Source organism: Hyperolius riggenbachi, chromosome 5 (genome assembly GCF_040937935.1).
Source record: "Hyperolius riggenbachi isolate aHypRig1 chromosome 5, aHypRig1.pri, whole genome shotgun sequence".
NCBI classification, from domain to species: domain Eukaryota; kingdom Metazoa; phylum Chordata; class Amphibia; order Anura; family Hyperoliidae; genus Hyperolius; species Hyperolius riggenbachi.
The window spans coordinates 27,095,650-27,239,828 of record NC_090650.1 but is presented as its reverse complement, the minus strand read 5'-3'; the positions used below and the strand labels follow the sequence as shown (position 1 = coordinate 27,239,828).

Genomic DNA, 144,179 nt, shown 5'->3' with positions numbered 1-144,179 from the left:
GAAAAAGGACATTTTCATTAAAAAATAACAATAATATTAACTAAAAAAAAAAAAATAAACCCTGGGGGAGCGATCAGACCCCACCAACAGAAAACTCTGTTGGTGGGGAGAAAAAGGGAGGTGGAATCACTTGTGTGCTGAGTTGTGCGGCCCTGCAGTGAGGCCTCTAAAGCTGCAGTGGCCCAATTTGTGAAAAATGGCCTGGTCTTTAGGAGGGTTCAAGCCCGTGGTCCTCGAGAGGTTAAAGAGAACCCGAGGCGGGGTTCTTCTATCGCAATCCATATACAGAGGCTGGGTCTGTCTATAGAGCCCAGCCTCTGCTGATAGTTCGTTTCCTTCAAAGCCCCCCCCCCCCCCCCGCGCGCTGTCAGACCCCATAAAACACAGCCGCACCGGCGACACACAGCGTGTCGCAGCCAGCTGTGTTTATCTCACTGTCAGTCTTGCTGCTCCCCCGCCTCCTGAATCGCTCCAGTCCCCGCCCACGTCCCTTCCCTCGCCGCTGATTGGAGGGAAGGGACGCAGGCGGGGACCGGAGCGATTTAGCAGGCGGGGGAGCAGCCGAGACTGACAGTAGTGAGGTAAACATAGTCGCATAGCGCGGCTGTGTTTTATGGGGTCTGACAGCGCGCAGGGGGGGCTTTGGAGGGAACTAACTAGCAACAGAGGCTGGGCTCTATAGACAGACCCAGCCTCTGTATGGGGATTGCGATGGTGGTCGTGCTTTTATTACCTTGTTCAGGCACTCCAACTATGGCCTCTATTCACTAAGCAGTTTAGACTAGTCTACTGATGGTTTAGTGTAATATTTTAGACCTGGTCTAAAACATTCAATAATTAGGTCGGTAAAGCAGGAGAAATTATCAAAATATGCAATTCACAAAGGCAAACGAGTAACCACTTTTTCTGACAGAGATTAGACCAGCTGATTTCTGTCGGTAAAGTAATTCTGTGACGTATTTTAGACATGAGGATGGAATCTTTTGTATTATATATGCAGGAGTTTAATTGTATGCAGAGGAGAGCTCATCAAAGGAGAATGATGTCCGTCATAGCTACTCGTTTGTTAATTGCATCTTTTGATCATTTACCCTGCTTTACCCACCTAATTACCAAATGTTTTAGACCAGATCTAAAAAAAGGTCTAAAACTTTCGGTAATTAATCTTGATGCAATTGATTTACACCATACCATCAGTAGACTAAAAACCATCAGTAGACTAGTCTAAACTGCTTAGTGAATTGAGGCCAATTGTGTACATGCTCTCTACACTCCTCTCGCTCTAGTGACGGTTTCTCATCCTGCATCGTTTGATTATACACGCCGTGAGGAGATCAAGGTGCCAGGCACTAGAGGTGTGCTGTGAGAGGAAGGAGGCACATTGTTGGGGCACCTGGAGTAGGCAAGAGAGGCATGGCTATCACTGTGCATCCACTGCATAGACTGAGCTGAGAGACTACAGGGCGGGGCCATTAAACACTACCACAATAGCTATATTGGGGAAGGGGGAAACACTAGGCATCAGCGATGCTATATTGGAGTTTGTGTGGGAGGGGGGAAGGCATCGGGGAAGCTAGAGAGGGACACTGTATGGGGGGGTGGGAGGGGAAGAAAAAAAAAAACACCAGGGAAGTTATATTGAGGAGAGGGGGAAATCATTGGGCACTAGGGAAGCTATATGCAGAAGGGAGGGGAAGCACTAGACACCAGGGAAGCCATGTTTGGCTCGAAAACTCACATACAAAATTGGGGCGTGGTGTGGCAGGGGTGGGTCTTAGTGTCTCTATTTCCTATCTCCAAAACTTGGGAGGTATGCAATTTTTTTTTTACTTTCTGTCTTGGGCTGCAGATTTTGCCTGAGCATACTCATCAGCATGCTAAGGCCAGTAAGGCCTTGTTTACATTATGAATTGCAAGCGATGATCGGTTTTTGCACAATTTTTTTAAGCGATTCCAGACGTCAGTCGGGAAGTGAACTCTTTGACCCGCAAAAGAATAAATACAATGTATGTATTCTTAAAAGCGCTCGGGAAATTGCTATACAAAGTGCTTTTTCAAGCACTTAACGATTTTCCTATACCTTTCATTATAGCCGAAACGCTCAGAAAATGGTACAGGCAGCACTCTGGTCAGCGGAAAGCATTCGAAACGCGCTGATGTGAACTCTATAACAGGTAATCATTGCATAAGCGCTTTTAGGGTAATTTTCAAAATCGTCTGCGCTTAAAAAAAAAACAAAAAAAAAACGCTCTAGGTGTGGACAAGGCCTAATTGATAGTAGAGAAACATAGGGCAACAACTTCATATCTTTTACTTTATTGGATTTTCTCAAACGTTTTTCCCGTAACAGCTCACAAGTTAAAGTGAACCTCCAGACTAAAAATCTACTCAGCAGCACTGAAAAGGCTTGGTGTTTCTTTAACAGTTTCACAGCATCAGAACTTTGTTTTTCTTACATAAGCCTTATTTTTAGCTGCACAAAAGCTTAAGCTCCGCCCCATCAAAGAAAACTGCCCGGGCTTTTTTTTTTCCCTGATGCTGTGCAAAGCATGATGGGATTTCCTATGCTGTTATTCATGTTGCCTAGCGACTGGGAGGGGTGATCAGCACACGGGACAGTTGGAACTGTGTCTCATGCTCCCTGACACCTCCTTTCAACCAAAAAGATGGCTGCCCTCATGAAATCCAACATTTGCCTATTCTTTTAAAACAAGGTGGGTAAGAGATTATATTACCTATCTATTTTAATTAACATAACTAATGTAACTTAATGACAGTATGTTTGTTTAGGCTGAAGTTCCTCTTTAATCACGGCCATCACATTTTGAGAGGTTTGGGAATGGTACATTGTAGGACGCTGTGCCCTACAGGCTCCAACCATCAGGGCTGGATTTGTACTTTTTACCACCCAAGGCCCACTCACCAGCAGCCCCTGGACCAACATCATCCTAGACTACCCCCCCTTCCCCATGGCAGAGATTAGATTGTAGGCTCCTCTGAGGACAGTTAGTGATAGGGCAGGGATTCGATTGTAAGCTCCTTGGCGAGCGACACATCCGGTGAGTGGCGGCAGCTCAGAGATCACTGCAAGTGCTCGTTTGCTGCCCCTTCATCCTCCGAGTGCCAGATCCGGTGGTTTGTAGCTGCCCACTGCTATGTGCGAACTCTGTGCAGCAGGATGAATATTCGGCAGGCTAACTGCTACTGCTGTGCCCACAGCCCGACCCATGCTTTCCTGGTGCTCTTGGCCAGTGTCGGACTGGGAGGTGGAAAAACTAAGGAAATCCACCTGCTGGCCAAGCAGCAGTAACCCTGTGTTATCACTCCCAATAGAAGCCTGCAGTAAATCTTCACTGTGAGCAGCAACACCTGATTACTGCTGTTTGGCTAGCAAGTTGATTTCTTCAGCTTTTCCAGCTCCCAGTCCGACACTGCCCTTGGCCATGGCCTTCGTGTCCTTGCCTGAAATCTGGCCATGCCAACCACCAGCAAACAATTACCAAGCTTCAGTTCTGTGTGTCACCATTGGCCTGGCTTGGTCCTTCCTCTCATTCGCCCTGAAATGACCATCAATAAATATCATTAGCTGTGTGGAAGGACTAGCCGGCTCGTCACGCTGACTCTGCAAATGAAAAAAAAAGGTCGCTGAGTGTCCTAATCTCTTAATGTGATAATGAATTCATAAAAACATTACACTTCAAACATTTCATCCCCTTGTGTCATCTTGACGGTCACACCTTAAACAGGCGCGGCTGTTATTATCAGATCACAAGGAAAGCTCCAAGGACCCGGAGAGTGGATGCTATCCAGGTAATCTCAGTTTAGTCAACCATGCCACTTCCCCTGATGCATCCTTGTGTGTTGTGTTCTGGCTCGTTTATTGTACAGCAGTATTAAGTTGGGGGGGGGAAGAGAGGAAAAAAGTCCATCCTTATTGCGCAATGTGTGGATGCGCAATTTTGTCAGCTAGTAAAGACGTATATGACTAGTGAAGAAAGTGTAAAAAAAGCGTAGATAAACTAATGTGTTCACTCGTATCACTGTTTTACAATTCCTTGTGGTGGTTTTATCGCTCTTGTGACAGCTATACAAATATTGGTTGGAAAATGAATTAAAACCGAAAGTGACCGCCCAAGAGAAAATGTTTTTTTTAATTAACAATAATTATACAATGCTGATGTTGGGTTCATTGCCTGCCTCACGCATCCGCTCAGAAGCTGGTGGTGCATCCAGCTGTACAGTTTAAGGAAACCTGAGGTGGGAGTGATATGGAGGCTGCCATATTGATTTCCTTTTAAACAAACTTTAAACTGGGAGGACTTAGCCCAGTGCGGTGGCACAAATAAAGCACTGGGAGGACTGAGCCCAGTGCGGTGGCATAAATGAACCACTGGGAGGACTGAGATTAGTGCGGCATGAATGAACCAGAACCACTGGAAGGACCGAGACCAGTGTGACACGAATGAACCACTGGCAAAAGGGAGTCACAGATGACTGGTGTGGTACAAGAGAGCTGCAGGGAGAACTGAGGCTTAGGGACAATTTTAGGCAGAGGCATTTCACGCCATTGCCTGAAGTGCCATTGGTCCTTGGGGCAGCCATGCCTCTGGATTAAACCCCACCCCCTGAAAAGCAGCAGCTGTTGCTATGGAGGGGGGAGTTGGGTGTACAGTTTAGTGGGAGGGGTGTGTAGGAGAACAATGACCTTAGCCTTTGCTCAGCTAAGATGAACCACCAGTTGGCTCTCTCGCCAATGCATTGAGGAGGAATGTGGGCTGCTTGTACACATGGCTTAGCAGATAACCATTTAGCAGGCGCCATAGTGCCCGGTTCTTCCTCTAAACTCTCCGAGACAACTCTGTTTGCACAAAGGGGAGGGGTATCTGCTCTACTTCTCAGCAAATCACATACAGGAAGTGAGGGTATCTCCAGGATAATCAATCAAAGAGACAAAGCAAACATTCTAATCGAACTAGATTTATTTCAATGCTTACTTTAAAAGGTACCTGAACTGGGACCTGGAATCCTATACAATAATCTCCTTGTGTTGCTGCGTCCTCCTCCTGCTGTCCCTGTGTCCGTGCTTTTGCATACCGCGCATGCACGGCACGCAGGCGAACTTTAGAGCAGGAGGAGGACAGGGCCAGGGGGCGGACGTGGGCGCGCATGCTCAGCGGCAGGCGGCGGTGACGAAGGGGGTTTGTGAAGGTGGCCTAGAGCCGGTATACAGATCCCTTACTACCTGGGATGATATGTTCTGGGGGTTTCGCGTTCCCCCTGCACAGCTGGGCTGAGCTACAAATAGCCAATCAGATTTCACCCATTCATGTCCATGGAACAAATGGAAAAGGCTGCCATTCTCACAGTAATCAAGCCAGAGTCCCCACACATGGCACATTTGGTCACTTGGTGACTGAGGTTACAAATCCAGGAAAAGTGGGCGAGCATAAACCAACCAATCAAATTTCAGCCATTCATTTTAAATGGAAAAATGTAAACTGCAGCCATTCTTAGACTGTTAATCGCAGGGTTCTCAAACTTGGCACACTTGGTCACCGGGTAAATGAAGTTAAGATTCAAGACAGTGCGTGGAGCCTACAACAGCCAATCAAAATTAATCTAATGATTTTCAAGGGGAATATTTAAACTGCTGCTATTCTTACACTGGTAATGGCAGAGGCTTCAAACTTCCTACAGTGAGTCATTTACTGGGGTCCAAATTCACTAAAGGGGCGGGGCAACAAACAGCCAATCAGATTGCCTTGGTGGATAAACGGCTTCCATTCACACATTTTTGATGCCAGGAACCTGAAAGCTCACAAACATGGTCATTGAGTGACTGTTTGTTCAGTTTACAAAAAGTGGGCGGAGCCAAAAGCAAATTTTACTGGGAAAATATAAACTGCAGTCATTCTTACACCGTTAATGGCAGGGTTCTCAAACTTTGCACAGTTGGTCACTGGGTGAATGAGATTAAGATTTTGGAAGGTGGGTGGAGCCTACAACAGCCAATAAAAATGCACCTTTTGATTTTCAAAGGGAATATTTAAGCTGCTACCATTCTTATACTGTTAACAGCAGATGCCTCAAACCTGGTACAGTTGGTCACTGGGTGATTAGGGTCCACATTCAGAAAGGGAGCGAAGCCACAAACAGCCAATCAGATGTGTTTATTTTTCAATGGCAATATACAAAGTATTGATACCAAGGACCCCAAAGCTGATAAACTTGATAATTGAGTGACTGTATGTCAAGGTTAGAAAAAGTGGGCGGTGCCAACTTAATTTTTTGCATGGCAGGGTTTTCAAACTTGACACAATTGGTCACTGGGTGACTGGGATTAATATTCAGAAATGTGGGTGGAACCTACAACAGCCAATCAAAATTCACCTATTGATTTTCAAGGGGAATATTTACATTTCTACCATTCTTACACTGTTAATGGCAGAGGCCTCAAACCTGATACAGTCAGTTATTGGGTGACTGGGGTCCAAATTCAGTAAAGGGGGTGGAGCCACAAACAGCCAATCAGATTTGCTAGGTTGATTTCAGCCATTCTGTCATTGGCAGGGTTCTCAAACTTGAAACAGTTGGCCACTGGGTGACTGGGACTAATATTCAGGAAAGTGGGTGGAGCCTTCAGCAGCCAATCAAAATTCACCTTTTGATTTTCAAGGGGAATATTTACATTGCTGCCATTCATACGCTCCTAATGGCAGAGGCCTCAAATCTGGTACAGCCAGTCACTGGGAGACGGGTTTAAATTCTGAAGGGAGCGGGCCAAAAACAGCCAATCAGATTTGTTTAATTTCAGTGGTAAAATGCAACTTATTTATGCCAAAGACCCCAAAGCTCATAAACTTGGTCATTGAGTGACTGTATGTTAAGGTTAGAAATAGTGGGCGGAGCCAAAAACAACTAACTTTTTACATTGGAATATATAAACTGCAGCTTTTCTTACACTGCTAATGGCAGGATTCTAAAACTTGACACAGTTGGTCACTGGGTGACTGGGATTAATATTCGGAAAAGTAGGTGGAGCCTACAAGAGCCAATCAAAATTCACCATTCTGTGTCTCCTGGGGTGCTGTTCTGGCTGCTTCTGTGTCTCCTGGGGTGCTGCTCCCGCTGCTTCTGTGTCTCCTGGGGTGCAGCTCTTGCTGCTTCTGTGTCTCCTGGGGTGCTGCTCTGGCTGCTCCTGGGGTGCTGCTCTGGCTGCTTCTGTGTCTCCTGGGGTGCTGCTCTGGCTGCTTCTGTGTCTCCTAGAGTGCTGCTACCGCTGCTTCTGTGTCTCCTGGGGTGCTGCTCTGGCTGCTCCTGTGTCTCCTGGGGTGCTGCTCTGGCTGCTTCTGTGTCTCCTGGGGTGCTGCTCTGGCTGCGCCTGTGTTTCCTGGGGTGCTGCTCTCGCTGCTTCTGTGTCTCCTGGGGTGCTGCACCTGCTGCTTCCGTGTCTCCTGGGGTGCTGCTCTGGATGCTTCTGTGTCTCCTGGGGTGCTGCTCTCGCTGCTCCTGTGTCTCCTGGGGTGCTGCTCCGGCTGCTTCTGTGTCTCCTGGGGTGCTGCTCCTGCTGCTTCTGTGTCTCCTGGGTTGCTGCTCTTGCTGCTTCAGTGTCTCCTGGGGTGCTGCTCTTGTTGCTTCTTTGTCTCCTGGGGTGCTGCTCTGGCTGCTCAAATACATTTGATCAGTGTATATATCTAGAGTGACCAGACGCCCCGGATTACCCGGGACAGGTCCCGGATTCAGGGTCCCCTGTCCCAGGCTGCATGAGGTCCCGGTAAATGTCCCGCTTTTAGCTGCAGGACGTCCCGGCCTCGGGACTCTGGCCACTGTATCTGCATGAACTGGCAGCGGTGTCTATAGAGACTGTGCCAGTTCATTGCCCGCAGCCCCGCTCCAGCCTGCATAGTCTTCCGGTGTTCCGACACCGAGAGGCGAGCAGGGCTACGGGAAGATGGCTGCATATTTGTGTCTCCAGTACAGGGCTTCGGGCGCCATCTTGCCGTAGCCCTGCTCTGCCTGTCAGCGCAGGAGACTGCAGGAGGAGCAAGACGGTCCCAGGAGGCCGGCCAGGAGCGAGAGGAGAATTCTGCCAGGTAAGAAAATGTTTTTTTTCAGGTGTTATGTTGCCCAAATTGTGTTTATTTTGTACTGACATGTTGCTCACATTGCGTTTATTTTGTACTGACATGTTGCCCGCAGTGCGTTTATTTTGTATTGACCTATTGCCCACAATGCGTTTATTTTGTACTGACATGTTGCCCACAATGCGTTAATTTTGTACTGACATGTTGCCCGCAGTGCGTTTATTTTGTACTGACATATTGCCCACAATGCGTTTATTTTGTGCTGACATGTTGCCCACAATGCGTTAATTTTGTACTGACATGTTGCTCACATTGCGTTTATTTTGTACTGACATGTTGCCCGCAGTGCGTTTATTTTGTACTGACATATTGCCTGCAATGCGTTTATTTTGTGCTGACATGTTGCCCACAATGCGTTAATTTTGTACTGAAATGTTGCTCACATTGCGTTTATTTTGTACTGACATGTTGCCCGCAGTGCGTTTATTTTGTACTGACATATTGCCTGCAATGCGTTTATTTTGTGCTGTCATGTTGCCCCCATTGCGTTTATTTTCTGGTGTCTGGGGTAACTGTTGCTGCATTTATTATTTAATGGTCATAGTTGGCTATGTTTGCTGCTTTGGGGTTACGGTATATTACTATTAAATAGCATCACACAGTTCCTGCACACCCATGATGCAAAACCTCATTTGACCACATCATGGCGTAAACACTGCTTTCTTATGTCTCACTGTTACATCATTATGTTAGCTCCGCCCATATAATGTCATGGCCACGCCTATCTTTCAGCGCGCCCCAGTGGTTCGGCGCGGAGCGCTGTGCGTGCCGCATCCCCCCATCCTGTCCCAGGTTGAACCAACAAAAATCTGGTCATGGATGTGCTGGTTTGTGGAACCCTTTTAAGAATGTTTTTCTTGCCAATTTAGGCTTCCATTCCTGTACTGGTCTTCTCGGGTAACTCAGGACATCAGATCTCCCTCAGTCAGCTTGTCTGGAGATAATTCTTCGGCATGTTAATTGTGTTAATTCAGCTTCATAAAAGTAACAGCCATGCTTATGTTGTGATTCAGCCTTATTTATGAAGTGTGAAAACTCGCACAGTATGTGGCGTCAGCAGTTGACAGAGTGATTACCTCATTTGGAGGTATTGTATGCATAATAACCCAGGTTTTGGGATAGTCTGATGAAATGTGGTCTGATGAAGTGTCAAATAAAAATCCTGCTAGAAGATTTCTGTACTGTATTAGCCAGGGGTAGCTCACAGAAGACATTTAACCACTTAAAGGGAAGGTTCAAGCAAAATAAAAAAATGAGTTTCACTTACCGGGGGCTTCTACCAGCCCTATGCAGCCATCCTGTGCCCTCGTAGTCACTCACTGCTGCTCCAGTCCCCCGCTGGCAGCTTCCTGACCTCGGAGGTCGGCGGGACGCATTGCGTACATTTTTACGCATTCCCGATAGTGAAGGAACATTAACGCATACATTTTTACGCGTTACTGGTTCAATGAGTAAATTTTTACGCATTGAACCAGTAATGCGTAAAAATTGATGTGATAATGTTCCTGCACTAGCGGGAATGCGTAAAAATGTACGCAATGCGTCCCGCCGACCTCCGAGGTCGGCAAGGTGCCAGCGGGGGACTGGAGCAGCAGTGAGTGACTACGAGGGCACAGGATGGCTGCATGGGGCTGGCAGAAGCCCCCGGTAAGTGAAACTCATTTTTTAATTTTGCTTGGACATTCCCTTTAAGGACCAGGGGATTTTGCTATGATCTGTGCTGCGTCGGCTCTCCAGCCCACAGCACAGGTCAGGAATCAGCCAGGGCGATCAGATTTCCCCCCTTTTTTCCCCACTAGGGGGATGTCCGGCTGGGGGGGGGGGGGTCTGATCGCCGCCGGCTATTTTCGCCTTGCGGGGGGGGGGGGGCTCCTCAAAGCCCCCCTCCGCAGAGATTTCCAGCCTCCAGGTGCTTCTCTCCCTCCCCTCCTTCGCGGCGCAGGACGGAGATTCATCCTGCACCGCCTCTAATAGGCTTTAGCCTATCAGACTGCGGCAATCCTCGGCCAATCAGAGGCCGGGGATCACCGATCTCCTTTACGGCGCTGCTGCGCAGCAGCGCCGTATGATGTAAACAGCGGGGATTTATTTCCCGCGTGTTTACATTTAGCCTGCGAGCCGCGGCCGTTTCCATGGGAAACCACTAACGACCTGCCCGACGCCTAACAGCGTTAGGCGGTCGTTAAGTGGTTAAGCCATGCACAGATACGTGCTCAGTTTCTGTCACCCGTAACAATTGTTGGTGAATGATAGTTTTGAGTGACAGTTTCGTAATGACTTTTCTATGAAATATGCAATGTAACAAACACCCACCAATCTCATCAGTGGCATAGCAAGACATTATGTGGCCCCATAGCAAAACTTTCATGGGGCCATAAAATGTAGGCTTTCTTGAGAAATGCCACCTACCTCTACCCTATGGATATGAGTTAACTGGGAGATTTGCATCCTCATGTGATCTGCACTGTATAATAGTCCGCGGGCACGTAGATAAAATCATAGGGTGCGGGAACACAAGTAAGTAGTGAATACATCAAGTACCACCTGGGCCTCTTCTCCAGGGCCCCATAGCAGCTGCTATGGCTGCTACAGCTATTGCAGTTGCCATACAGGTCTCATCCCCTAGAGACTTCTAGAGGCGATCCACTGTGAGCACAGTAAAAGTTTGATTGGTTGGTGTGTCCATACATGATACAATCTTGTTTTTATCTACAATCATTAAAATAAAGTTATTGATTTTGCACTGCATACTGAGCGATTTGGACTAGCTATTCCTAAAAGGATGAAACGGTTATTTGCAACCTAGCTATTAAATCAACAGTTTATAAAAATAAGACAATGCGGTAGTGTGTCTCAGTGTGTGAGGACCAGGGGTGCTCGGATACCCCTTTTCAAAATCCAAATTGATCCGGATCCGGATACCCAGATATCCGGATTGGATATTCGAATCCGAACTTTCAGATATCCGCGTTCATGCGGATATCCGAACGCATTATCCGGGCTATCCGGGTGGATTCGGATATCCGGATAGAAAAACCGGAAGTGCCCTTTAAATTGCTTTAGAAACGTTTTTTAGGGTAAATGAGGCATGTAGCATCATTATTTTTTAAAGGGGAACACTAATTGATGATGTGGGGACTTAAAATCCTCCCCCCCCCCAAAAAAAAAAAAAAAAATTATGGCTGTCAACATTAGGCCTAGGTTCCATACAGCGGTCGTGTGGCCCACATTGTGTCCAAAGTCCAACTGCACAACTGGGACATGACAGTTTTCAGCCAAGACACTTCCAAAAAATTACACAGCAATTGTGTTTTGGGTTAAATATAGGTGGAATCAGTGGCCTGTGGCACCCTGGCCTGGCGGTGGGAGCTGCACAGGGAGCAGGGCAATGCAGCAGCAGCAGGTATAATGTGTACCAGAAGCATGCCGGACGTGTCACGTGGCACTTACCAAGTGCCAAGTGCCACTGAGCCAGCCTATCACAGAGAGGTACACTACTTCTACCTGTGCTACTGATCCAGCCTATCAGAGAGGTACTCTGCTTCTACCTGTGTCACTGAGCCAGCCTATCACAGAGAGGTACATTGCTTCTACTTGTGCCACTGAGCCAGCCTATTACAGAGAGGTGCTCTGCTTCTACCTGTGCAACTGAGCCAGCCTATCACAGAGAGATACACTGCTTCTACTTGTGCCACTGAGCTAGCCTATCACAGAGAGGTACTCTGCTTCTACCTGTGCCACTGAGCCAGCCTATCACAGAGAGGTACTCTGCTTCTACCTGTGCAACTGAGCCAGCCTATCACAGAGAGGTACACTACTTCTACCTGTGCTACTGATCCAGCCTATCAGAGAGGTACTCTGCTTCTACCTGTGCCACTGAGCCAGTCTATCACAGAGAGGTACACTGCTTCTACTTGTGCCACTGAGCCAGCCTATTACAGAGAGGTACTCTGCTTCTACCTGTGTCACTGAGCCAGCCTATCATAGAGAGGTACACTGCTTCTACTTGTGCCACTGAGCCAGCCTATCACAGAGAGGTACATTGCTTCTACCTGTGCCACTGAGCCAGCCTATCACAGAGAGGTACTCAGCTTCTACCTGTGCCACTGAGCCAGACTATCACAGAGGGGTACTCTGCTTCTACCTGTGCCACTGAGCCAGCCTATCACAGAGAGGTACTCTGCTTCTACTACCTGTGTCACTGAGCCAGCCTATCACAGAGAGGTACACTGCTTCTACCTGTGCCACTGAGCCAGCCTATCCCAGAGGGGTACTCTGATTCTACCTGTGCCACTGAGCGAGCCTATTACAGAGGGGTACTCTGCTTCTACCTGTGCCACTGAGCCAGCCTATTACAGAGGGGTACTCTGATTCTACCTGTGCCACTGAGCCAGCCTATCGCAGAGAGCTACTCTGCTTCTACCTGTGCCACTAAGCCAGCCTATTACAGAGGGGTACTCTGCTTCTACTTGTGCCACTGAGCTAGCCTATTACAGAGGGGTACTCTGCATCTACCTGTGCCACTGAGCCAGCCTATTACAGAGGGGTACTCTGCTTCTACCTGTGCCACTGAGCCAGCCTATTACAGAGAGGTACTCTGCTTTTACCTGTGCCACTGAGCCAGCCTATTACAGAGGGGTACTCTGATTCTACCTGTGCCACTGAGCCAGCCTATTACAGAGAGGTACTCTGCTTCTACCTGTGCCACTGAGCCAGCCTATTACAGAGGGGTACTCTGCTTCTACCTATGCCACTGAGCCAGCCTATCACAGAGAGGTACTCTGCTTCTTCCTGTGCCACTGAGCCAGCCAGTTTACCAGGAAGCAGCGTGTGTATAAGCGTCTATGCAGAGGAGGTGAAAGGTGGCAAGTAAGTGGTGATTGACTATTTACAGGGCTTCCCTGCGCTAACTCTGCAGTCATAGGGGGAGCACGGAGGGCGGCCCGGGGAGAGGAAGGGAGGGAGAGGTCGGTTGCCCTCCCCGCGGCTGTTTCCCCCCTCCATTATGGGGGGGCACCTACCTATACTGGGGGGCAGCTACCTATCTAACCTATACTGGGGGGCAGCTACCTAATCTAACCTATACTGGGGGCGCCTGCCTAATCGAACCTATACTGGGGGGGGGGGGGAGCTACCTATTCTAACCTATACTGGGGGACAGCTAACAATCTAACCTATACTGGAGGGCAGCTACCTATCTAACCTATACTGGGGGGCACCTACCTAATCTAACCTATACTGGGGGGTAGCTACCTATCTAGACAAGACAAATATCATTTATATCACGCTTTTCTCCTGGCGGACTCAAAGCGCCAGAGCTGCAGCCACAAATAACAAAGCGCCAGAGCTGCAGCCACTAGGACGCGCTCTATAGGCAGTAGCAGTGTTAGGAAGACTTGCCTACGGTCTCCTGCTGAATAGGTGCTGGCTGACTGAACAGGCAGAGCTGAGATTCGAACCCTTAACCATTACACCATCCAGCCACCACTATCTAACCTATACTGGGGGGAAGCTACCAATCTAACCTATACTGGGGGGCAGCTACCTATCTAACCTATACTAGGGGGCAGCTACCAATCTAACCTATACTGGGGGGCAGCTACCAATCTAACCTATACTGGGGGGCAGCTACCAATCTAACCTATACTGGGGGCAGCTACCTATCTAACCTGTACTGGGGGGCAGCTACCAATCTAACCTATACTGGGGGCAGCTACCTATCTAACCTGTACTGGAGGCACCTATTTATCTGACCTGTATTGGGGCACCTACCTACCTAGCTAGCCTATACTGGTGGCAACTATACTGGCTACCTATATTGGAGGCTCCTACCTAACTAACCTATACTGGGAGCACCTACCTATCTAACCTATGCTGGAGGCAACTATTCTGGCTATCCGCAGGGTGCGGATGGGCTCACCCAGCGGTGGCAGCGTCTGGGGTGCCTATCTGCGCCCTGCCCCCCCCCCCCCCTTCACCCCACTGTCGGTATGTTTGCTCCCAGGACATGCAATCTGCACCACAGGTAAGTAAATTCGCAAGGTAGGGAATCTATCCTTTGGGGGGTCCCCCCCGGACACAGGCCATGTCTGGGGGGTGAACCAGCCATGTGCTCTCGCTCCCCCCTCCCAGGGGGCAGTTGCGGCGCTCCCGGGCAGTGGATGCCTTGTGGGGGTGTCTGCGCTGCCCTTCATTTCTTGAGGGTACAAGGAGGCCTTCACGCGGCGCCCCTGTTGAGATGCAATGTATATTGTGTGGGCCAACTCCAGCAGGAAGAGCAGGTTGATAGTTTAGATCCTGCAAATTCTGGTAGGCGAATGCAATATGCAAACGCTTTGCCATTTTAATTAGTCAGCAGACTTGAGGCAGCCAGTATTTAAAGAGGAACTACAGTGAAAATAGTGTCATAAAAAAAGTGCTTCATTTTTACAATAATTATGTATAAATGATTTAGTCAGTGTTTGCTCATTGTAAAATCTTTCCTCTCCCCGATTTACATTCTGACATTATCACATGGTGACATTGTTACTGTGGGCAGGTTATGTAGCTGCTCCTAGCTGTTTTGGCTGTTAGAGACAGCTGTAAACCGCCATTTCCTGTCTGTGAACCTTGTTACATTGTGGCAAACTGTCAAAAGTTCCACGGTCCTCAGAGCTTCTTGTGGGAGGGGTTTCACCACAATATCAGTCATACAGCGCCCCCTGATGGTCTGTTTGTGAAAAACAATAGATTTCTCATGTAAAAGGGGGTATCAGCTACTGATTGGGATAAAGTTAAATTCTTGGTTGGAGTTTCTCTTTAAGTCAGGAGTTGACTGGTCTGAGCACACATCTCTTTTCTTGTGTGCAGCATATTCTGGCTACCTATATTAGTCCACTGCTTTACTGTTACACAGTTACATTACAGTTAGCTCAGCCCATGATGTCATGGCCACACCCATTTTTTGCTGCGGCGCATTACGCTTTTTTTTAAGGGGAGGGTTGTCGGTAAACCATCCACACCGGGTGTCAAATACCCTACCTACGCCACTGGTATCAGAGATTTCAGCTGTCTGTTTCCACAGTTAGAAACATATTGAGGAAATGGAATACCACGGGCTCAGTTCAAGTTAAGGCTCGAATAGACAGAAGCGGCGAATGGTGAGAACAGTCAGAGTCAACCCACAGACCAGCACCAAAGACCTACAACATCATCTTGCTGCAGATGGAGTCACTGTGCATCATTCAACCATTCGGCATACTTTACACAAGGAGATGCTGCATGTGAGAGTGATGCAGAGGAAGCCTTTTCTCCACCCACAGCACAAACAGAGCCGCTTGAGGTATGCTAAAGCACATTGGGACAAGCCAGCTTAATTTTAGAATAAGGTGCTGTGGACTGATAAAGCTAAAATTGAGTTATTTGGGTATAACAAGGGGTGCTATGCATGGAGTAAAAAGAACACAGCATTCCAAGAAAAACACCTGCTACCTACAGTAAAATGTGGTGGTGGTTCCATCATGCTGTGGGGCTGTGTGGCCATTGCAGGGACTGGGAATCTTGTCAAAGTTGAGGGACGCATGGATTCCACTCAGTATCAGCAGATTCTAAAGACCAATGTCCAGGAATCAGTGACAAAGCTGAAGCTGCGCCGGGGCTGGATCTTTCAACAAGACAACGACCCTAAACACTGCTCAAAATCCACTAAGGCATTCATGCAGAGGAACAAGGACAACATTCTGGAATGGCCATCTCAGTCCCTAGACCTGATATTATTGAAAATCTGTGGTGTGAGTTAAAGAGAGCTGTCCATGCTCGGAAGCCATCAAACCTGAATGAACTAGAGATGTTTTGTAAAGAGGAATGGTCCAAAATACCTTCCACCAGAACCCAGACTCTCATTGGAACCTACAGGAAGCGTTTATAGGCTGTAATTTCTGCAAAAGGAGGATCTACTAAATATTGATTTCATTTCTTTTTTGTGGTGCCCAAATTTATGCACCTGCCTAATTTTGTTTAAACAATTATTGTGCACTTTCTGTAAATCCAATAAACTTCATTTCACTTCTCAAATATCACTGTGTGTGTCTCCTATATGACATATTTAACTGACATTTTTTATTGTAACAACCAACGTTGTATATAGGAAAATCATGAGGATTACAAGGTTGCCCAAACTTTTGCATCCCACAGTAGTACAGTGCCAGCAACAAGGCTAATCAGAGCTGCCACAGGGCTTCTATGCTCAGTCAGCATTGTCTACATTGGGTAAAAAAGAAAAAGGGGGGGGGGGCAGTCATAGTAAGTGTCACTCAGGCTCTTTTTCACTGAAATTTACAGCGGAGGTCTTCTTTATAGCAACGAACACACAAAGCCAGCGCAGGTCTATAGTAATACAGCTTTCATCATTTTTTGGTATACAGGATCTTCGAACAAAAGGGTAAAGAGGCAAGGCTTACCAGATTCCAACAACCCACATTATAAGGTTGTAAACGAGTTTGATAGATGGTCCGCAGAACTTTCAAATGGTGTCGTTTCACCAGCGATGTTGCACACCACAGATTCCTCCGGAATATAGTAGATATCCTGAGGTCGCAGAGACTCACCAAAGGGGAGTCCAGTAGGACAGTGACATGAAAGAGATGTACGGCACATCTAAGTGTAAACCGTCTTTATTACATAACAAGTAAAACAATTAAAAACAAGGATAAAGGAAAACTCACATACGGGGCCCGTGCACTGGGAACCCCGAAAAAGTAGCGCGCATAAAATGGTCAATAGAAGACCTCAAATAAAATGGTGCCGCCTGTCGCCTTCCCGACCGGTTTCGCAATCTTGCGTCATCAGGGGAGAAAGGCGACCAGAAACCTAAACCTAAATTATGATATAATGAATTGTATGTGTAGCACGGATAACGAATAGAAAATTAGTAGCAAAGAAGAGAGTCTCATATATATATATATATATATATATATATATATATATATATATATATATATATATATATATATATATATTTATAACATTGCATCATACTGTCATATTTGCAGTTTAGAAACCACGCTCTGTCTTTTAACCACTTTACCCCTGCGCGTACGTATTTCTCCGCCCCTTTTTCCATCCTTTAAAAACCAGGGACGGAGAAACACGTACTTTCCGCGTTCCCGACGCTGTCCGCGCTCCCGCTCGTAAACACGCCGCCCGCCGCTAGTAAAACCGCCGCCGCCCGCTCGCCCGGAGATCAATGAACGGGAAAATCCATTCCCGTTCGTTGATCTAAGCCCCACAATGACCCGCTGCTCTCCTATGGGCAGCGCGATCATTGTGAGAAGAAACTCACGTGTCCAGCCTCCTTATTCTTCCTCCAAGCTTCCGGAAGGAGGCTTGGAGGTCGCAATAAAGCAAAAAGTTACTGTGGCCATCTTGTGGCCAAATAGTAAACTACACCCTACACATTTTTCACATACAAATAAATGACTTTTACACACAAAATTAACTCATTACCTCCCACACTCCCCATTTTTTTTTTTTTTGTAATTAAAAAAAAATTCAAAAATTTACAATTAAAAAAAATACATAATTAGTTACCTTAGGGACTGAACTTTTTAAATATTTAAGTCAAGAGGGTATAACACTGTTACTTTATAAACTATGGGCTTGTAATTAGGGATGGACGCAAAACTGAAAAAAATGCACCTTTATTTCCAAATGAAATATTGGCGCCAAACATTGTGATAGGGACATAATTTAAACTGTTTTATAACCGGGACAAAAGGGCACATAAATTTCATGGGTTTTAATTACAGTAGCATGCATTATTTAAAAACTATAATGGCCGAAAACTGAAAAATAATTTTTTTTTCCCCACATTTTTCCTATTTTCCCATTAAAACACATTTAGAAAAAAATAATTCTTGGCATAATGTCCCACCTAAAGAAAGCCTAATTGGTGGCGGAAAAAACAAGATATAGTTCATTTCATTGCGATAAGTAATGATAAAGTTATAGACGAATGAATGGAAGGAGCGCTGAAAGGTGAAAATTGCTCTGGTGGTCAGGGGGTAAAACCCCTCAGTGGTGAAGTGGTTAAGCTATAAAACAAAGCAGAAATAATGACCCTTTGAATTTTCCTGCAGTAAAACCTTATCTCAAGCTGTCTCTCGCTGTTTCTTAGCTGTTTAAGGGCCAGTGCATACCAAAAACTTCTAGCAGATCCGCAAGACACTAGAGGTTTTTGAAGCAGATTTTCAGAGCGATTCTAGGCATGTTTAGAGAGGTTTTCTACACATGCCTGGCTGTTACTGAACAGCTTCTGTAACAATAACGCCTGGAAAACCGCTCTGATCTAGCATTTTTCAGAGCTGTTTTCCACTTTCCTATACTTAAACAATTAGGCAAAAACACCTCAGAAATCTAAAAAATGCTGCAGCCCCTGAGTTTGCGTTTGTGGAAAAAACGAACCGCTCGTGTGCACCAGCCCATTGAAATACATTACCCAAGTGGTTTTCTAATAGCTAGCTTTTTTAAAAAGGCTCCAGAACCGCTCTGGTGTGCACCAGCCCTAAGTGCTTCAGAAAACAGGTCAGTATTTGACCCAGTGGGTTGAATATTGCAGAGAAGCTCTTTTGCATAGATAACAACTGAAGTTTTTTTAAAACTCTACTGGAGCTGGAAAATAACATTTGACTTTTTTCTTTGCTACTAATGCTCTATTTCTTAGCTATACTAAACATACAATTCATTATCTCATAAGTTTATTTTCACTTCAGGTTTGCTTTGAAGCAGCAGGGTCAGCCATACTATGCCAGAAAATAACACACATATATAAGTAGATAACTACTTGTTCTATTTACATAACACATGTATTGTACTGTCCACGTTTTGATTTCAGTGAATTTTATATAGTAAATAAAGAGAATTCGGTTCCTTACATTTGCCATTTTGGTTCCCTTTGACTGAAGCCAATCCTGATGTAATTTCCTCCCTTACTTTTCTTCTCCTAGGATCTTCATTGTCATAGCTAGCTTGCTTTGTAAACATGTGAGCCCAGCAAGATCAGGTTTCAGCAGCTTTACACTGAAATGCCCTCAGCCAATCAGTGAGGAGCAGGAATGTGGGAGAGGAGATAACAAGCTTCCCTCTCCCTGGCAATGTACCAAATAGAGCCAGGCTGACAGATGAGATTTATTGCAGCAAAAACATTTCTGAATAGATTGGAGTGCTTGCAATACAGGGTAAGGCTGCGTAATAAACGCAGAGCAGGGGGGTAAATGGAATTTGATTTTGTTGCTGACAATCCATCTTTAAAGGGGAACTTCAGCCTAAACAAACATACTGTCATTAAGTTACGTTACATACATTAAAATAGATAGGTAATATCATCTCTTACCCACCCTGTTTTAAAAGAACAGGTAAATATTTGTGATTTCATGGAGGCAGCCATCATTTTGGTTGAAAGGAGGAGACAGGGAGGAGTTCCAACTGTCCTGTGTCCTGATCACCCCTCCCAGTTGCGCACACTAGGCTTCAAATCTCAAATTCAAAATAAAATAAAGAAAATTGCACCACAACAGCAGAACGAGTACAACAACATCAGAAATCCCATCATGCTTTGCACAGCATCAGGGGAAAATGCCCGGGCAGTTTTCTTTTCTGCAGCTAAAAAATGAGGCTTAGGTAAGAATAACAAAGTTCTGATGCTGTGAAATTGTTAAAGAAACACCAAGCCTTTTCAGTGCTGCTGAGTAGATTTTTAGTCTGGAGGTTCACTTTAAGTCACATGCTAATACTGTATTGGCTTCCCTGCACACCCGGATATTGTAGTCGGAATCAGGGGACCAGAGACTTGGTGATTTTCTGGTGGGCCTCTTGGACGACAGATTCACAACCTTGTCCATATCTGTTGGATTCAGCCACAAGTTTCAGGAATAAGCTGATAACGGACTCAACCATTCTAGATGTCACTCTAGGAGCCTCTCATTCGTCTTTGCAGGAAGGGGGGGGGGGGGGGGGGGTGGCTGTACAGAAGTGTGTTTTATTTTGTCTAGTTCTGAGCAGTGATTGCAAACATCTCACAGACCTCAGTGGCGGCGCTACACTGGGGCTTGCCGGGGCTGAAGCCCCAGCTGAGAAACTGTAAGCCCCTCAGAAAGCCCCCCCTGAATCAAAGGCCGGTGTTCCAACACCAGCTCTAGCGTGGGGCGAGAGACTTATCATTCCCTCACCTCAGGGAATGATAAAAAAAGAGGGGTCCTTTTATGCGCGGCGCCGAGCGGGAGATACAGCTAGCTATAGTCTCCGGGAGTCCGGGCTGCAGCAGACACTAGAGCTTCAGCCGCCTGGTCCACTCCTGTCTCCTTCTCAGCAATACCGCTCGCACTACTTCCTGATTCAGTGCGTGCAGAGCGGTATTGCTGAGGAGGAGACAGAAGTGGACCAGTCGGCTGAAGCTCTAGTGTCTGCTGCAGCCCGGACTCCCGGAGACTATAGCTAGCTGTATCTCCCGCTCGGCGCCGCGCATAAAAGGAGGGGGGTCCACTGAGGTGAGGGCATGATGGGGCCCCCCTCCCCAGCCTCTGCAAATAGTCCCCCACCCTCCTGACCAGGTATAATATTATGTGCATTTACTGGGGTAACGCTGTCACTTATGTGCATTTACTGGGGTAACGCTGTCACTTATACTGGGGTAACGCTGTCACTTATGTGCATTTACTGGGGTAACGCTGTCACTTATACTGGGGTAACGCTGTCACTTATACTGGGGTAACGCTGTCACTTAAGTGCATTTACTGGTGTAACGCTGTCACTTATACTGGGGTAACGCTGTCACTTATGTACATTTACTGGGGTAACGCTGTCACTTATACTGGGGTAACGCTGTCACTTATGTGCATTTACTGGGGTAACGCTGTCACTTATACTGGGGTAACGCTGTCACTTATGTGCATTTACTGGGGTAACGCTGTCACTTATACTGGGGTAACGCTGTCACTTATACTGGGGTAACGCTGTCACTTATACTGGGGTAACGCTGTCACTTATGTGCATTTACTGGTGTAACGCTGTCACTTATACTGGGGTAACGCTGTCACTTATGTACATTTACTGGGGTAACGCTGTCACTTATACTGGGGTAAAGCTGTCACTTATGTGCATTTACTGGGGTAACGCTGTCACTTATACTGGGGTAACGCTGTCACTTATACTGGGGTAACGCTGTCACTTATACTGGGGTAACGCTGTCACTTATGTGCATTTACTGGTGTAACGCTGTCACTTATACTGGGGTAACGCTGTCACTTATGTACATTTACTGGGGTAACGCTGTCACTTATACTGGGGTAACGCTGTCACTTATACTGGGGTAACGCTGTCACTTATACTGGGGTAACGCTGTCACTTATGTGCATTTACTGGTGTAACGCTGTCACTTATACTGGGGTAACGCTGTCACTTATGTACATTTACTGGGGTAACACTGTCACTTATACTGGGGTAAAGCTGTCACTTATGTGCATTTACTGGGGTAACGCTGTCACTTATACTGGGGTAACGCTGTCACTTATGTGCATTTACTGGGGTAACGCTGTCACTTATACTGGGATAACGCTGTCACTTATACTGGGGTAACGCTGTCACTTATGTGCATTTACTGGTGAAAGGCTGTCTGTCATTACGTGCGTTAGCTGGTGAAAAGCTGTCTCTTATGTGCATTTACTGGTGAAAAGCTGTCTCTTATGGGCATTAACTGGTGAAAGGCTGTCTCTTATGGGCATTAACTGGTGAAAGGCTGTCTGTCATGTGCATTAACTGGTGAAAAGCTGTCTCTTATGTGCATTTACTGGGGAAATGCTGTCTGTCATTATGTGCATGAACTGGTGAAAAGTTGTCCCTTATGTGCATTTACTGCAGAAACGCAGTCTGTCATTACGTGCATTAACTGCTGAAAAGCTGATTCTTATGTGCATTTACTGGTGAAAGGCTACCTGTCATTATGTGCGTTTACTTCATTTTTTTTTCCATGTAACTACGTTAGCTGGTACAACTACATTACAGTTAGCCCCGCCCACATGACATCATGACCACGCCCATTTTTTCGCCAATTCCCCCCCCCCCCCCAAGCCCGGCCTGCCAGCCCTCGTGCCTCCTTTGAGCCCCCCCAAAAATATGAAGCTGGAGCCACCATTGCTCACAGTGTGAATTCCACTTCCTGGGGAATAGTTGGAAGATCAGTAGCAGCAGGAGTCATAAACACTGTGCTGTAGCTGGCAAAGATTCTAGGAGGGTATTTATAAATGATGGAGTGTTCATCTGAGCTCTGTACTGAACATTCTCAATGTCTGTAATCAGAGCAGGGACAAGGTCCTCCAGCACCCAAGGCTGAGGCACCAAAGTGCGCCCCTCCATCCCTCCCAACCCAGCGGTCACACACTGATAGCTATTAGACTAAGAGAGCCACAGAGCCCACAACCTCCCCAACACCTTAATATCTAGTTATCTGGCTTGCAGTCACTGCTATGTATCCCCTTTTCTTATTTCTTTCTGCTTCATACACAATTAGGAATGACAGCTGAATGAATTGTGCGCCCACTCCAACACTGCGCCCTGAGGCTGGAGCCTCTCCAGCCTATGCCTCAGCCCGGCCCTGTCTGTAATAACATTACTAGTCATAGTTCATCTCAAATGCTTAGAGGGAGTTCTTAGCTCAGTGATTAGAATTTTTCCTGCAAATTCACAGCTGTTTAGAAACTCCCTAATAAAACTTTGTCATTCTAATGGCTCATACATACATACATCAGACCATAGTCTTTGGAAAATGAAAGATCACAGACCAATTTTACCCCCTTCCATGCAGTATGAGAGCCATACCTACACAGTCTATTCTATGGAGCTGAACTTCCCATCAGACAGACATCTTTGCAAGATGCTGCACACACAGATGCTGTAGACATTCAAAAGATCAGTATCTGCAAAAGATCTGTTCCTGCAAAAGATCCGTTCCTGCAAAATGCATTCCTAGTCTATGAGATCTGCAGATCATCATACACACCTTGTTTAACAGACATTCATCTGCAGATCAGATCCACCAGGATGGATTTTCAGATCTGCAGATGATTGTCTGATCTGCAGATTAATGTCTGCTAAACAAGGTGTGTATGATGATCTGCAGATCTCATAGACTATCATTGCAATTTGCAGGAACGGATTTTTGGCAGGAACAGATCTTTTGCAGATACTGATCTTTTGTGTCTGTACAGCATCTGTGTGCGCAGCATCTTGCAAAGATTTTTTTCTGATGGGGAGTTCAGCTCCATAGAAAAGACTGTGTAGGTATGGCTCTCATACTACATGAAGGGTGGTAAGATTGGTCTGTGATCTTTCATTTTCCAAAGACTATGGTCTGATGTGTGTATGAGCCTTTAGACTAAAGCCTGCTGACATGTGACTAAAGAAGAATCCATTACTGCAAAACACAGCAAATGGATTTTTAATAGACTTCTTCAGCATGAAAACGGTGCCTGTAAATCATTAGAGGTCTGAAACTCTGCCCCACTTCAGCGAAACTGATGTGGTTTTGTTCTAAAGTATTCCCCAGCTCTGTGGCCAAAGAGCTCTGGACTCTGGAGCACTCGGGATTAAAATGGTTGCAGCCACTTGTCTCAATCTCATCTCGTCCTGCGAGTGCTGAGAGGAGCCCTGACTCCCATTCTCTTCAATTTTGCAGATTGATTGATACGGACAGATGATTGCCCACGAGCAAATGTTGCCTTGACAAAGGGGACCTACGTGGCTCCGAAACATTGGCTTTTTTAATATGCTAAATAAATAAAGATACTTATTGGATGTACCATCTTCCTGCCTTTACTCTAATCCTTGCAGACCGCTAATCCTTGCAGCCCTGAGACAGAACTTTACATTCAATATTTTATAAATTATACAATAGTTACTCTTTAAAGTGGACCTGAACTCTTGCACAGGACTGAAGGCAAACAGAGAGAAATGCACCCTGTATGTATTTTGAGAGTTTAACTAGTTTTATTCCCCCTCCTTTGTGTCTAATCACAAGTTGACTGTGAATGTAATTTGACCTCTCTCATGTATCACATGATTGCCACAGCAGATAAGGAAGATACAGTAAAGCTGGCCATACACTAGCCGATTACCTGTAGATCGACAGCAGATTCGATCACTGGGATCGAATCTGCTGTCACATCGTTCACGCTAAATTTCGAACTATTTCGTCCCGAAATAGATCGATCCTGTTGATCGCTCCGTGCGGGAAATCACCGTCGATCGCCCGCGGGTAGGGAGCGCGTTGCTAGCGGCGTACGATCGACGCAGGTATACATTACCTGAAGCCTGGTCCCGGGCATCTTCTCCCATCACCTTCCGCATCACGGCATCCGCGTATAACTTCCTGTGTCACTGCAGTGACAGCGGAAGTACAAATAGAAAGCGCTCTATTTGAACTTCCGCTGTCACTGGAGTGACAGAAAGTTATACGCGGATGCCGTGATGCGGAAGGTGATTGGAGAAGATGCCCGGGACCAGGCTTCAGGTAATGTATGCGGGGGGGGGGGGGAACGACAGGCGACAGCGGCAGCTCAGCAGATGGTGAATCGGTTTCAGGCTGAAATCGATTCACAATCTGTTTGTAGTAAAGGCAGCCATACGATCCCTCTCTGATCAGATTCGATCAGAGAGGGATCTATCTGTTGGTCGAATCTGATGGCAAATCGACCAGTGTATGGCCACCTTAAGCTCATTTGAAAGTACAGGAGGTTGACAATATGTCTGCTTCCATGAATCAGGAAGTAGAAACAGTGCAGATATATTTTAGGACTTGTTTCAGTTGTAACAAAGGAATGTTTTTTTTGTTTAACGGCATCTTTTAGAGCAGAGAGGAACACTGAGTTCAGGTCCACTTTAAAAACTAAAATTCAAAGTTTAAAGTTGCTATTATCTCATATGAATGACAACAGTTTTTTTTATGTTTTACAAGGCCAATGTGGAACTGTAGAGCTTTTTATCTCATCCCTGCACTCAGAAGTGTTTATCTGCCATGAAAATGTTTTATAGCCTGTAATTAGTTATCAGAGAGAGTTGCTACAGTACAGAGAAGGATTACAATTAACTGGGGCCCTAGGCAAGGAAGTAACTTTGGCTGCCCTTCAGGCTTTGTTCCCGCAAATTATCTCCAGAGTAGCCTGTTGTGTTCTATGGGGAGAGGTAAGGAAGGGACACGATCCCTCGGGAGACAGTTTGTGGTCGAGGCTCTACAGACACGGGAGCCTAGCAACTCATTCTGTCACTATGGACGGCAGCAGATGGCCAATGCGCAGCGCACAACAGAGGGGCAAGATCGCCATGGTGAGCGATGGAGTCGGGTTGTGTTCAAGTGAGATGATCCACCATGCCAGATCTCTCACCGACATACTCTAGATTCTCACCCAAGGTGGTCTTCAGCTGTCACTTCTGCCGAGTTTCAAGGACACCCGAAGTGAGCGGGATATGGGGGCTCCCATATTAATTTCCTTTTGAACATTGCACATTGCCTAGCTGACCTGCTGAACCTCTGCCTCTATTACCTTTAGTCATAGACCCTGAACAAGCATGCAGATGTTTTTGACTGAAGTTTGACTGGATTTGCTGCATGCTTGTTTCAGGTGTTGGATTCAGACACTACTGATGCGTGAAAGGTCAGCAGTATGCCAGTCAACTCCATGTCAGCCTGTCTATGTAAGCATGAGATAAACCAAGTGTCTTATCTATTTACCATAAATACCTCACAAGCCTTGCAAGATCCCTTGTAATGAATGTATCTGGATGACACTTATATTTGCAAAAAAACAATTCTCTCTACATCCTTCTGGTTGTATGTTCTAACATTGTCAATCAACAGGAATAGAGTCTGAAGAAGGCTTTCAAGCTGAAAGCGTACTGTTTTTCTTTTAAATAAGCCAATAAACTAGAGCTTGTATTTTACAGACAGGAAGTTTTGAATCAGGATAATAATTTGATTTAAAACTTCCTGTCTGTAAAATGCAAGCTCTGGTCTCCACTAAGGCATTGCACACACAGTATTTCTCTCCCTCCTGCCTCCTCCTCCTCCACTTGCTTGTAGAGTCGTGAGACACAGGCTGATTTGTCTGTGATCTGTCCACACAGGAGCAGTAAAGTAAAGATTAAAGCATGCCAGCCAACTAGGCAAGTACATCTGTAGTTAGGATTTTGTTTACCCAAATGGGCTCCTCCAGCCAGCCATGGTGCCTCCATTCTGCCCCCCTCCCCCCCCCCCCGTTAAACCCGGAGCTACCAATGACATCTTGGTACACTTGCACTCACGCTACACTTTCACCAGACAGACAATCAAAAAAAATCATCTTATGCAGTAAACATCTAGTGTATAGATACAGCTCAACACCGAACCACACCTGGCCTGCACCACCCCGATCCCAACCTTTCATCTTTGTTGCTGGGTCTCGGCTGCCGATGTTTAGGCTACGTCTTGGCTGCACTGACTCTTCATATTGCAGCAGGTGTGAAAGTAAGATGTCACCAGGACAGAATTCTGCACGCCGGAGATAAATGGTCGGGACAGACAAATTACAGAGGATTTGTGCTTTCATGGCAGGTAAGTGGCGTGATGAGGAGTTACGAGAACAGAGCAAATATAATTTTTAGCCTGACAGAAGTAGTAACTTCCTCAAAGGGTTTGCTGCTTTAAGTGACTAATCTGAAGAATTATCAGATGCTGAAATTTCACAACACTTCAGGGATGTTCTCCTCTTACGCCTCAAGCTGTTCCAGAGACACACCTAACACCTCCCAGCCACGCATCTTATAAATTGAGGAGCCCCTCACCCAGCTTTCCAGGAGAGACGACTGTCAAACCCGTCCCAGAAGCTGATGAGGTAGGAACAACATTTCTCTGAGTCAGGGCTACAAATTCCAGACTCTTTGGGCAGAGAAACATGTGGAGGATGCGAGAAATGTGCAGGCAAGGTAGAGTCTTGAGGCAGAGAACATGGAGGAGCCACCTTGAGAACTTCAGAGTAGAAGGACTACAGATGTCCAGGCAGCAGTGTGGCTTGAGAAAGTGAGACAAGAGAAGAATGAAGAGAATCTTATGCTGGGAATACACCATACGTTTTTACCCTCAATGGATGGGTTTTATAGATGATTTCCGACATGTCCGATATTCCTTCCGATTGTTTTTTTTTTGCTCGATTTCCCATAGAAGTGAATGGAAAAAGATAAGAAAAATGAGTGGAAGATAAGGGAATCGAGCGCAGAATTGAACGGAGAATAGAGTGGAAAAAAACGATCGGGTGGAAAATCGAGCGGAAAAACGTATCGTGTGTACCCAGCATTAGATCTTGATCTTCTGAAGACTCTCCTGATATCTCCAAGCATTTCCAGTGGGGACATCAATTGACCAAGCAAACCTGGACTGGAGTAATAAGTAATACTCTACTAAGAAGTGGATTGGATTTGCCACATTTACTTGTGTTATATCAGATCAAAGTGACCGTTGCTGAGAGCGTTGTGAATTAGAAGTCCTATATGTGGTTGGTTTTTATTTATTCATTTATTTTATTTTTTATTTACTCCAAAACAGTTTGGATTTATTTAAAAAAAATAGTTCTCTCTGCACCACTACTAATTCACAATCGTTTCTGCAACCCTCATCGTGTTCTAGTATGACTCAGGTGAGGATTGTAGTATTTTATATTTTATCACCTAGGAGCAGACATTTTTAAAAGATCTATTCCTGGTTTCTTAGGTCGTGGCTTCCCAACCCTGTCCTCAAGTACCACTAACAGTGCATGTTTTGTGAAAACCCATAGAAGTAGTTGAGACAATAAATAGAATAAATAGCTCACCTGTGAATGTTTGTGACAAAGCATGCACTGTTGGTGGTACTGGAGCACAGGGTTGGGAAGCCCAGTCTTAGGTCACGTATGTATGATTACCCTAATGGAGATCTGTGGAGATGCTTTAGAAGAACAGTTCCTTTGAATTAAATGGGTGAAGGCCGCGTGCGAGCAGGACGGTTTCTAGGCTTAATTGCACCCAGAGCAAGGGTGTAAAAAACGGACTGTCGGCAGTATTATTTTGCTTCAGGCCTGTAAATTCCCATAGCTGGGCAGGACATGGCTAAATGGATGCGGATGTGTAATCACATCACCAAAAGTACTGGTGTGAATTTTGGATACACACACCGGCACAAATGAAAGCGGGCCTTAGAGCTGATATATGACGTGTGAGAAAAGAGGCAACATAAAGCACTTAGACACAGAATAAACACAGAACACAGAATGAACATAGAGGGTGAGAGAAAAGGAATGTAAAGAGTCCAGCCACAGAGAGAATGTGAAGAGGCTAGCCACAGAGGCAATGTAGAGAGGCTAGCCACAGAGGGAGTGTAGAGAGGCTAGCCACAGAGGGAGTGTAGAGAGGCTAGCCACAGAGGGAGTGTAGAGAGGCTAGCCACAGAGGGAATGTAGAGAGAGTCTAGCCACAGAGGGGATGTAGAGAGGCTAGCCACAGAGGGAGTGTAGAGAGGCTAGCCACAGAGGGAATGTAGAGAGGCTAGCCACAGAGGGGATGTAGAGATGCAAGCCACAGAGTGAATGTAGAGAGGATAGCCACAGAGGAAATGTAAAGAGGCTAGCCACAGAGGGAGTGTAGAGAGGCTAGCCACAGAGGCAATGTAGAGATGCTAGCCATAGAGGGAATGTAGAGAGAGTCTAGCCACAGAGGGGATGTAGAGAGGCTAGCCACAGAGGGAATGTAGAGAGGCTAGCCACAGAGGGAGTGTAGAGAGGCTATCCACAAAGGCAATGTAGAGAGGCTAGCCACAGAGGGAGTGTAGAGAGGCTAGCCACAGAGGGAATGTAGAGAGGCTAGCCACAGAGGGAGTGTAGAGAGGCTATCCACAAAGGCAATGTAGAGAGGCTAGCCACAGAGGGAGTGTAGAGAGGCTAGCCACAGAGGGAATGTAGAGAGGCTAGTCACAGAGGGAATGTAGAGAGGCTAGCCACAGAGGGAATGTAGAGAGGCTAGCCACAGAGGGAATGTAGAGAGGCTAGCCACAGAGGGGATGTAGAGATGCAAGCCACAGAGTGAATGTAGAGAGGATAGCCACAGAGGAAATGTAAAGAGGCTAGCCACAGAGGGAGTGTAGAGAGGCTAGCCACAGAGGCAATGTAGAGATGCTAGCCATAGAGGGAATGTAGAGAGAGTCTAGCCACAGAGGGGATGTAGAGAGGCTAGCCACAGAGGGAATGTAGAGAGGCTAGCCACAGAGGGAGTGTAGAGAGGCTATCCACAAAGGCAATGTAGAGAGGCTAGCCACAGAGGGAGTGTAGAGAGGCTAGCCACAGAGGGAATGTAGAGAGGCTAGTCACAGAGGGAATGTAGAGAGGCTAGCCACAGAGTGAATGTAGAGAGGCTAGCCACAGAGGAAATGTAGAGAGGCTAGCCACAGAGGGAATGTAGAGAGTCTAGCCACAGAGGGAATGTAGAGTCTAGCCATAGAGGGAATGAAGATAGTCTAGCCACAGAGGGAATGTAGAGTCTAGCCACAGAGGGAATGTAGAGAGTTTAGCCACAGAGGGGATGTAGAGTCTAGCCACAGAGAGAATGTAGAGTCTAGCCACAGAGAGAATGTAGAGTCTAGCCACAGAGTGAATGTAGAGATGCTACCCACAGAGGAAATGTAGAGAGTCTAGCCACAGAGGGAATGTAGAGAGGCTAGCCACAGAGGGAATGTAGAGTCTAGCCACAGAGGGAATGTAGAGAGGGTAGCCACAGAGGGAATGTAGAGAGTCCAGCCACAGAGGGAGTGTAGAGAGTCTAGCCACAGAGGGAATGTAGAGTCTTGCCACAGAGGGAATGTAGAGAGTCTAGCCACAGAGGGAATAAAGAGAGTCTAGCCACAGAGGGAATGTAGAGAGGCTAGCCACAGAAGGAATGCAGAGAGTCTAGCCACAGAGGGAATGTATAGAGTCTAGCCACAGAGGCAATGTAGAGTCTAGCCACAGAGAGAATGTAGAGAGGCTATCCACAGAGGGAATGTAGAGAGTCTAGCCACAGAGGGAATGTAGAGAGTCTAGCCACAGAGATTCCCTGCTAGCCACAGAGATTCTACATTCCGTAGAGAGTCTAGCCACAGAGGCAATGTAGAGTCTAGCCACAGAGGGGATGCAACGAGTCTAGCCACAGAGGGAATGTAGAGAGTCTAGCCACAGAGGGAATGTAGAGAGGCTAGCCACAGAGGCAATGTAGAGAGTCTAGACACAGAGGGGATGTAGAGAGTCTAGCCACAGAGGGAATGCAGAGAGTCTAGCCACAGAGGCAATGTAGAGAGTCTAGCCACAGAGGGAATGTAGAGAGTCTAGCCACAGAGGCAATGTAGAGTCTAGCCACAGAGGGGATGCAACGAGTCTAGCCACAGAGGGAATGTAGAGAGGCTAGCCACAGAGGCAATGTAGAGAGTCTAGACACAGAGGGGATGTAGAGAGGCTAGCCACAGAGGGAATGTTGAGAGTCTAGCCACAAAGGGAATGTAGAGAGTCTAGCCACAGAGGCAATGTAGAGTCTAGCCGCAGAGGGAATGTAGAGAGTCTGGCCACAGAGGGAATGTAGAGAGTCTGGCCACAGAGGGAATGTAGAGAGTCTAGCCACAGAGGGAATGTAGAGAGTCTAGCCACAGAGGGAATGTAGAGAGTCTAGCCACAGAGGAAATGTAGAGAGTCTAGCCACAGAGGGAATGTAGAGTCTAGCCACAGAGGGAATGTAGAGAGTCTAGCCACAGAGGGAATGTAGAGAGTCTAGCCACAGAGGAAATGTAGAGAGTCTCGCCACAGAGGAAATGTAGAGAGTCTCGCCACAGAGGGGATGTAGCGAAGCTAGCCACAGAGGGAATGTAGCGAAGCTAGCCACAAAGGGAATGTAGAGAGTCTATCCACAGAGGGAATGTAGAGAGTCTAGCCACAGAGGGAATGTAGAGTCTAGCCACAGAGGGAATGTAGAGAAGCTAGCCACAGAGGGACTGTAGAGAGGCTAGCCAAAGAGGGGATGTAGAGAGCTAGCCACAGAGGGAATGTAGAGAGGCTAGCAATGGGGTGGGGGGATGTAGAGTATTGCTACAGAGGGAATGTAGAGAGGCTAGCTACAGAGAGAATGTAAGGAGGCTAGCAATAGGGGGAATTTAGATAGGCTAGTAATAAGGGGGGTTGTAAAGAGCCTACCAATTGGGGGGGGGAGTATGTAGAGTCTTGCCACAGATGTAATATAGAGAGTAAATGCTGTAGAAGGAATATAGAGAGTGTAGTCACAAAGGGAATGTAGAGAGTTTAGTTATTGAGAGAATATAGGGAGGGTGGGAGAGGTAGGAGAGATGGAAGGGCAGGACAGATGAAAGGGGAGAGTGTATAGTGGTGCAGGAATATGAGGATGATGATCGGTAGGTAAGGTGAGTAAGAGGGTGGACATAGTAAGGTGGTAGGAGAATAAAGGATATTGAGGTGCATGGGTTGGTGAGGGCCAGTTCAGTTGACATGGGTAGTAGAAGGAGAGATGTGTGGTTATGTGAGGTGTCAGAAGGGATGACTCCGTAGGATAGAAGTATGGATGAGGGGTCGGAATATAGGTGGAGGTTAAGAAAGATGAGGAAGGAGATATGAGGGGTGGCTATATGTGGCCAGGGTAGGTACTATGTTAAATGGAAAGATAGATGCTTGCTGGATAGGAAGGTAAGGGACAGGTGAGGTGACATTGGGTCGGAGTGATAGGTGAAGGGAAGGTACATGAGAGTAAAGAGAGGTGACACAGTTGGCTATCACAGATGAGAGATGGGTGAGTAACCAAAGGTCAAGGAGCGTGACATGTGGAGTAGGTGGCTAAGTTACTTTTAAGAAAGATTAAATGGTTTAGATGGTTGGACAGTGAAATGCAGGGAGGCTTGAATGAACAAGTGAATTTTAAAGGCTTTTTATAACTTTTTCATTGCAGGAATGAATTGCGCTGTCGCATGCTGAGAACTTGAGAACTTGACAAGTTAATCGTATGTAAAAATATTTTTATACAATACTGGTAAACTTTTTTGATTTAATAACCAAGAAGCGAGCACTTTTCTTCATCCGATTATCCAGGGTAGACCATAATGGTAGTTCCCTGCGTTAGAGACATTATAGTGTATTGTTCTTTCCTTAGTCTTTTATTTTTTAAGATTTTTTAAAGATTTGTGTAAATGATTACTATCAATATGTTATTTAACTGTGATGTAACAATGTATAACACTGATGGTGATAAAGAAGTGTAATCTTGCCCCCTTAGGGGGAGGAGTCTTGAGTGCAGGATGTTAAATAAAGGGGGAGGGGGTGGTAGGAAGACACACCTGATGAAGGGCGACAACCTAAACATGTAGTATGTGCTGAAATTGCTAATAAACAGAACGAAAGTTCTAACCTGTGGTGTGTCTCCTTCTATCTATTATGGGCTTGATTCACTATACGGTGCTAACCTACTTAGTACGTCTAAAGTCTTTAGGCACGCTAACCAGGGTGCTAAGTAGGTTAGCACTGGTTTTCTCAATCAGATTGCGCGCTAAGTACCGCGCGCAAAGTCCTATGCGCGCGCTAAGTCCCATAGGCTTTAATGGGCACTTCGCGCGGAGCGCTCTGTGCAGTGCGCGCGTAAAGTTTAGAGTGCGAAAATCTCTTTAAGATGTGCTAAAGGGGTTTTCACAGGCATGCTAACAGTTAGCACCGCTTTGTGAATCAAGCCCTTAGAGTTACATGTTGTGGCGCAGGAGTGGTGGACTTGCTTGAAGGAGTGCACCGGCATCAAGCTCTCCTGTGAGGTATAGAGCAAGCGGGAGCTCGCAACCTACATTGGATTAGGTGGTTAGGTGAGCTTCAGGAGAAGAGACATAGGGTGGAAGGATAAGAGAAGGTTGGGTGAATAGGTGAGGATGAGGAGAGGTGTCACAATTAGGTATGATTGATGAGAGGTGGTTGGGTGGTTTAGGGTCAGGAGAGGTCATGTGGAGGAGAAGTATAGGTGAGAATTGGTGGGGGTAAACATGGTGTAGAAAGATAGGTGAGGTGTGGATTTAAAGGTGAGTGTTTGGGGAGGAGGCTAGGGATGGAAATATAGCTGTTGAGGGATGGGCAAGTAAGAATTTATAGAGGAGACATGGGATGATTAGGTAAACGATGGGGAGGAAACATAGGAGTGAAAGGATAGGTGAAGGGTGAGTGAATATGGGAGTGTTTGGGAGGACAATTTGGGCAGAAGGATAGAGGGGATAGTAGGATATTTAGGGGATAGATGGGATAGTAGAGGGGTGGGTTAGAGTTTGGAGAGGAGACAAGGAGAGGAAGGATAGGTGAGGAATCGATGAGTTGATGGGAAATGGGGAGGCAACATAGCATGGAAGGTAAGGATAGCTGAGGTATGAATGAGTAGGTGAGAGTTGGGGAGGAGACGGGGGTGGAAGACAGTTGAGGGGTGGCTGAGAGTTTGGAGCAGAGGCATGGGCCCTTATCCAATTAACTTTTTCTCCTGTGTTTTCTGCTAGGAGATAATTTTTCATCTTCCCTTTAAAATAACTTTTCAGCTCTTCAAAAAGTACCAAAAATAAATGAGAAAGTACTGTCAACATTATTTTGAGTATTTTCTTGCTTGCTTGTGGCTTAAAACGCATTTTGTTGACAAGGGGGGAAAACATCACCTAGAAGAAAAGGTTAATTGCATATGGGCCTATGGAGTGAAAGCATAGGTGAGGTGTGGGTGAGTAGGTGAAAGTTGGGAAGGGGGAAGGATAGGGGTGAGTGGGTAGTTGATGGGTGGGAAGGATAGATGAGAGGTGGGTGGGTGAGAATTTGGAGAGGAAGCATGGTGTGGACAAATAGGCAAGGGGTGGATGAGTAGGTGAGATTTGTGGAGTAGACATGGGGTGGAAGGATAGGCGAGGGGTGGATGAGTAGGTGAGAGCTGGGGAGGAGACATAAGATGTAAAGATTGGGGAGGGGTGGATGAATAGGTGAGAGTTGGGGAGGAGACATGGGGTGGAAGGATAGGTGAGGGTTGGATGAGTAGGTGAGAGTTGGGGAGGAGACATAAGATGTAAAGATTGGGGAGGGGTGGATGAATAGGTGAGAGTTGGGGAGGAGACATGGGGTGGAAGGATAGGTGAGGGTTGGATGAGTAGGTGAGAGTTGGGGAGGAGACATGGGGTGGAAGGATAGGTGAGGGTTGGATGAGTAGGTGAGATTTGTGGAGGAGACATGGGGTGGAAGGATAGGCGAGGGGTGGATGAGTAGGTGAGAGCTGGGGAGGAGCCATAAGGTGTAAAGATTGGAGAGGGGTGGATGAATAGGTGAGAGTTGGGGAGGAGACATGGGGTGGAAGGATAGGCAAGGGGTGGATGAGTAGGTGAGAGCTGGGGAGGAGACATAAGATGTAAAGATTGGGAAGGGGTGGATGAATAGGTGAGAGTTGGGGAGGAGACATGGGGTGGAAGAATAGGTGAGGGTTGGATGAGTAGGTGAGAGTTGGGGAGGAGACATGGGGTGGAAGGATAGGTGAGGGTTGGATGAGTAGGTGAGATTTGTGGAGGAGACATGGGGTGGAAGGATAGGCGAGGGGTGGATGAGTAGGTGAGAGCTGGGGAGGAGCCATAAGGTGTAAAGATTGGGGAGGGGTGGATGAGTAGGTGAGAGCTGCACAGGAGACATAAGGTGGAAAGATTGGGCAGGGGTGGATGAATAGGTGAGAGTTGGGGAGGAGACATGGGGTGGAAGGATAGGTGAGGGTTGGATGAATAGGTGAGAGTTGGGGAGGAGACATGGGGTGGAAGGATAGGCAAGGGGTAGGTTGGGCAGGGTAAGGAGAGCTCACATGTGGGTACTAGGGAATGAAAGTAAAACATGCGGAACCAGTGCTGGGGAATATCTATGGAGAGGAAGTAGACAATCTAGCCATAGCAGGAAAGTAGAAGGGGAATTGGAAGTGGGGTGTGGGAATATAAAGTGTGAGAATGGTAATTAAGAAAGTCAAGATTTCTGCTATAGAGAGTCCTGCTATGAAGAAAAAGAGTGTGAGGAGAGGGAATGTGGAGTGTCAAGGAATGTGAGAGGTGTGGAAAGTCTAGAATTGGAGAAAAGTAGGGAGTGGAATATCTAGCTAGACGGAGAAAGTGAAGTGCCACAGAGGGAATGTAGAGGGTCTAGCCTTAGTGGAAACTAGAGAGAGGGAGATGAGACAGAATGTGGACTCTCCATTCTCCTCGTCACTCCCCAAAGCATCATTGTTTAGGTGTTCAGGACATTGGCTCTTCCACCTCACATCCATGTGTTCCAAAAAAGAGGGTAAGGGTAACTAAGTTTTGCTGTTTATGGTACTCCAAGAGGATGACCAAAACTACCCCAAGAAAAGAAACAATAGATTTAATTTATAACCCATTACCTGTTTACACATAGGGTTAAAAGTAAATATTACAAGTAAAACCATAAAATGTCATTGGAATTCCTTGTCCACTTACCAACCTTACTCCACTAGTAACAGGAGGTAGAAACAGTGACTTGGATTCTCCCCGGGGTTTACTTGGCTCTTATTTGAGGGCTCCAAGAGCAGAGCTGTCTAAGTCTGTTCTCCATGCTGGTCACAGAACCACTGACCCCTACAGAAGCAAGAGGTGGGATAATATACAGTATTTAGAGGTAGTGTGTTTTTAGGGTATGTAGTAAAGAGTACAACGTGGCCAGAGGTTGAAGGAGAAATGGCCTAAGTTAGAGTGTGTGCTTGTCGGAAAGAGTAATCAGCGCATATCATACAAGTACATCTAACAGCATGTATGTACTATTGTTTTTGACCAGGCATGAGTATCTTAGTCTCTCTCTCCTTTTCAGGGTCTCCATTGGGCATCTGGAAAAGCCCCCCCCCCCCCCCCCCCCCAAAAAAAAAAAAACTTCCTGCAAGTTGTTTTATATGGTTCTGTAAATAAATATGCAATGTTACTACTGTAAATGTATGCCTTGCTTTTCAGGTTTGATTTGCACATCCTGAAGTGATGCCTTATGGGTGCACCTACGCAGACATAATATCCATATTACTGCTCACATTTGTTTTGTTAATGATGGAAAATGGGATCACACATTTATTAGGCAAAGATTCCCAAAATACCACCAGTTTCCCTCATTTTGAGCTATAGTAAATTAATTAACGCCTTAGCCAAAGTTATTTGTATATTGATTCACTGTCTCTAATTCATGCATTATGGGTGTAACTTCTTCTCCACACAAAGTCTTCTCCATAAGGGTTTGGCAGACCATGGAAGCTTCTAATGTAAATTTCTCCATTTACAGGCAGTCATGCTGACCATCATCATATTTCTCGCTTTCTGCCTTTCTGCTGTGGACAGTCAGTTCCCACGAGTCTGCGCTACTGACGCTGCTTTTCGCACCAGGACCTGCTGCCCACTTTGGCAGGACAAAAGCCCTTGTGGTTCTTTGTCAGGCCGGGGAAGATGCAAAAGTTGGGTGACTTCCAAAGATAAGGCAACTCCTGTGTCCAACGATGACCGGTTTAACTGGCCAAGGTACTACTATGACAACACTTGTGAATGCTACGGGAATTACAGCGGCTTTGACTGCGGAGATTGCAAGTATGGCATCCATGGAGGGAAATGTGATCGGAAAAACATGATAGTTCGGAGAGAGCTCCGGGAACTGTCCTTCTTGGAACAGAAAAGGCTATTCAGCTACTTGGCTCTTACGAAGACCACAAAAAGTCGAGACTTTGTAGTCTTGAGCACCGGAGACAGATTCCACCGTGAGACCTACCGTTTCGTAGACGCCTCTCTTTATGACGTTTTTGCTTGGATGCATTATTATTCCATGAAAGCGCTAATGATAAACAACACGTTTGACGCTACGAGAAACTTTGCCCACCAAGGTCCAGCATTCCCAGGTTGGCATCGTTTAAATCTCCTCTTCCTGGAGAGACAAATTCAGCTGATGACTGGAGATGAGAGTTTCGCCATTCCCTACTACGACTGGCGAGGAGACAAGAACTGCTCCATCTGCACAGATACTCTGCTGGGTTCCAATGATGCTCAGGGCATCCTAAGCACATCTTCACACTTCTCCTTCTGGAAGGTGAGTTTTGTCTGAACACCAGTTTTGGCATAGGCTAAAAAAATTACTTAAAAAGTCTTTAACATTTTTTTGAACACCAGTGCTTCCTAGTAAAGGATAATTTGACAAAGTACGAGAATTACAGCAATAAATTACCCTATTTTCCACTCCATATGATGCACCTGACCATAAGTTGGTCATTAACCTGCTGGGCGGTCTGGACGAGCTCAGCTCGTCCAGTACCGCCGGAGCCTGCCGCTCAGGCCCTGCTGGGCCGATTTGGCTCAAATAAAGTGCAGCACACGCAGCCGGCACTTTGCCAGCCGCGTGTGCTGCCTGATCGCCGCCGCTCTGCGGCGATCCGCCGCGAGCAGCGGCGAAAGAGGGTCCCCCCAGCCGCCTGAGCCCAGCGTAGCCGGAACAAAAAGTTCCGGCCAGCGCTAAGGGCTGGATCGGAGGCGGCTGACGTCAGGACGTCGGCTGACGTCGATGACGTCACTCCGCTCGTCGCTATGGCGACGATATAAGCAAAACAAGGAAGGCCGCTCATTGCGGCCTTCCTTGTTTATTCTGGGCGCCGGAGGCGATCGGAAGAACGCCTCCGGAGCGCCCTCTAGTGGGCTTTCATGCAGCCAACTTTCAGTTGGCTGCATGAAATAGTTTTTTTTTTATTCAAAAAAAACCCTCCCGCAGCCTGCCTGGCGATCTTAATAGAACGCCAGGCAGGTTAAAAGTGCCCCCAGTATAGGTAGCAATCTATGGATGACCCAGTATAGGTAGCCAGGTATAAGTGGTGCCCCCAGTATAGATAGCCAGGTATAGGTAGTGCCCCCAGTATAAGTTAGCCAGGTACATGTGCCCCAGTATAGGTAGCGTGCTAAAGGTGCCCCAATATAGGTCAACAAGTACAGGTGGTGCCCCAGTATAGTTTAGCCAGGGATCAGCCCCAATGGAGACTTAAATAACCCTGTTCCAGCGCCAACTCTTCTCGCCGGCTCACCAGTTTAGTGTCCTCCTACCGCCATGGTTACTTCCGACGGCACCTCTGACGTCATGAGAGGCGCTTGCTGCTAACCATGGAGACAGGATGCAAATCCGGCGAGAGGATGAGAGAGAAGTCTACGCTGGAACTGGCTTATGTAAGTTACTGGTGTCCACACAGCTCAGGGCAGAGCACCAGTAAGAAAGCGAGGCCCCCCTCTAAAGTGAGGCCCACAGTAGGGGCAGGCCTCGCTTGTACGCTGGCGGCACCCCTGCCAGGGGGCCCCCTGCAGAGTAGCGGCAGTGGAGCGCACTCAGCCATCCCACTGACATGCTCCTTCCTGTGTCCTTGTATCTCCATTCTTGCTGGCACCCCCTTTTCCTCTCGCAAGACATGGACTTTGGAAAGGAGCCCTTAGGGTTAGTAGGTTAGGGCTAGATGTCAAGAAGGAGTGTAAGCTTGGTGGTTAGGGTAGGAAGTTGTTTACATGGGAGGAGAAGTTAGGGACAGGCATTAGGAAGAGGTTCACCTTAGGTGGCTAAGGTGAGGCATAAGGAAGCATTTAATGTTGGCAACGGGGGTTTACGGTCAGGAACAATTAAGGGGTTTACATTGGGGAAGTGTAAGGTTCGGCATTAGAAATAATTTAATGTTGGTCGGAATGTTAAGCATGGGTATTACAATTTCTGTTTTTCCCAGACCGAGTTCAAGAAACAGAAGACAGCATTTAGACAGACAGTCATTGCAAACAGACAGAACTATGTCACTATTTCTAATGGTCATTTACTTCCTCTGATTAGTGTCTAGAAGAACTCCTGGAGAAGCATGTGATCAGTTTGGTCAGGTGATAGATTTGGTAGTCATGATCATGTCATGTGATAAAGCGGAATGTGATCACAGAAAATCAGAGCTTTTCAAATCTATCAGCTGATCAAACAAATCACATGCTTCTCCATGAGTTCTCCTAGATATGAGAATCACTACCTCTGATATGTAACAGAGTGGCAGCTCAGGTGCAGAGGAAGGGTCTCATAGTTTGTGTACAAATTTTGTGGTGAGATCAGTCAATATTTCCCCTCTGAACCAATAGATTAGCCACACCATTATAACTTCCAGGAACAAACTGTTAGTGAAAAAAAAGTTTCTGAAAGGGTTAATAGGTTTACTTACCTATTACCCTAGGAGCCCTGAATTGCCCTGTGCTGAGGATTATTTTATTTTTTTTATCTCCGGGTGCAGAAGAGAAGGCATAATTGAAATTAGGGAGATTCAATGTGCAAGCTACATTTTTTTGTAAGCAACACACTGCTGTTCTTCTTACCGAACTGCCTTCTGATTGAAAGGGATATTTCATTATTACACAAGACGGCTGCTTACAGAACTACTTTGGTCAAAAGGCTGGTAGAATATCTATACAGGCAAGAAAGAGTGGGAAATCGAACCTTTAAGCTTTTATGTTATACCAGACTAGAATTCTGCTTTATAATGTATTACCTTCTGTTCCAGGCCATCTGCAGTGGGTTTGATTTCCCAGATGAATACTGCCCATTGGCTGATGCTGAATACAAGATGGAAAGACTCCACCGGAGACCGGGAACGACCCCTTACGCCCCCAATCTGCCCACTTTTGAAGATGTCGAAAATGCACTCAAGCTGAAAGCCTTTGATGCCCCTCCATTTAATGAGTCAGCCAGAGGCAGTTTCCGAAACTCGCTGGAAGGTGGCGCTATTATTTGTTGCGTGTCTGTATGTGTGACAGTGTCAGGCCCAGACATCCACAATACATCCAATACCGCTGGATATGAGGGTGGAGCGGCAAATGTGCATTTTAGAACTGTGTAGGGGAGAGAGGATCACTAGACACAAGAAAGCTGTATTTGGTAGGCGGGCCACTAGACACCAGGGAACTGTAGGAGGGAGAGGCCACTAGACAATAGGGAACTGTATAGGGGAGGGAAAGGGTCACCATACACCAGGGAACTGTATAGGGAAGGGAATTGGCTACTAGACATTGAGGGTGGCCCGTGACTTTGTCCCAGTGTTCAATTTCAGTTCACATTATATTTGAGTTTGACACCCCTGCTGTGAAAATATGTAATTCCCCAACAGATATATAGTCATGACCTCTGTACAGGAATACAGTCCTCTTGCTGTACATATATGTAATCCCCACAGATCTGTTCCCTTTACACATATATGATCACCTAACAGACATGTGACACTCACAGAAGCGGGCATGCTCAGTGTCACAGGACCCCTAGCGGCCGGAACGCAAATTGCCTTCCAATCGGTTTCAGCACACAGACCATGCAAGCTGTGGTCGTAGGCGGTGCGCAGAAACCGCTGGAATTTTGGCAGCAGACCGACTAGAGGGGAGCCTGTGAGTTACGGTAATTACAAATTACACACTATTTCAGGGTATAACTGCCACCACCTCTGTTACCATGGGACAGAGGAGCCCACTGACTGGCTAAGTCTAGACCTGCAAATAAAAACGGTTAAACACACTCTATTCTGTCTAGCTAGCGACAATAGTAGCATCTCTTCAGAGACCCGGGTTCAGTTTCTGTGTGTGGCTGAATAATAGAATAGCTGGACACAGGGCCGGGCCGAGGCATAGGCTGGAGAGGCTCCAGCCTCAGGGCGCAGTGTAGGAGGGGGCGCACAATTCATTCAGCTGTCATTCCTAATTGTGTATGAAGCAGAAAGAAATAAGAAAAGGGGATACATAGCAGTGACTGCAAGCCAGATAACTAGATATTAAGGTGTTGGGGAGGTTGTGGGCCCTGTGGCCCTCTTAGTCTAATAGAAATCAGTGTGTGATGGCTGGGGTGGGAGGGATGGAGGGGCGCACTTTGGTGTCTCAGCCTTGGGTGCTGGAGGACCTTGTCCCGGCTCTGGACAAACAACTGACGACAGCGTCGGTTTATTGAAATGCAATATAAATTATTAATATATACAGAAAATTATTAAAATCAAAAATAATGGAAACATTAATAGCCAGTATGAAAAATAAAAAGGGAGTTCGTGGAAAGATGTCCTTTCTGGGAAAATCATAAGGTTCTTGGTTTCAGTTCAGTTCAGTTAGGAGCAAAGTTCAGACAAGATGGCCGCCACTTTTCCTCAAAGTGGCCGCATGCTCCCATGAAGGTGGAATGTGGAGGAATGAGGGAGGAGTCCCTCGCAAACACTTTTGACTGACCCCCATCTGTGGGTGGAGTCTCAGGTTCAGCCCAGGGGCTGGACAGGGGCGGTTAATCTCCTCGGTGGGTTTCCCATGCCCACCAAATATGACATTTTTGATATCTCGGCTTACGCTTTCCGCACACACATGACAATCACGGATTCATATTCCTCAGAATATGCCAGTTCATATGATACCAAACTTGGGCACGTTTGCATGCCCGGTTACAAAACAGTGGAGTACCTCAAGTTCTCGTTATGCCAGTGCCCCCAATTTAATATCAAAATACTCACAAGATCCGGACCAGCAGAATGAGATAACTTTCACATTTCTCACCTGAACGGTATTCCTTAAGGCCCATACACACGTCGAAGGGAGCTAATCCCAGCAGGAGGCAGACTTGGCGGAACCATTCAGCCAGAATAGGAAAGCAGGGAGTTTATGATTTTTTGAGCATGTTTAAAAGCCCATACACACGTCGGATTTTTCCAAACGACGGGTCGTTTGAATGTCCCGTCGTTCAGTCGTCCGCACGCCAAATCGGGCATGTGTACAGACTGTCGTTCGGGTGATAAGACTTGGCTCTGAAAAGACTCCTGGTTTGCTAATTAACATCTGAGTGTGAGATCAGCTTGAACAAACTCTGAGTTTTACACCTCTGGCTGAATTAGCAAGTCACAGGGCCAGGTTTTTCTGCCAGCTGGTTAAGGAGGGAAAAAAAACTGTCTTTAAAAAAACAGGAATGTCAGTCTCTGATCGCTGCAATGACTGGCAAATCTAACCAAGAAAGCGATCAGGGAACCGACTTTTGAATCCTTCCGATTCGCCTGCGTTTCTCACGGCTGTTCCGTGACACTCAGGTTTGCAATGATTGGCTTTTGGAGCGTTTAAAGTTTGGTATCTGAGGCCACCAGAGCAGCTTTCACCACCCTCCACCTCTGTAATGATGTCCTATGTGTTCCTCATACAGGCTTCCTGGCACCAGATGGAGTGACTCTAAAAAGAAGTTTACACAACCTGGTCCACATCTACCTGGGAGGCACCATGTCTCAGATTCCCATCTCTGGCAATGACCCCATCTTCCTCACGCATCACAGCTTTATTGACAAGTGAGTATCCAGAATTCAAGACGGTTCTCCTGCATCTGTGTTCAAAGTCACCAATACACAAGAGAAGGTGAAGTCTAGTTGAGGAGATCCAGCGGGAAACTTCATAGACCAACGGACGCTTTCTGCTCATGGCAATTTGGTCATATCTGCTAAGTTGAAAGAAATAGGGGACCCAGCAGGAAACACTAACATTAAAATTGCACACCAGGACCCTCAGCCTCTGGGCTTCAGGCATGGTGCTCTCTTCAGCTACCACCACTGCTCGTGCAGCTTTACTGAACCTATGTGGTTGGCGGCGTGGCCAGTGTGCTGGGTCCCCTATTTCATACAAGCTAGTGGGTGTGACCATATTGCCACGAGCAGGAAGTACCTCTGGATCCCCTCAACTAGAATAGCACCAAAAAAGAAAGTTGACCATTATGGTTCGGTCACATATTTGGACCAACGCTGTCTGACCACTGATTATTTTTTTTGTGGCCCATATAGCCTTTTCCAACACTTAATGATCAGATATTTTGCTTTACGCTGTTTTTAAATATGCACTTTATTTCATTTGTCACTGATAAATGTAAAAATAACGACAAACCATGTTTGTAAAGCGATTTTCTCCCGTAGGACTCAAAGCGCATAAGCATGGCTCAGACTCAGACCAGTGTTTGGTTGATTGGGAAAATTTGGTACAGAGGGAGAATTCTACAAATCTGAAAATGCCAGGCTAAACAGGTGGCTTTTCAGTCTGGATTTGAATAACTGCAGAGTTGGAGCTGTCTTTACTGAGTGTGGTAGGGAATTTCAAAGGGTAGGGGCAGCATGACAGAAGGCCCTGGCTCCAAAGGTGTTGAGGAGCACTCTGGTATATTGCTGGCCTGAGGTTGTGAGAGGCGTGGTGCAGATTCAACAAGTCCTTCATGTATCCAGGGCCCAAATTATATAGGGATTTGAATGTCAACAGTCCAGTCTTGAAGAGTATTCTCCATTTTTACAAGTGGCCAGTGCAGTGAGTGAATAATTGGTGTAATGTGACAGTGGCGAGGCTGGTTTGTTAGCAATCTGGCAGCAAACATTCTTTACTATTTTCAGTCGGCACAGGTCCTTGTTTGGGAGGCCTGCATAGAGGGCATTGCAGTAATCCAGCTGTGATGCGATGAAGGTGTGAACTAGGGTTGGAAGATCCTCTGGGGGAATCAGATGTTTAATTTTTGCAATGTTCCTCAGGTGAAAGTAGGAATATTTGACTACAGTAGAGATTTGGTTCCTGAAACTCAATTCCCCATCGATTAGCATACCAAGACTGCGCACAAGGTCGGAGCTATTTATGTCTGAATTCCCTATCCTGTTTGGCGTTGATTTAGAATAGAGTTGTTTTGATGCCAAGCGCTGGCCTGGACTACAAGGACCTCAGTTTTATCAGAATTCAATTTCAACCAGTTGTCATCAGGGCCGGGCCGAGGCAGAGGCCAGAGAGGCTCCAGCTTCAGGGCACAGTGTAGGAAGGGCGCACAACTCACTCAGCTATAATTTTAAATATTGTATTTCAAGCAAGGAAAAATAAGAAAAGGGGATACATAGCAGTGACTGCAAGCCAAATAACTAGAGATTAAGGTGTTGGGGTGGTTGGGGACCCTGGGGCGCCTCTTAGTGTAATAGCAATCAGTGTGTGACGGCTGGGGTAGAGGGATGGAGGGGCGCATTTTGGTGTCTCAGCCTTGGCTGCTGGATAACCTTGTCCCGGCTCTGGTTGTCATTCATCCACTCTTGTGGCTCAGCTAAGCAAGAATTTATTTTTGGAATAGGATCTGTTCCACCAAGATTGAAGGACAAGCATAGCTGCATCTCATTAGCATAGCAGTGGTACAGTATACCATGTGGTTGGAAAATAATACCAAGTGGTAGCATGTAGATTGCAAATAGCAAATAGCTGTAGTATATAATTTGAATACATTGCCATCTTCCTCAGCAAACTATTAGTTTGTCGGTTTATATTGTATTGTAGGTCACTGCAGAATATATGTATTTAAGAACACAGCTGATAATAATATTGATATGTTTTGTGCAGGATATTTGAAGCATGGATTGCTAAATACAATTCAACTCCAGATTCCTACCCTGCAAATGACCTGCTGGGTCACGGCCCGAACGATTGCGCCACTCCTTATTTCCCTTGTCACAAGAACAAAGACCTTATTCGTAGGTCCACAGAGTTCGGTTATCGGTTCTCATGGCCGCTTTGATGACCACTGATGGAGAACCAGAGTTCCTTTTGAGACAATAAATCTATTGGATGTAATCCACACACGTCTGGCTTACAACATTAGCCCTATGCTAAGATGAGTGATTTGCAGATCTGTCTAATTTACGTGCAGCTGAACTGTCTACAGAAACTCATCTGGAAGCATTTCCACCACTCCTCCAGCCTAAGCAGGAAGACTAGAGTGTTTTTCTTGTCCACAGTTTCATTCCTGTTCTACGGACGTTGGCCTGGTAAAATGTCTGTAGGTTCCTAAGCATCTTTTATTCCACCAGCGCTCCTTGAAACAACAGCGGTGGCTTAACCAACCACTGCAAGCAGGACAGAATCATCAGATGTCTTCTCCAGCACCAGTCTGCAGATCATTGGTGGTCTCTGGGCACTTGGATGGGCGTGGATCAAAGTGATCAACACATATGAACTTTTTACTGTTTTTTCTTTTGTTTAGTTTTTTTTTAATTATTATTATTATTATTATTGACAGATATAGATGACCACAACTCTGTTCTCCTTGAAATTCAATGCTTGTAAAGTTTGTTGACAAACATATCTTTAGCTTTCAAAAATGTTGATGTCTATAATGAAGGGGATAAACCCAAAAAGTTTACTTGATACTTTATAATGATTCTTTATTTTTACAGTTGGTTGGAAAATGTGGGTAGTGTGCTGTATTTGTGGCCAACACTGTAGTTTTCACCTTGTTGTACTGCAGATATTGTACTCTGTGAGTCACACGTCTTGTTCTGCTACTGGCCAAGATGGGTGGGGGACCTCATCTTTGTAAGGCAGGGTTTAGTAAATATATGCTTCTGTTCCTGGTGCCCGGAACATTGGAGGATCACAGACAACCAGTGAAATTTCGATAATGTATAGATTTATTTCATCAACACTGCTTACAAGGTTAACCTGCTGTCAATTGTTCAAATGTAAATTAAGTTTTGTTCTTTCAATGGGCTTCTGTTTTCCTAAACATAGTAATTGTATCATTTACAGTAAAAATGAGCATTGGGTTTTACTATGTTTAACCTTGCTGTGTTATAAAATACCCAGTGGAGAACAAGAACCACTAATTAAAGGAACCTAGAAAACTGCTAGCTCGTGAATTGACCACATAGGGCTTGATTCACAAAGCGGTGCTAACCTACTTAGCACGTCTAAAGTCTTTAGACGCGCTAACCAGGGTGCTACGTAGGTTAGCACCGGATTTCTCAATCAGATCGCGCGCTAACTTTGCGCGCGCAAAGTTTTACGCGCGCTAAGTCCCATAGACTTTAATGGGCACTTTGCGCGGAGCGCCCTGTGCTCTGTGCAGTACGCGCGTAAAGTTTTACGCGCATAAAGTTTTGCGCGCGTAAAGTTTTATGCGCGAAAAGCTTGTTTAGACGTGCTAAGGGGGTTTTCACAGGCGAGCTAACAGTTAGCACCGCTTTGTGAATCAAGCCCATAGTGTCTACTCCCCCCCCCCCCCCCCGTCTCTCTCCAGGGGAGGTGCCGCCTCTTTTTCACCTAGCTGCCCAATAGCAACCCCAGAGCACCTCAGTTGATTGTAGGGCAACCAAAACATTGAGGAGAGAGGAGAGAGCCAGCCCAGTGACCTCTCCACATGGCTCCACCGCCTAAGCTTCCTCTTCCCCTTCGTCATCAACCATTGTGTATCTGTGTCTGCAGAGGGAGCTTCATTTAGAATGATGCTGTTTATGTCCACTGTCTGTGAATTACACCGCTGTTAAGTTCATGTACATTTGGCCCTGCCCATGACCCGTCATCACCACACCCATTTTCCAGTGCATGGACACACTGCAGCGCACAAAGTCAATGGTACCCCACCAGTGGATCCGGCACCTGCATAGTACCCTCAATAAAAAAAAATCCTGGAAACGCCCCTGTCTCTCTCATTCAAAAATTACCAGACCATTGAGGTTCTCCAAGGGGGGTTTCAGAGGAAGCATTAACAAAATTCTAGGGCTAATATTTCTTCTGGGCTTAATTACATTTTTGATTGATGTAGGTAGGTGATAATACCCCCTAGTTTTCTGCTATAGACAAAGACTGGGGTGATGACACTGTCAAAGACGGGACCTTTATTAGTGGTTTTTGGTGGTACAGTTCTTTACTGAAGGTATAGAACGTCCGGCATTCAGAGCCTCTCTGCCTGCTTAAGACTTCAAGACTGGGTGATTTCAAAATCAAGGTAGGTATATTTGTCGGTTCTGCTATGTATATAGTTATTCAGTGTGAAGGATGGGCTTTCAGATGACTTTGGGTTCTCCCTCTGGAACACCAGGGTTTTTACTCTTTTATTGGATTTATGGTAAGTGTGCATGTTGTGCTAAATCTTTCAGAGAATGTCAGGCTGTATTGCAGACCACTCTTTGTTGGTTCTAATAGTAAGATGTCTTCTTCATAAATCAGGAACCTCACTGTTGTACTATGTATCGAGAACCCTGATGCCCAGGGCCGGTTCTAGACTTTTTGCTGCCTGAAGCAAACATTGTGAGCAGAGCCGGGACAAGGTCCTCCAGCACCCAAGGCTGAGACACCAAAGTGCGCCCCTCCATCCCTCCCCCCCAGCCCTCACACACTGATTGCTATTAGACTAAGAGGGCCACAGGGCCCACAACCTCCCCAACACTTTAATCTCTAGTTATCTGGCTTGCAGTCACTGCTATGTATCCCCTTTTCTTATTTCTTTCTGCTTCATACACAATTAGGAATGACAGCTGAATGAATTGTGCGCCCCCTCCTACACTGCGCCCTGTGGCTGGAGCCTCTCCAGCCTCTGCCTCGGCCCAGCCCTGATTGTGAGGACACCCCCATCCTGCCTCCGCACATTTGAAATGCAATATTTACCCCACATAGCAATCACTCCACATATAAGCTGCAACAATTACCCCCACATATCATCACTGGTGTCTGTGGGCATTATAGGTACAAAAATACCCCAATATGATGCGTATTATCCCCCCAACCAAAGTGCAGTCACCGCACCTGGCCATCAATGGTGTTCAGCAGGCAAGTGTGCCTGTTCCTAATTACTGTTCAGTGTGGGGATGGTAGAGAGTGACTCAAAGTTACAGAAAGTCAGAAACAGTGACAGTTTCAACACTTATACAAACTTCATGCAGATCCCTGTTTTAAAACCGAAGGATATCCCAGGATGTTTACACATACACAGCAGTTTAGTAACCAAGGCTTCTAAAATAATCAATTAGCATGAGAAAGCAAGAAGTTCAATTAGATTGAGAACAATTGTTTTTCTTTGAACTGACTGAGCCATTTAGGCCTGCAATATCTACCGTATTTTTCAGAATATAAGACACTCCGGCATATCAGACACACCTTTTTTAGAGGGCACAAAGTAAGGAAAAAAAATAAACTAAACCTAGGCGCGTCTACACTGCAGGTGTTCCATCCTCTTGTCCCCCTATTTCCTCTTTACTGCACGTGCAGCCGTGCCATGCGCAACCCCAGTCACGTTACTTCCCTGCGCACTCTGCACCATTCGTGTATTTGGCATATAAGGCGCACCCACTTTTCCTCCTCTGTTTTGGGAAAGCAAAAGTGCATCTAATATGCCTAAAAATACAGTATACAGTATGTATCTGACTACTAATCAGCACTGATCTATATCCTCTGCCCTGTACTTGTTTTTAAGATTTTATTTAAGGATACTTCCACAAATTGAAATGAACAATTTCTGATAGTTCCTGGTGTTTATATTTATGAAGGTGCCCATACATTTGTCGATATTTCCTATTGATTCCAGGTAGATCCGATCACTCTGATCTCCAGACATGTAATACGGATTGCTCTTACCCTCTCCACTGTGTCTGTAATCAGACACCATAAGGCCACTAGCCTCTGTGTGAATCTAAGCACTGTCTCCTTAGGGCTGGCTGAATAGGGGCAGTCTACAAGTTTTTTTTCAACCTGTGACTGCTTTGCCTGCAACTTTGTAAAGTAAATTATCAGAACATTGCTGCATGCAGATGTTTTTTTTTTTTTTCGAACCCTCAGGAGCAGGGATAGTGTACAAATTCCAAAGTTTTGTATAATTATTTATCTGCATGGTGTGCACATGCAGTTACTAGAACAATAATACAGAGAGCAGACAGGTTTTTTATGGTGTTTTAATTTTTACTGGACTCTTTCCACCTCTGGAAAGTGCTATTCGGAAATATTGCCTCATGTCGCATTATGATAGATACGGCAGTGCTGGTGCCGGTTTCTAAAGTGGAAGCCAGTTCATTAAGGGATATATTGAATAGAGTTGTTTTCAGGCTTAAAGGAAACATCTAAGCAGGAAAAAAAAAACAAAATCCACTTACCTGGAGCTTCCTCCAGCGCCTGGCTGCCTTCCTGTGCCCTCGCCGCAGCTCAAGTCGCTCCCGGTGTCCTCCGCTGCAGATAGGGTTGCCACCTTTAGGGTAAAAAAATACCGGCCTGTGGGTGTGGCCGGAGGGGTGTGGTCTAAAAGTGGGAGTGGTTTGTCGCTGACTTTTTAAAGGACAACTGACCTGAGAGGGATATGGAGGCTGCCATAATTTATTTACAAATGCACATTTCCTGGCTGTCCTGCTGATCCTCTGCCTCTAGCTATAGCCCCTGAACAAGCATGCAGATCAGATTTTTCTGACTAAAAGTCTGACAAGATTAGCTGCATGCTTGTTTCGGGTGTTTGATGCAGACATACTAATGCCAGAAAGCTTAGCTGGAGAGCCAGGCAACTGGCTTTGTTTAAAAGGAAATCAATATGCCAGCCTCCTTATCACTCTCTCAGGTCAGTTGACCTTTAATGCTAGGTACACACTATACAATTTTCTGACTATTTCCAACAGGTCCGATCGATTTTCTGATTGATTTTCTGTTCATTTCTATGGAAAAAAAAAATAGTCAGTCTGACAGTAAATCAGTCAGAAAATGGTATAGTATGTACCTAGCATTAGGCTAGATCTGGGTCTCTTAGAGGCAGCATTAAAGGGTACCTACACTAAGAAGGATATGGCTTTTTCCTTTTAAAATAATACCAGTTGCCTGACTCTCCTGCTAATCCTGTGTCTCTAATACTTCTAGCCACAGCCCCTGAACAAGCATGCAGATCAGGTGCTCTGACTGAAGTCAGACTGGATTAGCTGCATGCTTGTTTCAGGCGTGTGATTCAGCCACTACTGCAGGAAAAGAGATCAGCAGGGTTGCCAGACAACTGGTATTGTTTAAAAGGAAACATCCATATACATCTCATTTTAGGTTCCCTTTAATGGGTGTATTTATATTTACCTGGGGAGCTTCCTCCAGCCCCATGAGGTGCCTGGGTTCCCTAGCCAGCTGCTTCATTCACTTGATATGCTCCCCCAGTAATATCTGGCTGGCCTCGCTCTTGCGTCTACCCCTGTAGTGCTCCTGCAGCGGAGAGCATTCTGCTCCTGTGCAGTAGCGGCCGGGTCGTGTATATGCAGAAGCACATGGCTGGCCGCGATTGTCCAGATTACCGGGGGAGGCGAGAATATCAAGTGAACAGAGAGGCTGCAAGCAAGCCCACACACCTCATGGGGCTGGAAAAAGCCCCCAGGTAAGTATAAATACACCCAATAATAACATTTCAAGCATCAAGTCCTGGGGGAGGACGCTGAATGATGGAGTGGAGTTCCGAGATTAGCCTGCCTGCTTGCGATCGTGGGCGGCAGGCTGTTACACATAAAGAAAAAAAAAATGTTTATTTACACAGGGGCGGGGGAAGCGGGAAGAGCAAAGTTTCAACTCACCTTCCTCATTCCCCACACACAGCCTCTATCTTCATCCTGTCCCGGCATCTGTTGCATTGGTAAGAGCTCCCCCTGTGATGACATGCTGTTACGTCATCACAGGGGGCACTGTTACCATCGCAAAAGATGCCGGGACAGGACGAAGATAGAGGCTGCTGTGCGGGGGATTGAGGAAGGTGAGTTGAAGCTTCGCTCCGGCCGCTTCCCCCACCCCTCCTGCCCAGGGTCGGACTGGGACACTAAGGGTCCACCAGATAAGTTTAAGCCTGAGGCCCACATGCTCAGCCCCCTACCACCTCCCGATTTGGAGCTCACATACGGATTTTGAGCAGATGTCAGTGCTATATAAATACATAATTTGGTAGGACATCAGACTATGACAATGGTAGGGAATAGGTTGTGAGCTCTTCTGAGGACCGTCCATGACAAGGCTATGCAGGTGCTGGATTCACTGTCGTGGGATATGGTTACCTGCGGCGTGCGCATGTAACCATCAGATTCATACCTCAGATCAGCAGCGACCAGAGAGATGCAGAGTAGGGTGCACACTACCCACCTGGACCTAGTGCACTTCACATGCAGAAAGTGACCAATTACGTCACTTCCACATTTGAAGTGTCCACGTCCTGCACATAGTGTGCGCCCTGCTCTGCCTCTATCTGGTCGCCTGAAGTATAAAGAGAGGCAGTGGGGATTGGGAGCCACACTACGCGGGGGATGGGGGGAGGCGCCATAAGAGAGCAGCGCTGGTGCTATGGCAACTGGCACCTGCACCATTTTTAAAGCATACCTCCCAACAGGACAGGGAAAAAGGGCCAAAAGTGCATACTAGCAGCGGTGACCGGGGGACTGGAGTCGCGCCGGCAGAGCAGGTAATGTATGCCGCTCTATTGTGTCGGTCGTCGGGCACTCGAACGCCGCTAGCGACGTGTTCCCTACCCGCGGGCGATCGACGGTAATTTTCTGCACGGAGCGATCGGACGAAATGGATCAAAATTCAGCGTGTAGCGCGAACGATTGGCAGCAGATTCGATCGAAGTGATCGAATCTGCTGTCGAAACGGCGGCAAATCGGGCCAGTGTATGGCCAGCTTAAGGAGTGCTTTTCTAAGTGAACAGCAGTGACCAGTTAAACAGCAAGTGGGATGGAATACTATAAATCAGGTCTTCCTTTTTCTTAGTGACAAAACAAGTTTGTGCCAGAGACATTGGAACACTTGATTGATGTGTATCCCATTCTCAAATTAGCTCACTGCAGGGGTTCCCTTTACAACAGGACCACAATGCTGATAACAAGCACTCTCCTCTCCATGCAACAACACATAATCTCACCCTGAAAAGCTATAAAAAAAAAACCCGGCAAAGCTTATCAGCTGCTGTTAATGAAAGCACCAGCACTTTGAAGGACTTTACCTACTTCCAGGCTCTCTCTACTCCAGAGTGACAGCAGCACATTGAGCCAGGCCAGATCACAGCAGGGACTGTGAAGTCTCCATTCAGAAGTCGCTGCCCGGGCATGAACGAGGGGAGAGGGGAGAGCCCTCCTGAATCTGCACTCACTCCCACAGCTCACTCTGTCCTCATGTGAGAGAACTGCAAGCAATGCAGGGCAGAGGTGATCCCAGCTGACTTCTCTGCAGTGCACATGATTTCTGTAGTGCAGAACTGCGCGGGCTTCTTTGAAATGCTGCCCCTCCCTCCACTTCTTATTGGACATTTGGAGCCACAACAGCAACAGCATTGGCTAGTCCTAAGCTGCTGCTGCTATTGGCCAAACTCCTGATCTGTGAGGAGAGGAGGGCGGGTCTAGTCTCTGCTCCGTGACAGGGAAAATTTGACATTTGTGCGGAAGAGGATTCTACCCCATCTTCAGCGTCTCCCCCTCTGCAATTGTGGAAGTTGGAACAGTCTGTCCAAATTACCGGGCAGATACATTGCCGGCAATAACATTTTTCCGGCAGCGGCTTTTTAATTGATTTTACGGCTGGGCCGGGGAGATACCGGCTGGGTGGCAACCCTAGCTGCAGAAGCCAGGTCAGCTTCCGGGTCGGCTTCCTGGTTGGCTTCCTGTGCACTCCACGGCGCGGGTCACGTGGTCCGGCTTACGTCATCAGGTCTGTACTGCGCAGGCGCAATACAGACCTGCCGAGGTCGGCTTCTGCAGTGGAGGACACCGGGAGCCACTTGAGCTGCGGTGAGGGCACAGGATGGCAGCCAGGGGCTGGAGAAAGCCACAGGTAAGTGGATTTTTTTTTTCTATTTGTGCTTGGACCTTCCTTTTAATCTCCTGAGCGTTACGCCGCTCAGGAGGCTTTGCCAGTTTGTGCCTCCCAAACAGGACAGTTTCTAGGCTAAAATGCACCCAGGGCGAGGGTGTGAAATTGTGACCCCCTCCTCCCCCCCGCGTGCAGAGCCAGGTATGGGTGTCTGCAGTATAGGTTAGCTAGGTCTAGTTGCACTCAGTATAGGTAGCTAGCTATAGGTCCCCATGGTATAGGTAGCCAGGCATAGGTGCCCCAGTATAGTTGCCACCAGTATAGGTTAGCCAGGTAGGTGCCTCCAGTAGAGGTAGCTGGTATAGTTGCCCACAGTATAGGTTAGCCAGGTAGGTGCCTCCAGTAGAGGTAGCTGGTATAGTTGCCCACAGTATAGGTTAGATAGGTAGGTGCCTTCAGTACAGGTTAGCTAGGTGGGTGCCTCTAATAGGGAGCCAGAATAGTTGCCCCCAGCATAGGTTAGTTAGGTATGTGTCTCCAATATTGGTAGCCAGTATAGTTGCCACCAGTATAGGCTAGCTAGGTAGGTAGGTGTCCCTAGTACAGGTTAGATTAGGTAGGTGCCCCCCAGTATAGGTTAGATTAGGTAGGTGCCCCCCAGTATAGGTTAGATTAGGTAGCTGACCCCCAGTATAGGTTAGATTAGGTAGCTGACCCACAGTATAGATTAGATTAGGTAGCTGCACCCCAGTATAGGTTAGATTAGGTAGGTGCCCCCAGTATAGGTTAGATAGGTAGCTGCCCCCCAGTATAGGTTAGATTAGCTAGGTGCCCCCCAGTATAGGTTAGGTTAGGTAGCTGACCCCCAGTATAGGTTAGATTAGGTAGCTGCCCCCCAGTTTAGGTTAGATAGGTAGCTGCCAGTAAAGGTTAGATTAGGTAGCTGCCCCTCGGTTTAGGTTAGATAGGTAGCTGCCCCCAGTATAGATTAGATAGGTAGCTGCCCCCAGTATAGGTTAAATTAGGTAGCTGCCCCTCCCCCCAGTATAGATTAGATAAGTAGCTTCCCCCGTAGGTAGGTAGGTAACCCCCCCCTTCCATAGTGGAGGGGGGAGCCAGCCGCGGGGAGGGCAGCCCGACCTCTCCCTCCCTTCCTCTCCGGGGCCGCCCTCCGTGCTCCCCCCTCCAATGCAATTGTATCAGGAAACGCTAGTCACAACTTACCTCCCTGCGTTCCACTCGCCGCTCACTAGCCGCTGGACTCCTCTCGGCATAAACGCTAATACACACGCTGCTTCCGGCTAAACAGGAAGCAGCGTGTGTATCAGCGTCTATACAGAGAGGAGTCCAGTGGCTAGTGAGCGGCGAGTGGAACGCAGGGAGGTAAGTTGTGACTAGCACTTCCTGATACAATTACTCTGCATCGGAGGGGGGAGCACGGAGGGCGGCCCTGGAGAGGAAGGGAGGGAGAGGTCGGGCTGCCCTCCCCGCTGCTGGCTCCCCCCTCCATTACAGCGCCCCCCTTGCCATTAGCGCTCAGGGCGCCCGCACGGCCCTAGAAACGGCCGTGCTCCCAAACTCCCCCAGAGATCCAATGGCTGAGAACCCTTTAGCTAGCCCTAGGCTAGCTAGTACAAATGCCAGGCACCCCCCGATCCCCACCGCTCCCCCGTTTATACATTACCCAGCCTGGATCCAGCAATCAGCGCTGCCTCCCCGCACTATGGGCAGGGGTGCAGCTAAGGTTTTTGTGGCCCCAAGCAGACTGTAGGAAGTGGCCCTAGCGTGCCGCGGCAAAAAATGGGTGTGGCTATCCCGCATAAGTGGGCGTGGCCATGACATGTGGGTGGAGCTGGAGGGCGGATTGGGGCGGGGCTGTTTGCGGGGAAAATGGATGTGGGGGTGAGGCGCACGCAGATGGATTTGGCCATGACATTGTATGGGCGGAGCTTAACCGTAGCACAGCAAATATAGCCAACTATGACCATTAAATAATAAATGCAGCAACAGTTACCCCAGACACCAGAAAATAAAAACGCAATTTGTGCAACATTTCAACAGAAAACAAACAGAATTTGGGCCACATTTCAGCAGAAATCAAACGCAATTAGGGCCACATTTCAGCAGAAATCAAACGCAATTTGGGCACATTTCAGCAGAAATCAAACGCAATTTGGGCACATTTTCAGCAGAAATCAAACGCAATTTGGGCCACATTTCAGCAGAAATCAAACGCAATTTGGGCACATTTTCAGCAGAAATCAAACGCAATTAGGGCACATTTTCAGCAGAAATCAAACGCAATTAGGGCACATTTTCAGCAGAAATCAAACGCAATTAGGGCACATTTTCAGCAGAAATCAAATGCAATTAGGGCACAGTTCAGCAGAAATCAAACGCAAATAGGGCACAGTTCAGCAGAAATCAAACGCAATTAGGGCACATTTTCAGCAGATATCAAACGCAATTAGGGCACATTTTCAGCAGAAATCAAACGCAATTTGGGCACAGTTCAGCAGAAATCAAACGCAATTAGGGCACATTTTCAGCAGATATCAAACACAATTAGGAAACAGTTCAGCAGAAATCTAACGCAATTAGGGCACATTTTCAGCAGATATCAAACGCAATTAGGGCCACATTTTCAGCAGAAATCAAACACAATTAGAGAACAGTTCAGCAGAAATCAAACATAATTAGGGCACATTTTCAGCAGAAATCAAACGCAATTTGGGCACAGTTCAGCAGAAATCAAACGCAATTAGGGCACATTTTCAACAGATATCAAACGCAATTAGGGCACATTTTCAGCAGAAATCAAACACAATTACGGAACAGTTCAGCAGAAATCGAACGCAATTAGGGCACATTTTCAGCAGATATCAAAGCAATTAGGGCCACATTTTCAGCAGAAATCAAACACAATTAGGGAACAGTTCAGCAGAAATCAAACACAATTAGGGCACATTTTCAGCAGAAATCAAACACAATTAGGGCACATTTTCAGCAGAAATCAAACACAATTAGGGCACAGTTCAGCAGAAATCAAACACAATTAGGGCACAGTTCAGCAGAAATCAAACACAATTAGGGCACAGTTCAGCAGAAATCACACAATTAGGGAACAGTTCAGCAGAAATCAAACACAATTAGGGCACATTTTCAGAGCTGCAAAAAGAAAAGAATTTACTCACCGGGCAGTGGCACTGGCAGAAGTCTTCTCTCCCCGTCTCCTCTCCTGGCCGGCTCCTCAGGCGCGCAGTTCCCACGGATCTCCCTCCCTCCTCCAATCTCCCGCGCTGATTGAATCAGGGCTACGGGAAGATGGCCACCCGAAGCCCTGTACTGGAGGCATATAAATAGTCTCCAGAGCAGGGCTTCGGTCGGCGGCCATCTTCCCGTAGCCCTGCCCTGCTCTGCTCTGCCTGCCAGGACGTCACTGAGCCGCCGAGGCCCCTACGATCTTGAGGCCCCAAGCGACCGCTTGGTTCGCTTTATGCCTCGCGGCGCCCCTGACTATGGGGAGGATCGCACATGACATCATGACGTCGCCGATGTCATGACGTCGCCGATGTCATGACGTCATGACGTCGCCGATGTCATGACGTCATGACGTCGCCGATGTCATGACGTCATGCGCTAACCCGATCCTCCCCATAGAGAGACCGAAGCTGTGCAGGGAGGCTGCACGATCGCTGGATCCGGGGGAATAATGTATAAACGGGGAAGTGGCGGGCATCGGGTTGTGCTGGGCATTTGTACTAGCCTAGTGCTAGCTAAAGGTTTTCCGCCATTGGATCATATTTATACTGCATGGGGGACTCATGGGGCCAGGAAGCGGTATGCCCAACACAGTGTCAGGCATACCACTAAGGAGGTTAAGCTGGCATTGTACTTTCCAGCGTCCAAGGCCCAATTCCATCCCCTACAGCATAGATCAAAGAAGTAGTACATGCTCTGTCCACTCACGCTCCCTGTAATTTTGCACTTCTGCCCTGATGTGCACAGCAGCATGTAGTGTTCTGGGCATACTTCAGAAATTACACTCCTGTATTAGCAACACTTGTCAAGGAGAGATGAGGCCAGAGAGGGATGATTTATTATGACATGTGGACTCTTATCTCTCAAAGTCCTGCCACCCATCTACTTTTAACAACCAAGGCCATGGCCTTTGTGGCCTTCTCAGAAATTCGACTAGTCCCAGTGCATGAATACCCATTACCTGACATCATATAGTGGTTAGAAAGTTTGGTATGAATCCTGTTTGGCTTTTACTGAGCGAGGAGACCCAATTATCTTTCCTGAGCACCAGGAAACCCGAAAAGACAAAAGCAGAAGACCAGGAGCCAATAGCGCATGTCGAACCACAAGTGTGATTAGATGTATAATAATTAGTTACACTCACATGTCGGCTCGGGTTGCATGGAATAAAACCACCAAATACCTATGGAGGAAAACAAGCACTTCATTTGTTGAGGCAACACCGTAAGATAGCTGCACTGATTCTATAACTTCTGTTGTCACCTAGTGGCCAAAAGAGCTACAAATGACATCAGCCATCAGGGTACAGTTTTTTCATGTAGAATCTCTGTCCACCCACACTGCTTCTCAGCCTACCCTTGATCGTTATAAGACATGCCTCCGGGAGACTGGAGAATACAGTTTTTTCACATTGAATTTCCACCCACATTGTCTACCCACCGCCACTGCTCCACCTATCCTTGATTGCTATCAGACACACCTCCTGGACACTAAGGAGTGAGCAGCTGTCGGTCACTGAAAGGGATCATGGGAAGAGTAGTCTTGTGTCCCAACAGGCAGTTGACACAGGAGGCAGCACTAACCCCTCCCAATAGTTCTGCTGCTGGGAAAGTGCAGTGGGACTAAAATTGAATTATAAGGATATTCAAATGTATTTAAAGGTATCCTCAAGTTTTTAAAATAACTAAGGTGACCATAATTAGAGGAAGCCTCAGACAAACAATACATGGAGTGCAGAATTATTAGGCAAGTTGTATTTTTGAGGAAACATTTTATTATTGAACAACAACCATGTTCTCAATGACCCCAAAAACTCATTAATATCAAAGCTGAATATTTTTGAAAGTAGTTTTTAGTTTGTTTTTAGATTTAGCTATTTTAGGGGGATATCTGTGTGTGCAGGTCACTATTACTGTGCATAATTATTAGGCAACTTAACAAAAAACAAATATATACCCATTTCAATTGTTTACCATTGAAACCAATGTAACAACTCAACATTCACAAATATACATTTCTGACATTCAAAAACAAAACAAAAACAAATCAGTGACCAATATAGCCACCTTTCATTGCAAGAACACTCAACAGCCTGCCATCCATGGATTCTGTCAGTGTTTTGATCTGTTCACCATCAACATTGCGTGCAGCAGCAACCACAGCCTCCCAGACACTGTTCAGAGAGGTGTACTATTTTCCCTCCTTGTAAATCTCACATTTTATGATGGACCACAGGTTCTCAATGGGGTTCAGATCTGGTGAACAAGGAGGCCATGTCATTAGTTTTTCTTCTTTTATCTTTTATACCCTTTCTTGCCAGCCACGCTGTGGAGTACTTGGACGCGTGTGATGGAGCATTGTCCTGCATGAAATCACGTTTTTCTTGAAGGATGCAGACTTCTTCCTGTACCACTGCTTGAAGAAGGTGTCTTCCAGAAACTGGCAGTAGGACTGGGAGTTGAGCTTGACTTCATCCTCAACCCGAAAAGGCCCCACAAGCTCATCTTTGATGATACCAGCCCAAACCAGTACTCCACCTCCACCTTGCTGGCGTCTGAGTCGGACTGGAGCTCTCTGCCCTTTACCAATCCAGCTACGGGCCCATCCATCTGGCCCATCAAGACTCTCATTTCATCAGTCCATAAAACCTTAGAAAAATCAGTCTTGAGATGTTTCTTGGCCCAGTCTTGACGTTTCAGCTTGGGTGTCTTGTTCAGTGGTGGTCGTCTTTCAGCCTTTCTTACCTTGGCCATGTCTCTGAGTATTGCACACCTTGTGCTTTTGGGCACTCCAGTGATGTTTCAGCTCTGAAATATGGCCAAACTGGTGGCAAGTGGCATCTTGGCAGCTGCACGCTTGACTTTTCTCAGTTCATGGGCAGTTATTTTGCGCCTTGGGTTTTCCACACGCTTCTTGCGACCCTGTTGACTATTTTAAATGAAACGTTTGATTGTTTGATGATCACGCTTCAGAAGCTTTGCAATTTTAAGAGTGCTGCATCCCTCTGCAAGATATCTCACTATTTTTGACTTTTCTGAGCCTGTCAAGTCCTTCTTTTGACCCATTTTGCCAAAGGAAAGGAAGTTGCCTAATAATTATGCACACCTGATATAGGGTGTTGATGTCATTAGACCACACCCCTTCTCATTACAGAGATGCACATCACCTAATATGCTTAATTGGTAGTAGGCGTTCAAGCCTATACAGCTTGGAGTAAGACAACATGCATAAAGAGGATGATGTGGTTAAAATACTAATTTGCCTAATAATTCTGCACTCCCTGTATGAGTGGAAGGGGAGGACTGTAATGTGTATGAAAGATCTTCTAGAGGTGAGGAAGGTACACATTTTTTTTTTGTGGAAGATCAGAGAGAAGATATTTCAGCAGCTGAACCAAGCACACTGGTCCGATTAGTGCCATAAAGTGTAGTGTATTTTTATTTAATTCTTTGAAAAACTTTAACCTGCTGGGCGTTCTGATTCCTGCGGCCGTACAGCCGCGGGAGTTTTTTTTTCGCCCATTTTTTTTTAATCATGTAGCTAGCCTAGCGCTAGCTACATGATTGGCTGCTCCCTGCGGCATCCCCCCAGTGTCTCCGATCGCCGCCGGCGTGAAGTCCCATCCGGAAATCCCGTTCTGAACGAAGTGACGTCATCGATGTCATGACGTCACAGGGACTCCCGATCCACCCCCCAGCGCTGACTGGCACTGATTGGCCAGGCTGCACAGGGGTCCCGGGGGGCCCTCTTTCGCGTCGGGTAGCGGTGGATAGGCGGCAAGCGGCATTGATCGAATTAAACATGCAGCTAGCAAAGTGATAGCTGCGTGTTTGAAAAAAAAAATATTCAAATTGGCCCAGCAGGGCCTGAGCGGTGACCTCGTCCAGAACGCTAGGGAGCAGTGGCGTAACAATAGGCCCTGCAGCCTCTGCTCCCGCAGGGGGGCCCTGCCCCCCCCTGGGGCCCACTCGGGGCCGTTTTGTGGGGGCTGGAGGGGTGGCAGCATGAGGGGAAAGCCTTGGCCACAGTCGGCAGGGAGAGGGGAAGTTCCCCCCCTCTCCCTCACCTCGGGGCTCTCCCCTCTGCGCTCCCCTCCAGCTAGTTACAGTGTGTGGGCAGCGGGCAGCGGCGGGCAGATACAAACCTTCTTCCGTGCGTTCCATCGCAGACTCCTCGCTCTAGCGGCTGATGTCACTTCCGGAAGAGGTAGTTAATCAGCTCTGTTGCAACACTAATTACCTCACTTGTGTATGCTTGTGGTTTCCTGCAAAATATGTACTGTTGGTGGGCCTTGAGGACAGGATTGGGGAACACTGCATAGCCCATATTCAATTAAGTTTTTCTCATGAGTTTTCTCCTAGGAGATAATTTTTCATCTCTTTAAAGGAATACTTAGATTAAAAAAAAAAATGATTTTTACTCACCTGGGGCATCCCTCAGCCCCCTGAAGCTGTATGGTGCCCTCGCAGCCTCGCTCCGATCCTCCTGTCTCCGCCTGTGGCTACTTCCGGGTTCGGCGACAGCTGCCGACAGGCTGGGAACGCGAGTGATTCTCCGCGTTCCCAGCCGCTATATCACCCTCTATGCTGCTATAGCATATATGTTATACGCTATAGCAGCATAGAGGGTGATATAGCGGTTGGGAACGCGGAGAATCACTCGCGTTCCCAGCCTGTTGGCGGCTGTCGCCGAACCCAGAAGTAGCCGCAGGTGGGGACAGGAGGATCGGAGCGAGGCTGTGAGGGCACCATACAGCTTCAGGGGGCTGAGGGATGCCCCAGGTGAGTAAAAATCAATTTTTTTTTTACTTAAGTATTCCTTTATCCACTTCACTTTGAAGGGTTTTCCCCCTTAAAAAATCAGAGCAAGTTTCACCTGTCAGCACTCCTTCCATTCATTCACCTATAACTTTATTACTACTTATCACAACAAGCAATCTATATCTTATTTTTTTCATCACCAATTAGGCTTTATTTGGGGGGTACTTTTTGCTAAGAATTATTTTATTCTATAAATGTTTTATCAGGAAAAAAATTATTATTATTTCTCAGTTTACGGCCATTATAGTTTTTAATAATACATTCTACCATAATATTTTATTTGCCCATTTGTCCTGGTCATTGTTCAAAATTTTTCCCTAGTACAATGTATGATGCCAATATGTCATTTGGAAATAAAGGTGCATTTTTTCAGTTTTGCGTCCATCCCTGATTACAAGCCCATAATTTATCAAGTAACAGCATATATACACTCTTGACATACATATTTAAAAAGTTCAGTCCCTAAGGTAATTATTTATGTAATTTTTTTTTTTTTGTAATTTTTTTTTCAACTATTGGGGAGTGTGGGAGGTCAGGGGTTAATTTAAAAGGTAAAAATAAGGTAAAAATAGGTACTTTATTGAAAAAAAAATGCAGATGTAATTTTAGTATTTGGCCACAAGAAGTCCTCGGAAGTGTCTTCCCTATGCGTAGTATTACTACGCAAACAGGAAGCACTGCGTGGGCGACCTTGTCTCATAGACGGCTGCAGTCATTCACTCGGGGACTTAGATCAATGAATGGGAACAGTGTTCCCATTCATTGATCTATCGGCTAACGATCGGCGGCAGTAACGAGTGGGAGAGGGCGTGTGGGGGCGAGCGCTAACGCGCGGCATGGAGGGACAGTTATGGCATTTTACAGGTACGTAGTTACTCGTCCCGGGGAAGGGGAGGTGGTTAAAATAATTTTTTAGCACTTTCTATTGAAAAAGTACCAAAAACTATTTGGAAATTAATATCAAAATTATATTCAGTATTTTCTTGCTTGCTGGTTGTTTAAAAAGCATTTTATTTAGAAGGTATGACCATATCACCTAGGAGAAAACATAAAACATAAATTGCATATGGGCCTGTGTTGTCATTGGCTGGAGGTTCCTGAGGGTTTCATGAGTGAAAGGAACATGTACATGTAAAATCAATTTAACTTTTTGTCGGAAACATTTAACAATAAAATGTATTTGACTTGACAACAGTGTAATTTTCGGTTGTATGAAAAAAAAAATTGAATTAGGTTTTGTTCATTTGAGAAATTTGTTCTTAAGTGTATCGGAGAACTGTGGATTGGGAAAGTAAAAAAAATCAATTTGTCCAGAAACGTAATGGTGTGTGGTATGTTGCATAAAAATTCTTTTAACCAAATAATTTATATGGTCAAATTCAAGATGAAAGAAACTATTTGTGGTAGAAGTGAAAAAGACAACAGTAATGAAGAATGTGATCACTGTAATACATGTGTAACGGTCCGCTCTGCTGTCTGCACAGACAGACAGCTTTTTGACCATTTTGTAGGTCTGAGTTCTGCAGGTCCCTGGAAAGGAGACCTGTCTTCACTCTGCAAGTTTCAGAGTTGCTCTGCTGGTGAGGAATTTGCATCTACTTGTCATGCAAATTGCTTAGCTGCTTCCTTTGATGGCTTGCAGTATAAATACCGTTTGCTCCCAGAATTCCCTGCTGGTCATAGAGGTTTGTTCCTGCTAACTTACCTGGCGTCTCAGCCTTTGCTAATTGTTTGCCAAGATTATCTTAGAGTAATTCCTTGGGAGTGTACTAGCATTCCTTCTAGCATAGTCAGGTTGTAATTATCTGTATCGCCTTGTCTGTGTATCTGTTGTGATTGTCTTGTCGCCAGCGGCAGTCGACAGGAAATCGTTCTGTCTGTTGGGATCGCATTCGCCCTAACGGTAGTGGCGGTGGTTCCTTCTGTACTTTGTCTGGGAGTGTAGGCCAGAGCTGCCGTTGCTACTGGTTACTCCTTCTGTCTGTCTTGTGTGGAACGAACGCTTGCTGTAGGCTCGGTGAGGTAACCGTTTAGCAAGCGTTTGCGTTCTCTATTCATTTTCGTGTTTCATTGGTTAGTTAGGGTTGGCGCGTTTTGTCTCTGTTGCGCTTTTCGTGCAGAGACCGCGCCATTAGCGTGTTTTGTTGCTGTTGCGCTTTTTGTGCGGCGACCGCGCTTAGCGAGTGCGTTTGTTATTTTCCTTTGGTGTTCTGATCATTGTTGTTTGCTGTGTCTTTCTCGCTACACTTGTGCTCTGTCTCTACTCGGTCTTGTGTCACTGTTGGCAATCGCCACTCTTGCGATTGCGTTCCCACTTGGTTTCCGCTGTTGTGTGTGACTAGATTGGTGGACACACATACATTCTGTCTCTGTGCTCACTTTCTCTCTACAGGTGCATTGCACCAAAAAATCTATGCATGTTCCTGATCCCAACCCGTATGAGTGTTTCTTTGATATAGGATTGTTTGAGCCTCCATTCGCTCCATGGGAGATTGGGGCTTTGATTGAGGAGTTTGATTGGAAGGCATTTTGCGATTTTTACATCGCAAAAAGCGAAGAGATTCTTAATGCTTGTATGGATTCTGTGTGTGAGTGAATCTGATGAATGTAACAAATGTTTTGTGGATCCGGTGATTTGTGTGTGGCAGACGATTTTGGATGAATTGCACACACACCAATCAATTGACTCCAATAAAGAGACCCCGTTATCAGATGATTGTTCCTGCCTTTCTGGGGTAAAGCAAGTGAGTTTAAACACTGTGCGATCGGAAAGGAATGAGTGTACTAATGTGGTTGACACCTGTGTGAATTCTGAGAGATTCTCTCCTGCTTGTGTGGAGTTTGAATCTATGCAAAATAGTGCCTGTTTCTCAGGTGTTCCTGCAGATTGTGATCGGCATGAATGTGTCAGTTTTGTCAAAGATATGTGGGATCCCTTGTCATTTAGAAACAGATCTTTTTCTCCCAGTGATTCTTTAAGATCTTCCATCTATGATCCTGCTATGGGGAAAATTCCTAAACCATGCAGCCTCAAGAGTAATGTTAATATGACTAATAAAGTTTCTCATGTTGTGGTCACAACCTCTTCTGCAAATAAATCTATATCTTGCTCTGTTCACACCTGTAAAGGCACGTTGCCAGATGACAGTTGTTCCAGTGTTTCTGTCTTGAACACTTTACAGTCTGGTCCACAGATTGTGGAGGCTTGCGCTTTGGAAGCGTCAGTTTCACAACCTAAAGCGATCTTGGATTCGCAAATTTTGCGTTCTGACTCCTCGAATTCGACATTGTTAGCCGAGTCTAAGGGTGAGACAGCGCTTTGGTTTTGCGAATCTGATACTGAGGGATCTTTGCTTGGTCCAGTGAATGTTTCTGTGAGCCTGCCCTGGACCATGAATAAAACTATGATGTCCACTCGCATTGACATTTGTGAGTCCCTTTCTTGCTCTGAGGAAAGTACTGACTTTCCACCCTGTACTCTGGATGAGTTAATGTTGCCTTGCAATAAATCTCCTGCAGGGAGCCCAGAGGCTCGTCTAGGTATTGCAGCTAATGTCATCTGTTTTTCTGCCTGTAGTGAAACTAGACTCAGGGAGTCAGTGTTGGTTTCACTAGATATTCCTGTGCATCCTGTTCATGAAGATGAAATTCAGTCCCAGCGTATGGTAAAACCATCCCGGGGACCTCTACCCTGTCCGCAGAATGTATTTGATGTTCTGGAGGTCTCCGAGTTCCTTCCAAAGGGTGCAGAACTTTTAGGAGGTGCCTCCTGCCCCGCAGGGCCGTTTGAGGTATTGCCCACTTCAGTAGGCATTGCTACTATACTGACTACTTTTGCATCTCTTGTGGAGCTTCAGTCATGGATAGTCAATGATGAGTTCTGGTTGGATACAATTACAGTCACAGAGACTTCTATATCTTCTTTTGAAAGTCCAGTACTTGTGACCACTACTCGTGATGATTCTCTGCCCGGTCCTGGTTTTGGTCTTGTCGTGACAGACTCTGAGGTTGGCAGTTCCTCGACATGTCCTGAGGATTCTCCTGTGCTAGTGTACCCCGATGCGCTCTGTGAGCCAGAATGCCCAAGTGTGTCTCGGTTACAAGCATGCTGAGATGCTTCCTTGGTGGAGACATATTCTGATATTGTCTGCCTGCCTGCATGTCCAGAAGTGGTCCTTGAAAGCCCTGATCTTGATGGTTGTCCTGGTAATCTTGAATCCGGAATTATCATAGGTTTCTTAGGGGTTCTTGATAGTTCTCCATGTGGGCCTGGTGAGCGTTCTGGCCTCTTGGGATCTCTGCGGAGCTTCAAAGCGTTCTGGGAGAGATGTTTCTTGGTGCCCTGGATGGGATCAACAGTGGCTTCTCTGTTGAAAGAGACACTTCAAATGGGTATTGTGGCAGATTTGGTATTTTTGGACGGTGTGAGGATCCGCTCGGCTGCCTGCGCAGGCAGGCAGCTTTTTGACCACTGTTCAGGTCTGCATTCTGCAGGTCTCTGGAAGAGAGACCTTTTGTCAGTTTTGCAGCTTGCTGCTGAGGAATTTGCATACGTTTGTCATGTAGATTGCCTAGCCACATCCTTTGTAGGCTTGCTCTATATATACCATGTGATATCACAGATCTGGGCTGGTCATAAGGGTTAGTCCTGTGAAACACTCTTGGAGTGTCAGCCTTGCTCATTGTTTAAAGATTAGCTTAGAGTAATTCCTGGGACTGCACTAGGCAGGTTCCCTAGTGCAGTTAGGATTGCATATCTGTTTTGTTTGTCTGTTGCGATTGTCCTGTCCCTGCGGTGGTCGACAGGAGATCGTTCTGACCTTTGTTCTTGGAGTATAGCTGGAGCAGCGGTTGCTACCAGCTATCTCATCTGCCTGTCTAGCTTGGATCGCACTCGCCTTGCGCTAGTGCTGTGGATCCTTCTGTTCTGTCTTCCTGGATCACACTAGCCTCTTGCGCTAGTGCTGTAGATCCTATCTCTCACTTATTCCTGTTTTCGTGTATCTGTCTTGTCTGCTACGAACGCTTGCTGGAGGCTCGGTGAGGTAACCGTTAAGCAAGCGCTAGCGTCCTCTGTTTTATGTTTGTCTGTCGGTGGTTTGTTAGGCGTGCTTGTCTCTGTTGTGCTTAACACGCAGAGACCGCGCATAAACGCATGCACTGTTGCGAATGAGTGCGGTGTTCGCGTTTAGTTAGCATTTGTTATTTTCCTTATCTTCTCATTGTATATTTGCTGTGCCTTTGCTACTCTCGTGCTCTGCCTTGCTGTAGCCTTGTGTCACCTCTGGCAATCGCCTCTCTCGCGATTGCGTTCCTACTTCATATCTGCTGTTGTGTATGCACCGTCGCGGGTTGGCGACTAGTTAGGTGCACACACATACAATCTGTCCCTTTGCTCAATCTCATTCACAATCGCTTCTCAGGCGATTGCGTTCTCACTCAGTTTCCTTGGTTGTGTGTCCGCCGTCGCAGGTTGGCGGCTAGATTGGTGGACATACATACATTCCTCATCTGTGCTTATTCGGTCTGGTCCGCTATCTCCGGCGATTGCCTTCTCACTTTATCTTGCCCTGCGTTACTTCCCTTCGTGCAATTCCTGTCTGGCGTGTGTGGCAGGGCAGAGGAGCTGTTCCTCTGCACTCCACAGCTCCACCTGCCGACAGGAATTTCCCTCTACAGGTGCATTGCACCTTTTGCTGGGTTCCCTCAAATTATACGCTTGTGGAAGATTTCCGCAGTATCAGCGCACGCCCTGTGCGCTGATCACGGAGAGAATTCCACAATCGTTACAGTCGGTCCCTGGAAGGTGGTGGGTATTGCTTGGAGGGTGTCGATGGGTTCTTCTCTGGCATTCACAGTTCTGATGGCTGTTACGCTGAGACTTGTAGAACTGATGGGCATGTTTCGGTGGTTTCTGCTTCCAACGAGGTCGGTTTCGGGTGAATTGACTCTGGAATTGGGCCTTGTCGGGCTGACCCGACCTTCATGAGTGTTCAGTCAGGTTTTTTTGAGTTTTGAGAGACGTCTGGAAGCCGTCTCTAGAGGGGGGGGGGGGGGGGGGGGGGGGGGGTTCTGTAATGGTCCGCTCTGCTGTCTGCACAGACAGACAGCTTTTTGACCATTTTGTAGGTCTGAGTTCTGCAGGTCCCTGGAAAGGAGACCTGTCTTCACTCTGCAAGTTTCAGAGTTGCTCTGCTGGTGAGGAATTTGCATCTACTTGTCATGCAAATTGCTTAGCTGCTTCCTTTGATGGCTTGTAGTATAAATACCTTTTGCTCCCAGAATTCCCTGCTGGTCATAGAGGTTTGTTCCTGCTAACTTACCTGGAGTCTCAGCCTTTGCTAATTGTTTGCTTAGATTGCAAAACAGGAAAGGACCGGCAACATCCACACACAATGAGCCAAAGGGAGTCAGGAACCTGTAAGCTCAGCAACCGGTAGAGAAGAAAGAAAGTTCCGCTGCACCAATGGCTGGGTGAAAAAAGATTCTCCGTTTATTAATACATCAGTGGGTACAAAAAGGTTAAAAAAGCTCACGCGTATCGGAGCTCATGGCCCCTTAATCACCCAGCCATTGGTGCAGCGGAACTTTCTTTCTTCTCTACTGTTTGCTAAGATTATCTTAGAGTAATTCCTTGGGAGTGCACTAGCATTTCTTCTAGCGTAGTCAGGTTGTAATTATCTGTATCGCCTTGTCTGTCTATCTGTTACGATTGTCTTGTCGCCAGCAGCAGGCGACAGGAAATCGTTCTGTCTGTTGGGATCGCATTCGCCCTAGCGGTAGTGGCGGTGGTTCCTTCTGTACTCTGTCTGGGAGTGTAGGCCAGAGCTGCCGTTGCTACTGGTTACTCCTTCTGTCTGTCTTGTCTGGAACGAACGCTTGCTGTAGGCTCGGTGAGGTAACCGTTTAGCAAGCGTTCGCGTTCTCTATTCATTTTCGTGTTTCATTGGTTAGTTAGGGTTGGCGCGTTTTGTCTCTGTTGCGCTTTTTGTGCAGAGACCGCTCCATTAGCGTGTTTTGTTGCTGTTGCGCTTTTTGTGCGGCGACCGCGCTTAGCGAGTGCGTTTGTTATTTTCCTTGGCGTTCTGATCATTGTTATTTGCTGTGTCTTTCTCGCTACACTTGTGCTCTGTCTCTACTCGGTCTTGTGTCACTGTTGGCAATCGCCACTCTTGCGATTGCGTTCCCAACTGGTTTTCTGCTGTTGTGTGTTCACCGTCGCCGGGTGGCGACTAGATTGGTGGACACACATACATTCTGTCTCTGTGCTCACTTTCTCTCTACAGGTGCATTGCACCAAAGCTGGGTTCTGTCGTTTTATACGCTTGTGGAGGACTTCCGCAGTGTCAGCACACATCTAATGTGCTGACCACGGAGATAATTCCACAATCGTTACAACATGTACGTTTTTGAGAAAAATTGATGGGGAATTAGATTTGTGAACACAAGACCAAACTATATTGGTTATGAGTAATCAGAAACAGGCAAGTCTCCTAAATTTTTAAGTACAGACTAGCTAGCAAGCTCATGGTGAAACAGAACTCATTGGAGTGTGTAAGGGGCTACAATGGTCCTAAAAGCCCCCTTACTAAGATGTTAAGAAAAACAAAACTTGACTTTCTTAAAACAGAAAGAATTTGTGATAATTCAGGTTGGAGTGAGCTTGAGATGTCTCCCAGTGCATCACTGCAGAATATATGCAATTTTTAAGTACACATAGAAAGCAAACAGTATCCTAACATGTTGCAATGATGCATGCAAAAGACAGCTCTTTTTATATACCGTATTTTTCTGACTATAAGACCAGGGAAAAAATATACTAATATTTTGCAAAAAGGGTGTGTGCTCAAACAACTAGTGAACCCTTCAGTTTCTGAGCAGTGAGAGTGCTTGGAGCTCTGTTGGCCCCCATTTTCCTGGGATCCTGGGGTGGGGGGCCTCCACGTGGCGATCCTGGATAAGTGCTAATTGCTGCGCGAACTAATCCCTTGCAGGGCAAAAATTTTGCGGTGAGTTAGTTGGCATAACCCTGCATATCCTAGCATGCGAAAGCAAATGCAGATTTGCTTGAGCAGTGTCTCATGAATAAGCTAATTAGGCCTTATCTGCAAAGCCAGGTATATAAGGGTTCACTTGTTGTTTGAGCACACACCCTCTTTGCAAAAAATATACTAAACCTGGTGCATTCCATGTTCCAGGAGTGTCTTGTAGATGTTCTCCCCCCTAATTACTGTGTCCGCCTCCGGTCCCCCATGTTATCCTCCTCCTGTGCCCCTTGTTATCCTCCTCCTGACCCCCAGTGTTCTCCTCCTGTCCCCCTCGGTGTCCTCCTCCTGTCCCCCAGTGTCCTCCTCTGTGTCCCCAGTGTTCTCCTCTGTGTCCTTCTTTTGTGTCCTCCTCTGTGTCCCATCTTTGTGTCCCCCTCTGTGACCCCCCTTTGTGTCTTCCTCCGTGTTCCCCCTTTGAGTCCTCCTCCTTGTCCCCTTGGTGTCTTGCTTGCTCCCCCTGTTTAATTAGAAGCAGCCTCGTGCATCCTTCACCTGACCCAAGGGTACCAGCGGCGATCAGCTGCTTCTCCTCGCTGCACTCCCCAGCATCCGCTCCCTGTATGTGATGTAATTAGACCTGAGGGTGCCCGTGGCGAACAGCTTCTCCTCTCTCATTCACTCCTTCAATGACGAAACCAGGAATTACCGGCACTAGGAGGAAGGAGTGAGCAAGAGAGGAGCCACTGTTCGCTGCGGGTGCCCTCGGATCAGGCGAGTGATGCACGAAGCTGCTGGTAACTACACACGGGGAGATGAGGAGGATTCCGGGGACTGCAGGGAGTCCTCGACATCAAAGCAGGTTGGTGGTTGGTATCGTCAGGCGATCATATGTCAGGGACTCCCAGTATTTAGACAATAAGGTGAAGGGACATTTTCTCCCCACTCTTCAGGGAGGTAAAGTGCGTCTTATAGTTTGAAAAATACGGTAAATGTTATTTCCAATGGAATCTAAAGAAATTTTTTCTCTTAATTTTTATATCAACTCAATTTTTATGTTTTATATGATCCAGGAGAGAACAGAGAGCCCCTTACGGTGATGAATTGTAAGGGTGAAATAATTACTAAATACGGTACTCACAGACCCAAGTTATGGCAACTACGGTAAGAAGCTTTGATTGTTGTGGGTCCAACCATCCTCTGGAGTACGTGGATCTCCCTTGGTTAGGCCGCTCTCCAAGAAAAAAATAATATAATGAGGACGAGAAAATTCTCTTGGGTAAAAGAGGCCGGCAACTGGCCTAACTAAAACCACCCCCTAAGCAGATAATGGCAGAACTAAGGTGGGAGGAGGGGCCCCAAAAATAATAAGACCATTAAGAACAGTTTAATAGTTCTGGAAATTGCTTTTCATGGGTTGCAACTTGCAACCAACTTCCTAAGGTCAATATCAATGTCTTGAGGCGAATAACACTTCCCTCAAGAGATTGGTATCAACCTGAAGAATTAGGTTGTAGCCCATAAAAATGTGTTGTGTAGTGCGTTTTTCCCGATAAAGTAATTTATCTATTATTTTGTGCTACTAGGGACGTAAGTGTTTCTTACCTTTTTAAACTGATTTTAATTTTGTATTATTTTTGGGGTGCCTTCACAGGGGTAAACCCAGTATGTTTTAGGAGGGGATTCCTGAAAGGTCTTCCTCAGCCACGCACAATATAATAATATGGTAGGACATCATGCTGGGTACACATGGTGCAATTTCCCATCCAATTGAAGGGATCGGAGGATTATTTCCAACATTCCAAGTCTGCTCCTGATCAACATCGGGATTGATCGGGAGCAGTTTGGATACAGATAATAATGAGGACAGCTGACATAAAGGGGAATGTGAAGCATTCTGCTTTGTCCCAACTTCCTTCTTAACACAGCAGGGGCACAGGGCTGTGCTCACACGTGACTCTGTGCTCTGTCCCCAGAGCTGATCCATGCTACACACACTGCTGATCCATGCTCTGTACACACGCTGCTGCTCCATGCTCTGTAAACACGCTGCTGCTCCATGCTCTGTACACACGCTGCTGCTCCATGCTCTGTACACACTGCTGCTCCATGCTCTGTACACACACTGCTGCTCCACGCTCTGTACAGACACTGCTGCTCCACGCTCTGTACACACACTGCTGCTCCATGCTCTGTACACACGCTGCTGCTCCATGCTCTGTACACACGCTGCTGCTCCATAATCTGTACACACGCTGCTGCTTCATGCTCTGTACCTGCTGCTGCTCCATGCTCTGTACACACACTGCTGCTCCATGCTCTGTACCTGCTGCTGCTCCATGCTCTGTACACATACTGCTGCCCCATGCTCTGTATACACACTGCTGCTCCATGCTCTGTAGACACGCTGCCGCTCCACGCTCTGTACAGACACTGCTGCTTCATGCATTGTACACACGCTGCTGCTTCCGGCTCTGTACACACGCTGCTGCTCCACGCTCTGTACACACACTGCTGCTCCACGCTGTGTACACACGCTGCTGCTCCACGCTCTGTACACACGCTGCTGCTCCATGCTATGTACACACGTTGCTGCTCCACGCTCTGTACACACGCTGCTGCTCCATGCTCTGTACACACACTGTTGCTCCATGCTCTGTACACACACTGCTGCTCCATGCTCTGTACACACGCTGCTGCTCCATGCTCTGTACACACGCTGCTGCTCCATGCTCTGTACACACACTGCTGCTCAAATGCTCTGTACACACACTGCTGCTCCATGCTCTGTACACACGCTGCTGCTCCATAATCTGTACACACGCTGCTGCTTCATGCTCTGTACCTGCTGCTGCTCCATGCTCTGTACACACACTGCTGCTCCATGCTCTGTACCTGCTGCTGCTCCATGCTCTGTACACATACTGCTGCTTCCGGCTCTGTACACACGCTGCTGCTTCATGCATTGTACACACGCTGCTGCTTCCGGCTCTGTACACACGCTGCTGCTCCACGCTCTGTACACACACTGCTGCTCCACGCTGTGTACACACGCTGCTGCTCCACGCTCTGTACACACGCTGCTGCTCCATGCTCTGTACACACGCTGCTGCTCCATGCTCTGTACACACACTGCTGCTCAAATGCTCTGTACACACGCTGCTGCTCCATGCTCTGTACACACGCTGCTGCTCCATAATCTGTACACACGCTGCTGCTTCATGCTCTGTACCTGCTGCTGCTCCATGCTCTGTACACACACTGCTGCTCCATGCTCTGTACCTGCTGCTGCTCCATGCTCTGTACACATACTGCTGCCCCATGCTCTGTATACACACTGCTGCTCCATGCTCTGTAGACACGCTGCCGCTCCACGCTCTGTACAGACACTGCTGCTTCATGCATTGTACACACGCTGCTGCTTCCGGCTCTGTACACACGCTGCTGCTCCACGCTCTGTACACACACTGCTGCTCCACGCTGTGTACACACGCTGCTGCTCCACGCTCTGTACACACGCTGCTGCTCCATGCTATGTACACACGTTGCTGCTCCACGCTCTGTACACACGCTGCTGCTCCATGCTCTGTACACACACTGTTGCTCCATGCTCTGTACACACACTGCTGCTCCATGCTCTGTACACACGCTGCTGCTCCATGCTCTGTACACACGCTGCTGCTCCATGCTCTGTACACACACTGCTGCTCAAATGCTCTGTACACACACTGCTGCTCCATGCTCTGTACACACGCTGCTGCTCCATGCTCTGTACACACGCTGCCGCTCCATGCTCTGTACACACGCTGCTGCTCCATGCTCTGTACACACGCTGCTGCTCCATGCTCTGTACACACGCTGCTGCTCCATGCTCTGTACATACGCTGCTGCTCTACACTCTGTGCACACACTGCTGCTCCACGCTCTGTACACATACTGCTGCTCCATGCTCGGTATACACACTGCTGCTCCATGCTCTGTACACGCTGCTGCTCCACGCTCTGTACAGACACTGCTGCGCCATGCTCTGTACACATACTGCTGCTCCACGCTCTGTACAGACACTGCTGCTTCATGCTCTGTACACACGCTGCTGCTCCACGCTCTGTAGCAGGGAAAGAAAGGGGGCAGTGCTGTGAGCTGCAAGATACCTGCAGACATTCTTGTGTCTCAACTTGTGCCTGTCCCCAGACACTGCACTGGCCCTGGTCTGAGGGGGGGATTCTGGGCACCAGTAATCCCCCCCTAAACTTTCCTATGCTCCACCCATGTTAGTCTTTCCAAGATGCACTGAACATCTTATCTACAGCTCTTTGGTGATAATTGGATCAAATGAAGTAGAAGTTGAATGAGAATGTCCTAGTGTTTCTTCTGTAGGGGAACATTAATTCTGTAATTACATTAAAGGAAATACTGTTTTGAGCGAGAGTCAGATAATGGTCTCTTCTGAAATGATATAACTAAAATTTTCAAAGCTGGAAATTAGCAGCAGAGCATAACTGTAACCACATAAATGAGCCTGAATTGACCTCCAGGGAGCAGCGTTAAAGTGTACCCGAGGCTGTGCAGGAAGGGGGGGGGGCGCAGAAGGTTTGTTCCCTGGTCCATGACATAACTCTGTGTCCCCTATGCGCCAGTCCCTGCACCCCTGTGCCGTACTGTCACCCCCCAAAAACTGCCAGCAAGCAGATTGTTGGCAATCTCGAGGGGAAGGGGCGGTCCTTGCAGGAGAGGCACGCCTGAGAAACGCACACTGGGGGTGTTCTAAACACCTCTCCCCAGACCTCATGGGGCAGCTCTGCCTTTTCCCGCCGCTCCCCCGCCTCTTTGCTTTGTGCTCTGTATTGAGACACACAGTGTGGAGATATATTGGGGTGCTGATGCTGTTAAGGATAATACAGTAATATATTTTCATTTTCCCATTTTTATATCTGCTGTGGTATGTCAAAGGTGTAGATATGCAGGCTAGATTCATGGACTGTTCATGTATTTGTGTGGGTGGGTCACTAGACCTACATTTGCATCTAAAGAGGTCTTCAGTGAATATGACCAGTCACCTTCAATAGGCAAGGAAGCAGCTCATTAAGCCACTAGCAGTCACTTTTGATCTACTGTCCCAGGTGTGATTGTCTGCGTCTGTCTACAGGATTACAGGCAAACTGCTACCTGTAACCAAAATTCAATCTTTTCATGGATGTGCTAAAATACACTTTAACCAAGGAAATAATGTGGAGGAAGCTTTTTGATGTCTGCAGAGTTCAATGGGTGAGATTGTGTCCTGCCGAACTTCAAGAAGCTAAAACAGGAACCCCCTTTGAAGTTTGCATATCACAAGAAGGATTATGACAAGCGTTCGGTGATGTCACAAACGGGGAAACTGCATTAGTTCCTGGGGGCTGGACATTAAATGCCCCAGGGGACACTTCGGACTATTTAAGGTGGCCCAGGACAGCCACCGGTGTCTTCTCTCGGAGGTAGCGAATAGCTAGGGAGGATCGCGACTCCTGGTCGAAACGGCGTCCTCCCGTCAAACAACGTTCTAACCTAAGCTGGTAACGTTCTTTTTTCCCCCGTTTATTTTTACACAAATATCCGTGTGTGTTATCTTTGTAACCTCTTATTTTTGTAACTCTTATCTTGTAACTATTTTTACTTTGTTTTTTGTAATCTTTGTGTATATATTAAGTTCTGCATTGTTCTATGTTTTTCTAGAATATTAAATTATTATTTAATAAGTTTGACTTCTGCCGTACTAAACTAACACTCATAGCCTAGAAGAGACTGAAGTGTAACCGTGTATAAGTTCATGCCTAATTGTACGCTTGAGCAACACTACCGTATGAAATTGTAATTGCATTGTGTGTGGGGGCGTTTGTCATACGTTGGCCTAAGCGCGCAGCTGACCCAACGTACGAACAACGCCAGTGCGAGTAGCGACAGCAGAGTGGCTAACAGTATCGTTCGGAACGACTGTTAGTGGGTCTTTGCTTCACGACAGTGTAAGATTGCAACTGTGTGTGTGTGTGGGTGCGTGGCGTTCCCGTATTTGGCCTAAGTGCAAAGCTGACCCAAATACGAAAACACGGAGTGCGAGCTGAGGACTCGACAGCAGAGTGGAAGTGTCTAGCGAACCGCTAGTGGTGGCAGTGAGAGGTGTTCTGAGGGGTCCCAGCCTTGTTTTAGCTTGACTAAGGCTGCTTCCCCTCTCAATCTGGTCAAACCCGCAGTCAGGAACCGTATACGCAGGCGTGCCGCGGGCCGGTTCCTGACACACAGAGCTGCAGCGTCGTGACCCCAAGTCAAGAGTGGAGCCAAATATACATGAATTTAGCAGCGTAATTGAAATATTTTGGAAGAAGCCCCTTTTTCCATTTAACAAAAATGAAGGCCCTCGTTACCAACAAACAGCCATATGGGATGTAATAAAATAGACTTTCCGACAATATCCACTTCTTAGATTATAATTAACCAGGCAGATCCCATAAATAACATTTAGGTTCCAATCAACATAATTAGGCAGCATTTCCTTCCCAAACACAATTAGGCAAATGTTCCCTCACAACAAAAACACAATTTGGCAGCATTTGCTCCCCAAAAACACATAATTGGGCAGCATGCTCCGAACATAAAAAATTATTAGGCAGCCTTTTACAAAAACAGGCAGTTCCCCCTCCAAAATCATAGTTAAAGATTCCCCCAAAATCATAATTAGGCAGGGACCCCATTTAAAATCCCTAAGCATAATGAGGTAGAGTGCCTTCTAAAGGACAGCCGAAGTGAGATGTGACATAATGAGATAGACATGTGTATGTACAGTGCTAAGCACGCAAATTACTATGAAGTGTTCCTTTTTTTCTTTCTCTGCCTGAAAGAGTTAAACATCAGGTATCCAAGTGACAGTTTCTGTCTGGGTCGGGGCAGGGTCTGACTATAGCAAAAACTGCACAGTCAGGAAAATAACAGTGAGCTGCTTACATATTTAGCTGAATATATAACTATTACACAAGATGTCTAATTTCCCATTAGCTGCTGTGAGCTGATGACCAGGGGGATAATTGTGATTGTTGTCACATACAATATTACTTTAAGTCAAAGGCAGGTAGGAGGCTAATGACATAAAATAAGGAGTAGGCAAACAGGTTTTTAATTGAATGTCATGCCTGGATGTAGTTCTGCTAACCATTTAAATGTTTAGGGTAGTGCGATGCCATTATAATTGATCCATCCTTATTATGCCTTGCATTTAGTCACCGTTTAAAATTGGTTGATGAATATAAATGTGACTTATTCCCCAAAAGCACTCTTGCAAATCAGGAGTCTGCATTCTACTTATAGGAGGAGAAATCTCTGCAGATCAGAAATCTGCAATCTTCCTATATGAGTAACTCTCTTACCATATTATTATTATGTATTTTTATAGCACTGACATCTTCTGCAGCACTACAGAGTACATAGTCATGTCACTGACTGTCCTCAAAGAGTTCACAATCTAATCTCTACCATAGTCATAGTCTAATGTCTCTATGTACTTATATAGCACTGACATCTTCTGCAGCACTTTACAGAGTACATAGTCATTTCACTGACTGTCCTCAGGGGCGCTCACAATCTAATCCTACTATAGTTTAATATCCTGTTATATTATTATTATGTATTTATATAGCAATGACATCTCCTGCAGCACATTACAGCATACATACTCATGTCACTGACTGTCCTCAGAGGAGCTCACAATCTAATCCTACCATAGTTTTTGTCCTGTGTTAATGTCATAGCTGTATGTTAATCAAAGTTTCATATATATGCACTTAATAGATATAAGGTGACACCAATGTTTAATAAGGCCAATGTAACACAGATGATTCAGATGAATAGAGTTACCCTTTAAAGTTAGTCTTAGATTCTTTCATTACAGACATGCTCTAGCCAAGACCTGGTACTGTGTGAGTTTTTGTCTCCTCAGGAATTTCTAAACTGATATGGCGTGCCTGGTACTACAACCTCCCATCGGGGGAAGGTACAAAAACACACTAGTGAAGGCTTTGAAAATAACGATGAGAACAGGATGCCGGAGAGATTGTGAGCTGCAGTCCAGACCAGGTGCAAGGCTGTGAGAATCCTCCACCCTCTTGGAGTGAAAGAAGAAGACACTCGGACACTCACATTATTATTGGACAAGTAAATTACATCATGACCACGCAATTTGGAGTATAAGAACTGGTGCACAGCGGAAGTTGAACCAGAAACCTTAAACTGCCTTGACCCTTTTGCTAGGCTTAACTGGGTTTCCCTCATGTATACATGTGCCATTTTTGAATAAAGCCTTAAGTTGGTTTTTCTTTTCATCTCCTGACTTATTTTTGAAATCTTGGTGTATTGGTAAGTAAGTGACTTCCACACCTGCCATATTATTATTATGTATTTATATAACACTGATATCATGTTTCTTTTCTATCTTACGTGAAAAATTTGATTACTGTTGTAATTTTAGTATAGTATAATGTCCTTCCATATTATTATTTTGTATTATTATTATTATTACCGTATGTATTTTTATAGCACTGACATCTTCTGCAGCACTACAGAGTACATAGTCATGTCACTGACTTTCCTCAGAGGAGCTCACAATCTAATCGTACCATACTCATAGTCTAATGTCCTGCCATATTATTATTATGTATTTATATAGCACTGACATCTTCTGCAGCACTTTACAGGGTACATAGTCATGTCACTGACTGTCCTCAGTGGAGCTCACATTCTAATCCTACCATAATTTCGCAAAAGGTGGATCAGCGCAACACCAGGCCGCCTCCGAATGGCCTCCATCAGAGGTGCGCTGAGCCCCCCCAGGAACTACGAACGCACCTTGAACCCAAACAGAAGCTCTGCATATACACCAAAAGCATGGCTGTTAAGTGGGAGCAGCTGACCAAAAACGAATTAAATTAGTACATAGCAAGGAAATGAACAGCGCTACTTAAAAACAGGCAAGTGCCTACCTGCAAAAGAGTGCAAGCCCCACTTTTTTAGATATAATACACACCGAGCATACACATGACCTATCTACCACTGGAGGATGTTGGTTTCCTGTAACAGCTTGCATGCAACCTATTAAGTACTCGTCCCTCCCACTGCGAAGAATCCTACCATAGTTTAATGTCCTGCTATATTATTATTATTTATTTATATAGCACTGATATCATGTTTCTTTTCTATCTTACGCAGAAAATTTGATTACTGTGGTAATTTTAGACCAATAACAAGACTCGGATACTACCAAGTATTCTGGAGTCTTGTGATTGGCCTAAAATTTCTGTGTTATTCCGATTACTGGGGTAACCCACCACATTCTCTGATTGGTCTAATACATCCAACTCGGAAGTTCTTGGCCAATCAGAGACTGCAAAAAATGACAAATATAAAGACTCCACAGAAAATGTAAAAAGGAACTTTGCTGAATCAGTTATTGGCATTGGTGGAAATCAGAATTTCTGCAGGATTAGAAATCGCCATTTCCGACTACCCCTAGTGGAGGGGGGATTATGGTCAGACTTTTATTTTAGGGGTTGGGTTTGGCTCCTTAGCTCCAGTGAAGCATACATTTGAAATAGCCGCTAGTTGAAATGGGCGCAATTATCGTGCATTAGTGATCAGTACAGCCGCTCACTAATGAGCAGGATAATATAAGCGTCATGAGAAAAATCCAATGAAAGTCATAGCCGCAGGCGGCATAGTCACAAAAAATCAAAAGAAAGCCATAGCCGCAGGCACAGACATGAGTTAGAGCGGCATCAGTTGAATCCGTACCGTGTAAGGACCTCTGAATGCTTCAGGTTAAGCCCAGTTCACCAAAATTGAAAGAAAGAGGTTTCTGTCGGGCGTTTTACAAAATTAAGGCGTGGTTATGAACCTGCTATGATGATGTCAAACAAGCTGTGACTATTAGAGATGGCCAAACGGTTCCCGGCGAACTTCCATGGTTCGTGATTGTGGAGAAACGCAAACATTTCCGGAAGTTCGGTTCGCCCCCATAATGCATCATTAGGGTCAATTTTGACCCTCTACATCACAGTCAGCAGGCACATTGTAGCCAATCAGGCTACACTCCCTCCTACAGCCACTCCCCCCCCCCTTATAAAAGGCAGGCACCGCCGGCCATTACACTCACTCGTGTGCCTGCAGTAAATAGAGAAGGGACAGCTGCTGTAGACTCTCTCATAGGGAAAGATTAGCAGGCGCTCTGCTTGCTATAACTGAATTGCTGTTGTTTATCCCCTGCTTATTGCCTGAAGAAGTGGGCTGTGCCCGTGAAACGCGTTGCATCTTTGGGGTATTTTCAATAAATGTGTATATCTATATATTTACAGTCCTTGGTGTCTGCTTTAACGGAGGCGAGTCCACCACTTCCTCCCAGCAATTTTTAAAAAATTTTATGTACTTTTATCCTTCTGGCGCCTCTGTTCACCTACCAATATATTTGAGTCCACCCCAGGTGGAGGGGTGATCTACCCCCTTTCTTCCTATCTAGAGAGCGACTTCTTAATCCTGAGTGAGGACAGGTCTAATCTCCTCACCTGCCTAATGAGTGGTTACCTAGGTGGTAACCCATGTTTGTGAGTATTACCATCTCACTGTTTCATTTATCCAATCAATTTTGACATACTACACCATATTGGGCTCTCGATTTCTCTTCAACTTGTGTTGCATAGACACCCTTGATAATTCATACTGTGTGTGTGCCACTGCCAGGCCCAGCGCATTTAGTGACTACCTGTGTGTGTGACAGGTGCACATTACCCATCATTGCATATACCTACCTGTTGTTCACTGTGCACCCACCCACCTACGTGAGCACATGCAGTGTCACTGTGCCTGTCCCCTACCTGTCTGTGTGTGACAGATGCACATTGTAATACCCAGTACTGCACAGTACTGCATAAACCTACCTACCTACCTGTTGTTCACTGTGCACCCACCCACCTATGTGAGCGCACGCAGTGTCACTGTGCCTGTCCGCTACCTGTCTGTGTGTGACAGGTGCACATTGTAATACCCAGTACTGCATATACCTACCTACCTACCTGTTGTTCACTGTGCACCCATCCACCTACGTGAGCACACGCAGTGTCACTGTGCCTGTCCGCTACCTGTCTGTGTGTGACAGGTGCACATTGTAATACTCAGTACTGCATATACCTACCTACCTCCCTGTTGTTCACTGTGCACCCACCCACCTACGTGAGCGCAGGCAGTGTCACTGTGCCTGTCCGCTACCTGTCTGTGGGTGACAGGTTCACATTGTAATACCCAGTACTGCATATACCTACCTACCTCCCTGTTGTTCACTGTGCACGCACCTACCCACGTGAGCGCACGCAGTGTCATTGTGCCTGTCCGGTACCTGTCTGTGTGTGACAGGTGCACATTATAATACCCATCACTGCATATACCTACCTGTTGTGTTCAGTGCACCCACCTCATCACTGGATATACCTACCTGTTGTGTTCAGTGCACCCACCTACCTACGTGAGCGCACGCAGTGTTATATACCACTCCGTGCATACCTGTTAACTGCGCCTGTGTGACTGCACATTGTATTAGTCAAGTCAGTGCATATCTTTCACTTCATCCCCCCGATATGGACACACAACGGACAAAACAGGCAGAGATAGAGGCAGACCCAGAGGAAGGCCACCCGGCAGGTCTGTGCGAGGTTGTGTTGATGTGATTTCGTGCGGCCCTCGACCAAAGTACAGTGCTCAGAAGAATCAACTCCCAAGATTGTCAGGACGTGGTTGACTAACACAGAACACCTCATCTTCCACAGCCACCAGCGCTACTACAAGCACCACATCCATTGCATTTGACACTTCGCAGGAGTTAATTGGTGGGGAATTAACTGATTCACAGCCATTATTGTTACAACCAGATGAAGGCGCTAAGCAAGTTACACCGGTGCTAGTAAAAAAGGGCGCACAGGGATAGTGGACAAAAAGGGCGCCGCCATAGACTGCAATGCAAAATATCGGCTATTCGGCGCCCGACAGGAAAAAAGGGCGCCCGAGAAATAGCGGTTACAGGGATCGTGTTAACAAAAGTTTTCATTTACAGAATAAGGTTTATAACAAATATCGTTTACAAGTTCGTTTTGAGTTTGTGTTATACTTATTTTTTCGTTTTTAAATTTCGCTTATATCAGTTTTTACTTATTATTTAGTTTAAAACTTTCGCTTACAAAAGTATAACAACTAAATTTTCGTTTACACTTCTTTGATCATTTAAAAATTTGTTTTCATATGTATAATGCGTAAATACCGGTTTCAACCTTATTGTATTAGAAATACATCGCTTTTGGTATTAACTTTGTTTTTACACTTATAATGCGTTGATTATAGTTACTAAAATATCGCTTTTAATGTTACTGTTATTTTAAGATTTCTAATGCTTGTAAGGCTATCTATTGTATTGTATATATTTATATATACTTGTCTCTATTTATAATATTAATGTATACGTGATTTTAAGACTATTTCAAAGTCTATTTATTCTATTACAAATATATAAATTATTTTATTCATGTTATTTGTAGAGAAGTATTTTAAGGATTAAATATATTATTGTTTATATGTGTTTAGGGTGTTTGTGCGGTGGGGATGGTTAGGTTTAGGCATTACCAGGGGGGTCTAGGAGTTAGGGATAGGTATAGGGAGGGTTAGGTATAGTTACAGTATAATATACGCAATCAGGGGGTGGTTAGGGTTAGGCACCACCAGGGGGGTGGTTAGGGTTAGGCACCACCAGGGGGGTGGTTAGGGTTAGGCACCACCAGGGGGGTGGTTAGGGTTAGGCACCACCAGGGGGGTCTTTGGGTTAGGCACCATCAGGGGGATCTTAGGGTTAGGCACCATCAGGAGGATCTTAGGGTTAGGCACCACCAGGGGGGGGGGCTCTTAGGGTTAGGCACCACCAGGGGGGTCTTAGGGTTAGTCACCACCAGGGGGGTCTTAGGGTTAGGCACCACCAAGGGGGTCTTAGGGTTAGGCACCACCAGGGGGGTCTTAGGGTTAGGCACCACAAGGGGGGTCTAGGGGTTAGGGATAGGTACAGGGAAGGCTCTGTGTGAGAGTAAGGTTAGGTATAGTTACAGCACAGCACAATACATGTAATACAGTATATACAATGTATTAAATTATATATATTTAAACAAAGAGGGGGTCTAGGGGTTAGGGAGAGATCTGTGTGAGCCTACAGTTTGGTATAATTACAGTAAAATATCTGTAAAACCTACCATTGCATTGCTATGCTTAATACAAGTGTAAATATGGTTTTAGTTATAGACGATATTTGACATTTCTTTTCAGAATTCGTTTGTTGTTATACACGGTATTTTGCCATTTCATTTCCGTTTATTTAACCTATTTAGCACTAAATTTTCGTTTACAACCCCTTAAAAGAAAATAATGGTTTTGCATTAAAACTTAAAATTTCGGCTATACCCCGCGCCCTTTTTTCCAGGCGCCCTTTTTTGATACACGCAGTTACACCACCTCATATGTCTAAGTTAGGCGGCGGCACTATGGACGTAACGTGTGAAGATGATGAAGAACCTGCTGTTGGTGCAGTTTTGGAGGTGTCTGAGGCAAGCGAAGCTGGGCAGGATGATTATGACGATGACGATGATACGGATCCCACGTATGTTCCCAAAAGAGGAGATGAACAGTTCAGAGGGGGAGTCAGAGAGGAGTAGGAGGAGACAAGTTGCTGAAAGAAGCAGGGGGAGCTCGTCATCAGAAACAGCTGGTGGCAGTGTCAGGCGCCATGTATCGCCACCTATGTACAGCCTGCCAACATGCCCCTCAACGTCAGCTGCTGATGCCACCATAGTGCCATCCCCTCAGGGGGCCCAGCGGTTTGGAAATGTTTTAATGTGTCTGCCTCAGATCAGAGCAATGCCATCTGTTGTCTCTGCCTCCAAAAATTGAGCCGTGGAAAGGCCAACACTCACATAGGGACAAGTGCCTTACGAAGGTACATGGAGGAAAGGCACAAACTGCAATGGAAAAAGCACCTGAGCAAAAGCAGCACACAAAAGAAAAGCCACCCTCCTTCTCTCCTCTTCCTCCTTCAGCAATGTCAGGTTTTGGATAGGCACACCTTGCCGTGTTTCTGTAGTCGGGTGCTCAGCCTTGATGCAGAAGCGGCATCAGTCCAATACAAGCAATTCAAGGTCGGCTGGCACACCAGTTCAAAGTTCCAAGCAGTTTTATTGTATGCACAACATGACAATTGTTTCGGGGCCACGGAGGGTCCCCTTCATCAGATAAAGTGCAGACTTCAGGTGCAGCATCTTCAGCCGCTTTCTCCCTTGCACCTTCACAGCCACCCTCCTCCACTCCACCTCTGCCCTTGAGCAGTTCCTGCTCCTCTGCCCACAGCAGCCAGGTGTCCGTGAAGGAAATCTTTGAGCGGAAGAAGCAAATTTCTGCCAGTCACCCCCTTGCCCAGCGTCTGACAGCTGGCATGGCGGAACGGTTAGCTCGCCAGCTGTTACCATACAAGCTGGTGGACTCTGAGGCCTTCCGTAAATTTGTGGCCATTGGGACACCGCAGAGGAAGATACCAGGCCGTAATTATTTCTCCAAAAAGGCGAGACCCAAACTGTACCGTGAAGTTGAGAGGCAAGTGGTGTCATCTCTGGCACACAGCGTTGGGTCAAGGGTCCACCTGACCATGGATGCCTGGTCTGCGAAGCACGGCCAGGGCAGGTACATAACTTACACAGCCTATTGGGTCAATCTGGTGACCAATGGCAAGCAGGGAGTACGTGGCTGTGCAGCGGACCAACTTGTGACACCTCCACGGCTTCCAGGCAGCCCTCCTGACACCTCCTCTCCTCCTGCTACATCCTCTTCGCTGTCGTCCTCCTCCTCCTCCTTGGCTGAGTGGCAGTTCAACTCTACTTGTGCTGTGATCTCCTCTCCAGCTACACAGCCCTATCTCCCCAGGGCCTATGCTGCATGCCAGGTATGATGGTGTCACACCATCTTAGACATGCCTTTCCTCAAAGCGGAGAGTCACACTGGAGCAGCTTTCCTGGCTGCTCTAAACAAACAGGTGGATCAGTGGCTGACCCCACACCAACTGGAGATCGGCAACGTGGTGTGTGACAACGGCAGCAATCTCATTTCGGCTTTGAATTTGGGAAAGTTGACACGTACCTTGCATGGCACATGTGCTGAATCTAATAATTCAGAGATTTGTGTCTAAGTACCCAGGCTTACAGGACCTCCTGAAGCAGTCCAGGAAGGTGTGTGTGCATTTCAGGCGGTCTTACATGGCCATGGCACGCTTTGCCGATATTCAGCGGAGAAACAAATTGCCGGTGAGACGCTTGATTTGCGATAGTTTGATTCGCTGGAATTCAACGCTCCTGGTGTTCAACCGCCTGCTACAACAGGAGAAAGTCGTCAAACAGTATCTCTACAACTACAGTCAAAGGACACGCTCTGGGGAGATAGGGATGTTCTGGCCGAAGTACTGGACACTCATGCGAAATGCCTGCAGGCTCATGCGGCCGTTTGAGGAGGTGACAAACCTGGTGAGTCGCAGTGAAGGCACCATCAGCGACTTGATCCCATATGCTTTCTTCCTGGAGCGTGCCATGCGTAGAGTGGTGGATCAAGCTGTGGAGGTGCATGAACAGAACAGGAACAGGAGGAAGAGTTGTGGGATCAATTCTCAGCAGAAGCAGATGATCCCTCAACACCTGCGGCAGCACAGAGGGGGGAGGAGGAAGAGTCGTGTGGGGAAGAGTAGTCAGATGATGAGGAAGGTGTTGTTTTGGAGGAGGAGGCCGAAGAACTACCGCAGCAGGCTTCGCAGGGGGCTTGTGCTGCTCAACTTTCCCTTTTAGCTAAGAAATTCCAACTATAAAACACTTTCCAAGCAGAAAATTGCTTCTGAGAGCAAGAAATAGGTAAAAGGGGGAATTTCTTATCAGTGAGGGTCACACTGTAGTCACTTCCTGTCTGAGTCAGGACTGAGTCAGTCACTTACATACCTGATATTTAACTCTTTCGGGCAGAGAAAGAAAAAAAAGGAACACACCATAGTTATTTGTGTGCTAGGCACTGTACATACACATGTCTATCTCATCATGTCACATGTCACTTAGGGTATCCTTTAAAGGGAAGGTCCAAGCAAAATAAAAAAATGAGTTTCACTTACCTGGGGCTTCTACCAGCCCCATGCAGCCATCCGGTGCCCTCGTAGCCACTCACTACTGCTCCAGTCCCCCACTGGCAGCATGCCGACCTCGGAGGTCGGCGGGCCGCATTGCGTACATTTTTACGCATTCCAGCTAGTGCAGGAACATTAACACATACATTTTTACGCGTTAGTCGTTTAATGCGTAAATTTTTTGGGGCGGTTAAATTTTTACGCATTAATCCACTAATGCGTAAAAATGTATGTGTTAATGTTCCTGCACTAGTTGGAATGCGTAAAAATGTACGCAATGCGGTCCGCCGACCTCCGAGGTCAGAAAGCTGCTAGCGGGGGACTGGAGCAGCAGTGAGTGACTACGAGGGCACAGGATGGCTGCATGGGGCTGGTAGAAGCCCCAGGTAAGTGAAACTCATTTTTTTTTATTTTGCTTGGACCTTCCCTTTAAGAAGGCAAACCACACTAAGCATTGCTGTTTAGTGGGAGGGCTTTTCAGTCTCTTTTAGTCCCCTATGCTTTCCTTGTGATTTTGGGTCACCCCGAGCTGCTTGGTTTTTCTATAGGTCCATCTGATATACATCTGTGTTCACAACACAGTATATGTAAATCTAACATCTATCTGCTTATAATTTGATAGCTACATCAATGGAATAAAAGAACATTTTATTGAAGTAGCATACAGATCCCTGTCAGGGTTATGTGTGAAGATGAGGCTGGCCGAAGATCTGAAATACTCCACATTACAGTTTCACTGCTATAAAACCTCTCATCTCCAAACGAGCCATAAAACTCACTCAGCGATGCTTCTCGTTCCATTATAATTTAAGGAGCGTAGCTCAAATTAAGCAAATGAAAGAAGCATCTTAACTGCCCCATAAAGCCTGGAGAATAATCCCGGAAACACAAACTTTAATCTGGCTTCACAAACTTAAAACTGTCGAGGAAAATGTTTGAAGTGAAACTGCTCTCAAGCAATAACTCCTTGAAATGGGCTTGTCACTCCGGGCGATTAAATGCGGCAATTACCTGGTGGGCCAGCCTTCCAGACGCAGCACAGAGTTCTATGGAACTCTAGGAGGTACCAAAATAACACACCTATATCACCTCCCAACCAGACATCTTATAAACTCCAGAGGCTCTGCGCTGATGCTCTGTCACAAAGGGAATTCAGGCACTGTGGAAGTCTAGCAGGACATTGCAGGTATAATTGGCTTCTCTTTCATTGCAATTTGGGAAGCAGGATATTTGGTCGCCCACACTGGTGGCAGAAGTTTGGATGCCGCCATAGGTGCCTGTATAAATAGCGGCAATAGCGTGAAATTTGGGCGCCAAAGGTGCCCAATAGATGGGGAGTGCCAGGGCCACCTGCAATGCAAAATATGGCTGCAAATATGCCCAAATTCCACACTGTTGCTGCTATTTATACAGACACTCATGGCAGCACCTGAAAATGTTCATGTTTTTGGTGGATTGGCTGCGGGGGTTGATAATGTTAGGTGTGGGGGGGAGGGTTAAGGTTATCCGTGGGGAACGGGGGGGGGGGGGGTTAAGGTTAGGTGTTGGGGGTGGTAGTGCTTGAGCATGGGGGGGGGCGGTTAAAGTTAGCTGGGAGGGTATTTAAGGTTGGGGGGGGTGGTTAAGGTTAGGTGTTGGGGGTGGTAGTGCTTGAGCATGGGGGGGGGGGCGGTTAAAGTTAGCTGGGAGGGTATTTAAGGTTGGGGGGGTAATTAAGGTTAGGAGTGGGGGGTGGTTAAGGTTAGGCGTGTCGGGGAAGTTAAAGGTTATCCGTGGGGGAAAGGTTAAAGTTAGGTGTTCGAGGGGGATGGCTTAGGTTAGGCATCGGTAGAGGGAGGGCTCTGTGTGAGAATATGGTTAGGTTTTGCTGTAGTAAAATATCGATAAGATTTACAAATATTTTACTAATGAAAAATGCCACTGTAAGATAGTAGAAAATAGGTGAAATACTGATATTCTACTATCGGCTATTCCCATGTAACCCAAATTTCCCTGCGCCACTATCTTATGTTCCTTCCATTTGCATTTTCTTATGGTCTTCAAGCATTTTTCACTTTTTATTTAAAATAATAATCTTGTGAATGGCCAAAAGTGAAGTTTTGTCTTTAGGTATTCAGTTACAAGATACATTTATTAATGTATTTATGAACAAGCATGCCACAGCTGGGACTCTCTTGGTGGAAAGAACTCACCAATGCAGTGTCCAAATCCTGCCTTAGGTTTGCCTGAGGTATTGAGATGTGCATTTGGGGGAGTCACCCTTTAGTGTACCCCAGCATATCAGATATAGCTAGAGCATACATGTCAAACTCTGGCCCATGCACCAAATCTGTGCAGCAGAACCATCAAATTTGGCCATAAGTGCTTTCCCCACCTTGCATTATGTTTGGCCTACTCTAGACCACCAGGGAAGCAATGTCGGGGAGGCAGGAGGAAAGCATCAGACTCCAGGGAACTTTATAGGAGAGGGAGTGGGCCACTGGACACTAGGGAACTAAATAGGCAAGGGAGAGAGGTCAACAAACAATCAAGGGTTTGCTGAGCTGGGCTTCAACACCAGGTATCTCACCTGGTCCGCCGGTGCACTATCCCTCTTTCGTGGTTCACCACTCCACCTCAACTGGATCAAAGTAGAAATGAAGGAGGCACTCAAATGGCGTTTTAAACTTGCGTTTATCAAAACAGTAGCCGACACGACATGTTTCGGGGTTTCCCCCTTCCTCAAGTGTAGGTGGTACACTTGAGGAAGGGGGAAACCCCAAAAAATGTCGTGTCGGCTACTGTTTTGATAAACGCAAGTTTAAAACGCCATTTGAGTGCCTCCTTCATTTCTACTTTGAAGGGATAGAGGTCATTAGACACCATAGAACTTTATAAATGAGGGAGGTGGTGGCCAATGGACATTGAGGTTTTGCCCGCAACTTGGTCCCAGTGTACACTGTTGGCCCACTTTGTACTTGAGTTTGGCACCCCTGAGCAAGAGCATTATTTTGTTAGGGCGTCTTTCCATCCCTTCATCTCATTACCTTAATGTCCTGCAATGTTGTCCTGTTTCCATTCCAAAATACTCCAGGTTAAGACAGTTTTGAATGCTCCTCAGCTGTCCTGATTCACTTTTTTGACGGGTGAAATTTCCTTGGTAAACCAAATCCGAAGACATAACAACAAAACTTGTTTAGGTGATACCTTTAATGACTAACTGCAAGATTTCTTTTCAAGCTTTTGAATTCTTAAGTTTCTTCTTCAGGCATATTTCCGAACTGGGTATGGTTCTGATCCAGTTCTAAAACATGCCTGAAGAAGACACTTAAAGTTTTGAAAGCTTGCAAAGAAATATTGTACAATTAGGAATAGTCATTAAAGGTATCACCTAAACAACTTTTGTTGTTATGTCTTCGGATTCTCTCCATGAGTTACACCGGACCACATTCAACTGGTAGACCAAATAACCACAATTGTAATGTTTTTTTGTGATAGCCGCAATGGGACAATTCAGGCTGGTGCCAGGATAATGGTGAAGGGTAACGTAAAGCTGTCCAAGTGTTCAGATTCTTCACCTGCCATTGAGGGATATGATGTGTTTCTCACGGGGAATAACTAAAACTCATGGGATCCCCCCATGAAACTTAGATGCCCCCCCCCATGGTTCACATCATTCCCTCTATGGTGGTGCCACAGCCTAGGGTCCCATCGAATGAGGGTAGCACAACAAGCGTGGCCCCCATCATTCCCTCTACACAAAACTAGCACGGCCACAATAACACATGCTATTGAGGTGGGGCCCCCTGTTTTGGAGGGAGGGTGAAAAGTTGGAAGCCCCCAGCAGCTGCAAGGGCTTCTGTTTTAGTAGTTACGCCTCTGATACATCACCTCCCGAATTGTAGGGGTATACTAGTAGTGGAAAAGAGTACTAGAACGCTTTAAAAAATTAAATGGAAAAAATAGACACTATTTTATGTTGAATCAAGCAGAGACTGCCTTATTTTGGTTGTCTTGTGATTTACTTTGGCCTCAGTAACTGAGAACATTCATAGAAATGACATTTTGTAATGGACAGTCTCAGTGCACTATGTACACAGAAGTCCCAGCTCCGAACAGACCTGAGATACTAAAGTTCTACTAGGGATGGAAAACTAAGTAGGTTTCCTCGATTACTTATGCTCTACTCTGTTCTCCAGTCGTGGAGAACCTCATTAAATCAAATCACTCAGGTTCTAAGTTGTTTGGAAGTTTGTTGAGGAATTTAGTATTTAGGGCTGGTGCACACCGAGCGGCTTTTTCAGCGTTTCTGCAGCCGCTTGCGGCTGCGGATACGCTTGGTCAATGTATCTCAATGGGGTGGGTCACACCAGAGCGGGAGGCATTTTGCAGAAACGCATACTCCCGAGGTGAGGCATTTTTTGGATTGTGGATGCGTTTCTGCCTCAATGTTAAGTATAGGAAAAACCGATCTGAAAAACGGCAGTTCAGAGCGGTTTTGCAGGCGTTTTTGTTACAGAAGCTGTTCAGTAACAGCTTTACTGTAACAATACATAAAATCTACTACACCAAAAACGCTTCATAAAACCGCAAAATGCTAGCTGAAACGCTACAGAAAAATAACAAAAAGCATTTCAAAATCTGCTAGCATTTTGCGGATCTGCTAGCGGGTTTTGGTGTGCTCCGGGCCTTAATGTGACAATACAAAACTTTGAATGGGCAGAACATTGAAGCATCTTATCTTATCTCTCTATCACCAGGCAATCATGCTGACCATCATCTTTCTGGCTTTCTGCTTCTCTGCTGTGGACAGTCAGTTCCCACGAGTCTGCGCTACTGATGCTGCTTTACGCACCAAGACCTGCTGCCCACTTTGGAAGGACAAAAGCTCTTGTGGATCTCTGTCAGGCCGGGGAAGATGCAAAAGTTGGGTGACTTCTGGAGAGAAGACAATTCCGGTGTCCAACGATGACCGGTTCAACTGGCCAAGGTTTTACTATGACAACACTTGTGAATGCTACGGGAATTACAGCGGCTTTGACTGCGGAGATTGTAAGTATGGCATCCATGGAGAGAAATGTGATCGGAAAAACATGATAGTTCGGAGAGAACTTCGGGAACTGTCCTTCTTGGAACAAAAAAGACTATTCAGCTACTTGGCTCTGGCTAAGACCACAAAAAGTCGAGACTTTGTAATCCTGAGCACGGGAGACAGATTCCACCGTGAGACCTACCGCTTTGTAGATGCCTCTCTTTATGACGTTTTTGTGTGGATGCACTACTATTCCATGAAAGCGATCATGATAAATGACACATTTGACCTTATTAGGAACTTTGCCCACCAAGGTCCAGTGTTCCCAGGTTGGCATCGTTTAAATCTCCTCTTCATGGAGAGACAAATTCAGCTGATGACTGGAGATGAGACTTTTGCCATTCCCTACTATGACTGGCGAGGAGACAAGAACTGCTCCATCTGCACAGATACTCTGCTGGGTTCCAATGATGACCAAGGCGTCCTCAATTTCTATTCACATTTCTCCTTCTGGAAGGTGAGTCATGCGGTGGTGTATCTTTCAGTGAGTCGTGCCCTGATAGTATTTGCTGACTGATAGGGATGAGCACAAATTTCGGCATAGACCTAATTTTGCTACAAAATTCGTCATTACGATGTGAAATCATGATGTGAAATTTCAGGAAAAATTGTATTTAATTTCGTCTGTAATTGTAATCATTTGTAATTTTGCGTAATTTTTGTGTCATTTTGTGCCGACTTTAGTGGTTAATAGCAAAGCTAATGTTATGGAAACTAGTGGGTATAAGTAAAAAAAAAAAAAATTTCAGGCCTTGTAGTTTTTGAGAAAATCTATTTTAAAAATGCAAAGGGAAAATGTTTTTTAAACTATCCTTTTTCTAAGTTTAAAAAGCATGTTTCTTTGCATTTTTAAAATCTCATTAATATATGTAGCATGTATGGAGGCTTTGATGTTCACTAAAGTCGGCACAAAATGATGCAAAAATTAAGTGAAAATTTACACAGAAATAATTATACGAAATCAATTGAATTTACAAATTGCAGAAATGTGTGTGAAATTTTGCGTAATCGTAATTAGCTGATAACAATCATCATTACTGACTGAAGTGCACTGTTAAAGGAGAACTGTAAGCCCCTCGCCCTCCCAAGAGTTTATTTTACCTTTTTTCTTCTACCGGTCCCCCGCAAACATCCTGTGCCTGTGCTGGGACAAAGCAATCCTCCGGTCCTCCACCGCAACTCACTTACAATTTTTGCAACTTAAAAGTCGCGGGTCACTGCGCCTGCGCGGCCTTGGCCATGCTCCCTGCCCCCAGCGACGTGAGTGGGAGCGAGTGGACGTGCACAGCCATGCCAGTCATGAAAACCCGAAGTGAGCCGTGGTGGGGGACCAGAGGATCGCTTTGTCCCAGCGCGGGCACAGGACTTCTGTGGGGGACCGGTAGAAGCCCCAAATCAGTGAAAGGGTTTTTTTTGGGGGGGGGGGGGGGCGGGGGGGGGAGGGGGGGATTGCAGTTCTCCTTTTAAGAAAGTTTTTGGCAAACATTACAACAATATACATAGAGGCAAAATTACAAATCATGGATGCCCTTATCACAACTTTGATGGTCCACCTCCCCTTCTCCCATTCCCACTCCATTGGCAACATCTGCCAGGTGTCATGTGGCCATCATGACTAACCCACCCATAAAAACTGTTGCCACAACACCTGATCTGGAGGCTGGACCCCTGTATTGAAGGAAGGGAGTTAAACAGTAGGGGTTCCCCACAGCTTTGGCCCCCCCTGCGGTTGCAGTACCTGCTCCACCTATAGTTATGTCTCTGCTTCTATAGTAAAATTTGGAGTAGAAATTGAGATCTAAATATGGCATACCTGCTGTGCATTTTTTATAATTTGCTCAAATTGCTTCTTTCTGCTCTTCAGTCATTAAAGAGTTAGACTCCCATCTTGGAGATAACAAAATTTGATAAATTAATCAAACCAGGAAATCTGAATGTAACCCTACCGACTCTCTATAGAGAAATGGGATCAAGGCCAGTGGTGTAGCAATAGAGGTTGCAGAGGTAGCGACCACATCAGGGCCCTTGGGCCCTCCCTCAACTGCATTATTAGCTCTCAATTGGTCCTGTGCTCATAATAATCACTTCTATAGATACTTTGAATAGTGGTAATTATTAACAAACTGTTCCCCATCCCCTTCTTGCACCTCTGACACTGTAGTTACCATTGGCAGGTTTTGGTGCGCTGTATAAATTGTTATGTATGCCACTGATCATGGCAGGCAGAAAATATTGCACATCAGGGATTAAAGAAATGGGGGGTTAGTTTGAAAGACCCTGAAGTTCCAGGGAAAATCTTACAGGGTATGGTCAAAGTCAGGAATTGTATTACGTATGAAGTGTAGAGAGAATCCCATCTATTGTTTTTGCATAGAGCTAAGTATGCATTTGACATTAGGTACAGAAATCCACCACCAACGGGCTATAGACCACAATGTCCAAAATGTCACCTAGCAAATGCAAATTTGTTTCACTGTATGTGAGAATGTCCAATAATATCATCATTTTGGGACTCTGTATGCAAATTGGTTAAGAGGATTTGTGAGAAAACTATTACTAAGGATCCACTTATGTTGTTATTTAACTACTTTAATGGGAGGGATAGGGATCCTAGAGATGCGCCAAGTAGATTGGTCAACACGGTCATCATAGCAGCCAGAAAAGTGATATTCAATAGATGGATTTTTCCAACAACACCACAATTGGAGAATTAAAAAGGAAACTAAGATTTCTTTTTGAGACAGAGAAAATTATAGTGTTGGCACATAAATCAAAATATACAAAGAGATTTTTCTCTAAATGGAAGAAATGTATATTTTATTACACAAGACACGAGGTTGACCTAATTTATGGAACCGTTTAAATATACAGAATGGTATTTTGTGGAGCAACTGCATGGCACATTGGGAAAACTAGAATGTTCTGCCACTTAATAAATATTGATCTGGGATATGTATCTCTGCTACAGTGTTGTATTAAAGATTGGAGAAAATAGGATATATATATAACTTTGAGGAAAATGCCCTATCAAGATATCTATGCCTGTTGCTGCCTATCTACGGATGTTTAAAGCAGAAGGATCAGCCATACTATGCCAGGGAAAAAAAACACATATATAAGTAGATAAATACTTGATCTACTTACATAACAGATGTATTGTACTGTCCACGTTTTGATTTCACTGAATGTTATATAGTAAATGACGAGAATTCTGTTCCTGGTGGGAACCATGTCCTTTGCCCACAGTAAAGGCTAACTCGTGATGTCATTTCTGCCCTTTACTTTTTTTCTTTTCTCCTCCAATCTCTGAGTCGCCTCAGCCTTGCTTGTAAACACAAGTGAGTAGGGGATTAGGTTTCAGATAAGAAGCTGGCAGGGAAATAAAGGGAAGAGGAGGAATAGATTATAGATAAAAAGAACCCCCAGCATGCAATTCTTTGGCACGACTACTAAAGGGCCAGTGTTCCTTAAGTATGTGATAACTCCAAATCATAACAGCAGAAAAAATTTTGAATGCAGGCTTAGCATCTTTATCACTTAATACACTCAGACCAGTTGCTGTTGAAATATGATTTTTATGGTGACGATACCGCTTTAAGGGGATTTGTTGCGGGTAGTTTATTAGGGGAGGGGGGAAGTTACTGGGGTAAAACGAAGGGGATATTTTAAGAAAATCTAATACCAGTTGTCATAATATATGTAAGGTGCATATATTGTATTGAAAGGTTGAGCTGTTAATATTGAATTGATAAACATACGCAATGGCATAATGTGATGACTATTCTGCTGTATTGATCTTATCCCTCAATAAAATATGGTTTTAAAAAAAAAATTAGAGTAGAGCTGAAAAAAAAACATTCCAGTGGGGAATAGATAGGACATCTCATCTATCTAGTTCTTTATTGCTGAAATCTTATTGAATATTGTTTAAAAACTGGACACACTGACCTCTGTAGAGTTCTATGTAGTACAAAGCTGTGCAAGGTTCAGTTTCACAACCCTTAACCCCATAACCCCACCCACAACAATTGAGACAGGGGTTGGGCCTTCCTAGTCAATATTTGATTTCCATGACATGAAACATTGCATGTTCTCTGACTTTCCTGAAGTGATGTATTATGGGAGTAACTGACAGTGTGTACATGTGACAACCTTTCTACCAGTCAAATATGTACCTTTTAGGCCAGGGCTGATACACCCCTTTTTCTGTGCTGACCCTCACAGCTAGTCGTGACCACCGATGTCACTTCCTGCAGAGGAATAGGCTTACATTTTTCAGCTAGAAAATATTGCAGCATGGGTATATCACTAAATTCCTGAAAGGCTGCCCTCAGGGCTAAACCCTGAGATAAAGTTTCCATTCTCTATCTCCCTTGTAGTGGCGTAACTAGAAATCACTGGGCCCCCCTGCAAATCTTTGGATACCCACCCCAGCTATCGTTGCTGGAGGTGGGAAAGCGCTGATGGTAGCCCGAGGTGAGGGGGGTAGGTAGTTGTTCCCCCCTCCCCACTGCTGCTTGTGTCTGCTGCTCCCACTTCCTGCACTGCGCCCCCTCCTGCACCCAAAAATGGCCCTGGAGGGCCCCAGAGCCCCCAGATTTTATTTGCCTAATTATCCCAGTTATTACACCATTTAAATTATGTCCCTAGTACAATGTAGGACAACAATATTTTATTCGGAAATCCAGGTATTTTTTTCAGTTTTGTGTCCATCAGACCATCACTAATTACAAGTCCTAATTTGCAAAAATATCAGTAACACTATACCATCATGACATACTTATTAAAAAAGTTAAGTCTCCAAGGTAACTAAGTATTTATTTATTTATTTTTTTAAAAAATGTATTGTTTTATTTTGGTAAATATGGTAGGGGGGTAAGGAGTTTATTTTTTATGTCTTTTTATGTATTGGGATGTATGTAGGTGTAATTTTACTATTTAGCCACTAGATGTCCCCCCCCCCCCCCACCACGCACACACACACACACTTTATTCCTCCTGTGTACTGTTCACAACACACATAGGACATTATGTGTGTATGCTTTATTTTTACTTTTGTCAATGACCACTGACATCTCATTGATGCTGGTGTTCATTGATCACAGGTACTTTGATCGGTGAATGGGAACCAGGTTACCGTTCACCAATTAATAAAAAGAAAGTTGAAAGAACAAAACAAAACACTGCAGCACTATTAAGTACCGTATTTTTCGGAATATAAGATGCACTTTTTCTTCCCCAAAAATGATGGGGAAAAGTGGGTGCGTCTTACATTCCAAAGATGCGGTAAATGTGGCCCCGGAATATACTTACCGGATCCAGTTGCCGCGATCCTCTCCTCTCGTCTGGCTCTCTTCATCCCAGGACGTCTTGTCATTCATTGTGAACGTCTTCCGAGCCCCAGCTGCCCGCGCTCCTCTTCACTGCAGTCTTCGTATAAACTGCAGCCTTTGATATACATGTGCTTCCGCCGCCATCCTTCCTAGTTACGGCGTCCTCACCCGATGTCCTCCCTAGTTACAGCGTCCTCCCCAACGTCCTCCCTAGTTACAGCGTCCTCCCCTGACGTCCTTCCTAGTTACAGTGCCTCATGTGCGCCGCAGATCAACCAGCAGAGGGCACTGTAACTAGGGAGGACGTCGGGGAAGGACGCTGTAACTATCGAGGACGTCGGGTGAGGACGCCGTAACTAGGGAGGACGTCGGGTGAGGACGCTGTAACTAGGGAGGACGTCGGGTGAGGACGCCGTAACTAGGAAAGATGGCGGCGGCAGCACATGTATATCGCAAGGCTGCAGTCTATACTAAGACTGCAGCGAAGAGGACCGCGGGCAGCTGGGGCTCTGAAGACGTTCACAATGCATGACAAGACGTCCTGGGATGAAGAGAGGAGACTGCAGCTGAAGAGGAGCGCCACAGCTGGGACCCTGAAGACCTGCATCCTGAATGACGGGCGCCCTCTGATGAAGAAAGCCAGATGGGGGAGGAGAGGATCGTGGCGACAGGATCAGGTGAGATGTTTCATCAGGGTTTAGCCAGTGTAGTGTATTTGGTGGTGGCAGAAGGGGTTAGTTAGTGAAGTGTAGTGTAGTGAGGGCAGCAGGGGTAAGTGAAGTGAAGCGTAGTGTAGTGTTGTGTAGATGGGCAGTGTAGCTTTGGCCAGTGTGGTGTAGCTGGGCAGTGTAGTTTAGGCCAGTGTGGTGTAGATGGGCAGTGTAGTTTAGGGAGAAAAGGTCCATAAGATGCCCCTGCACCATAGACGTACCTAGGATTAGTTGTTTTTTTTCTCTGATTTTTGCCCCCTAAACCTAGGTGCATCTTATATGCCGGAGCGTCTTGTATTCCGAAAAATACGGTACAAATAAAATAATAATAAAAATCACTCAAAATAGGTTGTTCCTCACCAGTATAGCTTGGATAATATTTTTATTGCCCCTCATTTCATACTTTTTTAATTGTTGGTTACAACATAAAATGCAAACAGGCAAGAGATAACTAGTGACAAAAGTTTTGTGAAGCAGCTTCAATATGTAACTACTAGTTGACCTAAGCCCGTTTAAAAACGGGCTCTAAATATTACGTATTCAGCATTATGCTGGATACACACGGTGCGTTCGCGCACTCGATTTCCCGCTCGATTCGATTTGTTTATTTCCAACATGTCCGATTTGGATTTCGATGGATCGTTAGGTCGATTCACATGCAAAGTATGCCAAATCGACCTAACGATCCATCGAAATCCAAATCAGACATGTTGGAAATAAACTAATCGACGGGAATCGAGCGGGGAAATCGAGTGCACGAACGCACCGTGTGTATCCAGCATAAGTCTTTTCACGCCGCCGCCAGTCAGTGCGCATGTGCGTGCACCCGTCCGCCCTGCCTCCTGGCCCCGTCCTCCTGTCCCAACGGCTCTCCGTCCTGCACATGCGCAGTAGCGCAACTCACGGACACAGGGACAGGATAACGCGGGGACACCTGTGGTTTTATTATATAGGATGTTGTAGAGCAGGGACACAACTACATTCGGCCGGATACCCCCGACAGAGATCTGTCAGCCAGCCCCGTTCCCCCCAACCTCCACCATGGAAAGCTAGGGGGCCTGGTCTTGAACGTAAAGCAGACAAGCACTTGAGTCATGTGACAGGGACAGAAGAGAAGCTACATAGTGATTGGCTAGCTGCACGGCATTCGTAAACTGAAGAAGTGATGAGGACCTGTATCGCTCTGCTGTCGCTCTGCATTAACAACATGCAGGGCCGCCCTCCCTCAGCTCCCCCCCAACCTGCCCCCCGAGAGAGCTGTTATACCCCTGTTGCAGAGAGTTTATATCTCTTAATTTTTGACTTCCAGACAATCTGCAGCGGGTTCAATTACCCAGATGAGTACTGTCCGTTGGCCGACGCTGAGCAGAAGATGGAGCGATTACACCGGAAGCCGGGCACCACCCCATACGCAGCCAATCTGCCCACCTTCCAGGACGTGGAGGATGCGCTGAAGCTGCCGAACTTTGACACTCCCCCTTTCAATGAGACGTCTCTGCTCAGCTTCAGAAACGCCCTAGAAGGTGAGTATGTATCTGATAATCTATATCTGACCGATATCTTGGCGGTAAATCCACAGACGGTAAGAGAAATGCAATCCCCTGATAGATTGTCTCATTGCACGGTGCTGCTGCATTACAACAGACCACACAGACACTTTGCTAAAAACTTTACTACTAACACGCATCAATTTACTGTATGTCATAGAGCTGTACAGACAGTGCCAGTTCTAGACTTTTTGCTGCCTGAGGCAAACTTATGAGGATGCAAACTCCCCTTCCCACCACCGATTTGATTTGGAACGATTTCACAGCACAAGACAATTTACCCTGCTTCATTTAACGCTCACACATGACAGCTGCAGCTCAACACAATAGCACTCTGGCTGGCTGTGAGTCTGTGACAAACTGCTCACCCTCAAGCACTCCATTCCTCCTCAGTCAGGACAGCAGTGCCACCTCCTCCCTTCTACTGTGCAAGTCAAATGAAACACTGCTGCTCTCCTGCCTCCACCCTCCTCACTCACTGTCAGACTCCTCACACAGCACAACGAGCTGCTTTTCTCCAATGCTGCTCTTCTGCCTCCCCCCTCCTCACTCACTGTCAGACTCCTCACACAGCACAACGAGCTGCTTTTCCCCAATGCTGCTCTCCTGCCTCCCCCCTCCTCACTCACTGTCAGACTCCTCACACAGCACAACGAGCTGCTTTTCCCCAATGCTGCTCTCCTGCCTCCCCCCTCCTCACTCACTGTCAGACTCCTCACACAGCACAACAAGCTGCTTTTCCCCAATGATTACCTCTTCACCTCACTCTCCTCTAACTTCTCCTTCTACTCTGACTGCTGTTAGTGTGAACACAGTACAAACATGCTGCCCCTGTAATCTCTGCACCTGATGCAAATCTTTCACCTTGCTTCATGAGAGAACCGGCCCTGTGCATAGTACAAAATAGCAGATGCAATATGACAAACTTTCATAAGTAATGACAGGGGTGTAACTACAAATCATAGGGCCCCTTAAAGCAGACCTGAACTGAGATCTTCCTCTCTGCTCTAAAAGATAAGCAACAGCATAATAACCTTGACAGAAAAACATTTCTTAGTTACAGCTGATACAAATCCTACAATAAATCTGTAGTGTGTCTACTTCCTGCTTTCATGGAAGCAGATATATTTTTAACATCCTGTGCTTTAAAATTAGTTAATCTGTCATGGCATTCAGCTGACACAGGGGAGAGATCAAATTACAACAGGTGATTAGTCACAGATTAGGGAATTAGACAGGCTAAACTCTCTAACTATGTACAGGGTGCATTTCTCTCTGTTTTCCTTCTGACCTGTGCAAGAGTTCAGGTCCACTTTAAAGTGCCGGTTGTGTGCGTAATGACACGACCAGGAAGTGCGGGCACCAGGGGGAAGGAGCGAGCGAGTGAGAGGAGAAAGCGCTGTTCGCAGTGGGCACCCTCGGGTCAGGTGAGTGATACAAGCGACTATTGACGCTAATTACAGAGCAACAATGGGCTCTAGGCGAGACAGAGGTGCAGGCCCGTTTCTAGGGTGCAGAGGTGCAGGCCCTGGGCGCTGAAGGAGTGTGGGTGCTGTAATGGAGGGGGGAGTCAGCCGCGGGGAGGGCAGCCCGACCTCTCCCTCCCTTCCTCTCCATGGGCCGCCCTCCGTGCTCCCCCCTCCAAGTCTGACTGCAGGGAAGGGAAGCGCTGTGTACAGAGCGCAACTCACCTCCCTGGTTCCAATCGCCGCCGGTCTTCTCTTCTGTCTTCTCCTGACAGCCGCTGATACACACGCTGCTTCTGGCTAAACAGGAAGCAGCGTGTGTATCAGCGGCTATGAAGAGAAGAGGAGACCGGGGGCGAATGGAACCAGGGAGGTGAGTTGCGCTCTGTACACAGCGCTTACCTTCCCTGCAGTCACACTCGGAGAGGGGAGCACTGAGGGCGACCCGCGGAGAGGAAGGGAGGGAGAGGTCGGGCTGCCCTCCCCACGGCTGACTCCCCCCTCCATACTGGGGGCACCTACCTATTTAACCTATACTGGGGGGCACCTACCTAATCTAACCACACTGGGGGGCACCTACCTAATCTAACCACACTGGGGGGCACCTACCTAATCTAACCACACTGGGGGGCACCTACCTAATCTAACCTTAATGGGGGGCACCTACCTAATCTAACCTACTGGGGGGCACCTACCTAATCTAACCACACTGGGGAGCACCTACCTAATCTAACCACACTGGGGGGGCACCTACCTAATCTAACCACACTGGGGGGCACCTACCTAATCTAACCTATACTGGAGGGCCCCTACCTATCCTGTATTGGGGCACCTACCTACCTAGCCTATACTGGTGGCAACTATACTGGCTACCTATATTGGAGGCACCTACCTAACTAACCTATACTGGGGGCACCTACCTATCTAACCTATGCTGGGGGCAACAATTCTGACTCCCTATATCAGAGGCACCCACCTAGCTAACCTGTACTGAGGGCACCTACCTATCTAACCTTTACTGGGGGCAACTATACCGGCTTCCTATACTGGAGGCACCACCTACCTGGCTAACCTATACTGGGGGCAACTATACTGGGGCACCTATGCCTGGCTACCTATACTATGCCTGGCTACCTATACTGGGGGGACCTGTAGCTGGCTACCTATACTGAGTGCAATTAGACCTGGCTAACCTATACTGCGGGCATGTATACCTGGCTCCGCGGCGGGGGGCGCAATTTTTACACCCTCACCCTGGGTGCATTTTAGCCTAGAAACTGCCCTGCAGAGGTGGATACAAAGGGCATACCTCCCAACTTTTTGAAATGAGAAAGAGGGACACTTAAGCCATGCCCCTTCTACACCCCTAATCACGCCCGGATTTGGTTCCCAAAGAGGGACTGTCCCTCCAATAGAGGGACAGTTAGGAGCTATGCAAAGGGGGACACACAGGATACTAAGCGGGACATGGAGGCGGACACAGGATGCCGGGAGTGCAGGGAGTCCCCGACATGCAGCGGGTCGGCGGTTTGTTTTGGTGGGCGATCGTTTGTTGGGGACTCCCTGTATTCAGACTATGAGACACAGGGACCTTTTCTCCCCACTTTTGGGGGTGAAAAAGTGCTTCTTATAGTCGGAAAATTACGGTTATTTTTTAACATTTTGATAATGTGACATCAGAGTACAGTCAGAATTGTGTTTTGGGGATCTCTTAAAGAAAACCTGTCCTATCAAGGCTTCCCCCATTTTCCTCCATCCAGCAGTGGTCTTGCTGGGCCCCTCCAAACAGCGGCCATGTAAATATTTACATTCCTGGCGCAGTAGCGGCTCTGGGCTGAGGATCAGGCAGAAATAGCTGATCCCAGTCGGGTTCACTCTACTGCACAAGCGCAAGTCGCCTGCGCAGTAGAGGGGACCCAGTTCAGATTGGCTATTTCCGCTACTGTACCTGCGCTGGAGCCGCAGAAAGTAAATATTGCAGGCGCTACTGCACCTGCGTCACAGCTTGACAAATTGCTGGCTGTGGCTTCGGAAGGGCCCAGCGAGGCGTACGTTAAAAAGGGGCGCTGGGAAAAAAGGGCGCCGGGTTTTTAACGATAAGCATGGATAACGTTTAAAAATGTATTGTACTGTATTTCGTTTAAAATTAATGTTTTTTAAAGTTATAAATCATTAAATAATGTGCATTAAATCGGCAATTGTAAAAACGTTAATCTTTCGTTTAAATACTGAAACGTATAATAACGTTAAAAAAAAAAAAATTACTAAGTAACCCTCCCTGTACCTACCCCTAACCCCTAGACCCCCCTGTTGATGCCTAAACCTAAGACCCCCCCTGTTGGTGCCTAAGTAACCCTCCCTGTACCTACCCCTAACCCCTAGACCCCCCTGTTAGTGCCTAAACCTAAGACCCCCCTGTTGGTGCCTAAACCTAAGACCCCCCTGTTGGTGCCTAAACCTAAGACCCCCCTGTTGGTGCCTAAACCTAAGACCCCCCTGTTGGTACCTAAACCTAAGACCCCCCTGTTGGTGCCTAAACCTAAGACCCCCCTGTTGTTTTTTTCGTTTAAAAATAATATAAAAAAAAATGTACTGTTTTTCGTTTAAAAATAATGTTTGAAAAAAAATATTGTACTGTTTTTCGTTTAAAAATAATATTTAAAAATGTATAAATCATTAAATAATGTGTAATCATGAGAAGCAGTAATAAAACATTAAGTCTCCGGGCGCCGCTTTTAAAACGTTATTTTTCACCGGCGCCCTTTTTTCCTATCGGGCGCCCATTAAACGATATTTATTATAGGAGTGAATGGCGGCGCCCGATTTGTCCACTAGCCTCAGGCGCCCGAATTTACTGTTTCCCCCAGCGAGACCACTGTGGGACAGAGGAGGTTGGGGGAAGCCTCGATAGGATTCAGAGGCTTCCCCCTCCTGAGGAAAGTACCCCCCAGGGGCACTTTTTTTTTGTTAGAGTCTCTTTAAGAGCCCAGAGTTATAAATGATTGTGATATGGTTCCTGTTTTCCTTGCAGGGTTTTTGGCACCGGATGGGGTGACACTGAAGAGGAGCATGCATAACCTGGTGCACATCTACATGGGAGGCGCCATGTCCCAAATCCCAATCTCAAGCAATGACCCCATCTTCCTCTTACATCACAGCTTTGTTGACAAGTAAGATTCAGCCTGAACTTGTATTAAAGCACAAAAAACAACTATGTTGCAAAATTATGCGATTGAAGAATGGGGATGCTAACATTCAAATCCCTGCACGACCTAGGCCCAGGATACCTGAAGGATTTTTTTGCAAATGTGTCATACCTCCCACAACCTCAGATCAAAACTTGACTACCTCCAGAGTCCAATTAAAAATATATGGAGCCAGAGCTTTTGGTCATGCTGCCCCTACCTTGTGTAATGCCTTGCTAAACTTAATCAAGACAGCTCCAATCCTGGACACATTAAAATCAAAACTGAAAAGCCACCTGTTTAGTCTGGCATTTATGATCACATAACTTTTGCCAGTTTACACATCGCTCTGAGACAAGCTTATGCGCTTTGGGACCTACAGTAGAAAACGATTTTACAAATGTTCCATTGTTGTTGGACATTAGCTTTCAAAATGGATTGCACGGGATAGCATTATGTACTACTAGACCCTTACACCATGCGAAACCTCATCGCTGGTGAAAGGGCATAGTGCATAATGCTATTGCATGCAATCCATTTTGGAAGCTATTGTTCCCTTTCTTCAATTGCATAATTTTGCAACTTAGTTGTTTTTAAGGCTACTAGAGTTCCAGATTGAAGTGAGTGTCATGATTAAGGTTAATCATTATTTGTATGTAAACTGACCACTCCCCTCAGCACCTGCTTTTCTATTTAAAATCATGGTCCCAAAGCAGGTTGAGCATAGCCCCACCTTCCTTGTACTGTATGAAATTGTATTATTTCCAGAATCTGTAATAACAGTGAAGGGAAAAATCAAAGTGTATATGAATAACTGACAGTATCCCAGATTGGGGTCCACAGAAAATAAATATATCCGCAATACACTGGTATAGTGTATAGCGCTCTCACCTTGCAGCGCTAGAGTCCCATATTCAAATCTAGACCAGGACAACATCTGCAGGAAGCTGGGACATGCTCTCTGTGTCTGCGTGGCTTTCCTTTAGAGCAGGAGTCAGGAAACTTTTTGGCAGAGAGAGAGAGACATAAATGCCATATATTTTAAAATGTATTTCCGTGAGAGCCATACAATATGTTTCAAACTGGGACAAGGCTGTCCCTGTTACACATCACGTGTATACAGTTGATCCTCTGGGCAGAGGAAGTGTCAGACATGTCTTCAGCTTCTCTTGGGTTTCAGCAACATCAGCAATTTCCCCGAGAGTCAGACAGGAGAAATACCGACTAACAGTTTGTACAATTAACTAGCTGACTTGGGGGTTGATTCACTTTGTAGGATGAGATCCCCGCACTTTGGCCCAATAGGCTATTGGGCCAATCAAAGTGTGAGTAAGTTAGTAGTGCATGTTACAGCAGTAACATGCCTACTCTGAAAATGTTACTTGCGCTGTCACACTTAGTTGTGCTGCTTGAGCAGTGTAGCTTAGTGAATCAACCCCTACTGATTTGTCTATGAGCCAGATGTAGCCATCAAAAGAGCCACATCTGGCTCCTGAGCCATAGGTTCCCTACCCCTGCTTTAGACACTCGAGTTCCCTTCCACATCCCAAAAACATACAGATAAACTAATTGTTATCCCCCAAAGTTGGACTTAGAATATGGTATGGGCACTGGACTATGGTAAGGATTAGCATGTGAGCTCCTCTGAGGACAGTCAGTGACATGACTATGTACTCTGGGGTCCGTTAAAAATGGTGCCAGTTATCGTAGTTAAAAAACGGCGCCCCATAGAGAACCATTATCACTAGTTATTTTTCGTTTTTGACAGCTAAAAAAATGGCGCCGGCTTTAAAAATGATATTTATCGTTTATATTTATATTTGTATTGCTCCCAAATGATATTTATCGTTTTAACCCCTGCTTTGCTGCCGTTTGGAAAATATCTGCCCGCCGGCTTTAATGTTTAATAGCAAAGCCCCCTTAAAAGCTAAAAATACCAAATTTGCAGGGAATGTTAAGAAGAAAATTGTGAACAAGAGGAAAAAAAAATCTTTCAAAAAGACCTTATAGTTTTTGAGAAAATCGATTTTGAATATTCTTCTTCTGACCGTGGGAAAATTAAACGCCCGCCGACTTTAGCGGTTAATAGCAAAGCCCCTTTAAATGCCAGAAACACCAAATGTGTAGGGAATGTTAAGAAAAATAGTGGGAACACGAAGAAAAAAAAATTGTTCAAAAAGACCTTATAGTTTTTGAGAAAATCGATTTTAAATCTTCAAAGGAAATGTATCTATTTAAATCGCGTACTGACATTTCCGTGGAAACTTTTTCCGCCGACTTTAGCAGTTAATAGCAAAGTCCCCTTAAATCCTAGCAACACCAAATTTGCAGGATATGTTAAAAAGATACTGGGAAACAATATTTAAAAAAAATTGAAAAATTTTATTTATTTTTTTTTTAAATTAAATTTTTTTGGGTTATGTTCAGAGTGTGGGAAAAGTTTTGAAAAAAATGACGTGGGGTCCCCCCTCCCGAGCCTCTGTAACCACTTGTCTCCCATGCAGGCTGGGATAGCCAGAATGCGGAGCCCCGGCCGACTGGGGCTTCACACCCTGAGCTATACCAGCCCGCATGGTCCATGGTATGGGGGGGCTTCGGGGGGGAGGGGCGGCCAAGCCTTCCCCTCCCCCCCGGAGCCCTTGTCCAATCCATGGACAAGGGGCTCTTCCCCACCTCCGGTGCCCCAGGAGGAGGTGGGGGCGACGACTCCCTGGGGGGGGGGGGGGTTCATGGTGGCATCTGGGAGTCCCCTTTAAGAAGGGGAACCCAGATGCCTGCCCCCCTCCCAGGAGAAATGAGTATAGGGGTGCAGGAGTACCCCTTACCCATTTCCATAAAGGGTTAAATGAAATAAAAACACAACCACGAGAAATGTCCTTTAATGTTCTAAATTAACCAGAAATACTTACCTGTACCTTTAAGAAAAAAATCCCACGTCAATTAGGTCCCACGACAGTATCCTCTATCATGCGACCTTCAGTTACATGTTGATTGAAGATCTCCGCCGCCCCGACGCCACACACGCCGCCTCCGCCGCACTGCTCTTAGCTATACTTAGTATAGCTAAGAGCAAAAAGCATCTTTAAATTTTAGCTCCAATGGTCCCAATTGGTTCCTTAACAGACCAATGGGGATCAGGAGGATCCCCATTGGTCGATAAGGAACCAATGGGGAGCCTTGGAGCCAAAATTTAAAGATGCTTCTTGTTCTCAGCTATACTTAGTATAGCTGAGAGTTGCGTCTATGCATCTATATAGACGCATTAGCGCTAGCTGCCGCTGCCCTCCCTGCCTCTCCCCACCTGTCACCCTCACCCATGCTGGCACCCAATGCACCCATGGGTGCCAGCATGGGTGAGGGTGACAGGTGGGGGGAGGCAGGGAGGGCAGCGGCAGCTAGCGCTAATGCGTCTATATAGATGCATAGACGCAACTCTCAGCTATACTAAGTATAGCTGAGAACAAAAAGCATCTTTAAATTTTGGCTCCAAGGCTCCCCATTGGTTCCTTATCGACCAATGGGGATCCTCCTGATCCCCATTGGTCTGTTAAGGAACCAATGGGGACCATTGGAGCTAAAATTTAAAGATGCTTTTTGCTCTTAGCTATATTAAGTATAGCTAAGAGCAGTGCGGCGGAGGCGGCGTGTGTGGCGTCGGGGCGGCGGAGATCTTCAATCAACATGTAACTGAAGGTCGCAAGATAGAGGATACTGTCGTGGGACCTAATTGACGTGGGATTTTTTTCTTAAAGGTACAGGTAAGTATTTCTGGTTAATTTAGAACATTAAAGGACTTTTCTCGTGGTTGTGTTTTTATTTCATTTAACCCTTTATGGAAATGGGTAAGGGGTACTCCTGCACCCCTATACTCATTTCTCCTGGGAGGGGGGCAGGCATCTGGGTTCCCCTTCTTAAAGGGGACTCCCAGATGCCACCATGAACCCCCCCCCCCAGGGAGTCGTCGCCCCCACCTCCTCCTGGGGCACCGGAGGTGGGGAAGAGCCCCTTGTCCATGGATTGGACAAGGGCTCCGGGGGGGAGGGGAAGGCTTGGCCGCCCCTCCCCCCCGAAGCCCCCCCATACCATGGACCATGCGGGTTGGTATAGCTCAGGGTGCGAAGCCCCAGTCGGCCGGGGCTCCGCATTCTGGCTATCCCAGCCTGCATGGGAGACAAGGGGTTACAGAGGCTCGGGAGGGGGGACCCCACGTCATTTTTTTCAAAACTTTTCCCACACTCTGAACATAACCCAAAAAAAATTAATTTAAAAAAAAAAAAAATTTCAATTTTTTTTTAAATATTGCTTCCCAGTATCTTTTTAACATATCCTGCAAATTTGGTGTTGCTAGGATTTAAGGGGACTTTGCTATTAACTGCTAAAGTCGGCGGAAAAAGTTTCCACGGAAATGTCAGTACGCGATTTAAATAGATACATTTCCTTTGAAGATTTAAAATCGGTTTTCTCAAAAACTATAAGGTCTTTTTGAACAATTTTTTTTTCTTCGTGTTCCCACTATTTTTCTTAACATTCCCTACACATTTGGTGTTTCTGGCATTTAAAGGGGCTTTGCTATTAACCGCTAAAGTCGGCGGGCGTTTAATTTTCCCACGGTCAGAAGAAGAATATTCAAAATCGATTTTCTCAAAAACTATAAGGTCTTTTTGAAAGATTTTTTTTCCTCTTGTTCACAATTTTCTTCTTAACATTCCCTGCAAAATTTGGTGTTTTTAGCTTTTAAGGGGGCTTTGCTATTAAACATTAAAGCCGGCGGGCAGATATTTTCCAAACGGCAGCAAAGCAGGGGTTAAAACGAGAAATATCGTTCAGGCAGGACAAAAAAAAAAAAGTTTTAAAACGATAAATTTCGTTCAAAAGGTCTGCACTATTTTAACCTTTAAAACGATAAATATCGATTTAAACATATATCGGGCAGAAGGGGGCGCCATTTTTTGGCCGGCACCATTTTTAACTAGACGCATGTACTCTATATAGCACTGGCATCTTCTGCATCATTTTACAGAGTACATAGTCATGTCACTGACTGTCCTCACAGGAGCTCACATTCTAATCCCTACCATAGTCATAGTTTAATGACTAATGTCCTATAGCACTGACATCTTCTGCATCATTTTACAAATACATAATATGGTAGGACATTAGTCATTAAACTATGACTATGGTAGGGATTAGAATGTGAGCTCCTGTGAGGACAGTCAGTGATATGACTATGTACTCTGTAAAGTGCTGCAGAAGATGTCAGGGATATATAAATACATAATATGGTAGGACATTAGACTGACAATGGTAGGGATTCGATTGTGAGCTCCTCTGAGGACAGTCAATGACATGACTATGTACTCTGTAAAGTGCTGCAGAAGATGTCAGGGATATTTAATGTATAATCTCACTATAGTAAACTCTGATAAAGTAAACATTCGGGTATAGTACCCATGTCCAGCCCCCAGCCAAGCACCACCAAGTATATGGGAGTAACACCTGGTATAATAAACCCCGATATAACTGAACAGTAAACCTGTTTTTTGGCCCCTGCAGTATTCTATATCCAGGTATAGTGAAAAGTGGACGGGCAGATGTATCATACGTTAAGTCACCCATGAGGCGTGGTCGGTGGGCGGGCCGGCAGCCATTTGTAGCCTGCTTGCTATCAGCACACTACTCTGGGCCTGTGTAGATTACCTCAAAAGCACTGGCCATTGAGACTGATGTTTCCTGTGGTATCTGTAGCGTCATTATTGCTTGCCATACAAACATCGATTTTGATTACCCAAATAGGCCCCACCAGCCAGCTATTGTGCCCCCTTTATGCCCACCCGAAATTTGAAGCTTGAGCCACCACTGTCAGTCAGACTTGATTTTTTCTGCTTGGTTTTCTGAGCTGCGATCATTTTGCATTTCGCAGGATCTTTGAAACTTGGCTAGACCGATATGACGCGACACCGAGCACCTACCCAGAAAACTCGGAGATCGGCCATGGTCCAGACGAGTGTGCCGTGCCATACTTCCCGTGTCACCGGAACAGGGATTATCTGGAAAGAGCAATCACATTTGGATATCAGTATACCTTTTTCCCTGTGAAATAGCGAAGAAGAAGCGAATGAATTCCATCCGACATCTTTCATTTCTGATGTAAACAGCTTGGTACACGAGTGGTTTCCTTGGCAAGAATTCTGCTCATGGACATATCCTCCAGGAGTGGACTTTAAAGTCTGAGTACCCCACCCCATCTCATATGGTCATATATGAAGGTTGTATGGAGGTTTTATGTCTGTTCTGTATATGTGTATTAGGGGGACCATAATTTGTGTTGGCGTACAAACTTGGAACGTTGTTCACCTCACCACACTCCAGTACCATTCGGCACTGAATCTGTGGACAGGGTCAGGGGAGGTCACTTACTTCTGCTTCACAGCACATTTCATGATTCCATACTTCCTCCTTCCAAAGCCGAAAAGAGGAAGTATCAGAGTCAACAACAACAACAAGACAGTGGAAATACTTGGCTCTACTGACAATTTATTGCTTCATTCATTTGACTTCACAAAGTATGCATAAAGAATCCATCTTGTGCATGGCATACAGTATAAAAAGTGATACTTATCGTGAGCAGCATTGTGAGATGACAGTGGGTGCCGCAGGGTGCACGGCCTGACGACCATTTCGCTTAATCAGCTTCTTCTGAGGCTTGACAGTGCACTTTTAAGCCTCAGAAGAAGCTGATTAAGCGAAACGGTCGTCAGGCCGTGCACCCTGTGGCACCCACTGTCATCCCACATCCCCACAATGCTGCTCATGATAAGTATCACTTTTTATACTTGTAATGATCGCTGCTGCAGCAGGTGTTGCTGGAAGTAGTAGTGCTGCAGCTCAGGCAGTTCTGATGTCTTTCCATGCAAGCTGCATAGCTTTGCCTGCCTTTCCCTGCTGTCAGCTTGTGATTGATTATCATTCACCTGTGTGGGAATCTGCATGTCTGCTCCCATTGGATGACCTCAGTATAAAGATCTGCTTCCTGCAGGGTTTCCTTGGGTTTTCATAGCTTCAGTTAAGCCCGTCTTGCTGTCGCTTCAGCCCCCGATCGTGTTTCTTGTTCTAAAGATACTTTGCTGGTTTTGCATCATATGTTGGTTCATTGCCAATATATATGCATACCAGCACGTTTATTATTTTCCTTGTATTTGTGTTACATTGATACATCAGTGTCGCTGATGTATACGTACACGAACTGTTTATTTCCTGTGTGCAGTTAGTCAGTTTTCCAGCACGTTTTGGTAGGTTGCGCGTACCGTGACCACCCGTGCTGAGGTAGTTACCCTGCTCCTGGTTCTGTTTGTGGATTGCGTTCATCTCTGCGAAGAGATAGCGAATTCTTCTGAATCCTGTTCCCTGTATTACTCCATTCCTAGTCAGCGTTCCTGCTTATGTCATATATCGGTTCATTGCCGATATATACATATGTTAGTCAGACGTTACAAATAGTTTCATTGATAGCTGTAATTGTAATACGCTAGGAAAACATACTTATTGTATATTTATCTGTGTTACGTTCATCTATCTCAATCCTGCTATTTCCTGACTATCCTGTCCTGTCTTTGTGAGGCACGCCATCGCCGCAACGCATTGGCTGCCTCATTCCAGTCTGTCTGGTTTTGGACGCTTGCTGTCGCTAAGTAGCCGCTAGCTAGCAAGCGTTCATTCTGTCTACCTGTCCTGATCTCCTCAGTTCTGGTTTGTGCGCTCAGCGCTACTTTGCGCTGAGACGTTATAACGAAAGCATTGTTTGTGGCTGTCAGATCTGCACCGGCTCTGTGCGCCACAATCTCCTATTGGAGTCAGTCCTCCCCTCCACTATACTAGGGATATCCTGATTCCTTGTGCTAGTGTGTGTACCTCCTCCACGTCAGCTCATGCGTTGCATGCTGACTGTGGAGAATACACCACCAAGCCTTACATTATGAAAACCCATTACCAATCCCCATTGTGGGGGGGATTCCCAGAAAGTATGACACTGTTAATTATGGTTCCTGTTCCTTTAAGAAATTTAAAGAACTTAGCTCTGAAACAGAAAATGAGTTTTTCTCTGAATGTGCCAGGTTCCTGGCCAATCCTGATCTCCAAGCGACTCCTGTTTCAACCTGGGCACTCCAGCTAAGTTATATTTTGTTTAAAGGGGAATTATTCCAGTGGGCATTTGATGTTCTCAATCATTCCGATTTGAAAGAGAGACCGCTGGAATTTCTAGCGTTTGTGATCCATAACTGGTTGCGCATAGATCCATTGCCTTTTCCTCTTAATGAACTCCTGGCAGCAGGCCAATCAGCTTCTCCAATTGCTTGCAAAAATGTTCAGCAAGCAGAAAGTGTTACTGATAATTTTCCTGCAGCCTTGAATAAATCACCAAAAACAGCAGGGTCTAAGACAAAACGCAAACGTTCTAAGAAACGTGTCCGATCTGCAGAGTCGTTATCCTTAGCGACTGAGACCTATAATGAGATTCTGCCATTAACAGATAATGAAATGCAATTGTCTTTCAGGGGAGTTAAATGGACTTATGAAACTACTAATGAACTTTCCTCCCTGGCTAGGGAAAATAAAGATTTTTGTTTAAAAGAATTATCTGAGTATGATTATGAGGAGATATTACAGAGTATTGAACAAATCAACTTATTTGTGAAGCAAGGAAAGTTTGCATACACTACAGTTCAGCACTTGCTACAGGTATTGGAGATTCTTAAGAATAAGGAATCTGCCAATCACCTGCTAATTAACCCAATATATGTCCCTGCTACAATCATATCTGCAAACCATGATCTGCCTGTTAAGTATGCTTGGAATCCTCCATTTGAGAAAGGAGAGATGGAAGCTCTGGTCAATGAATGGAGGAATGATTCAAGTTCATTTTGTCAATTTTACAGTGCAAAAAGTGAATTAGTATTGAATGCATGCATTAAGTCTGCCTATAACCTAATAAAAACTGGTGTGTGTGGGTATGACTTTGTGGCTCCATTGATCGATGTGTGGAAAATGATTTTGGATGATTTTTATGCGATTCAATCAGTTGATACCAGGGAAGACACACTGTCAATTGGAGACTGTCCCACTTCTCCAGTTACTGAGTCCCTGCCATGTCTTGTGAATGTTCCTGTAACTCCACCCTGTACCATGGATAACTCAGTGTTACTTCCCAGTAAAACAGAAGCCACTGATACTTTCTTAACTTTGCCCTGCACAAATTTCTCAGCAGAGAATCCAGAGGTCCTGCTGACTTCTGAGTCCAGCCTAGCCAGTACTCATGAGTGTTTGTTCAGTGAAACAGACACCAGAAAAATCTTGCCTGTCTCTGCAAACACTTCTGCAGAAATTACCCGTGTTAATAAAGTTCAACTCCTGTCTGATCCAGCAGATGCCAATAGATGCACTACATCAGTTTCCGAGTCCCAGCAATCCTGTCCAGAAACCTCAGAACCCCAGCATCTGAATTTTCCAATTTTACAATTGAATGGTGATTCAGATGCGCAAACATTGTGTCTTGATTTTCCTGTTTCTACACCTCACTCTAGGTTCGTGAATAGCTCAGAGCATCTGCTCTGTGAACCTGAAATCGCAGAATTATTACCTTGTTCAGAAAATGTTCCAATAAATTTGCCCTGTACCATGAATTGTGCAGTAGATCTCTCCAATGAAACTCAGGTCACAGAATCATTATGCTGCCCAGCAGGTGCTTCCATGGTTTTGCCCTGCAATATGGACTGTTCAGTGATCCTGTCCAGTGAAGCTGTGGTCGCAGAGTCTTATGCTTCACCCAGTACTTTGGATATTTCAAACCCTCTAGCAGAAGGGTCTGAGGCACTGCTTACCTCAGTTGGTGTTGCAGTAATATTCACTTGTCTAGCAGCTGTTTTGGAATTACAGTCTGCTCTAATAAAACTTGATGAATTTCTGCCCAGCAAAGCAGAAGCCATTGAAATATTGTCCTCGTCAGCAAGTGTGTTAGATACCTTGCCCTGTACACAGTCTGATTTAACCAATGTTGTTGAGTCCCTCTCCAGTGTTGTAACAGCCAAGGAACTCCAGCCCTGTCCTCTGAATGTTTCAGAAGTCTTGCCCTGTAACATGGATAATTCTGATTCTCTGGTCAAAATAATAGAAATCTCAGAATCTCAGTCCGGTCTGATGAGTGTTCCTGAAACCCAGCCCTGTATCCTGAAAGATTCTGGTTCTCTGGCCGCTGTGGCAGAGGTTCCAGAGTCCCCTTCCTGTCCAGGGAATTCCTCAGTTTTGCCTAGTCCAGTGGGGGCTGCTGCAATACTGACTTGTTCTGCAGCGCCTCATGAGCTCCAATCCAGTGTATTAAATGAGTCTCTGTCCAGTCCAGAGGTAGTTGTGGAGTCCCTACCTGGTTCAGTGCATACATCAGAAGATTTGTCCTGTCTTGTTAGTGCCCCTGAATCTGATTTGTTACTGACTTTGCTGGAATCAGCGACATCTAAGTCTGATCCAGCATTCTCGTGTAAAAGTCCAGTAGTTGCGAAGTTTAGTCATGATGATTTTTTTTTGGCCAGTCCTGGTTTTGGTCCTGTCTTGGCTGACCCTGAGGCTCACAGTTCCTTGATATGCCCAGAGGTTTCTCTTGTGCCTGTGTGCCCAGATGTTCTTGGTGTGCCAGAATGCCCAAGTGTGTCTAAGGTGTTAGCGTGCCCTGATGCTTCCTTAGTGGGAACACGTTCTGATGTTGCCAGTCTGCCTGCATGCCCAGAGATGGTTCTGGTCCCTGAAAGCCCTGATATTGATGTTTGTCCTTGTGGCCCTGACTCGGGAATTGCCCTAGGTTCCATAGGGGTTCTTGATAGTTCTCCATGTGAGCCTAAGGGGCATTCTGACCTATGGGGATCTCTTTGGAGCTTCAAGGTGTTCTGGGAGGTCTCTGAGAAAACTTGTCCTGGTGCCTTGGACTGGTTCAACAGTGGGTTTTGTGTTGGTAAAGACAGTCCCGGTGGGCATTGCAAAGGCTTTGGCGTTTCTGAACGGTTCCTGGAAGGCGGTGGGTATTGCTCAGGGAGTTTCAGAGGGCTTTCTTCTGGAGATCATGGTTCTGATGGGTGTCACACTGGGGCTTGTAGTACTGATGGGCATGGTTCTGTAGGTTCTGGTTCTGATGGGTCCAGTCTTGTGGGGACTGATTCTGGAATTCGGTCTTGCCGGGCTGTCCCGGTCATCATGAATTATCAGTCAGACTGTTTTGTTGGGAATTTCAGTTTTGAAAAGCATCTGGAATCCGCTTTTAAGGGCGGGGGTACTGTAATGATCGCTGCTGCAGCAGGTGTTGCTGGAAGTAGTAGTGCTGCAGCTCAGGCAGTTCTGATGTCTTTCCATGCAAGCTGCATAGCTTTGTCTGTCTTTCCCTGCTGTCAGCTTGTGATTGATTATCATTCACCTGTGTGGGAATCTGCATGTCTGCTCCCATTGGATGACCTCAGTATAAAGATCTGCTTCCTGCAGGGTTTCCTTGGGTTTTCATAGCTTCAGTTAAGCCCGTCTTGCTGTCGCTTCAGCCCCCGATCGTGTTTCTTGTTCTAAAGATACTTTGCTGGTTTTGCATCATATGTTGGTTCATTGCCAATATATATGCATACCAGCACGTTTATTATTTTCCTTGTATTTGTGTTACGTTGATACATCAGTGTCGCTGATGTATACGTACACGAACTGTTTATATCCTGTGTGCAGTTAGTCAGTTTTCCAGCACGTTTTGGTAGGTTGCGCGTACCGTGACCACCCGTGCTGAGGTAGTTACCCTGCTCCTGGTTCTGTTTGTGGATTGCGTTCATCTCTGCGAAGAGATAACGAATCCTTCTGAATCCTGTTCTGTTACCGTTTGTGGATTGCGTTCATCTCTGCGAAGAGATAGCGAATTCTTCTGAGTCCTGTTCCCTGTATTACTCCATTCCTAGTCAGCGTTCCTGCTTATGTCATATATCGGTTCATTGCCGATATATACATATGTTAGTCAGACGTTACAAATAGTTTCATTGATAGCTGTAATTTGTAATACGCTAGGAAAACATACTTATTGTATATTTATCTGTCTTACGTTCATCTATCTCAATCCTGCTATTTCCTGACTATCCTGTCCTGTCTTTGTGAGGCACGCCATCGCCGCAACGCATTGGCTGCCTCATTCCAGTCTGTCTGGTTTTGGACGCTTGCTGTCACTAAGTAGCCGCTAGCTAGCAAGCGTTCATTCTGTCTACCTGTCCTGATCTCCTCAGTTCTGGTTTGTGCGCTCAGCGCTACTTTGCGCTGAGACGTTATAACGAAAGCATTGTTTGTGGCTGTCAGATCTGCACCGGCTCTGTGCGCCACAATCTCCTATTGGAGTCAGTCCTCCCCTCCACTATACTAGGGATAGCCTGTTTCCTGGTGCTAGTGTGTGTACCTCCTCCACGCCAGCTCATGCGTTGCATGCTGACTGTGGAGAATACACCACCAAGCCTTACAATACTGTATGCTATGCACAAGATGCAGGGGCGTAACAATAGACCATGCAAGGGATGCAGCTGCAGGAGGGCCCAGAAGCCACAGGGGGGCCCATGGGGGGGAGAAGTTTCTTTTCCCTGTCCTTAGAGACTGACAACTAAGGGCATAGAGAGAAAAAAAAATCTGCTCTCTGCACAATTGTTCTAATGACTGCATCTGCTCAGTCACTGATAAGGAATCATACAAAGTTTTGCAGACAAAGATTTGTAGACAGTACCTATTCAGTGCCCAGCAGGGTCAAGGGGGGGCCCCATCCAAAGTTTTGCAGGGGGGCCCAGTGAGTTCTAGTTACGCCCCTGACAAGATGGACTCTTTATGCATACTTTGTGAAGTCAAGTGAATGAAGCAATAAATTGTCAGTAGTGCCAAGCATTTCCACTGTCTTGTTGTTGTTGTATTAAACTGCTTTGGCTTTGAGCACACTGACAAGCTACACACAGCACCCTCAGTCATCCTCTCCACCATCTTTGATCTTTGAGTGCCGTCCCACTGTGCTCTTATGTTGTAAGTATCAGAGTCATGAGGTACACGACGTGAAGCGCAAGTAACTGACCTCCCTTGACCTGTCCGCAGGTTCAGTGCTGAATGCTGCTGGAGTGTGGTGTTCAGGTGAACGATGTTCCAAATTCCAACACCAACGCTAGTTATTATACCAATGTTTGTGTATATGGATGGTTGTATATTTGTACAGTTAATATGTATGTATATATGATTAAGGCTGTTCTTCACCCAGGTCATGGGGTATATAATAGAGATATGTCATATTCATCTAGTTAAAAAGACACTGAAGCAAAAAAAAAAAATGATATAATGAATTGCTTGTGTAGTAGGGATAATTACTAGAACATTAGTAGCAAACAAAATATTGTCATATTTATATTTTCAGTTATATAGTGTTTTTTATAACATTGCATCATTCTCTAATATTTGCAGTTTGCACACTACTCAGCATTCTAAATGCTTTTACAGAGCAGTCTTGTGAACTATTGACCTGTCTTCTGGAGAGAAAAATAAAATACAGTGACTGACAGTTGAGATAACAAGCTTCAGGAGACAGAGCTTCACTTTGAAAGCCGTGGAGCTCAATGGCTTTTTTGCATAGATAACAACTGGAGTTTCTTAACTCTTCCTGTACTGGAAACAATATTAGACTTATATCTCTGCTAATGTTTTATTTCTTAGCTGTACTACACTTACAAATCATTATATCTTAATTTTTTTTCCGATTCAGTATCTCTTTACATTTTCTAGAACCTAGATTCTCAACATGTGGTAGGTGTTCCCCAGGGTGCACTTTTGATCCAGGGGATACTTGGGTTTAATGTAGAAAATGATTAATCCTGTATAAGCAACAACATCAAATGAATATTTTAGGTAATTATAGGAAATAGTAAAGGCTTGAAAATTGTTTACAAACAATTACCGGAAGCAGGAAATTTGGGCGCCAGCTATTTGCAGCCGCAATTTGCGTAGCGAGCGGCGCGCCACCAGCGCCCGCTATTTATTGCCCCAAATTCTACCCATAAACGATGTTTGCATGGGCTATTATAGCAGCGCCTGATATTTTCCTTTTTTAGCAGCGGGGTAAAGGGGAACAGTTAAGTTTAGGCATCTGGAAGGGGATTAGTGAGAGGGGGGGGGGGGGGGGGCGTGGTGGAGTTAAAGAGGAACTCCAGTGAAAATAATTTAATAAAAAAAAAAGTTCTTCATTTTTACAATTATAATGTATAAATGATTTAGTCAGTGTTTGCCCATTGCAAAATCTTTCCTCTCCCTGATTTACATTCTGACATTTATCACATGGTGACATTTTTACTGCTGTCAGGTGATGTAGCTGCTTGCTTTTTTTGGCAGTTGGAAACAGCTGTAAACAGCTATTTCCCACAATGCAGCAAGGTTCACAGACAGGAAACTGCCAGGACCATGGTCCTCAGAGTTTCCTGTGGGAGAGGTTTCACCACAATATCAGTCATACAGCTCCCCCTGATGATCCGTTTGTGAAACGGAATAGATTTCTCATGTAAAAGGGGGTATCAGCTACTGATTGGGATGAAGTTAAATTCTTGGTCACGGTTTCTCCTTAAGGTTAGGCATCTGGAAGTTGGCTGGTTAGGGTTAGGCGTGGGATGGGGAAAGAGTTCTGTGTAACAGCAGGGTTAGGTTTAGCTGTATTGAAATATCGGTAACATTTACCTATCGGAATTACCACTGTAAAATCGTAGAATATCGGTACATGTTACCGACATGCTACTATTAGCTATTTCCCTGCCCATAATTTCCCGGCACCTTTATTTCACCTGCGCACATTTACCATGTACTACTATTAATTGTATCTGTGTAAATATATCTGTGTTGAGGGGTACTTGAGATAATGTTTTCCATACTGGTGGGTACTTGGTTAGCACAGGTTTTCAAAAGGAGTACAAACCAATAAAATGTTGAGACACTTTTCTAGAACATATATTTTGGTTGATTTACAAAGCAGCAATATGATGTAATGCATATATTTGCGCATGTTATTTTAGCACACCAGTTAACGCGCATAGGGGTGTATAAAAAAAAAAAAAAAAAATCTGAAAACGTACACAGGGTGCACCCTACGGTAAAGACTCGATACTTACCAAAGAAGATGGGAGCTTCTGGATCCTCCAGAGGAGTCTTGGGTCCTCCTGGAGACCACCGAGATCAAGAGTCTCATTCTCTAAGCCATATATGATATAGGATGCCTGAGCTCTTCAAGGTCATATTTATACACTGATTTTTCAAGTACACGGGATTAACGCGAGTCTCACGGTCACTCAAAGGCTAGACATGTCTCGTCTCGCCATTTTATGAGCTTAGGAATATGCAGACTGCAGGTGCACTTCGCTGCCTTCTAAAAGTTTTTTTTTCAAAAAACAACTGCGCGTACCTCCCCACTTTTTGAGATAAGAAAAAGGGACACTTAAGCCACTCCCCGGCCACAGCCCTAATTTTGCAAATCCCCCCAAGCCCCCCCAAGCCCCCGCACACCCCCTGTTCATGCATACAATAAGGATTTTATAAGAAATATTTGTTGTTTTATAATTCACATCACACTGGCCCTTTCTATCCCGGTTCCTTTTTCTTCATATTAACATTTGAAAATAAGAAATATATCAACTTAAAGGATGATAACGTTTACAGTAAATTAAACACATTTTTCAGTAGATAAAATACATCTATTTATACAAATCTATATAAAAAGAGGGACAAATGAAGAAGAAAGAGGGACAAAGGGACTGGGTCCCTCCAAAAGAGGAACAGTTGGGATCCATGCAACTGCATTAAGGCATTAAGGCTTGTACGTGTGTACAAGCCTTAATGCAGTTGCATGGATCCCAACTGTTCCTCTTTTGGAGGGACCCAGTCTTGATATTATGGAACGACGGGTCCGTTAGACCCTCCCGCTGGGCGGGTTTTCAGCAGACAGTCCAGCGTGTGTACAGTCTGTCTGCAGTCTGATAAGGCTGTTTCTGACAGAGACAGCCTTATCAGTCCGCCGACACACTGTACACACGCTGGACTGTCTGCTGAAAACCCGCCCAGCGGGAGGTGCCGATGGACCCGTCGTTGGCTCTAGTCACACGTGTGTACGAGCCTTTAGGTAGGTCAATGGTTACTTCACTTTATACCAAGGAATCAGACTGTTATTAGAGGTCACATTTGCACTAGATACAAACTAGGAATACACATTACAATTGACACTATGGGCCATATGCAATTCACCTTTTCTCCTGTGTTTTCTCCTAGGTGATGATTTTAAACTTGTCAATAAAATGCCCTTTAAAGGACTTACGAGGCCAAAATGTCTAAAAAAGCAAAGTACCTGTAAGCTGTTTAAATGCACGGAGGACGCCGTCCGCGCCCTCCGTGCAGTTCCGCCGGGTCCCCTTCCTGAGATCGCCCCCCGCGCCGACCCCGACCCCCCAGGCCGGGTCGGGCTCTCGTGCCGCTCTCAATATGGCCGCTTCCTTTGGCCGCGGCTGCGCAGTCCGCCTGGCCGCGAGTGCGGCTGCGCAGCTCTACGGCCAACCCCCCGAACCACGCACTGTAGCGTGGATCGGAGGGGTTGGCCGTAGAGCTGCGCAGCCGCACTCGCGGCCAGGCGGACTGCGCAGCCGCGGCCAATGGAAGCGGCCATATTGAGAGCGGCACGAGAGCCCGACCCGGCCTGGGGGGTCGGGGTCGGCGTGGGGGGGCGATCTCAGGAAGGGGACCCGGCGGAACTGCACGGAGGGCGCGGACGGCGTCCTCCGTGCATTTAAACAGCTTACAGGTACTTTGCTTTTTTTAGACATTTTGGCCTCGTAAGTCCTTTAAAGGGTACCCAAACCAAACATTTTTTTAAATAAAAATATTTAGTTGCACCGCTCTGACACATGCAAAGATAAATAAACACTCCTTCTAGCCTATAAGCATTTCAGGGCATGCTTCTTACCCTTCTCTTTTCATAACTAGGGTTATACAGGTGGCAGCCATTAGCAATTCCTCCTTTTGCCGGACACCTCCTAATTTAAAATAACACAAGTTATTTTAAATTGAATGATGAAAAATTATCTCCTAGGAGAAAACTCAGGGGAAATTTTTTTTTGTACTTTGCATTGGAAAAAGTACCCAAAAGTAGGTTAAAAAGTACTGGCAAAATTATTTTGAGTACTGTATTTGTTTGCTAGGTGTGTAAAAGGCATTTTATTTACAAGTCGTGAAAATATCACATAGGAGAAACATACGTGAAATAGTGAATTGCATAGGGCCCTATGGCCCATATACAATTACCTTTTTCTCTTGAGTTTTCTCCTAAGTGACATTTTTATATCTTGTCATAAAATGACTTTCAAGCCACCAGCGAGCAAGAAAAAATAAATTTGATAGCACTTTTGGGTACGTTTTCAATTGCAAAATACTGAAAAGTTAGTTTGAGGGCTCGTTTCCACTATTGCGGTGCAGAATCGCCTGGATTCCACCGCTGTTGAAATTCCATGAATTAGCATGCGGATGCGAATTTTTGCGCGTTTTTTTCCGCGAATTCGCATGCGAATTCGCATAGGTGAGGGTATATGCGAAATTAACCATGTCACTGCCTGTTTGAATTACATTGGTACCTATGCGAATTCGCATGAGAATTCGCATGAAAATTCGCATACCATAGCCGCATGCGAATTTCCTATTAAATACATTAGCGGCGATTCGCATGCATTCCACTCGCAGGCGAATTCGTTGGCTCTTTTGTGCGTTTTTTTACCGCTGAAAAAAACGCACCCCAACAACGCTACAGTGGAAACAGGCCCATCCACTTGCACATCATGTGCGAATCTGCATGCGTTGGACGCATGCAGATTCGCGATAGTGGAAACGAGCCCTGAAAGAGAAGATGGAAAATTATCTCCTAGGAGATAACTCAGCTGAAAAAGTAATTGCATATGGGCCTTTAATGCAAACAGTTACATGAGTTATATACCGTACTAGACACATATGTCTAATTATAATTCTTACAACTACTTGGAATTACCTAAAAACAAATGACAACTTGACAACAAAGACAGAATATTTGTGACCAGGGATGCTCGGATGTGCCTCATCCACGAATTCGGCAATCCGCGTGGTTGCAAAAAAAAAAAAATCCGCATTCGGCCCCGCCGCATGCGGATTTTCGTCCGCGTCCACGCAACCACGCGGATTTTCTGCCGTGAATGTTGTAATCACGCGTGGATTCCCGCCCGGAGGCGGATTTTCTTTTAACGTTAATAACAAAACCCCCATACATGCTACAATCCCCCAAATTGCATGGATTATCGAGGTGATAAGGGGCAACATAACTTCAACATAAAAAATTCCCCCAAATCTTTTTTTTCTAGAGAAAATGGATTTTAAAGTGAAATCAACACTTTAAATGGGGCTATTAATTGGTAATAAGTGGTTTTAAAAAGGGATATACGCGTTAAGCAGTCAAAGAGGTGAAGGCGAGTTCCAATGGCACTTGGCGGCGAAGGTACCGCTGGAGGAGGATGAGTGGCTGACGCCAAAAAGGCCCCAGAGAGGTTTTTGTAATTTTTTTTTTTGTTTTTTTTGCAGCAATTAGCAATGACATTGCAGCAGAGTTGTCAGTGGACACGGGCAGTGTGAACGCAGAGTGCAGTGGTGGTAGCGACTGAGTCAGGAGAAGGACTATGCGGGCGGTCAGTTCAGCAGCACAGAAGGACCACGGCAACATACTGGTAGTAGTAGTAGCAGCACAGCGTCATAGTGCTGGCCAAAAAATTAAATGCACCTGGTGACCCGGGCAGTGTGAACGCAGACAGAGTACAATGGTGGAAGCGAGTGAGTCAGGAGGAGGAGGACAATGCCGGCGGTCAATTCAGCAGCACAGAAGGACCATGGCAACATACTGGTGGTAGTAGTAGTAGCACAGTGTCATAGTGCTGGCCAAAAAATTAAATGCACCCGGTGACCCGGGCAGTGATAACGCAGACAGAGTGCATTGGTGGTACCGTGGTAGCGACTGAGTCAGGAAGAGGAGGAGGACAAAGCAGGCGTTCAGTTCAGCAGCAGCAGCAGCACAGAAGGACCATGGCAACATACTGGTGGTAGTAGTAGCAGCACAGCGTCATAGTGCTGGCCAAAAAATTAAATGCACCCGGTGACCCGGGCAGTGTGAATGCAGAGTGCAGCAGCGGGAAGCGACTGAGTCAGGAGGAGGAGGACAATGCCGGCGGTCAATTCAGCAGCACAGAAGGACCATGGCAACATAGTGGTGGTAGTAGTAGCAGCACAGCGTCATAGTGCTGGCCAAAAAATTAAATGCACCCAGTGACCCGGGCAGTGTGAACGCAGAGTGTAGTAGCGACTGAGTCAGGAGGACAAAGCGGGTGGTCAGTTCAGCAGCTCAGAAGGAGGACCATGGCAACTTACTGGTAGTAGTACCATAACACCAAAAAATTAACCAAGGTAGGCACTAGGCAGGTAGTAACTGTCTTTATAAAGGCAGGCATAGTTAACAACAGCACATGCAGCAGCCACTTCATGTCCTCCTGTGTCCGACAATAGGGGCCAGGAACTCACCTTCCACCCAAGCCTGGTTGATTTTCGGGAAGGCGAGTTTGTCCACAGAGGCGTGGGAGAGCCGAGAGCGCTTCTCTGTGACCACGCCACCGGCCGCACTAAAGCATCTCTCTGAGAGGACACTGGAAGGAGGCAAGGATAGGAGTTCCAGGGCGTACTGGGAAAGCTTGCTCCAGATGTCCAGTCTCTTGACCCAGTACTCCAGGGGGTCCACGGGGCTGTCGGTGTCATTGAGCCCGCTGGATGACCCCATATAGTCAGACACCATGGTGGTCAGTCGTTGCTTGTGCTGGTTGGTGGTGGATGCTGTGGCGGGCACCTCTGTTCTGGGCTGCTGCACTGCATACAGGCTCTTGCTTAGGCTCTTCAGGTCTCCGGGGCGCCAGTTGCTGCTGCTGCTGGTGGTTGTTGTTGTGCTGCTAGTGGCAATGGCAGGCACCTCTTGCTGGCTTGGCAGAGCAGTTACAGTGGGGGTGGAAGGCTGGGGGAATGCTTCCAGTAGTCTGCGCACAAGGGCCTCCTTCAACTCCCTTGTGCGTTGCTCGGTGGTGGATGGCGTCATTAAGTCTCCCAGCTTCCCCTTCAGACGGGGATCAAGCATCAAGGTAATCCAGATGTCCTCCCTTGAACGCATCTGGATCACCCGGGGGTCCCTGCAAAGGCAGCGCAACATGTGCACAGCCATGGGAAACAAGTGGGCCCTGCCAGCAAGATCTTCCTCGTCCTCGCCATTGTCCCATAACGCATGCCTGTCCTCTTCCTGTGCCATGTCGTTGTCCTCCTCAAACCGCCATCCACGTACAACGCCTGCTGCACTCTGCTCCTCCTCCTCCTCCTCATTCAGGTTAGGGACCTCCAACTCTTCCACTACCTGCTGTGAGCCCTCCTCTGAGCTGGACTGTGCTGCCATCTGCTCCTGTTCTTCCAACTGCCTCAGGGCTTCATCCCCACGCTCAATTAAATTGTCCATTGCCTGCTCCAGTAGACAAACCAAGGGCACCCACTGGCACACAGAGGCCCGCTCCTCACTGACCATCTTGGTTACCTCCAGGAAGGGACTCAGCACCAGGCATACTTGCTGCATCAGTGTCCACTGAGTGGCAGTAATCATGGGGACTTGCTGGTTGCTGGGGACACTTGGGTCTAGCATGTAGGCCCTAAGAGCCAGCCTGTGCTGACACAGCCGCTCCAACATGGCCAGAGTCGAATTCCAGCGAACTGGCATGTCGATGATCATCCGGTGTTGCGGCCTTCCATACTGCTGCTGTAAGGTGGACAAGAGTGCAGAGGCAGTGGCTGACAGGCGGAAAAAGCGTACCACCACCCGGGCATCCTGCAGCAGCTCGCTCATCCCCTGGTAGGTGCGCAAGAAGCGTTGCACCACAAGATTGAGCACGTGGGCCAAGCAGGGGATGTGCTGGAGGTTTCCCTGCTGCACTGCTGCCACCAGGTTGGCCCCGTTATCGGCTGCCACATACCCCACTTCCAGGCCTCTGGGGGTCAGCCACCTCCGCTCCTGCTTCCTGAGGGCGGCCAGGACGTTGGTGGCCGTAAGCCTCTCCTTCCCCAGGGTCACCAATTTTAAAAGGGCTTGGCAGTGCCGAGGCTTGGCGCTGCTGCTGCCGAGGTGGGCTTGCTTTCCGGGTGCAGAGGGAGTGTCGTGACAGGACCCTTCTGCATCCCCCCTGATCCCGCGTGGTGGCACCACTAGCTGGGCTGATGCGCTCTTGTCCTCCCTCCCTTCCATCAGTGTCACCCAGTGGGCCGTAAAGGACAGGTAGCGACCTGTCCCAAATCTGCTACTCCACGAGTCCATGGTCACGTGGACCCGCTTGCCCACAGAGTAGTCCAGGGAACGGGCCACGTTTCCCACCGCAAACTTGTGGAGTGCTGGGATCGCGCTCCTGCTGAAATAGTGGCGACTGGGGACTTGCCACTCGGGGATGCCAAATTGGAGCAGCGTCCGCATGGCGCTCCCCTCCTGCACCAGGGAGTAGGGAAGCAGCTGTGATGCCATGGCCCGGGCCAGCAAGCCATTTAGTTTGCGGATCCGCCTGTGGCTTGGAGGCCGAGGCTTGGTCAGACCCTGAAAGGTGTCGCTCAGCAGGGTCTGACGACGCTGGGATGCAGGGGAGACAGAGGAGAGAGACGAACACTGGCTGCCAGCCTCAATGTCTGTGTCCTGAGTAGCTGAGGTGGAAGAGCGCTTGCGTGCTACTACTGCTGCTGCTGTGGGGGATTCACGACCCTGAGGGAGGGATGATGCTGCTGCGCTGGTGGGCCTTCTGCTCTCAGGAACCCCTGCCAGCAGTGCCTGCTTCCTCTTAAAGTCCGCATACTCGCGGCAGTGGCGGCTTCTCAGGTGGCCCTGGAGGGATGAGGTACCCATCTTGCTCAGACTTTTCCCACGGCTCAATCTTTTGCTGCATAACCTGCACACCGCATACCTTTTGTCATCAGTACATTCCTCAAAGCAATCCCACACTGGTGACTTTAATTTACTGCGGCCCCCACTAGCAGAGGGTGCAGCGGAACAATGTGTGGTAGTAGTTGCCGGGGGTTGCATGGTGGTGGTGCCGGCTGAAGCAGTGTCCTGTCTACTTCCTCCACGCCCACTGCTGCCGATGCCCCTGCCCCTGCCTGACATATGGCGATATCCTTGCCTAGGCCGAGGTGACTCGTCATCCTGCTCTGCCTCTGACCATTCTTCCACGAACTCAGCAGGCTGCACATAGTTAGGGTCCACAACGTCGTCATCATCAGCAGCATCATCATAATCCAGCTCTTCCTCTGACTCCCCCGCCTCCTCTTCTGTCCCTACATCCCCAGACACAGACCCCTCTTCTTCATCACCAGAACTCAACAACGCTTGTGATTGTGGCCCGATCTCAATCTCTGCCACATCAGTCCCCAGTAAGTCCTGAGCTTCTTGCATCAGCAGGTTCCCAGAAGCCGGACTGAGGGACAGAACGCTGTCATCCTGGGAGAGCTGCTGACCAGTGGGTGCTGGGGTGGATGTCACAACAAGCGTGGGACGTTGGCTGCTGCTGCTGCTTGGAGTGGTGCTCACAGTAGAGGTCTGGGAGGAAGTCATGATGTCCATGAGTACGTCAGGTTCCATTTGCTCAACCACCACATGGGGACCAGAAACTTTAAAATATTTGGACAATGGCGTCCGCTGACTCGGCCCAGGCTTTGCTGCCCCCCTTTCTGCTGCATCACGACCACGTACAGCTGGGCGTCCTCTCCCTGGACGTGGAGCAGTCCCAGAAGTGGCTGAGGCAATTGAACTCCCTTTCCTCTCACCCCGCGAAACCCTGCCAGACATGTTGCTAGTAATGAATCACTGGATGCAGTGGGCACAGTACAAGGTCACTGAAGGATGCACCAGGCACAGTACAACGGCACTGAAGGATGCAGTGGGCACAGTACAAGGTCACTGAAGGATGCAGTGGGCACAGCAGTGGGCACTGGATATACAACTAGGTCACTGAAGGATGCAGTGGGCACAGTACAAGGTCACTGAAGGATGCAGTGGGCACAGCAGTGGGCACTGGATATACAACTAGGTCACTGAAGGATGCAGTGGGCACAGTACAAGGTCACTGAAGGATGCAGTGGGCACAAGACAAGGTCACTGAAGGATGCAGTGGGCACAGCAGTGGGCACTGGATATACAACTAGGTCACTGAAGGATGCAGTGGGCACAGTACAAGGTCACTGAAGGATGCAGTGGGCACAGCAGTGGGCACTGGATATACAACTAGGTCACTGAAGGATGCAGTGGGCACAGTACAAGGTCACTGAAGGATGCAGTGGGCACAGCAGTGGGCACTGGATATACAACTAGGTCACTGAAGGATGCAGTGGGCACAGTACAAGGTCACTGAAGGATGCAGTGGGCACAGCAGTGGGCACTGGATATACAACTAGGTCACTGAAGGATGCAATGGGCACAGTACAAGGTCACTGAAGGATGCAGTGGGCACAGCAGTGGGCACTGGATATACAACTAGGTCACTGAAGGATGCAGTGCGCACACAAGGATGTCACACTGTGTAATGAGATGCTCATATGCCAGCGAGCGAGCAGTGGGCACTGGGCACGGCACAAGGTCACTGACAGAATGAATGAACAGCGCTGGCAGAGAGTGGCGGCGCCGGCGGTGTGACTGGCTGCCTGCAAATAGTACAAGTGTATAACTGTCACTGGAATATACAAGTGAACACTGCAGCTGCACTAACCTGCCTGCCTGCACTACACACAGATAATCCCCACTCCCACTACACTGACTACACTGCAGCACTGAACCTGCCTGCACTACACACAGTTAAATAATCACTAGACTCCCACACTCCCACTACACTACACTGACTACAACTAACTACAGCAATCACTCACTGACTAGCTAACTGTGTACAGTATAAGAGCAGTGTTAGCAAAAAAAACGCTTTGTTTTTAACACAATAAATGCACTTGCTCAAACAACAATGGCCTGGAGATAATCCTCTCAGCACCACAGTCTAGCAAGGACAGTAGTGTTGTCCGGATCATGAACGATTCGGATCTTTGATCCGAATCTATTTTATGAGTCGATAATCCGAATCATCAAAATGAGTGATTCGGATCGCAAAAGGGGCGGGGCCAGGAGCGACACGCCCCCTCTCAGCGGGCAGCGGGGTCCTGGAAGCAGAGCTGAGATGGATCGCTCTGTTGGAAGGGAGGCAGCCTTGCAGGGAGACAGGTAGATGAGAGAGAGGGGACATGGGTGCCACTGCCAGATATGTGTAGAGCACACATACTGCATACCTCCCAACATTTCAATGTCCCAAAACGGGACAATTAGGCCACACCCCTGGCCACGCCCCCAACCCACTAGTCACGCCCACCCCAGGGGGAAAAAAAAGTTTTGTTTTTTTTAAAATAATTTTGTTATTAAATTACTCCCAAATGGGAGGGTGCCGGGGTGGTGGTGGTGAGGAGGAGGAGGGGGGTGGCCAGGCAGAGAGAGGGGGGAAAAAAAAGCCGATCGAGGCACCAGCCCGCCCGGTATGCGGCATGTATGGCCGCCGCCGCCATCATTATCCTTCTCCCTCCCTCCTAATGTGTCCCCCAGTGTCCCCTTCCCCCCCGCACAGTAATATGGGCAGCGGAGCGGGCAGTGAGTCTTACCACTGCCTCTTCGCTGCGTACTGGGATCTCCTCTCATCTTCTCGCTTCCTGTGACGTCACAGGAAGCAGGAAGGAAGATCAGAGGAGATCCCGGTACGCAGCGGAGAGGCAGTGGTATGACTCACTGCCCGCTCCGCTGCCCATATTACTGTGCGGGGGGAAGCCGGGGACACTGGGGGACACATTAGGAAGGAGGGAGGGAGAAATAAATAGCGGCGGTAATCCATCCCGCATGCAGATCCCCGGGGCTGGTGCCTCGATCAATTTTTTTCCTTCTCTCTGCCCAGCGGCCGGGACAGAAGGGGGGCAGCGCGGGATGGCGGGAGGGGCCCCCCAAATCGGTACAGTCCCGATCAAATCGGGACTGTTGGGGACTATGCATACTGGCTATAACGTGCTGCTCATTATAGGCTGTCTGTTCCGTAGTGCTGCACAGTGAACACATGGGAAGCTTTTGGCTCAGCACAGCTCAGTAACTTTGCAGACAGTGTGATTGAAAGGCAATATAATCCTCCTGCACTCAGCTTCTGGGAATGCTTTCTTTCACTGTGCGACCTTTTCTTTCAAAGTGTACAGATGAGCATATAGGTGAAATATATGTAAAGCATGTGATTTGCAGCATGTGGGTATTACGTGCAAACATTTCTGCTCGTCCCTCCTCCCTTTTCTGTCCACTCCCTGCCCTCTGTCCATCTTCTCCCCTTCTCTGTGTGTCCACTCCCTCCCCGTCTCCTGTCCACAGACCTGTCCTGCTGTTCATTTCACCCCCGAATGCTTCCGGTAGTAAAATGATCCGAGATTCGGATCAAAGATCCGGATCTCTTCAATGATCCGATTCGAATCATCCGGATCATTGAAAAGATCCGAACTTCCCATCTCTAAAGGACAGAGCTTTTCCATCATGGCCGCCGCTTTATATTCAGGAGGGGAGGGCATAGCTCCCCTCCTGTGATTGGTTGCTTGGGCCTGGCTGGGGCACTCTGATTGGCCTGCAATGTGTCACTTCCGCATAGTTTGACGCATTTCCGCAAACCACGACTTCAGCACCGGGTTTCACCAGCGTGAATGCGGATTTCTGTCCGCATTCACGCGAAGCCGAAGTAGATTTTCGTGGTTGAAAATCTATTCACGGCTTAGCGTGTCCGAGGCGGAATGCGTCAAAATGGTCGTGAATCCACGCGTAAGCGTGATCACGACCTGGCGGTGAGCACCACTGTTTGTGACGCATCTGCCTGGAACCCTCCTGAAGATCGCGCTGCACCCGTGCAAGTACGGCCCCTGTAAAGTACGGCCGCGCTCATGCATAAAGTGCAGCGCAGTCACGATCACAAATCTGACAACCTCTTGTTGTGTCTCTTTCGGGGGTCTGCACAGTGGCGGCAGGGCCGGGCCGAGGCATAGGCTGGAGAGGCTCCAGCCTCAGGGCGCAGTGTAGGAGGGGGCGCAGAATTCATTCAGCTGTCATTCCTAATTGTGTATGAAGCAGAAAGAAATAATAAAAGGGGATACATGGCAGTGACTGCAAGCCAGATAACTAGATATTAAGGTGTTGGGGAGGTTGTGGGCCCTGTGGTGCCTCTTAGTCTAATAGCAATCAGTGTGTGAATGCTGGGGAGGCAGGGATGGAGGGGCGCACTTTGCTGTTTCAGCCTTGGGTGCTGGAGGACCTTGTCCCGGCTCTGAGTGGCGGTGGGGACCAGGCGGACATGGAAAGCCTCTGCAGGATCCCTCTTCCTAGGTAAGTATCTCATTTTTTCAATATTTTCGCCTCAGGTACACTTTAAAGAGGAACTTTAGCCAAAAGGGAAAAAAAATAAATCAATACATTGCAAAGTGAAACGTTATAGAAGAGAGATCAAGAAATGACTGATATTCGCCATGCAATTTGTTCATGTTGTTTGATCCACGATGAGACTGCGCATAATCATCTTTCCTGCTGGCAGACATGAAAAAAACTAGAACGCACCATCTATCATTATCTATAACCACGCCCACTAACATTGCTATAGGCTGAATTTTTTTTAATATACATATGCACAGAGGGAGATACTGATTGCTTGGTAGTTGGAAACAGCTGTTATTTCCCACAATGCAAAAAGGTTCACAGACAGAAAAACTGTAAGGACCTAGGTCCTGACATCACACTGTGGGAGGGGCTTCACCACAATATCAGCCATATAGATCACCCTGATGGTCTTTTCGAGAAAAGGTGAAGATTTCTCCTGGGAAAGGGGGTATCAGCTACTGATTGGGATGAAGTTCAATTCTTGGTTACAGTTCCTCTTTTGGGCTGTTTGTACTTCTGGCAAGATAGGTCTGATGGGGTGGAGTGGAATATCGTGTATACACAATAGTCTTGTTATATGCAGGGATTTTCTTAGTGGATTTTTCAAAGCTATCCATCAGCAGGGACGGATCTAGACCAAGTTGCCCCAAGTTGCGCCTGGGGCAAGGTCAGGTTTTGGCTCCTAAACTGCCATTCCCCATCCAAATTGTGCCGCCTTTTTAAGAATTCAACAAACTGTGCCTGGGGCAAGAGACCTGCTTGCCCCCCGCCTAGATCCGCCCCTGCCCATCAGTCAAAGTTCAGCATTTCATTGATGTGTTTTCTCATGCGTTTCTTATCGTTCCTGCAATTTCTAGAAACAGCGCATTTCCTTTTGTAGCAATTGTGCATTCAAACAATAAATAGTAATAGTAACAATGGAAATCCATGCTAAAAATGATCACCTTATCTTGTGTGTTTATTTATGGCTTTACACTCATTTATAGGTTTAAAGGGTACCTGAACTAAAGCACATATACGTGGAGGACACACCGGGGGATCATGTCATTTGGGTGCCGGCTTGGGCGGGCGTTTGGCGTTGACATTGCAAAAGTTCGGGAATAGGGCACTGAGGCGGTGGGTTTCTATTAGTAGCCAATCAGCAAGTATATCGGCAAACGTGGAGTATAGTTAGACTAGCCAATTGGCTAGTATTTCTCTTTGGGCTTCAGTTGTTTGGGCACCAGGGGTTAGGCATTAGGATCGGGGGGTGGGGTCGTTAGGCATAAAAAATACAAAATTCAGAATATTTATAGCAAATTATCAAAACTTTATTAAAAAATATTTAAAACATGCTGCTTCATGCTACTATGCATAAACAGACCCAATGACTGTACTACCCGTTTAAAGGGGAACTGAAGTAAGAGGTATACGGAGGCTGCCATATTTATTTCCTTTTAATCAATACCAGTTGCCTGGCAGCCCTTCTGATCCTCTGCCTCTAATACTATTAGCCGTAGCCCCTGAACAAGCATGCAGCAGATCAGGTGTTTCAGACTTTAAAGTCAGATCTGACAAGACCAGCTGCATGCTTGTTTCTGGTGTTATTCAGATACTACTGCAGAGAAATAGACCAGCAGGGCTGCCAGGCAACTGGTATTGATTAAAAGGAAATAAATATGGCAGCCTCCGTATACCTCTTACTTCAGTTCCCCTTTAAAACCCAAAGGACCACTTGTTGCATATAAACACCACTATTACAGTAATGCAATCGGGACAATAAACCACTTCAGGTTAACCTCCCAACCGTAATGAAAGTGCACAGGCCTGAGGGGTTATAAGTGCACTTTTATTACGGTCGGGAGGTTAACCTGAAGTGGTTTATTGTCCCGATCGCGTTACTGTAATAGTGGTAATTGAATATAGCCCACACCCCCACCCACCAGGTTTTTGAATATAGCCCCCCACCTCACCCACCAGGTAATTTAATTTAGCCCACCCATCAGGTAATTGATCTATCTAATCTAAGAGAGTCCGGCCCACAAGCAACATTTATTTGTTCACATCGAGGTGCTAATACAGCCCTGCCCATGAGCAACACTTCTCTGTTCACTTTAGTGCTAAAGAGAGCCCGGCCTACAAGAAACATTTCTCTGTTCACATCCATTTACTAATAGAGTCCAGCCCATGAGCACTACTTCTTTGTTCACTTCAGAGGGCTAAGAGAGCAAACCCCACCAACAATGATTATCTGTTCTCATCAAGGTGCTAATACAGCCCAGCCCATGAGCAACATTTCTCTGTTCACATCAAGATGCTAATACAGCCCAACCCATGAGCAACATGTACAGTATATATTCACTTCAGAGTTATTCGAGAGTCCAGCCCACAAGCAACATTTCTCTGTTCACATCAAGGAGCTAATATAGCCCAGCCCATGAGCAACAATTATCTGTTCACATCAAGGAGCTAATATAGCCCAGCCCATGAGCAACAATTATCTGTTCACATCAAGGAGCTAATATAGCCCAGCCCATGAGCAACAATTATCTGTTCACATCAAGGTGCTAATACAGCCCAACCCATGAGCAACATGTACAGTATATATTCACTTCAGAGTTCTTAGAGAGTCCAGCCCACCAACAACAATTCTCTGTTCACATCATGGTGATAATAAAGCCCAACCCATGAACAACCCATCAGGCTACTGGATTTAAAGAGAACCTGAACTTAAAATAAAAAGTCAAATGTAACGATTGTGGAACTTTCTCCGTGATCAGCGCACAACGCGTGCACTGATACGGCGGAAATCCCCCACAAGTGTATATTTGCAGGCACCCAGCAAAAGGTGCTACGCACCCGTAGAGGGAAAATTCCTGTCGGCAGATGGCGCTGGGGAGTGCAGAGGAACCAATCCTCTGTACCTCCACAAATGCCAGACAGCAATTTGTATGAAGCGCAGAACGCAATCGCAAGAGAGGCGATTGCGAATGAGAACGAGCAAAGGGACAGGTTGTATGTGTGTGCGCCAACCTAGTTACCACCCCGCCACAGTGCACACACAACAGCAGATATGAAACAGGAACGCGATCGCGAGAGGTGCGATCGCCAGACGTGACACAAGGCAGATCAGAATAGAATACGAGGGTAGCAGAGGCACAGCAAATAATACAATGAGAAGATGCGGAAAACAACAGACGCTAGCTAACCGCGAACACCGCACTCATTCGCAACAGTGCACGCGGTTATGCGCAGTCTCCACGTGATAAGCACAATAGAGACAAGCACGCCTAACTAACCATCGACAGACAAACATGAAACAGGGGACGCGAACGCTTGCTTAACGGTTACCTCACCGAGCCTCCAGCAAGCGGTCGTAGCAGACAAGACACACACACACACGAAAACAGGGACAAGCGAGAGATAGGATCCACAGCACTAACGAAAAGTGGCTAGCGCGATCCAGGTACAGAGTAGCAGAACAGAAGGATCCACAGCACTAGCGAAAAGTGGCTAGCGCGATCCAGAGAGGCAGAACAGAAGAGATAGCTGGTAGCAACCGCTGCACCAGCTATGCTCCAAGAACAGAGATCAGAATGACTTCCTATCGACCACCGCTGGGACAGGACAATCGCAACAGACAAACAAAACAGATAAACAATCCTAACTGCACTAGGGAAATCTGCCTAGCACAGTTTCCAGGAATTACTCTAAGCTGATCTTCAAACAGAGAGTAAGGCTGACACCCCACCAGGAGTGTTACATAGGACGAAATCCTTATGACCAGCGAAGCATTGTGGGAAAGACATAGTACTTATAGTACACGCCTCCAATGAATGTGGCCAGGCAATTTGCATGACAACGTATGCAAATTCCTCTGCAAGCACAAGCTGCAAAACTGACAGAAGCTCTTCTTTCCAGAGTCCTGCAGCATGCAAACCTACACAATGGTCAAAAGGCTGCCTGCCTGCACAGGCAGCTGAGCAAATCATCACATCAAAATTACCATACACAGGTCATACTTACCTCCCGTGTAGTCTACTACTCAATCTCTTTCTCCTCTCCTGCGTCCCATTTGTCCACTGTGATCAAGGGAATTCTCCGTCCTCCATTTTAAAAATGGCCATTACCCCATAACAGCTTCCTGGTCAGCTCACTGTTAAACTGCAATATCACCCACTTGAGCCATAGGGAAACATGGGCATTACCTTGCACATTCAGTTGTAACTGACAGCTGCTGATATATAACCGACAGCAACTGGTCTATTTCATTTCTGACAAAATATTGTCAGAACTGGAAGGGATCACTGTAAGAAAAAAAAGGCGAGCTTCTGAGAGGAACTGGCGGTGAGGTAAGGATGTAATATTCATTTGCAGCTACATCTTGTGTTTATTTTAAATAATTTTACTCGCTTCAGGTTCCCTTCAAGCCTGGCTAGTGACCACATTGGCAGCTGCAATATTCCAACACTAGTTGTTACATTAAAGGGACCTCGAAGAGAGAGGGATATGGAGGCTGCCATATTTCTTTCCTTGTAAACAATGCCAGTTTCTTGGCATCCCTGTTGATCTTCTGGCATAAGTAGCATCTGAGTCAAAACCCTGGAACAAGCATATGGCTAAAATAGTAAAACAGCTGAGTCAGAATACCTGATCTGCTGCATGCTTGTTCAGGGTCTATGGCTAAAAGTATTAGAGTCACAGGATCATGAAAAGTGCAAGGCAGCTGGCATTGCTTAAAGAGGTGGGCTCAAAGAAAAAGTAGGCTACCTGATCTGGGGTCTGTGCAGATCAGGTAGCCGCAAACAATGCAGCTCCCTGCCGCTCCTGTTGGCCGCACTGGCCTACTTTCACTTTCGTCACGATGCTGCAACGAAAGACAGCGTGCAGGGAGGCGGGGATCGGCAGGGGGCGCGGCCAGGGAGAGAGAGCTGCCCAATGGCAGCTCTGGAAATCCTGCAGGAACTACTCTGGTTTTGAACAAGGAATCACTCTCCCTGTGTTTACCTCTGAGATAGTGACAAATATTGTCGTTAATCTTGGGGGGCTATAACGAGGCGGTTGGGGGGGGGGGGGGGTTGGGCAGAGAGCGGCGGTGTGGGAGCGCAAAGGCATGTCATGAGGCAGAGAACATGTCTCTCTGTCCCATCTGCAGTTGCCAGGCTGCATTGAGGGCAGTTACTAGGCAGCAGTTACCAGGGGGCAGTGAGCAGTTGTGGGAGTTTGAGAGGCATTTCACTGCCTATCAAGTTATCAACAGTCCATGGAAAAGAGCAGTGTGATTTCTAGGGATGGAAGGTAACTTTGTACTGTAAATAAGTGAATTTGTTTTTTATTTACTGACCCAAGTGCTGGGTCTCGAAAGCCGTTGCATCAGCGGCAGAAGTGGTGGAAGGCTGTCGTAAAGCACTTCCTGCGGTTGGGAAGCGTTACTGCAATAGCCTACCAGGTGGAGATTGTGGAGGATGGAGAAACCATTATTTTATTTCCAAAGCAAGATTAAGAAAATAAGATTGCATCTTCCAGGAATTGCTCAAGACTGTGATACGAATAAAAGGGGAGATCGCGAAAGAGGGACCCACAGTCGTACTCTCCCTGTACTGCACAGAAGATGGGGGGCAGCTGCTGGTGGGGTGTGCTGGTGCTCGCTGCAGTGTCATCGCAGCTCGGCCTCTGCCGGTCTCTGGAGCCTGATGTCCAGGAGGAAGTGTCGCTTACAGAGGCCGTGGAGCTGTTCAACCAGAGGGACGAGGGAGAGCTCCTCTATAAACTTCTAAGCGTTCTCTCCGTCTCAGAGCTGCAGGTACAGTATGCAGGGGTCACTCACTCCTATATAAATAAATAAAAATTACACCTGTGACCAGGCTTGCCACCTCATCCCTTTACCGGCACATATGAATTATACAGGTTCTGGGGCTGCTCACACCACATCAGTGCCTAAACTGCATTTAACTAGCCTCAAGGCATGTATATTTCATATGTTCCCGTATTTAAAGGGAACCTTAACTGAAAGGGATATGGATGCTTCCTTTTAAACAATACCAGCTGCCTGGCAGTCCTGCTGATCTCTTTGGCTGCAGTAGTGGCTGAATCACACACCTGAAACCAGCATGCAGCTAATCCAGTCTGACTTCAGTCAGAGCATCTGATCTGCATGCTTGGTTAGGGGCTGTGGCTAAAAGTATTAGAGACACAGGACACAGGATCTGAAGTAAGAGGTATACGGAGGCTGCCATATTTATTTCCTTTTGTAACAATACCAGTTGCCTGGCAGCCCTGCTGATCTATATGGCTGCAGCAGAGTCTGAATAACACCAGAAACAAGCATGCATCTAATCTTGTCAGAAACACCTGATCTGCTGCATGCTTGTTCAGGGTCTGTGGCTAATAGTATTAGAGGCAGAGGATCAGCAGGACTGCCAGGCAACTGGTATTGCTTAAAAGGAAATAAATATGGCAGCCTCCATCCCTCTCATTTCAGTTGTCTTTTAAATGGAAAAAAAACATATCCTTCACAGTTTAGGTTCCCTTTAGGGCCCATTCAACACTTGCATTTGCAAAATGCCGGCGATTTTTGCCAGCGTTTTGCAGGAGTGATTTTTCCGCGATTTCGTGCAGAAAAAAAAATCACTGAACACTGCGACGATTTTTCCACGATCGCGTTTAGCGCTTCTATAGCACTGAAACGCGATCGCCGGGAAATGGCCTGAAAATGGTGCAGGCGACGCGTTTGCGTTTCACGTTTTTGGGCGTTTTGCGGCGAATGGATCCATAGACTTTTATATTACACTAGCGCTTTAAAAAGCGATAGCATTTGAGCGTTTTGGCGAATTTGAGCGTTTTGCCGAAATCGCAGGCAAAACGCTCAAGTGTGAATGGGCCCTTAAAGGGATGAGGCGGCAACCCTGCCTGTGTCCTGGGGGTGGGGGCAGTACAAGTGGGAGACTCAGAAGATGGAGGAAGGCATATGCTGTTCAGACATCTGGCCTGTAGATGTCACTGTTCTATATGCATGAGATTATCTTGATTATCTTGAAGATTGGTTCCCTGTGAGAACAGGAATGCAACGCCATGGGAAATCAGCGCCATCCACTCATTGCATCACATACAGTCAATAACGGCCCTTTAAGGGAAGGAATTTCAAGAGGAACTGTAGTGAAAATCAAAAGAATAAAATTGTATTTTTTGTAGTTTTTTTTTTTTAATATTTATTTATAAATGATTTAGTCAGTGTTTTCCCATTGTAAAATCTTTCCTCTCCCCAGTTTACAGTCTGACATTTAGCACGGGTGACGACTAGGGTGATCGATGAGATGCAAATTCTTCCGAGTTAATGCAAATTTTTATGGAAATGTATGCAGTTTGAAAATGCACCAATCAATTTAAACCAGTGGCGTAACTAGAAATCACTGGGCCCCCCTGCAAAACTTTGGATGGGGCCCCCCTCAACTGTCGTTGCTGGAGGAGGGAGCGCTGATGGTAGCCCGTGGTGAGGGAGGGGGGTGTCAGGACCCCTCTCTGCTGCAGTTTGTTCCTGCTTCTCCCCTGTCCTGTGTTGTGCCTCCTCCTTCCCCTAAGAATGAACCTGGAGGGTCCTAGAGCCAGGGGCCCCCCTTAGGCTTCTCCCCCTAAGGGCCCCCCTGCGCCTACATTCCTTGCAGGGGTTATTGTTACGCCCCTGATTTAAACCCAGGTTTAAATTGGTTGGTCCTTAATCAACCTGCATATATTTGCATAACAATTTGCATCAACTCTGAAGAATTTGCATCTCATTGACCATCCCTAGTGGCAACATCTTTAGGCCTCTTTTCCACGAACTGTTTCTAGGCAGTAAAATGCCTCTCAAACTCTCACAACTGCTTACTGCTGCCTGGTAACTGCTTGTTGCTGCCTGGTAACTGCTCACTGCTGCCTGGTAACTGTTTGCTGAGCACACAGCTCAACAGTCCGTGGAAAAGAGGCCTTAGTCCTGTCAGGTGATCTCTGCGGAATGTTTGTTTACTGAGAGCTCCAAAGCCAGTACAAGTAATACCTGATCTCCCAGAATGCTCTGGGAGGAGAATTCAGCATATCTAATCAGCCTAGGCTTAAGCCTGGTACACATTTTCAATTATAATTGGCCAATCACTGACCAGTTTTACCTCCTCCATGTAGTATGAGGGACAATAGATAATAAATGCTATGAGCAGATTGTGTTGGTAAATCCTCGTACTACATGGATGTGGTGAAATTGGTCTGTAATTGGCCAATTATAATTGAAAGTGTGTACCAGGTTTTAGGCCTCTTTTCTACGGACAGGTGATAGGCAGTGAAATACCTCTCAAACTCTCACAACTGCTCACTGCTGCCTGGTAACTGCTTGCTGAGCACACAGTTCAACAGTTTGTGTAAAAGAGGTCTCAACTGCTTGCTGTTGCCTGATAGCTGCTCACTGCTGCCTGGTATCTGCTCACTGCTGCCTGGTAACTGCTCGCTGCTGCCAGGTAACTGCTTGCTGAGCACACAGTTCAACTGTCCGTGGAAAAGAGGCCTTAGCACCACTGGGAGGGGCGGGGTCACATACCAATATACAGAAATAAATAGATATAGGAAGTGTGTCTGGTGCTGAAACCAGGAAAACATAAAAGTTTAAAAAAAAAATAGAATATTGTGCAAAAGTCCATTTACTTCAGCAATTCAACTTAAAAGGTGAAACTAATGTAGGAAATAGACTAATTCAGTGGCGGACATACGGCCGTGCAGGCCGTGCCGCCGCACGAGGGCCCCTGAAGTTCTGCTGCTTCAGGGGCCCATTAAGTATTGCAGGTTTTTATTTTTATCTTTATTTTTTTTTTTATTTTTTTTAACCTGGGGGGCCCAACTTCTGTCCTCCCCCCTCACCTCGCCCCCCCCCCCCCCCCCCCCTCATGCGGCGGGAGAGCGGAAAATACAAGAAGTCTCCGGCCGGGGCGGCAGCTGCCGCTTGGTCTCCAACTTTGGAGACATATCGGAAGCTAAGCAGCAGCTGCCTCTAGCGTCTGCTGCAGCCCCGGCCGGAGACTTCCTGTATTTTCTGCTCTCCCGCCGGCTGCAGCGCATACCGGGAGGGGGGCCCCGAGGTGAGTGAGGGAGGATAGGAGTCGGGCCCCCCACCCGGATAGCTACCCACCCGACTACCTTACCCACCCACCCGGCTACCTACCCCGCTACCTAACCATCCACCCGGCTACCTACCCGGCTACCTAACCAGGCTACCTACCCACCCACCCGGCTACCTAGCTACCCACCCGGCTACCTAACCACCCTGCCGGCTATCTACCTGGCTACCTACCCACCCGGCTACCTAACCACCCGGCTACCTAGCTACCCACCCGGCTATCTACCTGGCTACCTACCCACCCGGCTACCTACCCACCCGGCTACCTAGCTACCCACCCGGCTACCTAACCACCCTGCCGGCTACCTACCTGGCTACCTACCCACCCGGCTACCTAGCTACCCACCCGGCTACCTGACCACCCTGCCGGCTATCTACCTGGCTACCTACCCACCCGGCTACCTACCCACCCGGCTACCTAGCTACCCACCCGGCTACCTAACCACCCTGCCGGCTACCTACCTGGCTACCTACCCACCCGGCTACCTAGCTACCCACCCGGCTACCTAACCACCCTGCCGGCTATCTACCTGGCTACCTACCCACCCGGCTACCTAGCTACCCACCCGGCTACCTAACCACCCTGCCGGCTATCTACCTGGCTACCTACCCACCCGGCTACCTACCCACCCTGCTGGCTACCTATCCACCCGGCTACCTACCCACCCACCCGGCTACCTACCCACCCACCCGGCTACCTACCCACCCGGATACCTACCTACCCACCCGACTACCTACCCACCCACCCGGCTACCTACCCACCCGGCTACCTAACCACCCTGCCGGCTATCTACCTGGCTACCTACCCACCCGGCTACCTACCCACCCGGCTACCTAGCTACCCACCCGGCTACCTAACCACCCTGCCGGCTATCTACCTGGCTACCTACCCACCCGGCTACCTAACCACCCTGCCGGCTATCTACCTGGCTACCTACCCACCCGGCTACCTACCCACCCACCCGGCTACCTACCCACCCGGATACCTACCTACCCACCCGGCTACCTACCCACCCGGCTACCTAACCACCCACCCGGCTACCTACACACCCACCCGGCTACCTACCTACCCACCAGGCTACCTACCTACCTACCCACCCGGCTACCTACCAACCCACCAGGCTACCTACCCACCCACCCAGCTACCTAACCACCCACCTACCCACCCACCAGGCTACCTACCCACCCGCCTACCCAGCCACCCACCAGGCTACCCACCCAGCTACCCAGCCACCCACCAGGCTACTTACCCACCCGGCTAAGGGCTACCTACCTACCCACCCGGCTGCCTACCTACCCACCAGGCTACCTATCCACCCAACCACCCATGGGAGCTGCGCGCCGGATGGAGGCTGGGACAGGAGGTCTGCTGCTGCAGGTGAGTAAATGTTTTTTTTTTATTATTTATTTTAGCAGGTGTATGTTCTGGGCAGGTCTGCCACATGATTGCGTGTATGTTCTGGGCAGGTCTGCCACATGATTGCGTGTATGTTCTGGGCAGGTCTGCCACATGATTGCATGTATGTTCTGGGCAAATTTGCTACATGATTGCATGTGTTTTCTGGGCAAATCTGCCGACATGATTGCACGTATTTTCTGGGCATATCTGCCGACATGATTGCAGGTATTTTCTGGGCATATCTGCCGACATGATTGCAGGTATTTTCTGGGCATATCTGCTGACATGATTGCAGGTATTTTCTGGGCATATCTGCCGACATGATTGCAGGTATTTTCTGGGCATATCTGCCGACATGATTGCAGGTATTTTCTGGGCATATCTGCCGACATGATTGCACGTATTTTCTGGGCATATCTGCCGACATGATTGCACGTATTTTCTGGGCATATCTGCCGACATGATTGCACGTATTTTCTGGGCATATCTGCCGACATGATTGCACGTATTTTCTGGGCATATCTGCCGACATGATTGCACGTATTTTCTGGGCATATCTGCCGACATGATTGCACGTATTTTCTGGGCATATCTGCCGACATGATTGCACGTATTTTCTGGGCATATCTGCCGACATGATTGCACGTATTTTCTGGGCATATCTGCCGACATCATTGCACGTATTTTCTGGGCATATCTGCCGACATCATTGCACGTATTTTCTGGGCAAATCTGCCGACATGATTGAATGTATTTTCTGGGCAAATCTGCTCACATTATGTGTATTTTCTTGAGAAAACCTGCACAATTATGTGAATTTTCTGGGGAAAGGGTCACCAAAACTTGGGCCCACTGTCTTTGCGTTGCACTTTTCAAGGGAACCTGAGGTGAGAATAATATTGAGGCTGCCATATTTCTCTCCTTTTAAGCAATACCAGTTGCCTGGTTGCCGTTCTGGTCCTCTGCCTCTTATTCTTTCAACCATAGACCCTGAACAAGCATGCAGCAGGTCAGGGGTTTCTGACAATATTGTCAGAACTGAGAAGATTAAGCTGCATGCTTGTTGCTGGTGTAATTCAGTTTATTACTGCAGCCAAATAGATCAGCAGGGCCGCCAGGCAACTAGTATTGTTTAAAAGGAAATAAATATGGCAGCCTCCATATCACTCTCACCCCGGGATCACTTTAAATTACAGTTAGCTCCGCCCTTATCCGGTCATTGCCACGCCCATTTTTTGCCGCGGCGCTACGCGCCGCAGGTTCTATCCACGCCCATTTTTTGCCGCGGCGCGCTTCGCGCGCCGCAGGTTATAGCTACACCCATTTTTTGACGCGGCGCGCTTCGCGCGCCGCAGGTCAGGGGGGCCCACAATTGATGTTTTGCACAGGGGCCCACTGCTGCCTGTGTCCGCCACTGGACTAATTACATGCCAAGCGAGATCTTTAAAGCCTTTATTTGTTATAATGTTGATGATTATGGCTTACAGCTTATGAGAATCCCAAAATCAAAATCTCAGAGCATTAGAATGTTGTGAAAATGTTCCATATTCTAGGCCAGTGATGGCTAACCTTTCAGAGGCCGAGTGCCCAAACTGCGACCTAACACCGACTTATTTATCTCCGAGTGCCAATGGGGGGTGGGGGCGCCAAAAAATGGGCGTGGCCATGATATTGTATGGGCGGAGCTAACGTAATGATGTAACAGCGAGGCATAAGAAAGCAGTGTTTCCGCCATGATGTGGTGAAACGAGGATTCGCATCATGGGTGTGCAGAAACTGTATGATGCTATTTATACCCGCCGTAACCCCAAAGCAGCAAATATAGCCAACTATGACCATTAAGGGCTCATTCACACTATGTGCTGCGCTGTCAGTTTTGACGCAACACACATAATGTAAGATTCATATGGTAACATGAAAGTCAATAGACTTCCATGTTACCATTCACACTACAGGTGTGCGTTCCCATGCGTTACGTTGTAACGCATCTGGGAACATTTTAACGCACAACGCATACGTTTCCCCGATGGGTACAGCTGCCGACGTCCACGCTTTAGCGCACCACAACGTGAATTCCGTGCGATCCCTGTGCGTTGGCAGCGCATGCATGAAATCGCATTCGTGCATACGTTCTGTAGTGTGAATGAGCCCTTAATAATAAATGCAGCAACAGTTACCCCAGACACCAGAAAATAAACGCAATGAGTGCAACATTTCAGCAGAAAATCTTGCAATGTGGGCCACATTTCACCAGAAAACAAACGCAGTGGGCCATATTTCACCAGAAAATAAACGCAGTGGGCCACATTTCACCAGAAAATAAACGCAGTGGGCCACATTTCACCAGAAAATAAACGCAGCAGGCAGCATTTCACCAGAAAACAGACGTAGTGGGCCACATTTCACCAGAAAATAAACGCAGTGGGCCACATTTCACCAGAAAACAAACGCAGTGGGCCACATTTCACCAGAAAACAAACGCAGCGGGCCACATTTCACCAGAAAACCAACGCAGTGGGCCACATTTCACCAGAAAACAAACGCAGCGGGCCACATTTCACCAGAAAACAAACGCAGCGGGCAGCATTTCACCAGAAAACAAACGCAGTGGGCCACAATTCACCAGAAAACAAACACAGTGGGCAGCATTTCACCAGAAAACAAACACAGTGGGCAGCATTTCCCCAGAAAACAGACGCAGTGGGCAGCATTTCCCCAGAAAACAGACGCAGTGGGCCACATTTTACCAGAAAACAAACGCAGTGGGCCACATTTCACCAGAAAACAAACGCAGTGGGCCACATTTCACCAGAAAACAAACGCAGCGGGCAGCATTTCACCAGAAGACAAACGCAGCGGGCAGCATTTCACCAGAAAACATACGCAGTGGGCCACAATTCACCAGAAAACATACGCAGTGGGCCACAATTCACCAGAAAACATACGCAGTGGGCCACATTTCACCAGAAAACAAACGCAGTGGGCCACATTTCACCAGAAAACAAACGCAGTGGGCCACATTTCACCAGAAAACAAACGCAGCGGGCAGCATTTCACCAGAAGACAAACGCAGCGGGCAGCATTTCACCAGAAAACAAACGCAGTGGGCAGCATTTCACAGTAAATAAACACAATGTGGGAAACATAGCATTTAGCAGAAAATAACACAGTGGGCCGCATTTCACCTGCAAAAAAAGTAATGTACTCACCTGACAGAAGTCTTCTCTCTCTGCTGGGCTCTGGCGCGCATCTCCCCCGGACGTTCCTTCTGCAGCTGAGTCTCCCGCGCTGCCGCTGACAGGCAGAGTGCAGGGCTACGGGAAGATGGCGCACGAAGCCCTGTACTGGAGACAAATAGTCTCTAGTACAGGGCTTCGGCGGCCATCTTGCCGTAGCCCTGGTCTGCCTCCCGGGAGACTGCGGGGCTGCGGGCTATGAACTGGCACGGCGGCGTCTAGTAGATGCTGCGGCCAGTTCATAAGCAGCGGTGGCGTGCCAGCAGATTAGGCTACACGTGCCGGGACCTGGCACGCGTGCCATAGGTTCGCCACCGCTGTTCTAGGCTCAAGTGACTCTAATCAGCGAATTCATCCAAAACACTGTGTAAAGGGTTCCTATTTCATGTATTAGTTTCACCTTTTGGCTGGGTTCACACATGACATAGTGTGAAAGTCTGCGTTTAATTTTTTGTTTATCTGGAGTCAGCTGACTTTTGAGTGTCTTGTGATTCGGCAAATGTTAGTTTATCACTTTTGAACACTTTTACATTTCCTATCAGACACTTGTAGACTCCTCTCCATGTTTTATAGTGATAATATTCTCTTTTCTCAGCAGAATGAGATGGAAGGAGACTCCCCGACGCCATCAGCCGCTTTCCTGATAAAGGAGACAGAATGTCCCAAAGCTGCCACGAGAGACACCGATCTGTGTGACTACAAGCAGGACGGGGTGAGGAATGGCTATAATGATTTAAAAGAGAATCTGTAATAAAAAAAAACATCCCCTGGGAGATACTTACCACAGGAGGGGGAAGTCTCTAATTCCTAATGAGGCTTCTTTGTCCTCTTCAGCCTCCTGGATCCCACGCAGAAAGCCCGAACTCCACGTGCAGCAAAATGTATCTTTGGGGCTCCAGCGCAGTTGCAGTGGAAGCTTTACGATCGGCTCTGGTGGTCCGCTGTCCATCGGGTCCGCTGTACTGCACAGGCAACTGGTGCCTGGGCAGTAGAGCGGCCCAGTATGGCTCGGCTATCTGTGCCAGCAGGCACGAGCAGGGGGGGGGTCCTCTGGGTGCCCAAGCACACCCCTCTTTAAATGCCCATAAAAAGGCCCCTTTGCCTTTAAAAATGAAGCTCTGCCTCCACCCGCGATAAGCTCTGCCCCCTTCCTGCAGGAAGTCCCACCCACATCCACAGGAAGCCCCTCCCCAACTGAGACACTTTGGAGTAAAGAGGTGCCATACAGGAATCCTAGTGTAACCATCCCCACAGTTGTGTGGGAGTAGATAATAAGATAGTGTATCTCTGACACCAGTGACCTCTCCCTCCCGCAGCATCCACAGTGACCTTTCCTTCAGCTTTGCACCCACAGGGACCTCTCCCTCCACCTAGGACCCATACTGACCTCTCCCTCCCCAGCATTAGCACTGCAGTGATCCTGCCTCCCCAGCACCCACACT

The 144,179-nt window shown here is 46.8% G+C and overlaps 3 protein-coding genes across 4 annotated transcripts in view; all 3 read left to right on the top strand.

The window, feature by feature from the left end:
- Positions 1–32,142: 32,142 nt before the first annotated feature.
- LOC137518042 (tyrosinase-like) lies at positions 32,143–45,265 on the top strand. Its single transcript, XM_068235241.1, has 5 exons — positions 32,143–32,196; positions 36,503–37,294; positions 39,762–39,975; positions 42,410–42,548; positions 44,605–45,265. Exons 2-5 carry the CDS (start codon positions 36,509–36,511, stop codon positions 44,777–44,779), a joined length of 1,314 nt encoding a protein of 437 aa, XP_068091342.1. The 5' UTR covers positions 32,143–32,196; positions 36,503–36,508; the 3' UTR covers positions 44,780–45,265.
- A 7,503-nt stretch (positions 45,266–52,768) lies between these two features.
- Positions 52,769–108,495, top strand: LOC137519297 (tyrosinase-like). Its single transcript, XM_068238243.1, has 5 exons — positions 52,769–52,794; positions 89,822–90,610; positions 97,506–97,719; positions 102,241–102,379; positions 108,315–108,495. The coding sequence occupies exons 2-5, from the start codon at positions 89,828–89,830 to the stop codon at positions 108,493–108,495; spliced, it is 1,317 nt and encodes a 438-aa protein (XP_068094344.1). The 5' UTR covers positions 52,769–52,794; positions 89,822–89,827.
- A 26,065-nt stretch (positions 108,496–134,560) lies between these two features.
- The window catches only part of LOC137519577 (antimicrobial protein CAP18-like), a 28,466-nt gene continuing 18,847 nt past the window's right edge, over positions 134,561–144,179 (top strand). Inside the window, exons 1-2 of one of the 2 annotated variants that reach the window (XM_068238552.1) lie at positions 134,561–134,769; positions 143,336–143,449. In XM_068238552.1, coding sequence (XP_068094653.1) covers positions 134,578–134,769; positions 143,336–143,449 — 306 coding nt within the window. In that variant the 5' untranslated portion in view covers positions 134,561–134,577. Of the gene's footprint in view, positions 134,770–143,332; positions 143,450–144,179 lie in introns of both variants that reach the window. The other variant, XM_068238551.1, reaches the window with a different exon arrangement.

What these genes read in the sequence shown, in the direction of transcription:
- LOC137518042 (XM_068235241.1), top strand. Translation starts at nt 36,509, where the DNA reads ATGCTGACCATCATCATATTTCTCGCTTTCTGCCTTTCTGCTGTGGAC. An exon ending in CACACTTCTCCTTCTGGAAG is followed by an intron (nt 37,295 to 39,761) that starts GTGAGTTTTGTC and finishes CTTCTGTTCCAG; the next exon opens with GCCATCTGCAGTGGGTTTGA. An exon ending in TTTCCGAAACTCGCTGGAAG is followed by an intron (nt 39,976 to 42,409) that starts GTGGCGCTATTA and finishes TTCCTCATACAG; the next exon opens with GCTTCCTGGCACCAGATGGA.
- LOC137519297 (XM_068238243.1), top strand. Translation starts at nt 89,828, where the DNA reads ATGCTGACCATCATCTTTCTGGCTTTCTGCTTCTCTGCTGTGGACAGT. An exon ending in CTTCAGAAACGCCCTAGAAG is followed by an intron (nt 97,720 to 102,240) that starts GTGAGTATGTAT and finishes TTTTCCTTGCAG; the next exon opens with GGTTTTTGGCACCGGATGGG. An exon ending in CATCACAGCTTTGTTGACAA is followed by an intron (nt 102,380 to 108,314) that starts GTAAGATTCAGC and finishes TGCATTTCGCAG; the next exon opens with GATCTTTGAAACTTGGCTAG.